Source organism: Gopherus flavomarginatus, chromosome 2 (genome assembly GCF_025201925.1).
Source record: "Gopherus flavomarginatus isolate rGopFla2 chromosome 2, rGopFla2.mat.asm, whole genome shotgun sequence".
In the NCBI taxonomy this organism is placed as follows: Eukaryota; Metazoa; Chordata; order Testudines; family Testudinidae; genus Gopherus; species Gopherus flavomarginatus.
The window spans coordinates 38135476-38279654 of record NC_066618.1 but is presented as its reverse complement, the minus strand read 5'-3'; the positions used below and the strand labels follow the sequence as shown (position 1 = coordinate 38279654).

Below are 144179 nucleotides of genomic sequence, written 5' to 3'. Positions count from 1 at the left end.
ACACAGAGGGAGGCAGACAAATTCCTAGATTCTATGCTCCCAGAGGCAGCAAAGCTTTTCTAAGGTTCCTGGTGGTCCAGCATTCTGAGGTTCAATATCCAAAAATTGGCTGCATCCAGGAAAGTAGGCTTATTCAGGATAGCACCTAAGCATGTACTGAAGTCTAATTAGGAGTAGATCACAGTTTACAGTAGGATTTTCTTAAATTCGTAATGCTGGGAGGACAAATTCTAAAGCAGATTCAAACATAAAAATCTTTTAAAATCTCTCAATTTGAAGAAAATAAGTGGATTTGTTCCCTTATTGTACCTGTCACTCTGCTCAATAGATAGCCCAAAGTGAATTAAAAATATAAAGAGAAAAATCACTTTTTCCTAAATGGTTGATTGCCTGGCATTTAGTCCAGGATGAGCGTCTACATCTACCTTTTGGAAAGCCTCTAAAATTGGGTTGCTGGTTGGTATCTGTCTGGTTGAGCCAGGATATGTTGGGTAGTTAAATAAGCATTCCTACCATTCCTATTTCCCCTCATTATAAGCGACATCCTTCAATATGGACTGCCTGACACAAATGCTGTGTGATCTCCCGTTTTGGCTGTACCTTACCTACATCATGCATTCCAAATCATAAGAGTCCAGTTACATAATGTTATATACAGGAGCGGCGTCAGGGTTTTTGGCACCCTAGGCGGGGGTCCTTCAGCGCTCCCGGTCATTGGTTGCAATTCTGCGGTGGGGGGGAGTCCTTCCGCGCTCCCGGTCTTCAGGGCACTTCAGCAGCGGGTCCCGGAGTGAGTGAAGGACCCGCCGCAGAATTGCCACCGAAGACCCGGAGCGCAGAAGGACCCCCCACTGCCAAATTGCCGCCGAGGGTCGCAAAATGCCGCCCTCCCAAATCCTGGTGCCCTAGGTGACTGCCTAGGTTGCCTAAATGGAAGCGCTGGCCCTGGTTATAGATGCTAATCAACCCTACGTATTTTAAGAGTCCTACTCAGATTTTTTTCTCTGTTTACCATGTTTTAGGACAGGTCTTCATCCAAAGTGTCCCAAAATTTGAATCTTAGTAGTCCAAGAAACAATATCCCCACAATTTCAGCATTGCCAAAAATTCTAAAAGATTCAGCGTATTGAAGAGTCTATAGATAGAGTCTCAAATCCTTAATAAACTAATTCCCAAAAGCATCTACTTCAGCTCCAGTACTTCCTTGACAAGCGATCATATTAATCAATTTTAGATCTATCTTTATTTCAAAATTAAGCAACATGGCTAAGTGCATTAGGGGAAGAAGCAGATAGCCCTATTCACTACAGACATTTCCAACTAGTGTCTTAAATCTATTTAAGGGTGTTTTCTGCTAGCTCAAAAATTTTGGTAATCCAGCCAACAATCTCAAGGAATTTAAGATGGCAAGTCTAATTAACATGATGGGCCCTTTCCTGAGGCCTTTGCTTAATCAGGCAATTTAAGAGAAGAGACTAACATCAAATTCAGGTGTTAATGCTTCTTTATGGGCACATTTACACCCTTATGTGGTTCCTGCGTTGCATATCAAAGGCGTTTTCGAAGGAGGTCTCTGTATAATCTGATACACAGAGTCTAAAGAAGCACATTAAGGACTCTGTATATTTTAGGCCTTCTGAGCTGCCTACAGTTCTTTGATAACGGAGTTCAGCTGTCAAAACTTGGGGCCCAAACTTTCATTTAATCCAATCTTCCATCATGAACAGAATCTTGAACTACTTGGGGTTAGCCCTGGCATCATTCCGCCTGAATCCTCTCTCCCTGAGAAGCAGTGCTAAGAAGCTCCTTTCCATCACTGTCTACCTCAGTTGTCACTTGTAACACTGGAGGGATCCTGGTGAACTGCAGGACAGCATGAAATCTGATAGCCTGAACCTGCAAGAAAATATTGCTTCCCATGGTTAGTGCAGAAATGCTGTGACTCAGGAAGTGTAATTTCTTCCCCAAAAGGATTCTTTAAAAGGTATTTAGAGTGCCCAGACAAAAGCAAGAGCCTATTCCTGCTTCTGCTTTGTGATGTGGGAAAGGAGTCAAGCCCCAAATGTCTATTGGACTAGGAAAAGGGGATCCAGACCAGACATGCCAAACCTGCAGGAAAATAAAACAGAGGTTGGGCTTGGTTTCAGCTTAATTGGCTTGTGAGTTGCTTGTTGCCTAATTTTTGACTTTGGGCTTGTTTGGCTTGTAGCTTGTTGCTTCTTTTTTTTTCTTTTTCTTTTTTTTTTTTTTTTTGATCGGCTCCTGGCAAGCAGGCGCAAGGGGAAGGAGAGAGTCAGGGGTGCATAGTGGGCCCACCACAGTCCCAGACTGCACGCCGGGGGGATCTAGTCACATAGAGTGCTGGGTTTCTAAGGGTTTGGCTTGTTTTGGCCTTGTTTTGAAATGGGATTATCTTGATTTTTGGCTTATTGTGAAAGTCGGGATGCTTATTTACCGCATGAAAGTTGGCAACTGTGATCCAGACCTATATATTTGAATTAAATAAGTCAGTATAGACCCTTTAAGCCACGGAACCTGAGATGAAAATACATCTTGCCAATCCAATGAATGAAAACATCAGAATAAAACCAATGTGAAGATAGATCTTCTCATGTTTCTGAGAGGTACAGATGCTATGGAAGTGGAGGCCCAAAGCATATCTATATACAAAAGTGAGATTGATGGTCTTCTCAGTGGTAGGAAGGATAGGGGACAAAAACGGGAGGTGGGTGCAGAGTAACAACAGAAGACATTTATATTTAAAACCATTAAATGGAGGACAAAAAACAACTTTACCTTCTTATGATTCTTGGAATTAAAATGAATCTTGCTTTATGATGACTTAACATATGTAGGGATTTGTGGAGACATTCTAAGTTAGATCTACAGGCACAGAGATTTAGGCAGTGAGGTAACAAGACTAAAGAAGTGATTTCCTTCTGCGCTTTTGTCTTGGAACAAATAAAGAGATAATGAATGAAAAATAAATTTCTGGATCTTAAAATTGACTGTATCTATCTGTGACATTCAGTATCTTGGGGGAGCACCCTGTAACCCACCATATTCCTCATTTACATATGATTGTAATCTTGCATATAAAGTATGCCTTGTAAGGTATCAGGGGAAAGGTTATGATCTGCTGAAAGTCATTTCTCTATCCATATATGTATATCGCCTCCATAGAGAAGTGTAGGAACAACAATTGTCTTATACACCTGGATTTTGGTGTCCTGCCATTGGTTGCGGTACGTGAAAATCCATCAGAGAAATTTCCCAAAGAAAGCACTTGCGCACTGGATCCTATGCTGGATCTCACTGTCAATTTTTGCATTTTGAGAAAGCTGGCTACTGAGGTAGCAGAAGTGCTCAACTGTCTCCAAAGTCTGACCCTTGATGGTGATTTGTGGTGGGTCACGTGCAAGGCCTGAAGCAGGTTGATAGAGCACTTTAGTCTTCTCAATATTGAGTGAGAGTAACCTATCAAGAGCACCTCAAGGGTTTGGAGAGGTGTTACCAACGATGCCTCCAGAATTATGGTGAAGCCAATGATGCCTTCATGTCAAGTGTCAAGATCACCGCACTAACACTGGCATCCTCGCTGAAGCCAAGGATTGAAGCGATGATCCTCATGCACCAACTTCACTGGGCTGGACATTGTATGTGGATGCTAGACTCTAGCCTCAAGCTCGTTGAAGCTTGTTGCTTCTTTTTTTTGATTGGCTCCCAGCAAGCTGGGGCAAGGGGGGACAAGCAGGGGTATGTTGGGGAGAGAGTCAGGGGTGCACAACGGGGCCATCACAGTCCCAGACTGCACGCCAGGGGAATCTAGTCACATGGAGTGTTGGGGTTCTTAGGGATTGGCTTGTTTTGACTTTGTTTTGAAATGGGATTATCTTGATTTTTGGCTTATTGTGAAAGTTGGGGTGCTTATTTACCGTGTGAAAGTTGGCATCTGTGACAGTGGCCACATGTCAGCCCTTTTCTCCTTTCCCCACCAACGCTACAAGCAACAAAGACAGAGAAGAAGACTGAAGACTCCAACAGAGGAGACTGGCCTAGATTTAAGGGACAAATCTGCGATATCCAGTGGGGCGAGAAAAACTGCTTAATCTAGTTGCTGCCCAGTCTAATAGGGTTGAGAGTTTAGACAGCATGCTTATCTTTTATTTCTTTTGGTAACTAACTCTGACTTTTTGCCTATCACTAATATCACTTAAAATCTATCTGAGTTTGTATGAAGTATGTGGCAAATCTGCTCAGGTTCTCCAAAGTCTGGTGTATATCCACTTTCCATTGTTGAAGTTGTGAACCAATTAATAAATTAGCACTACTCATCTTGAGCAGTGCAAGATGGTATATTCCTGGGGTACAGTGCTGGGAGCTGGAGGGGATTTGGCTCTAATGCCTTTCTGAGTGTGATTCATGAGTGGCTATGGGTGCATTCATGCAATCTATCTGAGTGTGGGGCTCCACATGCTGTTGTGTTGAGTGATAACAGTGCCTGGAGGAGTTTGCTGCTGGTCACTAGCAAGGCATTGTGAGAGACAGCCCAGGCTGGAGAGAGTTAAGGGGGCACAGCAGTCCCACAGTTTCAAGCTGCATCCTGGGGATCCTGTCACACTGTCTATCTGTCTTTAGTGACAGGAGAAAGAGGAAACGAGAAAGAGAAGGGTGCAGACAACAAAAGAAAGAAAGAAAATAAAGACACAAGGGAAAAAAGAACAGAAAGAGAACCAAGAGAAAAACAGCAAAGGGAAAGTGAATTTGAAAATTACAGGAAGTATAATATTAAGATCAATTTTCAGCAGTACCATATTCTTGCTTCTTTGGATTTTTTTTCCAGTGGAAAGGTGCCATTTTTGCAGCTTTAGAAACCTCTGGTGGGATTGATGGCAAAAGGAGAGAATACAGAAGGAATTAGCTTCTCTTAATGCCCCAGTTACTGCTGGTGGGATTGATGGCAAAAGGAGAGAATACAAAGGGAATTAGCTTCTCTTAATGCCCCAGTTACTGCTGCCCTCTTGGATGGTGGAGTCTACGCTAAGGCAAAAGAACAGACAAGGTACCTATTGATTTACTCACAGTCCAGCCTCCCCCTCTCCCTTCTCTTGGCCCCTGGCTTCTCAGATCTTTCTATAAAACTTTTAATAGTGGGGAACCCCAGGCTCAGGGCAGCACTGCAGTCATTCATTAATGTCTACCTAGCGAACAAATAACTCTTTAGCTGCACCCTAGGTGTCCAGCTTGCTTTGTGCCTGGAGGGGGATTTGTAATCGAAACAGGGAAGCGCAGGAGCAAGGGGAAAAATGGGCTATAATAACCTGGGAACTGGCCTTTCATTCAGGTAATGTACAAGACACATGTTAATGATTTCAGCTTAAGTACCAGGCAGAGAACTAACTAACCATGCAGAAAACCACTTGCATGTGCCAATGTAGTTACACAGGGACTTCTAGGGAAAAGGACAAGAAGAGGTAGGTTGCTGGATTTGGGGGGGAAATTGTTTTGTTGTTTCTTGTTTCATTCTTTATTCTTTTTGAAAATGACTTTTAAAATATCTCCCTAATGGACCAACATGCTAAAAATTCTCCCAGATATGTCCTCCTGCCCCTTTGGCATAATGTAGTTCTATGGTTGGATTAGCAGTTTATATGGTTCTTCTTCAAGTGCTGTCCCTGTCGGTGCACCACTCTAGGTGACAGTGTGTCCCGGCGCTGTCGATTGGAGATTTTCGGTAGCAGTGCCTGGTTGGGGCGCACGCACCCAGATGGTATCTCCTGTCTAGTTGAAATTTTCCTGAGTGCATGTGCCCCACACCCTCCTCAGTTCTTCTCAACCATTCTTGGCTGTAGACGGGACTCGGGGCAGTGCTGCCTTTCTTCCCTGGTCTCTATAGGAAATAGAAACAAAAAACATAGAAATAATTAGTAATTACTTTCAGTTGTTTCCCTTCCTTTAGTATAGTTAGTTAGTTAATCAAAAAAACAGAAGAAGAAGAAGAGACCCTCAGGCTTGTCTCCCGGTGAGACACTCTCCTCACCCATCTCTAATTCATAATGCCAGGAGCTTCAGGATTTAAAAGATGCATCTCCTGTCAGGAATCCATGCCAAGTCAGATGGGCACTCACACTGTGTGAAGTGCCTCGGGAACAACCACATCCTCGCCAAGTGCTCCATTGCGCAAGTCTCAACTCAAGAGCTCGTCGTGACAGGGATCTGCGGCTCAAAATCATCATGATGGAAAAATCCCTGCAGCCACTGTTGGAGACGGGAAAGATTGAACCCGCTCCCACACGCTCCCCAGCCAGATCGGAACCGGTGGAGAGCGTTGCTTCACCCTCCCTGGAGTGGAGGCAAGAAGCGCAACAGTCTCACAGAAGAGACTCTAACAAGGGTAGGGGGTCTCCCGTGAGATCCCTACCCTCCGTGCTGACAGCATGAAAGGCAGGTGCCTCAGCCTCCTCTAATGCCTCAGCAACGGCTCTGACAGAGCACAGAGGCAGGGACCTGACCTCCCGCGCTGGGAAGGTACTTGTTGATTTGGTCCCCTCAGCGCTGCAAATTACCGCTGCGCGGACACCTCACTCTTCCTCGGCACCGCAAACGGCCACAGCACCGGCACCACGTTCCTCCTCAGCACCGACAGCGGCCGCGGTGCTGGCAGCGCATTCAGCACCAACAACGAAAATGGCCGTGGTACCCACAGCCCGATCAGTTCTTCTTTGAGTGCTTGCTCATATCCATTCCAATTAGGTGTGTGCACACAACGTGCACGTCCGTCGGAAGATTTTTACCCTAGCAACACTTGGTGGGTCAGCTGGGTGCCCCCTGGTGTGGCGCCGCTATGGCACCGAATATATACCCCTGCCGACCCATCCGCTCCTCAGTTCCTTCTTACACAGTGGAGCGCAGCTTAGCTGATCTCCACCTCCCTAGCTTTTCGCTCGTTCTAATACTTATTGTGTATATAGTTTATTCTCTGTAGTTCTAGTTAATAGATTTTTGTAAACGTAGTTAGTGTATATAGCTCAGAGGGTCAGGGATTAGCCCTTTCCCTCTCCCGGTGCCCAGGCTCATGCCTGGCTCACCGGGTTTCAAACCGTGCTCGGCCTGCCACCGGCCAATGCCCACGGGAGACCCCCACGACTCCTGCCTCAAGTGCTTGGGGGAATCCCACCTTGCAGACAAGTGCCGGATCTGCAAATCGTTCAAGCCGCGGACGAAAAAGGAGCGGGACTTTCGCCTTAAGCAGCTCTGAATGAAGGGAGCCCTCACTCCTCCACCTTCGGCACCGGCTGCCGGACAGTCTGCACCGGGGAGAAGTGCCTCATCGGCACCGGAGAGCGCCAGCACCGCGAAGACAACTCGGCACTAACCGTCACCGGCCCAGAAACCGGCCCGGCACCGCTCCCTCTCCCTGCGTGCCAAGAAGCTTAAAGCTTCTGTGGCCCCACTATCTGCACCGCAGTCTGAGCAGCAATCTAAGTCAAGCCACTTGGCACCACTAACTGCAGCAGGAACCGACAATCTCCGCACCGTTGATTCTGATTGTGCAAGAGCCGTCGAGTCTGGTGCGTGGCAGCTCCCCAGCACATGCCTCGGTAGAGCTTCTAGTTCCCACTACGCCAGAGACATTTGCTACAGCGAGGGAACTTATTGCCTTAACGAAGCCCACCCTGCCTCAACCCCCGGCACCGCCGGTGTGGGTTATTCAATCGACAGGCAAGCCTGCCATGGTCAGACCACCCTCCATTGGACCTCAGGCAGACAGCACTCAAGATCGAGGTCCCGCCAATGTTCTCGATCTCGTCATCACTCCAGATCCAGGCGCCGCTCGCCATCCCGGTACCAATCTCCTCCTCGGTACTGATCTCCTCCTCGGTACCGGTCGCACTCGTGGTACCACTCGAGGTCCCACTCACCGGACCGATACTCCAGGCACTGGTCCAGCTCCCGGCACCGTTCACACCGCAGCCACTCTCATCATAGGGCATCAAGATCCCGGTCGACCTCCTGGCACAGCGCCAGTCGCAGGTCCCGATCATGCTCTCGGTACCGGTACGGATCCCGGTACTGGTCTCCGGTGCGGCATGAAATATGGTACCCTAGAGACAGGGCTTATCCTCAAATGGCCATGGCCATCGAGGCATGCGTCTGAGTCATCGCATGCTGATAGTGCCGCCTATCCCGATTCAGAGACACACAGCCGGGTTCTCCATGAGGCTCAAGGTCCAGACCAAGATCCTCATCAGTGATCCTTTTGGACGCCTTGGGCATATCACCAGGCCCAAGGTGAACCCACGGTACCGTCACGTTCTGCCCCGTTGGAACATCGCGCACCAGAAGCCACTGTTAGCCGCCCCCCTCCAGCGGGTACAGATCACTCTCCTCAGGCACCGGACCCTCAGGTCCTCCCGGACCCTGACGTGCCTCCGGACCAAGAGTCCCTACAGGAACCACTGGTACAGGGTCTGTCGTCCTCCTCTTCACCCGATGAGGCAGTGGCCAGTACATCCTCCTCGGGGCCGCCCCCTATCGACCTCCGAGCTCACCAGGACCTTTTGAGGTGAGTCGCCTTAAATATCAATCTCCAGGTGGAGGAGGTCCCGGAGGTTGAAGACCCGGTGATAGACATACTGTCGGCGGATGCCCCAACCCACGTAGCTTTGCCATTTATATGCTCCATCCAAGCCAAAGCGGACACAATCTGGCAATCCCCAGCGTCTATCCCTCCTACAGCCAGAGGGGTGGAAAGAAAGTATATGGTACCCTCCAAAGGGTACAAATACCTATATACCCACCCTTCTCCTTGCTCCCATGTGGTTCAATCCGTCAATGAGTGAGAGCGCCATGGCCAGTAAGCCCCTGCTCCAAAATCGCGGGAGGCTAGACGCATGGACTTGTTGTAACGTAAAGTCTACTCTGCAGGGGAACTCCAACTCGGGGTGGCGAACCAACAGGCCCTGCTCAGTAGATATAATTATAACACCTGGCAGTCTGTGGGTAAGTTCACTGAGCTGGTCCCACCAGACTCCTGCCAGGAATTCCAAGCCCTTCTCAAGGAAGGAAAGAAAGTGGCGCGGACGTCCCTGCAGGCCTCCCTCGACGCTGTGGATTCAGCGGCCAGAACCGTGGCCTCGGGAATTACGATGAGGAGGATCTCATGGCTGCAAGTGTCAGGTCTACCTCCTGAACTGCAACACACCATCCAGGACCTGCCGTTTGAAGGCCAGGGCCTTTTCTCCCAGAAAATGGACTCTAGGCTACAGAGTCTTAAGGACAATCAGGTGATCATGCATTCCCTTGGGATGCACACCCCACAAACCCAATGGAGGTCCTTCCGTAGCCAACCTCAGCGCCCTTACCCCCCGCCCAGACTGCGACAAGACTTTGGCAGAAGGCGCGGTCGAGGGAACCGCAGACGACAATCTGGGTCCCAAGGCAGACACAATACCGGTCCTGCCAAACCAGCGATGGGCCCGAAAGCGAACTTTTGAAGGTGCGCCTGAGAGCAGAGCACCAGTCCTTCCCCAGGATCCCCTTCAGTTTTCCAACCGCCTTTCCTCCTTCCTCCCTGCGTGGTCCCAATTAACCTCAGATCATTGGGTCCTACGCACAGTGGAATTTGGATACCACCTCCAATTTATTTTGCCCCCTCCCTCTCACCCCACCTCCCCGTCCCTCTTCAGGAACCCCTCTCACGAGCAATTCCTCTGGCAAGTGGTTCGCACGCTCCGCTCGATTGGAGCTATAGAGGAGGTACCGGAGGAATTAAGGGGCCGGGGATTTTACTCCTGATATTTCCTAATCCCCAAAGCAAAAGGAGGTCTTCAACCCATCCTGGACCTGCGAGGACTCAACACGTTTTTAAAGAAGTTGAAGTTCCGCATGGTATCCCTGGGGACCATTATCCCTTCCTTGGATCCCGGAGACTGGTACGCTGCTCTTGACATGAAGGACGCATATTTCCATATCACTATTTATCCCCCACACAGACGGTACCTACGGTTTACGGTGCACCGCCAACATTTCCAATTTGCGGTCCTTCCATTTGGCCTCTCTACGGCCCCTCGCGTCTTTACAAAGGGCATGGCGGTAGTGGCCGCCTTCCTCCGTCGTCGATGAATACATGTATTTCCTTACCTAGACTACTGGCTTATTCGAGGGACCTCCGAGGCCCAGGTCACCCAGCACATAGCCATCATCACGGACCTATTCGAGAGATTGGGCCTGATGATCAATCTAGAGAAGTCTACTCTCGTGCCCACTCAAAGAATAGAATTAATTGGAGCTATTCTGGACTCAAAACTTGCAAAAGCCTGCCTGCCACTGCCCCGGTTTCAGGCACTAGTCTCTGTTATAAAAAGCCTCCAAACCTTTCCGAAGACCTCGGCTTGCACCTGTCTGAGCCTCCTCGGTCACATGGCCGTGTGTACCTTTGTAACCAAGCACGCAAAACTACGCATGCGTCCCCTTCAAACCTGGCTCACCTCAGTGTACCATCCAGCCAGAGATACCATAGACATGGTGGTCACCATTCCTCAGAGCATCTTAGACTCCTTCAACTGATGGCTAACACCCTCCCTGGTTTGTGCAGGACTGCCGTTCCATCCGAGGCAGCCCTCGGTGTCCCTAACGATGGACCCGTTGTCTCTCGGCTGGGGGGCTCATCTAGACCATCGTCGCACGCAAGGCCTCTGGTCATCTCAAGAGCTAGCGTTGCACATAAAAGTCTGGGAGCTGAGAGCAGTCCGTCTGGCGTGCCAGACGTTCCTACAAAATCTGCAAGGTCGTGTTTCAGTGCTTACCGACAACACAACGGCCATGCACAACATAAACAAGCAGGGAGGGACTCGATCCTACCCTCTTTGTCAGAAGGCGATCCAATTGTGGGAATTTTGTACAGCCCACTCGATAGACCTTGTAGCATCGTTCCTCCCGGGAGTCCGGAACACCCTGGCAGACCATCTCAGTAGATCTTTTCAGTCTCACAAGTGGTCGCTTCGCCCAGACGTTCTGCATTCCATCTTCCAGAAGTGGGGCTTTCCCCATATAGACCTCTTCGCTTCCCACGACAACAGGAAGTGCCAGAAGTTCTGCTCCTTCCAAGGTCTAGCACCGGGCTCAATATCGGATGCCTTCCTAATCTCATGGAAGAACCAGCTGCTGTACGCCTTTCCACCCTTCCCACTGGTGCACAGGGTTCTCTTAAAGCTCTGCAGGGACAGGGCTTGCCTGATCCTAATCGCTCCTGCGTGGCCCCGACAGCACTGGTACACCACTTTGCTGGACCACTCGATAGCCAACCCGATCCCTCTGCCCCTGCATCAGGATCTTATAACACAGGACCACGGCAGGCTTCACCACCCGGACCTGCAATCCCTCCATCTCACAGCGTGGCTCCTGCATGGTTAACTCAGTCGGAGTTACGTTGCTCTGCCCCAGTGCAAGAAGTACTCCTGGGTAGCAGGAAACCTTCCACCTGGTCTACGTACTTGGCCAAGTGGAAGCGATTTTCTTGCTGGTGTCAAACACTAAATGTAACACCCACGGAGGTTCCCATTCCCACTATATTGGACTACCTCTGGTATCTTAAACAGCAAGGCCTCGCTATCTCATCATTGCGAGTGCACTTGGCGGCTATTTCTACTTTCCACCCCGGAGAAGGTATTTACTCCGTCTTCTCCCACCCTGTGGTCTCGAGGTTCCTCAAAGGTTTGGAGTGTCTATACCCCCTAGTACGACGCCCCGCCCCTTCCTGGGACCTCAACTTGGTCCTGACGAGACTTATGACTCCTCCATTCAAGCCCTTGGTGACCTACTCGCTCCTGTATTTATCATGGAAAACAGCCTTCCTTATGGCCATCACATTGGCTAGGAGAGTCTCTGAGCTTCGGGCTCTGATGCTGGACCCACCACACATGGTGTTCCATAAAGACAAGGTGCAGCTACATCCACATCTGGCGTTCCTCCCTAAAGTAGTCTCGGCCTTCCATCTCAACCAGGACATATTCCTCCCGGTCTTCTTTCCCAAACCACATACATCTCGTAGAGAACAGCAGTTGCATTCCCTCAACGTCCGTAGGGCGCTCTCCTTCTACATTGACCGAACGAGACCCTTCCACAAAATGCCCCAACTTTTTGTGGCAGTGGCAGATCGGATGAAAGGCCTAGCCGTCTCTTCTCAGAGAATTTCGTCATGGATAACGGCGTGCATCCGTACTTGCTATGATCTAGCTCATGTCTCTCCGGGACATATTACCGCTCATTCTACCAGGGCTCAGGCCTCATCGGCCGCCTTCCTAGCTCGAGTACCCATCCAGGAGATATGTCAAGCAGCTACGTGGTCTTCAGGACATACCTTCATTTCCCATTATGCCCTGGTGCAATAATCCACAGAGGACGCAGCCTTCGGCTCTGCGGTTCTACACGCTGCAGTATCTCACTCTGACCCCACCGCCTAGGTAAGGCTTGGGATTCACCTAATTGGAATGGATATGAGCAAGCACTCGAAGAAGAAAAGACAGTTACTCACCTTTGTAACTGTTGTTCTTCGAGATGTGTTGCTTATATCCATTCCAAAACCCGCCCTCCTTCCCCACTGTCGGAGTAGCTGGCAAGAAGGAACTGAGGAGCGGATGGGTCAGCAGGGGTATATATTCGGTGCCATAGCGGCGCCACACCAGGGGGCGACCAGCCGACTCACCGAGTGTTGCTAGGGTAAAAATCTTCCGACGGACGTGCACGCAGCGCACACACACCTAATTGGAATGGATATGAGCAACATATGTCGAAGAACAACAGTTACAAAGGTGAGTAACCGTCTTTTTCAGCACCAAAAGCGGCCATGGTCCCGACAGCATGTTCTGCCTCAGCAGCGAAAACAGCTGCGGTGCCGACAGCGCGCTCAGCCTCAGCACCGAGAAGAGCATCGGCACCCAGCCACTCTTCTACCCGTGCACCAGCAGCAGACCCCCTGCAGGGCACCTCTAAGCTCAATACAACAGTACACTCTTTGTCACTCTCCTACTAATGAGCTAGAGCAGAGAGCAGGCTAAGTTCAGCCCAGTGAGCAGGAGCAACAGTTTCTCACTCAAAGTGACCTTTCAGTGCCACCTGAGCCTCACTCTCCGCTCCTAGATACAGAGGACTCTTTTCTTGAACTGGCACTTGCTCCACCTGAACTGGCTTTCACTGATGGTGACCTTGAGTTACAGCAGCAAGCGGAGTTCTCCCCTCCTGCTTCTCCTCCACAGGCACCTTTACCACCTCAGGTCATGGCTCAAGCTTAGCAGCCTCAGTTTCCCTACTTTGCTCCCCCGTGGGCGGCACCTGGGTTCTCCTACCCTATGCCTTGGCCTCAGTGGTACCCGTGGCAACATCCTCCTACCAATCATCCTCCTTCTGTGCCTCAATCTCCTGCTCCATCCACTTCTAGGGTGCCTGAGCCCCCTCCTGAGACCGGGAGCTACGCACCATATCCTGACTCACCTAACCCTAACTCTCCACTAGCCTCGGATGAAGCCCTCCTCCCTTCACCTCCACAGACGGTGGATGACTGCAAACTTTTTAGGAGGGTTGCACTCAATCAGGATATCCCCTTAGAAGAAGTTCAGGAGACGCAACACAAACTCCTCAAAATCCTTCAACCGTCTGCCCCCTCAAAATCGTGCTCCCTAAAAACGAAGCACTCATGAAGCCAGCTGACACTCTCTGGCAAACCCCAGCTTCTCTAGTACCAACTTGCAAGAAGGCCAAACGTAAATACTACGTTCCTGCAAAGGACGCAGACTTCCTATTTTCTCATCCACCACCGAACTCTCTTGTCATGGATGCAGTTGCACAGAGGACCAAACAGTCACAATATCAACCCACCCTACAAGACAAGGATCTTAGATGCTTTGATGTCCTGGGCTGCAAGGTTTATACATCCTCTACACTACAATTCAGGACTGCAAACTATTCTGCTCTCCTCGCCAGTTATGATTTTGATAATTACAATAAGCTTTTCAAATTTGCCTCCTACATTCCAGAAGACAGAAGAGCTGACTTCAAATCAATCCTGTCTGAGGGACAACTGATCTCCAGAATGGCCCTACAGGCGTCTTTAGACATGGCAGACACAGCAGCCCATACTACTGCAACTGCTGTGGTTATGCGCAGATCATCATGGCTCTCTGCGTCAGACATTCCTAAAGAACTCCAGACCAAAGTGGATGATCTCCCCTTTGATAAGGACAAACTCTTTTCCAAAAAAACTGATGAACTCCTCCACACCATGAAAGATTCGAGAGTGACACTGCTCACCCTGGGCATTCACCCATCTCTTCCCAGTAGACAATGATACCAACCCTACCAAAGACCACGCACACATCAGTACTATCGCCCTCAACCCAGACCATACGACACAACTAGGAATCGTACTAGACCCCCCAAATGCAGACAAAATCAAAATCAAGCCACCACCTTCCGTCCGCTGGGCAATAAATAACAGTTTTGAAACGTTGGTCGAGGGTCTGCACGACCACCTCTTGATTCCACCGCTTACTTGCTCATTTGGCCACCACCTCCAGAATTTCCAACATACCTGGCAGCGGATTACACAGGCCCACTGGGTCCTTGAAATAGTTCAGACCAGTTACTCCATCCCTTTTATATCCTACCCTTCCCCCTTCCCCATCCCTCTTCAGGGACCCTTCTCACGAGCAATTACTTCACACAGAAGTGGCACATCTTCTGCAACTAGGTGCAGTGGAACCTGTGCCGACGCAGCACCAAGGGACAAGTTTCTACTCCCATTACTTTCTAATGCAGAAAAAGACCGGGGAATGGAGGCCTATACTAGACCTACGCCAACTGAACAAATTAGTGAGGACACAAAAATTCAAGATGGTCAGACTGGGCACAATAATACCTGCATTGGATCAAGGGGACTGGTTCACAGCCCTCGACCTACAAGATGCTTACTTCCATATATCATTTCCTCCAGCTCACAGACGCTTCCTACGATTCACAATCGGTCAGGATCATTTTCAATACAGAGTTCTTCCTTTTGGACTCTCCACAGCTCCAAGAGTATTTTCCAAGACCCTAGCCGTGGTTGTGGCTCACCTCCACAAACACGGGGTCACACTGTTCCCCTACCTGGACAATTGCCTCATCAAGGGCGACTCCTATGGCGAGACACTTCAAGCCACACATTTCGCCATCTCCCTCTTTCACAGCCTAGGCCTCCAAATAAACATCCAAAAATCCACCCTGACACCTACGCAACAGATTGAGTTCATTGGAGCTCATCTTGACTCAACCCAGAGCAGGGCCTCGCTCCCATACAACAGATTCCTCGCTATCACGCAGCTCATACGCACTCTCTCTATTCGTCCCAGGATGCAAGCAAGAATCTGTCTACAGCTCCTTGGTCACGTGGCAGCCACCACCTTCGTGGTTCAACACGCCAGGCTACATATGAGATGCCTCCAGGGCTAGCTCAACTCCAGTTTCAAACCCAGCAGACATCCCTTAGGCATGCTGTTAACTCCTCCTCCCAATGTTATAACTTCCCTACAATGGTGGACAAGTCCAGAAAACCTCTGCGCAGGGGTTTCCTTCTAGCAACGATCCCCAAAGCTCATGCTCACTACGGACGCTTCCCTGATCGGTTGGGGAGCGCATCTAGGGGAACACAGGGCACAAGGCTGGTGTTCTGCATCAGAGACGCATCTACACATAAATCTCTTAGAGCTCAGAGCAGTGAGGAGCGCATGCCTTCACTTTCTTCCCCTCATAAAAAACAAATACCTGCAGGTCTTAACAGATAACATAGCATGTATGTATTACATAAACAGACAAGGGGGAGCCCGATCACATTCCTTTTGCATGGAAGCCATTTGACTATGAAATTGGTGCATACGACACCCAATACAGATCATTGCTTCCTATCTACCAGGCTGCCACAACACTACTGCCGATGCACTCAGCAGGCACTTCTTGACAGAATACGAATGGGAACAGCAGCCCGCAATACTCCAATAGCTTTTCTCCCACTGGGGCACCCCGTCAATAGATTTCTTCGCCACGACCCAAAACCGAAAATGCCCCCTGTTTTGGTTCAGGGCGGGACTCGGGACTGCATCCCTAGGGGATGCATTCCTCATCCCATGGAACAACTACCTCCTGTATGCCTTCCCACCTATCCCTCTGCTACACAAGGTTCTTCGGAAGATCGCAGATGACGAGGCCTAGGTCATCCTTATTGCACCAGCTTGGCCAAGACAGACGTGGTATCCCTACCTTCTCCGCGTGTCCTCCCATCAACCATGGGCTCTCCCCAACAGGCCAGACCTCCTTTACCAGGACAACGGACGAGTTCTTCACCCCCAGCTCCAAAAGCTCCACCTCACAGTCTGGTTCCTTCATGGTTCCAAACCTATGAACTAGCCTGTTCCAAGCAAGTCCAATATGTCCTCTTGCACAGTCGGAAAGACTCCACTCGTAAAACTTACCTGCAGAAGTGGAAGCGTTTCGCTCGTTGGTGCTCACGTAAACATTTAGCACCCAATAACGTGACCCTCCCTAACATTCTAAACTACCTCCTGAAACTAAAACAGGATGGACTTTCGCCCAGCTCCATCAAAGTGCACCTGGCGGCACTTACCACCTTCCATGACCTATTGGATGGGTACTCACTCTTTACACACCCCACCATTAAACGCTTTCTCACCGGCCTGCAAAATCTCTACCCTGAAATTCACCCAACAGTGGCTACATGGAATCTTAACCTCGTACTTCATGCCCTCATGAAACCTCCATTTGAGCCCTTGGCTACCTCCTCTCACCTCCATATGTCCATGAAGGTGGCTTTCCTAGTCGCCATAACATCAGCGAGGAGAGCTGGTGAAATGAGCGCCCTGATGGCCCACCCTCCCTACACAATCTTCTCCAAAGATAAAGTCACTTTAAGATCACATCCTAAATTTCTTCCTAAAGTGGTGTCAACCTTCCACCTCAACCAACCTATATACTTATCTACTTTCTATCCCAAACCTCACAAAACTCTGCAAGACGCAACCCTGCATACTCTCGATGTCAGGCGAGCAATTGCCTTTTATTTAGACAGGACTAAACCATTTTGCAAGTCTCCACGACTCTTTGTTTCCATTGCTGAAAAATCAAAAGGCACGGCTATCTCTAAACAACGTCTATCCAAGTGGATCTCTTGACTGCATCAGATCCTGTTACCGTGCGAAGAATCTTCAACCGCCCGACGACATTTGAACTCATTCCACTAGAGCCATGTCGGCATCCATTGCCTTCCTACACATGTTCCCATTCCTGGTATCTGCAAAGCGGCTACATGGTCATCTGAACACATGTTTGCAAAACACTATGCTGTCACGCAAGACACCACGGCAGACACAATAGTAGGCCATACAGTACTATCTTCAGTGCTCCCTGCTGCATCTCCATAGTCCCACCAACCATAGTGGGTACTGCTACACATTCACCTAGAGTGGAGCACCCACAGGGACAGCACTCGAAGAAGAAGAAGAGAAAGTTACTCACCTTGCAGTAACTGAGGTTCTTCGAGATATGAGTCCCTCTGGGTGCTCCACTCCCCGCCCTCCTCCCCTCTACTTTGGAGTACTGGTATGACTCTCCACGGTAGAGAAGGAACTGAGGAGGATGTGGGGCGCATGCACTCAGGAAGATTCCAACTAGACGGGAGATACCATCTGGGTGCGTGTGCCCCAACCAGGCACTGCTACCGAAAATCTCCGATCGATAGCGCCGGGACACACTGTCACCTAGAGTGGAGCACCCACAGGGACACAAATCTCGAAGAACCTCAGTTACTGCAAGGTGAGTAACTTTCTCATATTTAGATACAGTGAACTGACTTTTTCGGCAGCTGTTCTGTGAATAGAACCAGGAGAGCAGGCAGGTATGGACTGGGGTGGGAGAAGAAAAGACTGCAGTGTAATTAAGTCCATCTTCAGAATTCAAAGTCTGCTTTTCAAAGACATTCAGGATGAATTTTTGTGCATAGCAAATTAACAAAAATATAGATATAAAGGAATCTAGTTTTGCTTTCTAGAATGTTATATACAAAATGATTTGGGTGCAACAAGACTTTTCTAATCTTTTTCTTCTTCTTCTTTTATTTGTCCATCTAGGTCTGTCCTCTCTACAATGCTAGCTGAGTGAGGCACTAATTTGCCCACCTCACTGATGCCATAAGATGGACACATCAGCCTGCTGCATGTAATAGTAAGGGGATAATAAGATAAATACAATAAAAGGCAAATGACTTTGAAAAGGGGGAAAGAACTGTAAATTCCTTAGACAGAGGATAGATTTCCTTTTACATCCCTAAATATTTGCAATCAATACTTCACTACTTTCCAGGCTACTCAATAAGCCAATAACAGTATAAGAGACGTGAGGACCTAGTTAGTGACTACAAATTGCAGCTGAGGCTTTGATGGCTCCTACAGAAGAGCTATCATTTTTTGGATAATCTCCTGCAGAACACCCTGGAGCCTTAGACTTTAATATAAAAATATATCATAGGAAGGGAACTGGAGTGATGTTTAGGTTTCATCCTAATCCCTTTGAAATTAGCTGGTGCTATTTTGTAGCATCATACGCTAAAATTATTACAAAAGGTGAAAGAGGGTTATATTACTGATGTCTAAAAATCTAAATGTACTGTACAAGATATTAAGAGTCCTAAAAGCACTTGGACATTAAGTGGAGCAGAGCAGGTCCACAGGCAAACAAGCCAGGGTAAGGGTGTTTTATATAATGACTCATAGTCCTTTCTTCTCATCTCTGTTGACTTTACCATGGGGGACTTCAGAGGAATGTTATTAATTATTAACTATCATTATTAGTCCCTGTTATAATCTATTACAGAGGTAACAATGATCTAAATCCTTCTCACTTTGCACACACAATTCGTTCGATTGATTTCAACAGGCCTACTCATGTCAGTAAACCAAGAAGAATTTATGCATATGAAAATAAAGAAGGTTATTAAGATTCTTTAATGTTTAACAATAGGAAATATCAGTTCTCCACTGCTTAATACATTTGGGCTAAAATCCAGACATCAACACCTAGCTCAAGTAGTCATAACACTCACTGAAATGTACAAAGCCTAGTGAAAAGGGATCTTCCCATCCAAGAAACTCCAGGGCTGCAAAGTGCATTCTGCAGCCCTTAGCACAGCCCGCCTATGGGGTGGAGAACGGCAGGATCCGCAGACCAGCAGATCCCTGACACGGCTCAAGCCCAGCCTCCCCACTCTCCCCCTACATGCTGTGATGCAGAGACCCTGCACAATCAGCTCCATGACAGGCAGGAGATGTACATCCTCGTGTGACCCTTGGCATCCAGCCAGCTTCCTCCCTTGTGCAGGAGAACCACACCTGCTCAACTGCACAGGAGCTCCCTATAGCTGAAGGAGGGGCCCCTTAGGCCTGGTCTACACTACACGTTTAAACCAATTTTAGCAGCGTTAAACCAATTTAACGCCGCACCCGTCCACACTACGAGGCCCTTTATATCGATATAAAGGGCTCTTTAAATCGGTTTCTGTACTCCTCCCCAACAAGAGGAGTAGCACTAAAATCAGTATTACCATATCGGATTAGGGTTAGTGTGGCCGCAAATCGACGGTATTGGCCTCCGGGCGCTATCCCACAGTGCACCACTGTGACCACTCTGAACAGCAATCCGAACTTGGATGCATTGGCCAGGTAAACAGGAAAAGCCTCAATTGCTAGAATAGGGCCTCATCCTCCTTGATTGAACTACCTCATTATCTCTAGCTTGCCTGCATATATATACCTGCCCCTGGAAATTTCCACTACATGCATCTGACGAAGTGGGCATTCACCCACGAAAGCTCATGCTTCAAAACGTCTGTTAGTCTATAAGGTGCCACAGGACTCTTTGCTGTTTTTACAGGAAAAGCCCCACGAACGTTTGAATTTCATTTCCTGTTTGCCCAGCGTGGAGCTCTGATCAGCACGGGTGGCGATGCAGTCCCAAATCCAAAAAGAGCTCCAGCATGGAATGTACGGGAGATACTGGATCTGATCGCTGTATGGGGAGACAAATCTGTTCTATCAGAGCTCCGTTACAGAAGACGAAATGCCCAAGCGTTTGAAAAAAATCTCCAGGCTACACAGTGCTGCGTGACAAGCGTAATGGAAAGCCAAAGAATCAAATGGACGCACATGGAGGGAGGGAGGGGGGACTGATGACTCCAGCTATTCCACAGTCCACAGCAGTCACCGAAAAGTATTTACATTCTTGGTTGAGCTCCCAATGCCTGTAGGGTCAAACACATTGTCCGGCATGGTTCAGGATATAGCTCGTCAATTTACTCTCTCCCCCTCCCACGTGAAAGAAAAGAGGAAAAAATTGTTTCTTGACTTTTTTTAATGTCACTCTATGTGTACTGAATGCTGCTGGTAGACGCGATGCTGCGGCAGTAAAGAGCAGTATCTGCTCCTCTTCCCTCCCCGGTGGCAGGTGGTACAATATGCTTGATTGCTGCAGTACCATCATCTGCCCATGAGTGCTCCTGGCTGGCCTCAGGTGAGGCCGGCCAGGGGGGGTGCCTGGGTAAAAATAGGAATGACTCCCGGTCATTCCCAATAGATGGTACAGAACGGCTGGTAACCATCCTCATCATAGCAACTAGGGGCTGAGCTTCAATCAGCCCCCTCCCTTTCATGTGTAAAGAAAAGATTCTGTACTGCCTGGACTACCATAGCAGCAGGAGGCTGGGCTCCTCTCCCCTGCCACCGTTTAATGTCCTGCCTGGACTATCATAGCAACTGGAGGCTGCCTCCCCCTCATTTTATCTCACTAACAAGTCACTGTTTCTTATTCCTGCATTCTTTATAACTTCATGACACAAATGGGGGGTACACTGCCACAGTAGCCCAGGAAGGTTGGGGAGAAGGGAAGCAACGGGTGGGGTGGTTGCAGGGGCACCCCTCGTGAATGGCATGCAGCTCATCATTTCTGCGGGATCTGACATGGAGCGGCTGTGCTCTCTGGTACACTGGTTCTCTAGTACACTTGCCCCATATTCTAGGCAGGACTGACTCTATTTTTAGATACCACAAAGGCGGGATTGACTCAGGGAGTCATTCCCATTTTTGCCTTTGCGCCCCTGGCCGACCTCAGCCAGGGGCACCCATGATAGCAGCAGATGGTACAGAACGACAAATAACTGTCATCTCATTGCCAATTTACAATGGCAGCAGATGGTACAGAACGACTGATAGCCGTCTCTGCTATCGTGCAAAAGCAAATGAATGCTGCTGTGTAGCGCTGCAGTATCGCCTCTGTCAGCAGCATCCAGTACACATATGGTGACAGTAAAAAAAAGCTGAACGGGCTCCATGGTTGCCATGCTATGACATCTGCTAGACCAATCCAGGGAAAAAGGGCGCAAAATGATTGTCTGCCGTTGCTTTCCCGGAGGAAGAAATGAGTGACGACACTTACCCAGAACCACCCGCAACAATGATTTTTGCCCCATCAGGCACTGGGATCTCAACCCAGAATTCCAAGGGGCGGGGGAGACTGCGGGAACTATGGGATAGCTATGGAATAGATACCCACAGTGCAATGCTCCAGAAATCGATGCTAGCCTCGGACTATGGACACACACCACCGAATTAATGTGCTTAGTGTGGCCATGTGCACTCGACTTTATACAATCTGTTTTACAAAAACGGTTTATGTAAAATCGGAATAATCCCGTAGTGTAGACGTACCCTCATCAGTCTCCCTCCCCCTCTTTCTGTCATTATATGAAGTCGATTCCAAATTTCCTGAGTTCCTATTTGAATTATATAACTGATTGCTTAGTTTACGTACCTGAAATTCAACTTCAGTAAAACAAAAATGTTTTATAAAAAAAATACAAAGGGCATATATAGCCACAGTCATTGTGTAGGCTCCTCTGTATTACTCTCTGGGATACTTATATTTAACATAAATCTTTCAAAAGAACATAATCCAAAATTGCTTCTTTTATCCACATTCCCTGACGTTAACTAAAAAGGACTGTAATTAACTGAGTTTTTTCTCACATTGCAGGTTGCTACACTACATACCTTCCAATCAGTGTCCAGGAGAAACTTTACCTCATTGGAAATACAAAACATGAAAAACATATGACCACGTATAGCTTAAATGTTATAGCCCTGCTACTTTTGCCGTTACACTGTTAACTGGCATTTAAAATACTGCAATAACATTTACATTGTTTTAACAATTGGTTTCTTTATGTATTCAGCATTTCCAGATTTTCACAGATTTTACTTAGCTTTCTTTGCAATATATACAAATAATTTGCTAACCTGCTTACAGAGAAGTGTCTGTTTATGCACCTGGAAACCTTTAATCTTCCCCCCCCTCCAATTAAAATAATCCATTCAATTGTACAATTCAAAACATTCCACTCCCAAAAAGATAAGCAAGCAACCCTAAAACAACTTTTATTTTCTGAATTTGTTCTATATGTTTTAAATACATGATTTGGTTAAATTCGTTAAAATCTCAAGCCAAACAATATAAGCTGGAACAACCTATTACTATAAAACCAATACAGAAAATAGTAATATTTGTGATCTTCTATAAATCTAAGGGTCCTATTCAACAAAAATACACCCAGCACTTGTGTCCTACATGGCTATAGAGAATCACAGACACATTGAAGTTTTGAGGCTTCTTCCACCTTTAACAGTGTTTCACTGTCTAGTAGATAGATGTGTATTTACGTAATAAGCCAATAGCCATTAACCCACTCCTCAACCCATATTTCTCTTAAATTACATAAATTGGAAAATTGCTCATTTCCTTCTCCTCCAGTTGTGGCTTAATATAGCATGAATTTAGCTGAATTTTGCTAAGAATGAATGTGAGATTACATTTATATACAGATATCCTTGCATAAAACTATTCAGTGATACAAAACACTCAGGGACTTCAACTGTACCATATTATAAATAAGGCCCTACTTGAACTGCGGGATGATTGTCAAAAAATTGCAGCAGAGTTGCAGACAAGCCATGGAAAATTGCAGAAAAGTAATAATGGACATTATTATTTGTGATAATAAAGTCCATTATTACTTTTCCATGATATTGTATTCGGAGAGCGGGGGGCTTCCACTGTCAGCAGCCCAGGGCTGAGAGCAGGGTTTCCCGCTGTCAGCTGCCTGGAGCTGAGGGTGGGGGCTCCTGCTGACAGCTGCTCTGGGCTGATAGCGGGGGTCCAGGGCTGACAGCGGCCACCCAGGACTGACAGTAGGGGCTCCCGCTCTCAGCCCCAGAGTGGCTGGGGCTCCCACTGTTAGCCTTGCATGTCCCAGGGCTCCTGCTGCCAAAACTGAGGTGGAACTAAGCCTAATGTTGCAGAATCTGCAATTTCTGCAATATCATAATCTAAGTAGACCCTTAATTATAAAACACATATCACCGCATTTTTAAGTGTATTTCAATAATGCTTACTATTTGTCCTAAGTGAAAAACAATGGAAGAGGGATGTATAAAGGAACTGATCATTTTAGCGTTTATTTATTATCAATAATTTCAGTTACATTTACAGAGGTTTTGGAGCCCAGCCCTGGAAACGTGACTCACTAATTTTCACTGGTGTAAGTACTCATGTCAGGGAGGGTTATGAGACTGAGCCTTTGATTCCCATGTAATATAATATAAATTTAGGAGGGAAAATCAATCTAGGGGCCTGATCCTGCAATCCTATTCCTCTGAGAGAAGTCAGTGGGACTATTTGCCTAAATAAGATTTATTCAGGTGAGTAAACGTTGCAGGATTGAGTCCTAGATTCAAGAGCTTTATAGTGCATTAAGTGGAAGGAGACTCATCACAACCACCATTGTACTTTGTGTCAAGTCCTGCTCACTCTGCTCATGTGGGTAGTTCTATTGACTTGAATGGGATTATGTGCATAAATAAGGAACCAGAATTTTTGCCTTAAATGTAAAGTGACTGACATTAATAATATGAAGATCATAGACTGGTGTTCATTAAATCTGAGTTTAATAGTCTAGACAGAGGATTGTGTCAGCATTTCCATTATAAATCCCATTTTTAACTAAAGCTGGCACAGCTGGACTGAGCCCAGGAGAATTTTCTTTACTTGACATTTGCAAAATATGTTTTGTTCATTTTGATGTTATACGAGTGAGGAAATTGATTACCATTCTGAACTATGCTTGTGCAACTAAAAATTGGGTTGGCTGCAAGTATGCGCAGTAACTACTATCTGTAAAGATTTTTAGAATGAATACTTAATTCCTTTTTTTAAAACATAAAATTTAGCAGCTACATACAATCATTACAAAGTACATGTAAATAAAATGTATTTCAAAATGTTTATACATTTATAGTTACATAATCGATTCAACTATCACGAACAGTCACTTTAGTACATTTTCTTTTCAGTTCAAATTTGTGCTGTCTTTGCATAGATGTATGAGTCACACACAAGTCTTCTGACATCTTAAGGATGCAATCTTGCAAATACTTATGCACTTGAGTAACTTCACTCAGATGGGTAGTCCAATTGAGCTCCATGATGCTAGTCATCTAAATAAAGCTATTCACATATGTAAAAACAATGAGGAGTCCTTGTGGTACCTTAGAGACTAATAAATTTATTTGGGCCTAAGCTTTCGTGGGCTAGAACCCACTTCATCAGATGCATGGAGTGAAAAATACAGGAGCAGGTATAAATACATAAAAGGATATGTTTGCAGGATGAAGCCCTAACAGAGAGCACAGAAATCCTTAGCCAAATCCTGTTTGTCTTACACAAAAATTCCAACTTTTTAAAGTTAAGAGACTACCTACATATGTAAGGTGAACAAAATCTGCCCCCACATTTGACAACAAGACTTCTATTTACCAGACAGAGCAACAAAGAAAAGAACATAATTCATTCATATGAGCAAACTGTAGGTATCTAACCATAAAACCATCTAGGAGACTTAAAATAACTAGCATATACTGATAACTTTTTAAACATGTCTTTTTTTAAAACTTGAAGTTTTCATCTATATTTCATTTTTTAAGAAATTATCAAACAATTAGTGCAGCTGTTCTTCAGTGATTAGTAACTATACGTTTGTCCATTATTTGAAGATATAGTCTATGAATCACTAACTTCTAATCTTTGTTACTTGTTTATTTTTATCACATCTTCCTATTCTAAGCTTTAGGTGAATGCAAAATTTCATAATTTAAAAATACTTAGAGATGCCTTGTTCTATTACAAAGTTCAGATTTTTTAAAATCATGTTAATCTGGTTATGATTTACATGACATTTAAAATCAATATCAAATTGTGCTTCCTTTCAAATAATTACAATTATTATTTCAATTTAATTACATTTATTTGTATATATTTCAGTGCCTTATATTTCCTTCTGGCATATATCAAGATTAAATCATGAACCACAGGAATTCCAGAAGGCTAAAAATTTTTAAAACTTCCAACAGACTTGGAATTTGACAGACTCTTTGTTTTAATTTTATATGATTTGCATCAGGTAACATGTTGTGAAATTCTTCTTAAAATAATTACCTCTAAAAACTATTTAACCTGAAGGGACATTAAAAGGTCTGAATTTCACAGACTTTTTACTTTACTAATAAAAAACTACAAATGAACCAAATGTACTTTTTGCTACTTTTGAGTCTCTTGTAAACATAAAAGGCATGGATCCTGTTCCCAAGAAGTCAACTGCAAAACTCTCATTGATTTCAACAAGAGCAGGAGCAGCAGGTCCAAAGCAGCAGCAATGCATACCGATTCATAGCATAAAACACTCCTTAGAGCAATCATCTTCTGGACCACCTCCCTGCCAAATCATGCTCCAGTTTGTGACTGCACATGTCATAGTATAACCTCCACTCTGAACCTTAGCATCCAAAAGATGAGGTACCAGCATGAATCCCCCTAAGCTTAATTACTAGCTTAGATCTTGTAGTGCTGCCACCAACCAGGACTTGCAGTGCCTGGTACACTCTGGTCCCCCCAAAACCTTCCCAGAGGACCCCAAGACCCAGATCCCCTGGATCTTACACAAGGAAAGTAAACCCTTTCCCCCACCGTTGCCTCTCCCAGGCTTTCCCTCCCTGGGTTACCCTAGAAGATCACTGTGATTCAAACTCCTTGAATCTTAAAACAAAGGGAAATGCACCTTCCCCCCTCCTCTTTTCCCCTCCCCAAGAGGTAATACAGATTCAAGCTCTGTAAATCTAAAACAGAGGAATTCCACCTTCCCCCCTCCCTTCTCTCTCCCTGTCTCCCACCAGTTCCCTGGTGAGTACAGACTCAATTCCCTTGAGCCTCAACAAGGGGAAAAAATCAATCAAGTCTTAAAAAAGAAAAGCTTTTAATAAAAGAAAGAAAAAAGTAAAAGTTGTCTCTGTAATTAAGATGGTAAAGGTTACAGGGTCTTTCAGCTTATAGACACTAGAGAGAAGCCTTCCCCCCAGCACCAGTACAAATTAAAATCTTTCCAGCAAAATACACATTTGCAAATAAAGAAAACAATCAAAAAGACTAAACCGCCTTTCTACTGGTACTCACTATTTGAACAGAAAATTAGAGAGCCTGTAGGTATGTCTGGTCTCTCTCAGAACCCAGAGAGAACAACAGACAAACAAACAACACAAAACAAAGACTTCCCTCCACCAAGATTTGAAAGTATCTTGTCTTCTGATTGGTCCTCTGGTCAGGTGTTTCAGGTTCACTGCTTGTAACCCTTTACAGGTAAAAGAGACATTAACCCTTAACTATCTGTTTATGACAGCACAACATGCAAAACTACACACACACAATATGCTTGTTGTCCTCTTAACTTAACTTGACCCCTCCAGCCTAGTGCCTCTCTTCCCAAACACTAGTTCTTTCCTCCATCTCCACTCCAATCCCACTTTCCAGCTCTTTCCCCAGGTCCCATGCACGTACCTTCTTTGGGTGCACTATTGACTGCTTCTTGGGTCCTCCCAACTCTGTGCTCCTTCTCCCATCTGGACACTTCCTCTCCTCTGTTACCAGTCTCCTTACTTCCCTCTGACATCAGGCTCCTTCCTCCCACCCAGCTCCACACTGCTTCCTCCTGCCAGACTTCAAGGCAGCTCCTTTGCTCCAGTGACTGATTTTTCTCTTCCTCCTGTCTAGTCCTGTTGTTCACCAATCCCCTGGTTATTTTCTCTCCCATCCTCAAAGTACCTCTTTGGCCTGGGGACAAGGCCTTTATTTTGACTCCCTTGCCTCTGGCATGTGGTGGGGAGGCTGGTGGCTTGAGTCTGCAGTGTTGCTGTTCTTGGAGGGGGAAGGAGGAAGCTTTTTTTCAGCACAGTTCATTTGATAACACAGTCTCCTCTACTGGCAGCTCCTCTCTCATACAGATGTCCTGGCTGAGGTGCATCAAGGGCTCAGAACCAGCAGTCTAGCTCTCTGAGGGTCACTGGAAGGGCTCTTTTAGGAACCTCTGCTATACATAAAACATAACAATTACATATTAATGTTACTGGATATGTATATTATTATTACAGTAATAAAATACCAAGTTATTGTTATTAATATAATAATATGAAACAAAAATACATCATATCTATCAGATACCCCTAAATAAAGACAAGATATACCTCCCATATAGCTCAAAGGCAGGCAGGCAGGCAGAAAGAAAGAAAGAAAGAAAGCTCATGGATTTCAGTGTGAGTATAGTCAGGCTGCAGCCTATTATAGCAAAATAAGTTTATTCTAATGTAAGGTCACAGCAACACTAAAGCAACGATTTTAAAAACATGACATCTCCCAAAGTTACGACAGATAATCTCATAACCTTTTAATAAAAGATTCAAGTTTCAAAAGTGAAATTTATGTTTAATATTATTTGCACATATTTCTCATACTCTGTGCTGCTTTAATTTTACTACTGCACATCAATCTTAAATGCAATTGTATCACACAAAGAAGAGGACACAAATGACCGTGTACCAGAAATAACTGTTAAGAACTATTGGATTTCTTTGCTGCCAGCAATGGTCTAATTCTGGATCCAATCCTGCTGCTGTTGAAGATAATGGGAATTTTGCCATTGAGTTAAATGGGAGCAAGATTGACAAGGTTTCATAAATCAATTATATCGGCTGTTTGAAGATTCTGGGACTTCGTTGTCTTATTGCACCCAGCTGAAACAAAACAACATTTTGAAGTACTAAACCATTTCAGTTATTGTCTTTACATTTTGTTGTAACACAGATCTTCTAAAATTCAGCTGAAATAATGTATTAAACTGAAATAAAAGAGAAGACCTGATCCTGCAGTTCTCAATCCCTTTGACGGCAATGGAAGTTTTGCCTGAGAAATGACTGCAGGATCAGGAACAAGGAAAGAATACAATGTTTAATTAATAATATAAAAAAGAATATTTAACAACATGCCACGAAACAATGAACTTTGGATGCACTTGCCCTTGCTGGAGATGGAACACCATACGAGAGGAATCTAAAGGAGACATAATCCCTCTCCAAGCAGACAAATGAGTGGGTATAGTGGGCAGACTGCATCCTCCTTTAAGATGGCACAGCCTGCTCATCCTGGGGTAGTACAAAAGTGGAGACATAGCCATGACCCTGCCTTCTCCTTGTGCCATGTAAGGTGATGCCCATCTCCCAGAAACACATAGAGAGAACAATCCTTGGGCTCCCCCAGGCACAGGTTCTGTAACTGAAACTGGACCTTGCATGCTATCATACCAGTGCAGTTGTATAAGGGCCTGTTGCAATCCAACCTATAATGTATTTATCCATTCTGAGGCATCTATCCGGTTCTTCAAGAATAACTGGATTGTCAGTTCCATAAATCTATTCATTAGCTGTTGGGAAACCCAGTGCTCTTTCATAATGAAAGGAGCCTTACATGAAAGGAATATTTAAGGTGGGGAGGAACATGAATGTCTCCATCCACGTGTATCAGGAAGAAGTCTTCTACCTTGCATCGGAAATGGTTTATTATTGGACTTTCATACAAGAACACTAGTATAATTTTATTTTTTTCTATTATTCAGTATTTATATAACACTATAGGTTTCTGTGGTCATGTACAGAAAATACATGTAAGAAAACCCTTTTCTGGGATTCAGACAATCAGCAAACATATATAATCAGCAAACATATATAACATATATAATTATCTAATTATTTGAATGCTATGTAGAGAAATGATGCTCAGTACTTGTCATTTGTTTATATGTCTTACAATTAGGAAGAAGAGAAGAATCATTATTGAGTAACACTATTAAAGAGGACTTTTAAACAAAATCTCAGCAGCAGAAGGTACAGTAGATAAATGATGTACAGCAGATCACTGGAAATCAATCATCATCATCATGATTTCAAGGGAACCAGACTGAGCCAAGTCGTGTTTGCACGACACTTCTGAAGAGTCCCATTGAGTTCATGTGAGTAAGGAGAGTAGGATTTAAATTTAATAATATTTTAAAAGCTATATTTTATCATGCTCAGCTAACTCCAAAATAGGTAAAATGATTTGACTCTTTTTTTAAAAATCACCTTTGGGATTGTAATAAAGGTATGACACACAGGAGTATTGTGAGAAACTAATCTTTATTTCTTTACTCAAGTCACATGACATTGGTCGGAGTCAGAAAAGATTATACCATCACATGGCACAAGGGTCAGTTTCCACTGATTACAGGGACTATTGTGTCAGGGGCCAGATCAACCACAGCAAGTTTCAGCCCAAATTGAATGTTTTGAGAGCTTTATGAGAGAGTAAAAACTGCAATTTCGAATAAAAATTTGTGTGTAACCTCACAATAACATTTTTGGGTACAGAATGCTTTTATATACTGTGCATAATATTACCGTTTTATAGTAGTAACTTCCAGTTGGGGCAACAGAGATTATTTAGTTTTCCTATAAACTACACAATACTGATCTCAAATAGAAGCAAACCTACATCACAATTTAACAAATTGGACCAGTAGCTTACAAAACAAAACAATCTTCTTTAATCCAAGATAAAATTAAGAAGAATATGAACAATGCGTCAGGAAACTCTATTTTCAGGTAATAATTCAGCATTTTTCACACATTTATATATTTGTTTACAAATCTAATATCAATTCTAATTATTCCACCATAGCAAATAACCTCACCATTACATTCTGCACATGCATCCGACGAAGTGGGTATTCACCCACGAAAGCTCATGCTCCAATACATCTGTTAGTCTATAAGGTGCCACAGGACTCTTTGCTGCTTTTACAGATCCAGATTAACATGGCTACCCCTCTGATATTCTGCAGATAATGTAGTAAAGTTTATTAGGGCTGTCAAATTATTTAAAAAATTAATCACAAAGTTAAAAAAATAATCGTGATCAATCACATTTTTAATTACACTATTAAACAATAATAGAATACCATTTATTTAAATATTTTTGGGTGCTTTCTACATTCCACACTGCTTTGGATAGGTATGGAGCAGAACCCATCATCAGCATGGACGCATGTCCTTTGGAACAGTGGCCGAAGCATGAAGGGGCATACGAATGTTTAGCATATCTGGCACATAAATACCTTGTAACGCCGGCTACAAAAGTGCCATGTGAATGCCTGTTCTCACTTTCAGGTGATATTGTAAATAAGAAGCGGGCAGCATTATCTCCCATAAATCTAAACAAACTTTTTTGTCTTAGCAACTAGCTGAACAAGAAGTAGGACTGAGTGGACTTGTAAGCTCTAAAGTTTTACACTGTTTTTTTTAGTGCAGTTATGTAACAAAAAAATCTACATTTGTAAATTGCACTTTCATGATAAAGATATTGCACTACAGTATTTGTATGAGGTGAATTGAAAAATATTATTTATTTTGTTTATCTTTTTTACAGTGCAACTATTTGTAATAAAAATAATATAAAGTGAGCACTGTACACTTCGTATTCTGTTTTGTAATTGAAATCAATACATTCGCAAATGCAGAAAATCATCCAAAAATATTTATAATAATTTCAAGTGGTATTCTACTGTTGTTTAACAGTGTGATTAAAACTGTGATTACTTGTAATTAATTTGTTTTGAGTTATTCACTTGAGTTAACTGCAATTGACATCCCTAACATTTATATAAAATAATTTTATAACTGGACACCATAATAACCTCTCTTAACTAAAGACAGACTTTGTATATGCATTGGCCAGTTATCCATAGACTACAATAAAATACAAAAATGTAGGTGTTCCTTTATTTTAAAACTATGTACACATTGATGTTTTTTATATGTGACATCATAATTCACTACTATTACCTACTCCTGCTCCCACTGAAGTCAGTGGTGATCCTCCACTTACACCACTGGGAGTGAGAGCAGGTCTTGCTTCTCATTTTATAACAGTCGTCAAGTAAAATATCCAACTTTTCCCACTCCTTATAAATGGAAATAGCAAACAAAGCTAGTTTTGAATAAAAATCATTGTCACATAGATACCACTTTTTCTAAGTAATTAGTCCATCTATCTAGAAAACGATTTCAGAAAGCATGAATATGCACAAGATTATCCAGTATGAATGCTTAATTTGAATGAATGTATCTTAGAAATGTGGGGTGTTAACTGATTTGTATCAGATGTAGGACATTACTTCAATCAAAAGCTATACTAAATAAAAATAAAAGTATTGAGTCTTGTGCTATATTCCATCATCTAAGTCAGTGGTCCCAACGTGGTGCCCGTGGGCACCATAGCGCCCGCCAGGGCATTTATGTGTGCCCGCCTAGTTCCTAGTAGGGGAAAGAAGCCATAGCACTGCGCCTGCTGGGGATAGAGAACTCCAGGGCTGCAGGCTGCAGGCGCCAGTGTTCTCTGTTCTCCCGGCTTCTCTCTGCACTGCCCAGAACTGGCGCCAAAAAAACCCAAAACCCAAAAACAAAACAAAAAAACCCAAACCACTCTGACTCTGCAGAATGGACGGAATGCCGCCACGTAGCTTGTGCTGCCCCAGGCACATGCTTGCTCCACTGGTGCCTGAAGCCAGCCCTGTACATGAGTAAGTGTTGGCGCCCGCCGCACTCTTCTGAAAACATGAATGTGCTACTGGCCACAAAAAGGTTGGGGACGACTGATATAAGTAGTGAAGATTAACACGCTATCAAAAAGAAAGATGGAGGCTAAATCTTTTGTTATTTCAACAGGTGCCACCTCACTGGAGTCAAAAGTCAATGGGGGCTGCAGGAGTGCAACTGAGAGCATATTCTGGCCCATTGTAGGCATAATCCTGCAGTCTTTACACAGCCCAAATTCATATGACTTTGATGGTCATTTTGCCTGACACCCATAGGGTGCTGCATTTCCTTTTTCTATAGAAGCAACATTAATAAATGAACTGTCAGTCAAAATGTTGCAGCCATACAAAGTAATACATTTCTAATAGTGCACAAAAGATTGACATACACTGAATATTTATTTTGTTAGTTAAGCTTGTGCATCAGCAGCAATATATTTTTATATCAGAAAGATAACGTCAAGAACAATCTGAGTTCTGTAAACAGATTCTGCTTCAGATAAAGACAGGCACATTTCATTCAAAATATGAAAAAATAAACAATGAAGTTTTATATAGAATAGTGCAATAATCCTTGAGAATGTATACTATGACCAGGTTATCCTCTCATTTTGATGGCACTGGTCAACAAAATAAATTAAAGGTAAGAGTAAATGGGAATCAGTGCAAAGGCCTAGAGAGTAATTACTATTTTTAAATATATTAATTCTGTACCTGGTGTCAAATGGAATGACAGTTGGTACTGAATAAATACAAAACTGCTTTGGCATTGCCATTTTTTTTTCAAGATGAAAAATGCACTGGCTTGGAATGTTTATTTGCACCAACTATATGGTATTAATATAGAGAGTCTGGAAGTGAATGTATTCTTTGGAAGTACAGTATCATAATAAATTATTCTTGCAAGCATGCAGAATGAACATAGATCACAGACACAATCTGATTTGGCAGTCCAAGTGCAGATACTGCCTGCACTCCTAGAGGCAAACCTGTATAGCTGCTATAAGTTACCAGAAATGGGCCCAATCTTGTATTATATATTCAGGAACACTCTCACTGACTTTAGCAGGAGTTTGGCCTACATGCTCAATATTTAAATTTATTAGCACACATGCTGGGATTAATCACCTTCTCACTGATGTGAAACTGGGATTCTTTCAATCGTTACAGTATTTTGTTTTATTGAGTGTTTGACTGTGACTTAAGCCCTCATTACTGCAGTGCTGGTAAGATAACAGCACGTTGCTATATGAAGCACTGGAAAGCCAAACAAATCAGTTTTGCCAGAAATTTCCACAGCAAACTGATGCACAGATCTTTTTTCAGATATTCTAATAAAGAATGCACACAGTCATGAAATCTGTTTATACTCTGGCTCTTACAATTATTAATGATGAAGTACTTTATAGTACCATAATCAATCTTTCTGTAGCTATTTAATAGCTATGTGAGGCAAATCAAAGAGATTATTCTCATAACCAGTGATAAAATACTGAGCAAACCCAACACATTTTGTAATCCATCAAATAGGAAACCACTGTACTGGTGTAATATTAATGCCCCAAAACAAAATGCCAGGCTTAAATAATATTAATGTTGTGATATGATGTTTAAAAGTGAGAGAATTCAAAACAAGGGCTGAAATGTAGCCCTGGACTCGCCTTGTTTTGACACTGCAGTAACTACTCATAACAGGATAAATTACAGATGGGGGCAGTTGAGAGTTTCAGTTTTAACCTTCCATTCCCTTCCTTTGGTTAATTTGTCATAACCTTCATGTTGCCTAAATATTGGTTGTCATTATTATTATTAGCCCAATCCTGCAGCCTTTAGGCAAATCTCCCAGTTATGTCAAAGGGAATTTTGTCTGAATGACTGATGCAGCATTAGATATTATTTATTCATCTATCTACCACATAAAAACATATATTTACAAAACAATTATAGAAGCATCATCTCTTCACAGGTAAGGTTGAAGCCAGCTTCCCATAATAACATGGATATTGCTTAGCACTTATTTAACACTTTTTACCTTCAATGAGCTGTATAGACATTAACTCAGCATGAATTAAATTCTGGGGTACTGTTTTTTTCTTCATTTACTGATGTTTTAAGTTAACTATTTTATCTTAACTCTGTTTCAATTCTATGTAACTTGTTTATTTGCAAAAATGGTCAACATAACCAATACAATTTGATTGATTGGTTAATTGAAGTAACTAATCTGTAAAATATACATAACAGGTGATTTTAAAGAGATGGAGGCAAATTCTTTGCTGGCACAAATTGGCACAAACTCCACAGAATTCACTGGAGCTGAACCATTTATACCAGCAGAGAATTTGGTTCATAACATTTGTCTAGCAGACTATAATACATAATGGATTAGGTAAATAGGTACTTTGTAAGTCTTTACATTTTAAGATTCATATTATCTGCCTGATAAAAGGAGCCTTTTAGAGTCAATCAGGTATTCAGCTACATTGGTGAGCCATCTATTTCTTACATTGTATTATAAAGGAATAGCTCTCTTGGATCCATTACAATATATTCTGAATTCTGCCTCATTTGTGTAAAGTACTGTCATTTTATGACAATATAGACTGAAACAGCTACATAATCAAATCTGTTAATCTCATAAACTGTACATAAACTCTATGTGTTTGTTTTTATCCATATGCGCAGAATCCTGATGAAATTTTTCTAGCAGAAAGTTGTTACTATGGCTCAAAACCTCTTCCTATCCCCTCTGAATAACTGGCCCAGATGCTTGGGAGCAGGAAAAGAAATCTGCCTCCTAGGTCATGATGTGGTTCTACAACTGCTACTCCAGCCTAAGGACCAGAATAATATCTTTGGCACTAGCAGCCCCATATCACAGGGTGGGTAAACTCCTAGAATCAGTGTAGCCTATGGATCATCAGCCCCACCACTGCCCCTTTCCTGCTTTGTCATTACTCTGGGGTTCAAAGCCAAGGACCTTCTATTCGGGAGAAAATTTATTTTAATAATAAAATACATAATAATTTTGTTATTTGTTTAGCATCAACAACATGCTTAGAGCTATATAATGCAAAAAATAGCAGTCCTTGCCAGGAAAAGTTTGCAGTCTTAATGGTGCACACACAGAAGGCGAAACATTCAGGGAAATTAAGAGGTAAGGCTAACAGAGGTTTATCTTTATCTTCTTTTTTTTTTTCTTTCTTTTTTTTGCCTCAGCACTTTCTCTTGGGTTTCATCAACTAAAGTCCAAAATTTCTCAGCATTGATTCCTTGTAAAGCTCCTTCAAATCAAGGCTTTGCCCATATCCCCTGCCTGACATGGAGCAAAAGTCAGATTGACCCCATATGCTAATTCAGATCTACACTGATGGTTTCAAGCTGTCTCAACTGCGCCTTCTCAGAGAAAATACTAAAAGAATAACAACATCCTTACTTGCAGATTGGAGAAAATTTTGGCCCTCTTCACATACCAATGGACTACAACCCCATTCAGTGTAATTGAAAGAAAGAGACACAGAAGGAAAAGGGGGGCGAGGGAACGACAGAAGATAGACTGAGACAGAAGGCAGCAGCAGAAACAAAGAATCAGTAGCTAGAGACCAAAGAAAGGAGGAACAGCAATAGAGAATGTCCAAAACACCAGTGTCCTAGCTTTGTAAAAAACAAAACACACACACAAAACACACCACTAAAAGCTAAAATAAAACCATGCACACCTGTGATGTTTTATCCTTTTCTGCTGTCGTGCTCTATGTATAGCTTTCTACTGCCTTTCTGTTCCTGTCCTCTCCCTTTCCTGTTTTCTCTTACTTGTCTATCTTAGTTTTTCTCATTTTTCATTCAATATGTCTCCCTCTAGCACTCAGACTCTCCTTTTTCTTTGTCTCCTGAAGCAGCATTCTTTTGTTCCTCTTTCTCCTTGCTCCTCTCTGGCTATGTCTCTCTCTCCTTTTCTTCCTGTTCCTGTCCTCTCTTTCTTTTTTTATTTCTGCTCTTGCTTTCCTATTCTGCTTCCCATGTGTTTTCACTGAATACATGAGCACGGAGCACAAGCAGTGGAAAATATTTTTAATTCCGATGCTCCTTTTCTATCTCCATGTGCTCTTTAGCTGCAGTAGCTCTGTTAGCTTTAAAGTACACGTGAGGAAGTCACTTTTATGCCCATGTCCTTGAAAACTATCAGCATTAGCATAGTGAAGTAAAAGCACATGGGAGGAGAATGTGTCAGAAAAGTTGCTTGTACTCCCTCCAGCACGTGGGCCACATTTAACAAGGTCAAGAGACAAGTATGGCCTATGGGCATTAGTTTGACAGGCCCTGCAAAAGAGATCATAATCTTCTTCCTTCTACCTGCCTACACTTTGCAATTAGGCATTTACACATGCAGGGTCATGAAGTTTCAAGTGATCTACTTCAATTCACAGGTTGACTGAGATTAGTGACAGACAATCATCTCTTTTCTGATTTGACTATTTTCAGCAGTCCACAAGACCATGAGAATCTTTTGTTTTCCTTTGCCCCACATGAAAGGGTATCATCCACACACCCTGGTGCTGACCACTCAGGGGTATGCCTCTTTGGCATGTGTTGCCCACTTCTTAGGGCAAAGCACAGTGCATTTCTGGAACGCTGCTCGATTCACTTCTTTGTGGTTCCATTAGCCCCTTGGTGACATTGTCTGGTCTGCTGTTTGCTCATGTCCGGCACATTTTGACACCTTTCAGCTGGCCTCCATGGGTTTCCAAGGCACTTGCTCCAGAGCTATTTGTCTTTTTGGAACCATTAAGCACCAGTAATTGCATGGTTTTCTTTCCTCCCTCGTTCCAGTACCTCCTTTTCTAACAACATACATGTCAAAAAAATGCAATAAGTGCCCAGTTTTACTGAATATTTTGCCCACACTTTATGCTGAAGAAATCACATTTGCATTGTTGTACAGGCTGACTACATGAGCTGTTATTGCCTGGCACCTATATTCTAGGGCAAAGGTCCAACTCAGTAGCGAATGGGTAGTAGCTAAGCAAACTGAGGGACCCGAGGATTGACAGCCAAAAGGCTATGGGTCAGATCTTGACCCTGTTCCTCAGTTTTCTCTCAGGCAACCTCTCATTGACTTCAAAGGAAGCCTTCCTGCGTAAAAACTGTGTAATAACCTCGGGATCTGGCTCTATGGATGTGCATTACAGGTAGGTATTGAGAACAGGATTTCTGACTGAGAAGGTCAATTACTCTGTCAATTAACACATACCTTGATCTTATACAGCTACTATATGCTTAAGACATTGCAATACTGTGATATTTGTGAAAATATTGGAATTAAGGAGTATCTAATATTTATTTTGAACAAAGGGCATAAGATATTAAAGCTTTTGTCAAGAGAAAAGGTGCTTCTAATACATAATTTTCCCATTTAAACAAAGAACTGATAGATGATTTTTAAAATAAGAAAATTCTTCATGTATAAGTTAAACTGTACCTTTTCAGGGTATATTTTCAATATTTATATTCATGTATAACTAGATAAATTACACTTTCAGAGTATAGCATTTAAAATTGTTGATTATACCATATGCATAAAAATACCGTTTATTATTTCAAACTCTTCACACGTGCACATTGACAAATATATTTTGATCGTGTACTAAATAAAATTAAAGCAAAAAAAAACATATTGTTGAAAAAGACAGCATTATTTTAGAAGAACCCCACTTCTCAGCTCCCTAAATCCTGATCTTGCAATATGTGTTCACCTAAAACTCCCTCTGGAATCAGTAGAAATTTGGGATGTGCAAGCAATGCAGATTTGGGCCTTATATCTCAATGATGAACTAATTTAAAAAAAATCATCAGCAAGCTGTACAATAAAACAAAACAAAACACAACACAACAAAATAAAATAAAACAAAAATACACCCCCACGCTTCAAAGTCACTTCATATCCAAACTATAGGATCTTCAAATTCCTTCATATCCTTTGGATTCTTGGGATTCTTTTGTAAATCTAGCTCTACTTTTTTATCATCATCTCTACTACATCCACATTGCTTTATATCAGGAGTAGGCAACCTATGGCATGGGTTTCAGTGTGAGTATAGTCACTGGCCACTGGTCTGAGGGGCTCTGCATTTTAATTTAATTTTAAATGAAGAGTCTTAAACATTTAAAAAACCTTATTTACTTTACATACAACAATAGTTTAGTTATATATTATAGACTTATAGAAAGAGACCTTCTAAAAATGTTTAAATGTATTACTGGCACACGAAACCTTAAATTAGAGTGAATAAATGAAGACTCAGCACAACCCCTGCTTTATATTAATTAATATAAGAAACTGCAAGATAGGATCCTAACATTCATGTTTTTGGCATAATAACATTCTTTTGCTTTGTGGCTCTTGTTAGTATTCGTTTTCACAGAATACTGACAAATCTGCAAAAAAATTTTCAACAATATGGACCAAATCTTGAAGTCCCTTCTCAGGCAACATTCTCTTTGAAATGCGGTGGAAGTGTTGGCTGAACAAGGACTTCAGGATCAAGCCTTATATGTAACATATATTTTCTGTAGTAAGTGTTAATACCAATTTTATGAGAACATTATAATTAGTATACGTACAGTTAAGCTCATATACAGATAACATTCACATAGGTATCAACACCATCATAGTCTACAGTGTATAACAACATACAAAAACAGCAATTTCCCAGACTTTCCTTTCATTTTTTTCCATTACCCCAGGCCTAATGCTATTTGGTAAAGCAAGATTAGGGTATCTGATGATTCCTATTGATTCAAATGTGGTGCTAGGATGCCAAAATCCCCAAGAGTAAAAGAACCTTTCCCTATCACTACCCCACTGCTTATTGATCTAATTCACCAACCAACCATTGTAATTTTCTCTAACAAACAAATAAATCTTGCATGAAACAGAGAGCACATGAATATTGGTATTTTTATGTGGCATTGCTAAATTATTACAGTTAGGATCAGCATAAAGATCCTTCTCTGCATTCCCATGTTGACCATCATGTAAATGTCATCTAATAATGGGCAGGATCCTAAACTGTATTCTGGCATTAGAATTATTTGTACATGCTGAATGAACTCAGTGTTACAAAATCAGTGGGCACTATCCTTTACACCTTACCCTGGCAAAATTCCATTGATTTAAATGGTACTACTTGTCTAAGGATTATTTTTGTAATTGTTGCAGGATCAGATCCAGTATGTGTAGCCATAAAATGAGATAATCCACATACCTAATGATTACTGCTCAAAATTATATTAATTGGCATCTTTATTCATTTATGGATTGAGCCAAAAAAATTAAGAATGGATCAGGATTACAAATTGTTAGACTATATCCTTCTGAAAATATTGGTTTATATAGGGTAGTATTTTAATCTAAGAATTATGATTCTGATCCTGCAAACACTTAAACACAGGCATCATTTTCAGCACATGAAAAGACTTGGATTTAATTGCTTACGTGTGTGCAGGATCTGACTGTATGAGCGCAATGGTTATGTCAGAAATGCTAGGCATTGGAGTGGAAATATATGATGTAACTGTAAGAAATCTAACACATTTCCTTCACACAATCTGTGAATTGTTTGATGTATAGAATTGTTTCAATGCAAGGTCCTGATACTTCCCCCACTGAAGTTAATAGGAGCAAAATAGAGCTCCCAAGTTATCAGTACTCCTTATCAACATTAACTTTCATACATTATTATAGTTTTATAGATTATTAAAAGTGATCAGTGCAATATGCAATTGCTCATATGATCAAATCAAAATAATTTGACACCATGCATAAATTCGCCCAATTTTGAACACATTGCTCAGGTCAATGTAAGTATTTCAAGAAAACATCAATACGCTATTCAGACTGTATTTGCTTTGGGATATGCAAGTTATGTTTTATGGTAGCTGATACCCTTTTTGAGATAATCTATATGGATGAATGTTTCAACTGTTGTAAATCAGTGTAACTCCAGTAATTCAAGAAAGCTGCACTGATTTAAATAACCTGAAATCCTTACATTTTCTAAAAATTGCTCAGGTATTCCCCACTAACTGTAACAGGAAATGTTGCAGTATGAGACCCACAGAATTTTATTTATCTACCTTAGCTGTTTCTAAAGTGCCTATCATTTTGGTATCTAAGCACCATTTTGGGCCATCTGTCAAACAAACATTTTCAATTAATCCTCCCTCCCCTCTAATTTCAACACTTTTAATTCTATAAAAATACAATATAGTTTCATTCCAGCACCCGCTACATTGTTTACTTTCCTATCATTGTTACAAACCACACACTATTTTTGTGGCTCTTATAAAAATACTTTTGCTGCTTGCAACTGCTGAATCTTTCATGTGAATAGAAGTAAAACTACCATGGAAAAATCTCTGTAAATGTCAGATTATAGATAACTGTTTATATTTTGAGTATCTGTCTTCCTTGATAAGAAGCTAACTAGATACAGAGCTAAGAAAAAACATTTTCTGTTTGTTACATAAACATAAAATTATTTTATCAATTTGGCCCCATGCGAAATCAGATTTTAGTGGCCTGATATTAAGCACCTGGAGACAAAGTGCTATCTAAAAACATGTTGCCTTAATTTCTTTTGAGGTTTATTTATTTTATAACTCACATTTGCTGAATGCCATCTTACAAAAATTACTCCTTTTTTGCTCTTCTGCCTAGTATGAATGTGACAGACTGTGAACGCATGGTGACAATAACAATCACTGAACATAATATTCTCTGTATAGGCTTCCAACAGTAAAGCTATGATCTTTGCAACAAGGAGATATAAACAGGTAAAGTAAGACTGATTTAAAACATTGACAAGTCTTAAAATGTATTTGGTTTGCTCTCCAAAAATACTTGCAAAATGAGATTCTTTTCAGTAAAACTAAATCATATGGAAATTTAAATGTGGAGGACAATTTCTCACTGTACCGAATGCATGTCTGTGTTTGAACCCTTCTTGGGAAGCATAAATTATATACACAGCTTATAGATGTCTATAAATCATTTCAGCGTTGTAATTTGAATGGTAGCAAAATGTTCATATTAAAGTCTACCGCAATTAGATGTATGTTGTCCATAAACACAGAATAAAAATATGAAAACCCAGAAAGATTTATTTTGTATCATACTTTGTCAGTATTTCAAATGGTGTTTATTTGCAATATAGGACTAAAATTTACATAAAACGAAACCAGCATTTCTGCTGAAGCAGCAGGCTTTACTTTTTGTGCTTCTCTCTTCACTGCTAAAGATTTGCACCCTTTATATAGGCCTCATTTATAAATCTCCATAAATCTGGTCACATATGCTAGAATTTTATCTTGAAGGAATATCAAATGTCTACATAGCCTACTTTGTTTGTGTGTGAGAAAGTGGGAGGCTGAGAATACAATAAATTGTAATTCATTTTTTTAGCAAGACTTAAAAATGATGCTGAAACTCACAAAAAGGCAGAACTGCTATTATATGAGATGTATTATATTATACTATATATTATAATGGTGCCTGCTAAAACATCTACATAAGTCTTACATTATTTTAATCAATAACCCCTTTTATAGGAGCTCAGGCATAAGAGTATATAAAGTATGTCAAACAGTGGGACAGAGATATGAGGTCTCTGTCTCCAATCAATTTTATAGTGAAATTTGGTTTCAGTGGATTTGACATTTTTAAATAAAATGAGGGGAAAATATAGAACCTTTATGCTTTAAAACACTTGCTTGTATTGTTATAATTCAGAACTGCCTTTGATTCTTTGAAAGAGTGCAATTTCCCAGACTACTTCTGCCTCTGAATATTTATTAAAAGAAAAAAATTCAAATGACTAAGATGTTAACTTTTTAAAAGTGGATAATTCAGATATGCAGAATATAGACCTTCATAAAGATTTTTGTTTTTTGTTTTCTGGGCATATTGGATTGTTCCCATGTGCCAAGGGAAAGTGGAAAAACAGATCTAGATTAACTTTATTCCTTGACAAATAGCAATAATTTGTGACTAAGTCAAAATGAAGTCAATTATAGCAAATAGATAATGATGCTTTTTCATTTTTGTTTTTAACACCAATCCCACTTAATCCAGAAAGATTACAAAATTGGAAACATTAGTTTTCACTGTAAAACTTGAATAAGGAATTTTGAATACATGATTAGAAATAAACTAAACTACAATAGTTTTCATCAGAGGTTGCAGAAAGTATATAATACATCCTTAATATTTTTGATATATTTCACTTAAAAACTGATTTGTTACATTATTGATCAGCACTATCTCTGGGCCACTTTTAGGCATGTTTTGTTGGAGAGGCCCTTTCTACAACCAGACAATATATTGTATTGGATCAAGAATTCAATACTTATCCAAAATTTGCCAGAAAAGCTGCAAAATTATTTTTAGAAAATATATTATGACTAGTTCTACACTAATACCTAATGAAAGAAATACCTACAAGAGTCTTATCAACAGCACAATATGGGTCATGGTTTGGTTCAGGGCAGTATTTTGTTTTCTGCTAATGAAGATGGGAGAAATGTTCCTGGGTTATTTTTGTGTGTGTTCTTTTAGTCTATCATTGCAATCATCGTTATTACAACAGTGATTGATCTAAGAAAGCAAACAGGGCCTACATTTGTCATGGGTTTCTCTTTAAGTATGTACCAAATGAAAGTTATGTTTCATGGTTACTATTTAATTATTCCTTACCTTTTTTCTTTTTCTCTTATAATCTGTTTCAAGCATTTTTTCCAATAAAATATGATCTATGAAAGGAAAACTCATTACTTACCTAAAAGAAAAGGGCAGGATCCTAAACTGTATTTTGAAATCAGAATTATTTGTACATGTTGAATCAACTCAGTGTTACATAATCAGTGAGCACTATCCTTTACTCCTTACCCTGGCAAAATTCCATTCCGTCAGTCTCTGGATCAAACTCATTGATGTCACTAATGGTTTTGCATAATATCAATGATAGAATATCTTCCTAGGTTATCACCATCTTCTTTTCCACTGGAGAAGACTACGTAGAAGACAAGATGCAAATCTAGAGCCTATGATTTTGGTCCAACTTCGTACACTCCATGAATAACTGTTCTAGGCATGCTAAATGATTTATCATTCAGTTTTGAATATTATTGCCATGCTAGTTGTAATGAATTCTTTACAGCTGAAAAAATAGACAATGGGTTGTGGCAGTTAGTATGACTGATTAATTATTGTTCTAATCTTAATGTATTTATTTTGTACCATTTTTAATATTCAGTTTAGTTTTCTTTTGGAAAATACAATCATTAGAGTTTTGTGTGTGTGTGTGTGTATACATACACACATACACACACTATGAGAGAGCAACAAAATAACACTTGTATTAACCTGACAAATTTGTGAATCAGTTTGACCTTCTATCTGAAAAGACAAAAGACTGAGATCTTGGGGCAGATTAAATTAAAAATATGATTTTTGCAATGAATATAAACTAAACTAATGTATAATCTTTTCATGAATTTCAGGCATTTAAGGAAATGCATTGTTAATTATAATTTAGTTTCCAAAATGTTGTAAATTTAAAGAAAACTCTAGAGTATGAATTTCTGTAATAAGCTTTTGTGCTATTTATGTGTATTTCAAAATCTTTCTTTCAGTAGTTATCCTTTATTTTATAGCTGTGATCTCTTTTCCTCTGTAACTATATGTTCATATTTCTGTCCTAGCCTCCATTTTATGGTATCTCCTCTCTCCTCCATTTTATATAGCCTCTTTCATGTGTGGGTAAAACAGTCACTAGATACTATTATTATATAACACAGCTGCACAGATAGCCTTATTTTCTCTCCCCTTTTTTCTGTGGTCTTTCACTATTGCAAAAGGAAACTGACCAAGATCCCTGTCTGCCCAGGCTTCAAAGATCATAACTCCAGTAACTTTCACTTTGCAGCCAAAGTGTCAAAACAGAAATATTGCTTCAAAATGTATAGCAGATTTCTAATTTTTATTTTCTAATAGTATGAATGCATTATCTTGAAGCCTAGTATGGTATGTATACAATACATTATATTTTAAGTGCCTGATCCTGCAGTCACTGGGTGCTACCCCCACCCCTAATTAGGAAGGTGACTGGGCCCTAAGTACACAAACTCTGTTTATACAATAGCTTGACAAGACAGCCCATACATAGTACAAGAAAAATGGGAACTAAATGTTGTTCTTCTTGCTCATTTACATTATAGACGGTGCCAATGTGAACAGTCATATACAGACTCTTAGCCCATTTATTTTTCTTTTTTAAAGTAAAAATGTATGTTAGAGTAACAATAAAGAATTTACTTAAGTAAGTCTACACAATGAGACTGTCTTCTTGAAAGGAAAACTACAGTAATTCTAAACCTATAAAACCTCTTACTCAGGAAAGTATCAGAGGGGAAGCCGTGTTAGTCTGGATCTGTAAAAGCAGCAAAGAATCCTGTGGCACCTTATAGACTAACAGACGTTTTGGAGCATGAGCTTTCGTGGGTGAATACCCACTTCCTCAGATGCATCCACGAAAGCTCATGCTCCAAAACGTCTGTTAGTCTATAAGGTGCCACAGGATTCTTTGCTGCTTACTCAGGAAAAACTCTCATTGACTTTAACTGCAGGATCAGGCCCTTTAGATATCTACCTATCCAGCTATCCCTTGCCACAGATATGAAAATTGTAAATGTTTTTAAAGATAATATGCTACTGTTTAATTACTTTGATAACTGTAAATAGTGCTCATAACTCTCAATGAAAACTGTCTTTTCACTGCTGCTTCCCAATCTGTCCAATCTGCTGAAAGCCCTGTCATCAACCTGCAGACAAAAAGTGATAGTAACATACTTCAGAAGATGAGCAAAATGGAAGTCTCAATTTATATAATAATTGTGTTGATTTTAATTATATTGAATATTAAATATATGTATACTTTACCTGTTATGCTTACAAATAACAGCTAGGAGTAAAGCTGAAAGAAATTAGAGAAAAATATTTTTCTTTCTATTTTTTTTTTACTTTATGCATTTGGCAGCACAATGTGTATAGATGACAGTTTCACTGTTTCCTCTGTCATCTGTGCAGGTCTTTAACATAACAGGAGAGAGAGAAATCTTTTTAAAAATAGGAAAACGTGATTTTAAAATCACAAAAATAGACAGGGACACTCAGGAGAAGGTGTATACTTTTACATCATATTTTAAAATTACCTAGATTTTAAATTGATGGGTGTCCCTTTAAGAAAAATTCTCCTTGACTTTAGTGGGAGTTTTGCTTGAGTAAGGAGTGCTAGATTATACACAGAATAGCTAAGAACATTTAAGTATGCAGGACAAGTATCATGTCTAAAAATGTTTTAAATTGTTTTAATTTTTATTCAAGGATTGTCATTTTATTTTTATGCAACAGAATTCGTATATTATCATGATAAGGCCTTTTTCACTGAGGATGTCAAAAGAGAGTCAATCACATGATTTGGTCCTTAGCTGACTCCCAAATACATGCCATCAAACGGCTTTATTATTTATTACAGACTGTTAATCTTAAAACATAGCATTTAAATAACAGGTAAACAAAATATAAAGTGCTTATATAACATATTATGTCAACACCTTGTATCTCAGGAATATATTACTTACAGGGTCATCAATCAAAATAATACTATCTCTCAGGTGGCATTTATCTACACCAGTGTTTTCCATATGTGAGAATGCATATTATATTGTTGCTATAGTGATGATATAGTTGTAGTTAAAGAAGCATTTTGCTTCTAAGCCCCTATTTCGGTTGCGTATAATTTAGCAAAATTTACCATTTTGGTTGACATTTCTCCTGGCAGTTCATTAACCCAAATATGACTTACTGGGAAAGCTTGGTAAAATTCCATCCAGCAAGTTTCAGATAAAAGTTTGTCATGTTTATGAATTTTTTATTAGGCAGCACTTTTTTCCACACTCATATTACTCTAAACCAATTTAATTAGAAAAATTATGCTTTAGTAAATTTGAAAAAATATTAAGAAATAAAAGTATTAATGAGTTAAAATAGTTGTGCTGAAATACCTCATTTTCTTTATTGTTTCAAGGGTCAAGTCATTGGACGATTTGCAGCTGACTTCAGAGAGGAGCAGGGCTGAGCCCATAGTGCAATAATTCAGATAAACACAAACTATGTTAATATATCGGAATATGCTCATTGAAATACATATTTTAATAATTACACATTCAAGCAAACAGTATATTTGTATCAATGTGTGATCATTTGGATCTAACTCAAGTAAATGCACAGAAACTCTGTTTTTGTATTTTTTTAAAAGACATACAAATAGTACATTAATAGAATGTTACAGATGAGATTTTAAACACACAAATTACTCACAAAATTCATGGATAGTGTTTCCACAGCAACTTTGTATAGTTCATATATTTAAACATAGATACATTGCCATATATATTAATAGAAAATTCTACATATATGAAAAAGAGCTGAGTTATATTTACCGTGGAAATCATAGCATTAAGGCTTAAATCCACAAAGGTATTTAGTCTCCTAACCTCCACTAATTTAAATGGAAAACCTTGTGAGTCTAGGTGGAAAGTTCTCTGACTTTTGTGTATGTAAACTCGCAACCATAACATTACACTAATGTAATTTTTTTTTCATTTTATAGGTATACATATTACAAAATGTCTTTATGTACAAAAGAAACATTAAGGCCGCAATTCTACAAATACTTATGGGACTAATAGTATGTAAAGTTAAGCATGTGAATAAGTGCTTGCAAGATCAGGGCCTGTTACTGTATTGCATAAAGGAAGAACAAATACTAAATGAAACAGATTCAGATTTCCACAGCACTTGAGAAATTATCAGATCAAAATATAAAATATACATCTACCATTCCAGCTTTTAAAATATATTACATAATAATACATAAATAGTAATTATTGTTATAGACAATTCTAATGACCTCTCTCCATAGTGTCCATCCACAATATAACAGTAGAGTTATTCAGCAATTTATTTTGCCATTCCTACAGGAAAGAGAGGCATAAAAAGGTCTGGAAGCTGCACATTGATGTAAATAACATGCAATACTTTTCACAAATGATAATGTAAACCATAGTAAGATATATAGCAGAAAAGAGGAGAAAAAATGCATTCCCTGGGGCTGGAAAGTTATTGAAAGTTCAGAGCCAGGGTAAAGCCAGTTTACAGCGTGCGGGTGGAATTTCCTTGGCCGTTCCCTACAAATAAATCAGTGGTAGTATTTACACTGCAAAAAAAGGGGGGGAAGGTTAACACCAAAAGTGTTTAAAATTCATGGATGTCCATTAGATGTTTATTATTTTTCGTTAGAAAATGGCTTTGCTCCTACCCTGGTAAAGGAGACATAGAGGACATTGAAAAGCGGACGGGGGCGGGAGGAAGGGGGTTAAATACAAAAGCACTTATGTGTGGTGTCTAGCTCGGCAGCAAGGGTGCCTAGCTTCCAACAGACACAGCAGCTCCTCTCGCTTTCTGGGACTGGGCTGAAACAAGCAGCCGCTGCCGATTTAGCTCCTCCGGAGCTGCGAGATCAGCTGAGCCTTGGTGTCACGTGGGCTGTGTGTCGAAGGTCACAGCGCTCACAATGGAGCTGTCGGAGTATGTGCAGAGCGGCTTGCAGATCCTAGCCGATTCTGGCTGCTTTTCTCCTAGCGCCTACACGGTTCTGCTCCAGACGGCTTTCCAGAGCCTGCTCAACGCCCAGGCGGACCAGGTAGCTTTAGGTAAGCTATGCTTCTCGAGTAAGAGCCAGGAGAGGAAAGGAGCCTGCAGTGCCTTTCTGGGTACTGGAGAGAAACAGGGAAATTGATCTATTTTTTATCTTCTGCTACATTATTGTGACTTGTGTTTGCAGCTAATTGTAGGCTAGAGCCAGACCCCTAGATCCCTGTACTGTAACGCATACTATGCCCCCTGCACCAAGCAAGACAAACACCAATGTAATCGCTTACCCACGTAGTGTTTTTCCCTCATGTTTCTTATTTCACTGCTGAAATAACTGTGCATTTCTTGCTTGTGGCCTAAAAGAGATTGCAAGCTCCAGTTAAATGAAAGCAGCTTGGATGTTTTTGGACAGTTGCGTAACTATGACTTCTTGTCCTGGCTGATTATTCGAAACAGCTCTATAGGGGGGTTAAGCTACGTATATTTGCCAACGGGAGAGGTTAAAATGAAGATGGCACGGGTCAAATTTGTATGTGGCAGTGGGTCCAGTTTGGTTTTGGCAGCTGCAGTCCCAGTCTTTAGTTGATGCCCCTTATAAGTACTTTTAATTCCCAGCTCCATTTATTTTCAGTTCAGTTTGGGTTATAAAAATCTGTTGCCTGGTCAGTAATTGCACATGCAAAGTAATCGTGTGTTGACATTTGACATGCAGCTTCGCACAGCAGTAGGTGGAACAACAGGATTTGTTTTAATTATTCGGCTAGTGACTGCAATACAGTCCACAATGTTTGTTGGAAAATGCAAATAACTGGGGGGGGGGGGGGTGATTGTAGCTAAAACTGTAATTATTGAACAAAATTATAATTTACTTGGGGGAGGGGTTAATCAGTCTTTGGTAAAATGTAATCTGCAGACAGTTCCGAAGTAAATTGTTATTCGGAGAGATATTTACTCTAAACGTGAGTGCTTGAGTGTTTAATTGTGTGATGTATATAGCAATTAAAACGAAGGCATCCGCCTATTTGTGTCCGGGAGTCCTCCTGGGTCACGAACAAAAGTTGTTTGTTTTGTTTTCCCTGTGGGATGTTTCTTCCTATGGCAATCCCAGCAAATCCGTGCAATTAGTTTATAATTTACATTATTCTTTATTGGGATCATTGAATTTAATTCCATAAATGAACTGAATAAAATAGGGGTAGGGTATGGATGGAAGGAGCGGTTAGCAGAAAAAGAGCTAATTTACTCAGAAAACCTGTGAAACCTTTGTATTTATGTTCTTTTAAATTTTATGAGCCGGATTCTGATATCGGTTATACCGGTGTAAATCCGGAGTAATTTACAAACTGGTGTAGTCGAGGTCAGATTCTAATTCCATGTCTCTGGTGATAAGGCTCTGAGAAATGCTCGCGGGTGGGGTGATGGGAAGTTAAGGGTTTCCCTATGATACGTTAGATTTTTAATAGGTTGAGAGGAGATGCATGTACCCACTTATTACTGAAACTAACGTATTAGCAATGATTTTCACAATATGAAAATAGCTGTGTTTTGTGCTGTATTTGGTTTAATAACTTGCCTACATATTTAGTTTCCTGCCACCCTCTGAATTATGAAACATTTTACTTTGTAACTTCTTAGAACAGTTCATTTTAAAAAGAAAGAGACGCCCTTTTAAGTTGTTTTCTGGCTTCAGGAACAAGTATATCATCAGTCATTCATTTATTTTAGATCACCCAGTCTTGAAACATATTGACCCAACAGTATTAAAACATTGTCATGCAGCAGCTGCAACTTGTATACTGGAGGCTGGAAAACACAAAGCCGACAAATCTGCTATAAGGTATTTTGAAGCCACCCTATTTTTCTAGTGGCTGTTTCTTAAAATTATACTGCTAATTTCTATTCACAGACTAATACACTTCTGTTTTTCTCTCTCTAGCACATGTCTAGAAGACTGTAAATTTGATAGAGAGAGAATAGAGCAATTTTGCACCGAATATCAGGTTTTAAGCCTATTTTAAACTATATTTCCCTTTTATAATTATTCATTCAGTAGAAGTTGGCAAATACATGTTTTCCTTTTTTCAGAAAAACAAAGATACATTGGAACTCATATTGGGAAGGTAGGTTATTCTGTCAACAGAAATCATTTTTCAGTTATAGATACTATTTAAACAAGCAAACAAAAAAACCCAAATTTATTTTGGGGGAAATTATAATGAGCTATTTAAATGATTAAAGTAACAAAAATCGTTCAATTGTATTTAATACTTTTGAACACAAATTTAAACAAAATATTAACTTTCCTTTTCCATTTAACACTCTCTTCTTTAAATGAAGTTGTAAACTTTTGAACAATCATTTGAGGAAAATCGTAAAAACTTGTTAGCGTTTGTTTACCAAAAGCCTTGAAGAACTGACCTTTAGTTTTAGGGTAGGATACACATAACCATTGTATCTTTCAGTATAGGCAGGTGTCCTCTGCACTTAACCGATGTTTCTTGGCGCCTGGAATATCAAATCAAGGTAATCTTACCATTTTAGGAAACTTTGATTTGATTTTCTTCTCTGTGGTAATATCTGATTTTGTGTGTGTGTTTTATCATCACTTTAGACCAACCAACTTCATAAAACGTATCGACCTGCCTATTTGGTGACCTTAAATGTGGAGGTACTGTATATCACTTTTCCTAGGATAAGTAGATAAAAGGCAACTCCAGGCTCAGGAGACATTTTAATTAAACAGGTGTTATTTTTTTCCTTCAGAACAACGACTCAAGATCACACCCTGACGTTAGTTTTAGTTGCACTATGGAACAGTTACAGGTATTTTCTTATATCATCACTGTTTCTGTATTTGACTCCAGCTCTGTGAATTTTGATCGGGTGTCAATCAACCACAAAGTTTGTAAACAGTTCAAAAAAATATGAGTTTGGGAAGAATGCCTTTTGTAAAAACATATTAAATGAAATATTTTATTGTATCTGTACTTCTGATGTGAAGCTGCCAGCTATGCGAAGTTAATTACCTGGGAATTACTCTTTTGTTGGTATGGCTTTAGAAACGGATGGAAAACATTTCTTAATGTAATGCTAATCTGAAATGAAATCCATCAGTTTTCTACAACTTTAATCTCCTGTGATACAGAGAAAATATAAAGGAGAAAATGGTATGGTATTTGGATAACCACTTCATGATTGATTAATGTGTATAAACTGAAGAGTTTTAATCGGTGCTAATTGCACCAAAAGAGGAAGTAATGAATTGAAATATACATTGATCTCTACTTAGCAATTAAGCATGTAATTAGATAGTTGGAGGGGTGTTATACTGAAAAATATTAGGGAAAAACTGTGAAAGACTGTGGGGGAGGGAGGGGGATGCAAAGATATTCCAATTACAAATTTAAAACTCAAGTGAAATGTTTCCCAAAAACTTTGTTTTACCTACAAAGATATAGTTTGGTTAGGTTTAGGTTTTTCTGAGTTAATTAAATTTGACATGCTTTGATTGCTGGATTGTGTTGGCATAAAATTTGACGTTAAATATTTTGAAAATATTTGAAATTTGCCTATGGCTATTGTGATAAGTATCTTTTAATGTTAACTGTGAATACACTGCTGGTACATCTTGATTTTAAAAATGCACTTTAATATTTTAGTAACTGATCCACGTTAAAGGTTACTTTTTGCAAATATGTGTGGAACACCTTAAGCATTGAAGCATAATAAAAGTTATTGCTTTAATTGACATTTAAATTTGTATCAAATATAAAAGTCCACTGAGGCAAGTGCTGCTATTCCCATTTTGAGTATCTAAAAATAATGTATATTTGTCTCTATTAATAGCCAGTTTGTTGCAAAATATATTCTAAAATGGAGTACTCCATCTTTTAGGATTTAGTTGGAAAACTAAAAGATGCAGCAAAAAGCCTAGAAAGAGCATCTCAGATGTGATCGAAGGAAATTGACAATCCACTGGGTTCAAGAGGAAGAAAAGTGCAGACTCCTAACAGTTTCTTCGTAGGGAACATGCTGAATCAGTTTTCTTCTTTTTAAAATATCATGTAGTCACCAACTTAGACCTTACTACTTATGTATCAGCTATTGAATCTGAAATTCTGTATTCTAGTAAGTGTAACTACTCTTTGTGTGCAGTCAAATTTATGTTCTTTGTTAAAGTCCTGTTTTCTTATCACAACTGTTCTTACATTAGATGGCTAGATAATTGATTTGTCTTTAAAATATTCACTTTATTTTACTTTGTGCTTTCTTCTGAAATATTATTTTCCATACGTTATAATAAAATAGATTAATTTCTTGTCTCCAATTTTGTGGATGAAAAGTTCCCAAGGGGAGGAAACAGCAGCTCCGTTTAAAATGACATTGCCTTGGAGGAACGGTATTATAGTTCAAAAGGCAAAAACTAGTTCAGTGCGATACTGTTAAGGTTATATCGATATGATGTGTTAGATTGTAATGCCGTTGTCTGTCCATTGTTGTATCCTTCACTCCGAGTGATGTATCTTGGATGAGATTAAAATTCACTCAAACTTTACAGTGGGAGGCAAAACTGCCAGTCGTTGATCTTGCCCCGGATTTATTCATTAAAAACTCAGAGCAAGCACCGCTCCACAGAGGCAGGCAATGGGTCAAGCTCTGCTCTTGCTGAGAAGTCCATCCTGTTATTTCAGTACGGATGTAGAGTTGGAACTGAAATGGGACCTATTGTCTCCACAACCTCTTCACACACCTTCTGCCGTATTGGCTGGAAGCTTGTGCTTCCAGAAATTATACTCCGTGTATGAAATCAGGGTTGATACATAACTCTCTCCCACTGATCCTCTTCCTCGCAACCGCTGTCTTTAATCGACAGGCGGGGAGAACTCAATTGTTGAAGAGAATAAGCACCGGTTTAAATGCAAAAGCGAGGTTGGCTCCTGCAGTCCTGACTCGGGCAAAACGCTGAGGCGCTCAGGTGAGGACTGCTGCTGTTGGGTACAGAGCTGCCGCTCCTTCATTAAAGCTCCGGAGCCAGGCACAGGGGTTTATTGCTCTGCAGCGATCCTGGGACGTCGAGGGAGGGGAGGTTAAGATGGGACTGACCTTGCCCATTCCCTTCCCCCGTCGGTCAATAGTCCCTGATATGAGCCCTTCCCTCAGGGAGCCACATTCTCTATCGCAGCCCTCCGGCGAGCAAGCCCCCGGAACGGGCGAAGAGCGGAGCGTTAGCCTTGGCAGTTTTACGCGGTCGTGAACCGTGTCCAACACTAGGGCACCTCCCGTCCACACAGACTGTGTCCAGCGGGGGAACAGGAGATGGGCGCAGCCCCAGCAAGCAGCGCCGTGCCCGGGGGAGCCATAGGAGGGGCCGAGTCAGGGTGGGAGAGGAAGAAGGAATATGCCCGGGGGATAGGAGGGAGCCAGGCGTGCTCGCAGGATGCGCTGGGGACAGGGTGCATATGGCGGGAGGGGGGGCAGGAGGTGTCAGGGCGTGTGGAGGAGGCAGTGACGAGCAGGATGAGTACGCTGGGGGTGGAGGTGCAGAGGGAACGAGGGTATGGATGAAAACGGAGACCGAGGGGTATCTATAGAAGAGAGTGAGGAAGGGGTAGGAGTGTGGGAGAAAGGCGGCCCGGGAGGGTGGTGTGTGGGGGGCGGGATGGCATGTGTGTCTGGAAAGGGGCAGAGGGTGTGTGCAGAGGGGCGAGGAAGGGGAGCTGTGCTGAGTGGAGAGGGAAGGAAGGTGGAATAGGGGAGCAGAGGCTGATGGTGGCATGTGGATGTGGAGGAAGCAGGACGCAGGCGTGTGTGAATAGCAGTGTGAAAAGGCGGCCGTGGGACTGTTTGCAGATGGAAGAGGTACAGGAGGCAGGAAATTGTGTGTGTGCATCGAGGGGGGCAAGTGTTATGTGTCGAGGGATGGGGAGTGCGTGTGCTCAGCGGGGGGAAATCCCAGGCAGTCGCACAGAGTGCGGGCAAGGGCTGGAGGGGATGCGTGGAGTGGAGGGGGAAGAATGGGCACCGTGTGTGTGGAGGAGCGAGAAGAGCCCGCATGGTGAGCGCGGCGGTGGGACTGGAGGTGGGCAGGAGGGGTGGGCAGAGCGTGGGGAAGAGGCAGCTCTGGGTGTGTACAGCCCACCGCTGGGCAGAGATGGGGCAGGAAGGTGGGCAGAGGAGGAGGCAGCTGGTGTGTGTGGATGTGGGGCCAGGAGCAGGACGGAGGCGATGTGTGTCGAGAGGAGGCATGGACCGTGTGTGCAGAGCGGGGAGTGCATGTGAATGGAAGGAGGGGTAGCAGTGCCTGCAGCCAGCGGGGGAGAAGAATAGGGCTCGGAGGGGTGTGGAGGGAGAGGAGGAAAAGGCGAAGTGTGTAGTGCGGAGGGAAGCGGAGAAGTGGGGAATGTGAGTAGAGGGGGGGCCGGGGCAGCGTGTGTGCAGCGGGGAAAAGGAGGAATAGACAGGGTCTGTGTGTGTGCAGGGTAGGGGGAGGAGGAGGAACAGGCAGAGTGTGTGTGGAGTGGAAGGGGGAGGGGGTGGCGTGCGAGGAGGGGGAGGAGGTGGCTGAGTTGTGGGATTGGGTCATGGGGAGGCTGACGGGCTCCGACTACACCGACACTAATTCCCAGGCCACCCTTAAGGAATGAGGAGCCCCACGTGATGCTGGCGGGGCGGGCGAACTCTGAGCCATTTTGGGGACGGTGTCAGTTTCCACTGTGTGCCTTCAGCATTGCATTTTTTTCCCTCCTCCGCCCTCCCTTCCCTGTTTCCCCACCAACAACTATGAAATAATAATAATAAAAAGGAGACTAAGAGACAGAGCAGGGGCCGAGGGGGAGACAATGGGCTGGTGGAGACAGAACCCATCCGGATTAGAAAGATTTTAAACTCCCAGCTCCTCAGCCACCCAAAAACCAGACTCAGAGGGAGAGAGACAGAGGGAGTGAGAAGGGTCGGTGGAGGAGAGGAGAAAACCCGGTTGTTTTGTAACTAACATGAGCTGAGAGCAGCAGCAGCAGCAGCAATAAGCTTATTGCAATTGACAGCGTCTGCAGTTCATTTCAAGATGGCCGCTTGGCTCACATTCATTTTCTGCTGAACGACTTTTAACTTTCATTGTCTTTTTTGGCCGCTCCGATCATCACCCACCGGCTCCTTTTTCCGGGTATGTATAAAGCGAGGTGTCTCCTTGCCAAGGACGGGGGGCGGAAGGGGGTGGCGGCGGGTTTAGGCTGGTTTGGGGGCTGCAAAGGGGAGCCTAGGTGTCCCCCAAGCTCTCCGTATGCGAAAAGCGCTGACAGGCTGCTCCAACCACACATACACACACACATAGACTCATACAGCAGCAGCAGCAGTCTGTGCACTCACTTTCGTTACGCACCCACATTTGCAAATTTTAGTTTCTTTCTTTCCCCAGCTGCCCCCTAAAATGTTTCTGTGCACATGGCCCCCTAGGAGAATATTTATATTTCCAGTCCCTATGTCGAGCCCGGCCTCAGCGCCCTTTGTTTAAAGGCAGATTTTGATTAAACCGGGACGGTTCATGAAATCTGGAGCTGCCTAGGTCAAGTGATTTCAATCCTCTCCGAAAGAAATATGCTTGGGGGGGTTTAAAGTGTGAGATACTGCGCCCATTTTATAGAGATAGGGCCACTGGGGGGAAGTGATCCCGCTGGGAGGGTTGTTAGACCGGGGGGGACCGCAAAGAAAATGTTATTAACTTAAGTTGGACAAACACTTCTGTGAAATTTGATGGCTTGTAAGATGGCGGTTCCCAGTTGTTTCCAATGCCTCCGTTTGCATTTGTGCTTAAAATGCTAAAGTTTCTGGGCTTGTACCTGTTGAGGGGGGGATAGGGGAGACCAAGGTTGAAAAATAACTTTTTGTGAAGAAATCACTTGAACTGTGATCCTTGAAAATTGGGTGTGCAGATTTACCATAGCGAAGATGGTGTGACTGCAGGACGTAGTGGTTTTTTTTTGAATGGCTTTTTTTTTTCTTTAACTGGTATTTTCCTTCTAAGCCCGGGAAGGGCAAATTAACATGAACTTCTCGGTAAAGTCTTTAAGGTGCCGTGGATTTACTCTTCGTGATGTTTATGGGTGGCACTAGAAAGTTGATTGTATATGTTTATGTAATTGTGTGTGGCCTTGACAATACACAACTTGGCGCTTTCCTAGCCATTTATTGTTAATATTTGGAAGTAAACAAGAAAAGAGAAGCGGGAAAAAATCAATTTATATAAAAGGAAAATCGTCATTTTCCAGAATCTAAAAACTAAACGTCGTACCCCTCTCCATAAAGTTTAGGGAACTGTAGACATGTAGACCTAACGCCAAGTATAGCATTCAACAGTTTTCTGCATAGTTCATAGTAGCCAGTGTTTCTTTATTTTACAGGACTCTTAAAGATTAGAGAGTTTCTGAAAATGTAATCTACTAAAAATGCTTAGAGGCTCTATTTACAATACATCCCGTAAACTAAGACAGACGTTTGTTGCAATTGACCAGATACAAACTATTGATCTATACCAGATCATGGCGATACCTACAAATTCACTTTAGTTTATTTAGGTAGACTGATTGGGTACTTCAAGTAGTTAAATTTATGAGCCTGATTTTAAGGGCTGGGGATTTTTACTCTCTGCTGCCATTCTTCAGTTCTTTCTTTACTACAATGTGCTGTGCAAAGACGTTCTTTGGGGAAATACTGTCCGTACAGTTCCTTTAAAACATATGTGGACATTCTTTAGTGAAGGGACAATAATAGTATTCATAGTAATAGTGGCTTTTATTCCTAAAGATAATAAGGCTTTATATGACAGGCTTGTTATTGCTGAACAGACAGTTCTTCCAGCGGATATAGGTGCAAAGTACGCAAAACCGTCTGAATGAAGTTACCTATATTTTAGGTATACTTTGTTACACACGTGGAAAACCGAATTAGATAGTTTATTGCACTCAGATTTTTTTCATAGTCTAGCTGATTATAACCACAAGAACGTGCTTCTGTTTTTCTTCATTTTGACATAGCCCATGTAAGGCCTGGCTGTCACTGTTTACCGCTAGCAAGTTTTACCATCACGTATTGTTACATTTAGTTGGGTTTTTTTTGGTTGTGTGTGTAGCTATATATATATATATTCATGTTAAGGGACAGTTTGTGTTGGTTGTGGTGAATCTATGGATTCTTAACGTTAATACCAGTAGAAAAACCTGTAAGGATTTTCCTCTAACCAAAATATGATGGTCAGGTTTTGCTGCAGTAAAATATATAGTGTGTGTGTGTATAATGGACACACTCATCTACAGAAGTGTGTGTGTGTACCAGGTGACTTGTAGTGAGTATTTGGGTGTTTAATTCAGTTTGCTACATGAGATCACAGATTTCAAAGACAGCTCATAGCATGCGGTTAACAGAAAAAGAGTTAACTTTAGACTATAAATAATATGCGGTAGGGAATGCTGCGACTAAAGAAGGTTCACGGTTGAATTAAATTCTCCATTTAGGAAGAGGCTTCGCTTACCTGAAATAAAACGTGTTAATATCTTTTGAAGGACTGCCCTGGTATATCAGGACTTGGGAAGAATTCTAAACCAACCGTCCTATGTGACCTATGCCATGGTTTATTTTGCAATATAGATGTGTATGATTTACACGGTGTTGGGTTTAACAGATAAAACACAGAACAGTGAAAGCAGCCTATTCATATTTGAGTAATGTAAGAAACCCCAGGTCAATGGCAATGCAGTAATATACTTCAGAGACTGAAGTAAAGCCGCCTTGCATTTATCCTCTCGTACAAAAACATGCTGTCGATGTCAATAAAAAAGAGTGGCAGGTTGGAGACTGTTGAGGCGATCTTTGGAATCAGAATACAGTGACATTTGTGTCTTGACTCCCTGCGCGGTGCCACACTCAGCCTTGGGGATATCTCCTCACCATAGCCTTTTGCACATGGCTCGCAATCATTTCATATAGGAGAGTTTGTCTACTGTATATTGCTAGTTCAGAGAGTCTCATGTAGCAGCAAGTGAAGTTTTCTCGCTCAGGTCGCTCGTGGGCGCTGTGGACACTTTCTCAGAAATGTTGTATCCCTCACCTGGCCAGTTTGACTGACATTCAGAATGTCAGACGTGGTTTCGGAACCTGGCTGGTATCGTTGGGTTTCACTGGTTGGTATCGAAGCTTGCGAGGATGTGGGGAGAATCTCGAGCACTATCCAACAGCGAGTTTCATAAACTCAGTCATTTCAGTCGAGGGTAGCTTCTACTGTGTCTCAGGAAGGTGAGATCAGGAAACTTGGTCCGTGGAGTGGGAGCACTGGAATGGGGAGGTGACTGGCATGCATTGTTATATCACGCTGTTCAGGTTCTAGTAGACAGTAAATAATTTACTGTGCAATTGGCGCCGCTGGCGGCTTTTTTTAATCCTTGGAGTTTACTCTTGTCCCTCTTATTCTTCCCTATATATGATTTTTGTTAGTGTTGTTGCAGCCGATGGGGGTTTGTAGGCTGCGGGCTGGGAAAATGACATTTCTTTTTTACTCCTGTCGCTGCACAGCATTGACAAGGTGTTGATTTAGCGTTAGGAATGGTCTGGTCACGTGGTCCTTTGCATAGTGTCACTCCAGCACTGTTTAAAGTAGCTTTTATTGCTCAAAAGGTGATTTGTACAAACAGTCTGAGATTTGCACACCGGCTTCCTCCCAAACGGACACCTCACCCCCTTATTGCAAATCTCTCTTCACCTTAGCAAAACTTTGCACCGTTCCTGTACGAGCTGCGGGAGAACTTAATTTTAGACCCCAAAAAGCGTTAAAACGAGACCCAGTTAAATAAACATCTCGGTAATGCGATCGCAGGGAGCTGGGGCGAAGTCTACAGCTGGCGAGCTAGGGGGATCTGCCTGGGAATGCGGTTCGGCTGGGCTGGGAGAGGGAGGGAGCAGAGGGGAAGAGGAACGATCTCAGACAAGCTCCTTGCACCGAGTCGACGTGGATAGAGGCCCCTGAGAGGATCCGAAATGGCCGAGACTCGGGAGGAGCCTCTTGCATTTGCCTCCACTAGTCTAAGACCCCAACACCGGCTCGGCGCAGCTCTCTGGCCGCCCGAGACCCCTCCCACCACCAGCTCCGCTTTCAGCCCCCACCCCCACCCCCAGCCTTCCCTTCCAAATCCGGCTCCGCTCTCTTTGCACCCTGCGGGATCGTGCGGCAGCTCTGCCGAGCCCGGCCCCACCAGCCCCCTCCGCGCCGGACACCACCTCCCCCAGCTGCACCCCAGCCCCAGCCCAGGTTCCTCCAGGCCCAGGCTCTGCCCGGCGCCGCTTCGCAGACACCCGCAGCCTGGCCGGGCCGCGCCCCCTCCCCGGCCCGGCTTCCCCCGGCCCGCATCCTCCCCTCGGCTCCCCCCCGCCTGGCTCTCGTGTGTTCCCAGCGGTGGCAGGATGCCAAGTGTAAGTGTAAGTTGCTATAGCAACCCCCTCGGATAGCTGAGCAGTCCCGAGCCTGCACCGAGCGCGGCGCGAGGGGGGAGCGGCCGCCGCCCGGACCCCAGCCCCGGCCCAGTGGGCAGCGGGCAGCCCCCGGGGCCGGCCGGAGCAGCTCCGAGGTGCGTGTTCCCCATCCCCACCCCGGGCCCTCCGGAAATGCCAGGGCGGGCGCAGCGGGAGGCGCCGGTTCCCCTTTGTGTGGCTCCCCTGCAGCCCCGTGCCCGGCCCGCCCCACGGAGAGGGGACTCGGCTCCCTCCGCACCCCGGGCTGCGGGCTCCAGCCGCGCCGAGGGGATCTGGGCCAAAGAGTAACCGCAGCACCCGCGGGCTCGCCCTCCTGGAGCTGGCAGAGGGCTTGGACCCCGGCCCCCAACGCAGGGCTGCAGGCACCTCTGGCCGGGACATTTCCCTGGGCTGTGTCACCCGGGCATCGCGCCCGCCCGCAATTCCTTGTCTGGCCACTTCTCCCCCTCCAGTCTCCTTCCATATTTCCCTGCGTTTTGGGGATGCAACTTCAGCGTGGGTGGGGAAACGCGGGCTTTCTGTCCCTGGGACACTGAGCTTGTCCCCCAGTCAATGGTCCTCTGTGTGTGTCTTTCAGAGCCGCCTTTTCTTAAGCAAAAATGCACCGAACAACCAGAATCAAAATAACCGAGCTAAACCCCCATCTCATGTGTGTGCTCTGTGGCGGGTACTTCATTGATGCAACAACCATCATAGAGTGTCTACACTCCTGTAAGTACAGTAAGGCTCTTCGCATTGTCTCTGTGCTGCTTCGCACCTTTCCTGTGCAGCCGGAAAAACAGAGCTATTAGCTAGAACGTCCAATATGCTGATTTGTGCGAAAGATGATTTGTTCGCATTTCGTTTGACAAAAGCCTTAGTCTTTGTTAACGTGGTGTGTATATCTATGTACACACTGAGCGTCTCAGTTTCACGTTAATTGCAGCTAATCAGAGAACTTGTTTAGCTTAAGCAGCGCATTTCTAACAGTGAACCATTTATTAGCTTGCATAGTGTAAAAATCGCACCCCTGTCCATATTTGAGTATTGCCTAATAATATTACTAAAAGCCTTACGTGTTTTTACTTATAGTCTGTAAGACGTGTATCGTACGTTACTTGGAGACAAGCAAGTATTGTCCTATATGTGATGTCCAAGTTCACAAAACCAGACCGCTTTTGAATATAAGGTAGGAGAAAAGTGTAATTTTACTTTATAAAAGGGGTCTAGCTGTGAATATTTTGATGTTATGTCTTCATCTACAATTTAAATCTGAGAGGAGTTGTGAATTTACATGCTAACGTTTGCCTATGTGCTGTCTAAGGAGTCTTGTCACGGATTGAAATCGAAGACTTGACTGGATGCGAGACACTATGTTTTTGTATTTTTTGGAATACGCTGATCGCTTGAACAATGTCCTTTTCCCTCTCCTTATTTATCACAATCCCATATTTTGTATCTCCATGTTCCATTTCACACAGACATCCTGCAGTGCAACCTTTTAACTGTTCTTCAGAAACATCAAAAATATTTATGAAACTCAAAAGGAAAAGTTAAACTTCAAAACAATGTCCTCATCCTTTAGCAGGATCCTTCATTGCTTCTTTGTGATTATCTGCTCGTTTTGGTTGGTGGTTACAGGTTTTTAAAAGGCCTTCATTCAGACTGAGTGAACACTGTACGAGATAGATTGCTAGTGGACAGAAAATATTTTCAGTCAGATAAATTGCAAAAGAATTAACATTTATTTTAATAAGGTCAATTTGTTTGTAAAGTCTTGTGGGTTAATTTTAATAGAGCTGAGCCATTTCTTTTTGTAGAGGATCCCTCATTGCTAAGGGATTGATTATAAATGAAGAGCTGTAACTTTTATTCAAATATTGTTGCATTTGCTTATTTGTATTTTGGGGTTGTTTTTTTTTTAGGTCAGATAAAACTCTCCAAGATATTGTGTACAAACTAGTACCAGGCCTTTTCAAAAGTGAGTAGTTAAATCAAGTAACAATATGTAACTACTATGCTGCCTTTTTACCTATAGTACGGAGTAAACTAAATGAAACATATATGCTTTCCCATCCAGATGAAATGAAAAGAAGAAGAGATTTTTATGCAGCTCATCCATCAGCTGATGGTAAACCTTTCTAGTTTATTAAACCTTTGGTAACAATAACATAGACTGGACCTTATACTTTAGCTAAAACATCTTAATATTTCCTCTTTCATTTACAAATTATTTAACCATAAACACATTTAAGACATCCTGGATTCAGGTTTCTGATTAAAGATATAATAATGGCTACTTAAATACTAATACATTATCTTAGTATTGAGGTTTTCCCCTATTACTGAGAATTGTCATTCTGTCTGATTTTTAATTTAAAAATATGAACTATTGTGGAAATTTCTGTGCAGCTGCCAATGGCTCTAATGAAGACAGGGGAGAAGTTGCAGATGAAGACAAAAGAATTATAACAGATGACGAGATAATAAGCTTATCCATTGAATTCTTTGACCAGAATAGGCAAGTTCTTTGGGCAATATTTTATGTTTATCAATATTAACAGCTCTATCTGTTATTTGTTGTAATTGTTTCATTGTTGTCTCCAGATTGGAACGGAAAGGAAATAAAGAGAGAGAGAAATCAAAGGATGAGGTAAATAATCTAGCTTTACTCGAGACAAAAGCCTAGACAGAAAAAAATAATTACTTTTTGGACAGTTTGGTGGGTAAGCTAAATAAATAAATCTATCTGCCAGAAGAAACAAGCCCCATAAAAAGATATTAAAAACAGAGGTTTGCAACTTCTTACTGCTATAGATAGAAAGAAATTGCTTTGGTAGACAAGATAGAAGCTAGGTTAATACTTAAAAAATGGAAAGTGAAGTAGTTTGCTTTTATTTTTTAAATGTAATTTCTTAGAATAAAGACAATTTGAATTTTTTAAATATAATCACTTGAAACATCTCTACTAATATTTTAATCTGTTTTAGCACCCTTACATATACCATTACTTATACAGTATGTGATTGTGCTCTACAATTTTTTTTTTTTTAGTATTTAGTGCCTATTTCCAATTTTCTTCAAAAGGAATTCGCAGTAGAAATCTTAAAACTGTAGTTGGTCATTTTATAAAGTTTATATGCTTTTATTCAGTTATACTGTGTCATCCTAAATTAAACTGTTAAAAATTTGCTGTTTGTTCTCAGTACATGGACTGACTTTTTCCAAATATACTGTTAGGTGAATGACAAAAGATATTTACGCTGCCCAGCAGCAATGACAGTGATGCATCTAAGAAAGTTTCTCAGAAGTAAAATGGACATACCTAATACTTTTCAGGTACCTGGATTTTTTTTATTTTGTTTTGTTTAATGGTCCTTTTATTCTAAACCTTCCAGAAATGGTTAGCTGTATTGTTGTTTGCTTATTTATTTTATTTTAAAGTGGGTTTCTGATTAGTTGTTTAACTCAGAATCAGAAAATAATAAGAACTAACCATATTTAAAATGTGTAATGTAATGTAATATTTTGTAAGAACTAAGAAAATACTTTAAAATCCCGAAGTAGTATTTGTGTTTATTCTGTATTTTTTTTTCAAATTTATTTCTGCCTTCTAAATACTGAGGAAATTATTCTGCATAGACTTTTTAAAAATTAAATACTCTTTTCATATATGCCAGACAAATAGTACGTATCAAAAGTTCTCCTCTGCCAGGCAGTTTTGGAGTAAAAGGTTTTGAAGTCCCTTTGATAATATTGCTTTCAGATCACTTTTCCCTGGAAGAAAAATATATTATGCTTTAAGTTATTCTATTCTGATACTTATTAATTGAAGGGTTAATGTCTTAAAAATAGATCGATGTGATGTATGAAGAGGAACCTTTGAAGGACTACTATACACTAATGGATATTGCCTATATTTACACTTGGAGAAGGGTAAATAGCTGCCGTTCCTCTTCTCACGCTGTAATCTTTACTGGTGCGGAGAGTGTGCTTATAGTGCATTCTCTTTGTTTTGCAGAATGGACCTCTTCCTCTTAAGTATCGAGTTCGACCGACTTGCAAAAGAATGAAGATCAGCCACCAGAGAGAGGGCTTAAATAATAGCGGAGAATTAGAAAGTGACTCTGGGAGTGACAAGGCTAGCAGCCCAGCAGGAGGCATCCCCTCTACTTCATCTTGTTTGCCCAGCCCCAGCACTCCAGTGCAGTCTCCCCATCCTCAATTTCCTCATATCTCTAGTACTATGAATGGAACCAGCAGCAGCCCCACCAGTAACCACCAATCCTCCTTTACCAACAGAGCACGGAAAACATCAATAAATGGCTCTTCGGCAACTTCCTCGGGCTGACACCTCCATGAGACTGCCGAAAACCCTGATTTATATAGATCTCTTCATGCCATTACAGCTTTATAGATGCTAATACATGTTACTATCGTCCAAATCGCTTTCTTTTGTAGTGACACCGAACTTGGCTATGAAAGATGGACTAGGTGACTGTTTATATGGACGTTAATTACAACGAAAGATTGTTCTGTAAAGGATTATTTTCAAAGGACTGGGAAGCAAACCGACGTGTACCATAATGTGTTAGGAAGGAGGTGGAGGGATTTCTGTCCCAATCATTTAGACGTGGGAAGCTCCGGAAGTGGATATAAACCTTGGGAAGTAGTTTGTTAATCCAGACTAACTCCTACATCACATTCTCTTCAATTGTTATTGTTATTATGCTGTTTTGTGAACCCGTAGAAAGCAACTGCTTTTTCATCTTGAAATTCAACAAAACGGAAAGAATATGCATAGAATTATGCATATATGTAGCCATGTCACTGTGAATAACTATTTCTTGCGTATTAGCCATTTTGATTCTTATGTTGCATCCTTACTTTTCTGTTGCTGGGCAGAACCGATCAAAATGAAAGTAAACTTCAGTTTTACAATTTGTATGCCTAAAAGCGGGTATTACCGTTTTATTTACTGACTTTGTTTAAATGATTCGCTTTTGTAAGAATCAGATGGCATTATGCTTGTTGTACAATGCCATATTGGTATATGACATAACAGGAAACAGTATTGTATGATATATTTATAAATACTATAAAGAAAATATTGTGTTTCATGCACTCATGATATGGTTGTTAAATTTCCAAACTGGTTCGACCCTTGCAGATGCCACCTGTTTGAATTTTGCTGATATTTCAGAGAACACCTTGTGTGTGTGTGTGAAAGCTTCGGTCTTTGAGAGCTATCACAAATTTCTGTTAACCTGAAAGCAATTTGGCAATCTTAATAGGATTTTATGGGCTTTATCTTGTTTCAAGTGATATATTTTTACTTTTACCCAAGGCTACTAATAGTTTAAATGGTGCAGTGAAGAAAAATTAAGGAACATGGAAGTGATTTACCTGTTTGGTTAGTTTTATTATTTAGTGTGATGGAATTGTGTTTTTAAAAAGCACATGGAATCATTACAGAAGCCATAAAATATGTGGTATAAATTTTAAGGAACCAGCAAGTTGCTGGATGAAGGCATTTTATCTACATTTGTTTTAATATATGTATATGGTACAGTACTAACTTCATAAAAATTTAACAGGTACTTTAATATTTCCAATCAACTGTGGAAAGTGCCTCCTCTTTAATGTTCTGCCAATAGGAGCATTTTATCAGAGGTTTCCAAAGGTCTTATTTTTGAACTAGGAGGAACACTTTCAACTCAAAATATGAATAGCCCGGAACACTTTTCAGTTTGTGCTTTGCTTTGGTCGAACTTCGTGTGTGCTCATCACCCACCATTTATACATTTGTGAGGGTGTTTATTCTATATGGATATTGTTTCATGTTTGTACGGGAAAATTGTAGTTAAACATTTCATTGTCTCCAGTCTGCAACAGAAGCACAATTCTATTGCTTTGTCTTGCTTATAGTCATTAAATCATTACTTTTGCATATAAATTGCTGTTACTTGTCCTGCTTGTTTTTATAGATCAGGTGGTTGCAAATCCTCCATAGGGATTATTGATGTATAATGTCTTGTTAAACGAGAGTTGATATTTTTTCCTGTAGTAAACATGTACAGTTCCATTTCAGCAGTTAAAACGTTCAGTTTTATATACAGAAATATCTTTCATTTATAGTTGATCAAAGAAATAAACAAAATAAAAGGGATACTTCATTGAATAAATAGCAAATAAGCTTTGTTAATCATGTGATATCAAAGACAAATAGAGTGCTGTTACTGAAATACTGTGTGTGTGTGTACGACAGGTTTCGGTGAATAGAACAGGTCACCACAGAATGAAAATAACACAATTGTCTTAAGAGTGCTGATTTATTTCAGATGCATGCATAGTAAACAAGCAGAGTTCTTTATTTCTCCTGAATAGGTCTTGGGACTAAGTGGTTAATTCTCAAATGTTGACAAAAGAGATTTATTTTTCTTCATATCCGTCCTACCCACACTTTAGGAATCGTGGGGCTATGGGGCTGTAGAGTTGGTCTCTCTCCATCTCTAGATTACTTTTTAAAAACTTCAATGGAACAAAAATTTTTTTAAAGTAAAGATGGTTCAATCGCACGGAGAATTGTCTTGGCCCGGCTCCCTGTCCTATATAAAGTATGAATTAATTCACAACAAAGGCCAGCATTGAGCCCAAAACACTGGATTGCACATAAATCAAACTAAGCTTCTTTATTTTGGAACTAGTTCAATAATTATAAATGTTGCAATAAAAACTGAGTTAATATAGGTACATACAACCTTTCCGTGAAGAATAAGTACAATGAAATGTGAGCTGGATAGTTCCCTTCAGAACTCATAAATTTCTATAATACGCTGGACTTCACTTCATCCAGTCCTTCTAAAAATGATAAGCCTAACGATCTAACGGAGCTGTAGTACGTCTGTTCTTCCCTCGAAAATGTTTTGCTACGTGCTCTTTTGTCACTGGGGTGCACGTATATTGCTAAATTTATTTGGGAAAAAAAACAAGATAGCATCTTGATGGTTACATCAAAGCAGTTCAATCATTCTCCTGGTTTCACAAGATTCTTAGCAAGTAAAACGCACTGTTGTCAGGGGAAGAATGGGTAAGTCTTTAAATGATTCTTTATAGCCCGTGAAGATGAAATGGATATTTAATGTGACAATACAAGAAATTCCTCATACTCGGATTCATCTTAAAGATTATTTTTACTGGGAAAATAAGACAAAGTGTGCGATGTCCAATTGCATTTTCTGCAAAACCATCTTCAATCAAATCCATCCTATACATGGATAAAGTTTAAGGCAGGTTTATTTTACGTGCATAGGAATACTACGTTTTCCATTGCTCGTTGCTCCAAAATTCAATTCCGGTTCAGCTGCCAATTGCTCCACGCATAACTTGTGCCCACCCAGAATGGTGCATGCGAATGTAATGGCCCACTCGATCCCCTCTTTTAAGAAGTATTTCAGAACTTTTTTTCCCACAAGCAGAATTGTGTCCCGAGTTACGAAGTAGTGCTTAAAACAACCCATGTCATTGTCTTTCCTAGGCCAGTATCAGCGTGTCGCTATTGCAGTTCCAAGGTGAACTCCAAGGAGCCTTTAGCGTCACGTAATTAGACAGGAGAGCAAGAAGCTTCTTTCATTCACATGCCAAGGTGCCTGAGAAAAAAGGCATCTTTTTAGATAACTCGGTTCAAAGAAGCTTTTCTTCAGTTCTTTGGAAATGAATGGGGGCATTGAGACTCTGATGTTTCAAATTCAAAGGCAGAGAAAATTTAAGCGTTAAACATGTATGTAAAGTGCAGGTAAATTTCTTTCTTTCATTCTCCAACACTATCAAGCATGTCACTCCGTTCCCCACCCTCGTTGCTGCCAAAGAATCGACTTGTTTCGTTAGGAATTTCCAGTGACGCCACAATGACTCTTTGCAAGGCTCTCGCGGATTAATATTGGGGGGGAAGCGTGAACACTCTTGTTTGTTGCAGCTCTGTGACTTGCAAGCGATCCTTCACATTGGCCCTGGCCCTGAAGCTATTGTACGTAGCCTCTCCTAATATATTGCTGGTTATTACCTTTCAAAACATCACAAATGAGCTCTTGCAGTTCCGACCTTTACCACCAAACAGATTCACAAAGATCGGGTGTTTCTAGATGCACATGTACAACGAGCTCCCGTTTTCTAGCTAGACAGAGAAAAGCAAAGGCAACCTACACTGTGAGTTACCTGGGCAGGACACGGATAGTTTTCCTCAGTGCAAGCACCTTCTGCCCTCCTAATTTTGATATTGTCAAATTCTGAGACAATGTTTACGTAGATAAGTGTTTCCTGTTTCCGCTGTTAATTTTAATATCCTTGCTTCTACTCTGGGTACTTGAAACGGATTTCCTTTATTTTAGTACTGTATGGGCAGTTTCTTTCTTTTCGCCTTTTCTTAATAGGTCCTATACAAGGAATGTCTTTGCAATTATGTAGAGGCGTATCTAAGGGGCTGAAGACATTAAGTGTTCCGATCTTAAAATCGTTACCATGTCAGGAAACCCCAACGGGACAGCTGTTTTAGTGCCGTATGAATTCAAATTCTGATATCGTAGTTTTCCAGATTTGCTTCTTGCATTCCCTTTTCTGCAACCAACCAGAAGAGTCACAGAAAAACAAAAGATCAAACCCTAATACCTTCCCGAGTCCCTGGTGTCATCTCAGTGCTTACTGGATTTGAATACCTATATTTATTTAATGCACCGATTAATTGTATGCATTTTAAAATGTCAAACGCGTGGCTAAAAAAGAACCCAGGAATACATTTGGGGCTCGTGTCTCGAAGAGACGAAAGAAAACTTGCATTCTGTGCTGTCGCTTTGAAGCTGGGCTGCAGCATGCAAATGTCTTGAAACCATGAAGACAGCCACGGAGGCGATTTTGGTGCTTGAGCCTGGATACCGAATTAGGGATACGACGTTCTCCTTTCAGTTCCTGTGTGCCTCGCTACAGATGTTAATTTTAGTTCTATCTCAGCGGCACATCGCACTGAAACTGATGCCCGTACCTCCATGTGGTGACTGGCACATATTTTCCTTCTCGAATTTGGAGGAAGCGAAACCAGCGGTGTTAAGCGCCGAAAATGAATCGTGTTGTGCTTTTTGGGGGGTGAAAAGCAGCCCTGCCCTTACTGGGGGTATTATTTCCCCGCATTAACGCGCGGTTATGTTAAAATAACCCCCACGGCTTCTTCATCTGGAGCAATGAGCGTCAAAGAAAATATGTGCATCTGCAAATTCCCCCCACCCACTCCGTCCGCCGCGGATTTGCTCAATGCCGCCACTGAAGCGTACAAGACTCCTTGCTGCGGCGGCTCATACCGGGGAAGAGGCCATCTTGCGCCTGCGCAGCTCCGCTCGCCGACTGAACTTCCCACTTCTCTACCGCCAAATTCAAATGGGAATTTTCAGGCCGCGCACAAGGCAGTGAGCGACGGAGCAATCGCGAAGCGGAGACGCTGCGGGGAGCCCTGACGTTTCTTCTGATCAGCCGCCAGGCCACAGAAAGACACATGCTCCTTGCACAGCCATCGCAAGCCGGAGAGCTAACGGGGAAACGAAAGCAAGAGAGAAGCACCCACCCTTTTTACAGGTAGCTTGAAAATCATCATTGCCAGTTGCGATCATGAGCAGTCGCCACGTAGCAACCACTGCCCCCTGTAATCCTTTCTCCAACGAGCAGCCACAGCCAAATTCATCCCTTAACAAAGAATCCACCATTGCCAGTTGCCATCTTTCTCCCCGATAACTGTGCCCAAAGCAAGCACCCATTGCAGAAGCGATGCTGGGCAAATGAACAGCCGTTGCCAAAGCAGCGATATTTGCCATACAAGCAATCATTCCCAGCGGCCACCGTTAGCAAATAACAATGTTGGCCGACTATAACCACTTCCAGAAGAAGAGCCATTCCCAGCTGCAGGTCCCTGCTCATTCTGCGAAAGAAGCATTCTTTCCAACCAAGGCTATGAGATCAATGAACCCCACATTTCTCTGGGCATTGCTGGAGAAGGGAAAGAAGAAAACGCTGCTCCTCTTCTGTTCTCCTGTGGTGATACTGTGTGGAGGACACGAATCCCTCAGGCACCGATCGCCGTCCACACACACACACACAACTCCAAGTCGGGACACGAGTGCAATGCAACAAAGTCACAGACAGACGGGCTTATTTAATAACCAGAGAGCACTGATCCGTGTATTAACGAAGAATGTCCCTTGAGAAGCCATGACCCACTGACACGCAAGTCCTGGAGTCTGTGGATCACGGAGTCCCCACACACACTCACACGCGTTTCCTTACGATGCTTCTGGGAGCCCTAAAGAGGATCCCGTTTTGAGGGAAAGTGAACTCCTGACCACAACGTGAATGGGGGGTGGGGCAATGCTCATTAGCTGGTTTAGAGCAACCCCCGCAGCTCCAGCAGTCTCAGTTCTCCATGGGACTTGCTTCAAATGCGAAATATTTGGCTTCCAGGCAGGTCCCTCCAAATTCTGCCTGCATCCAGCGGTAAAAATAGGAAACTAAGCTTCAGCAGACCAAAGGTAAGGCAGGGGCCATTTGAAGAAATCCAGGCCTCCTCCCGAATAAACGAAGGTGACTGTAGATTGCCATTTGGTGCTTGTATTTTAATGGCACGTTGCTGAATATCGCACCTCAGATACAGAGACAAAGGGCTGTATTTTTGATCGCTGTAAAAAAATGCAAATTCTTTTCCCCTCTGACCATCTCGATGGTATTTACATTTTCCACTGCAGTGTGGCTTCCCCTGTAGCGACTATTTCGCACAAAGAAGCTCAGTGAAATCTCCTTTATGATACAGAAGCATTTAAAATCGCACAGCTAACAACACAAGAAAATAAAAAACTACCCCCTAAAAAGTTTCCTCTGGTGCTATTTCCCAGCGACCGTGGTGAAACTACAGAGTGACTCAAACCCCAGATTAGTTGGAAATGCTCTGTGTGTCTTGTTCTGACCTTTGCTGAGAATAACGATCATTGACATTTCCCTCAACACTGACACTTTTAACTCTTCAATTCTGAATCGGTGAAAATGATAGCCAGGAACCTTCTCTGCCCAGGCACTTTTGATCGACTAGAAAAGAGAATACACAATCTCTGAAGCTGCTGCTGCAGTGGAGGCCTCAGAGACTGACAGACGGTAGGACTTGCTTTCAGGTGGAGATGTTCGAATGATCAGAGAAAAATATCAGAGCGCCTGGTGAAACCTGTGCAATACAATCACTGCCTCTCGTGTAGCCTCAGCAAGCAATCATAAACCAACTCCCTCTGCTCAGATGTATTTCTTCTTAAAATAAAATAATTATCCTGGGAACATTATTTCTGCTGCTCTTGGACTATACATGCGACTGGGTGAGGAGGAAGTCTGCTTTCTAGCAAGGGGTGTTTTTGGTGCTGGTGAGGCAGCAGCTCGTGCTGGAATTAAGTCATTAGGGGTTTTGAGTGCACATAGGTGGCAGTTTGGGAAATTCCCAGGAGACCCAGTTTGTGGCTGAGCCTTGGGGCCTGAATCGCCGGACGAGGAAATACAGAGTTGCATTTTCGCAGTGGGTCACCCTGAGTGTGTGGGGGAGGGGGAGGAGCGGTTGTTGGAAGGACACGGAAATGCTATGACAAACGAGTATGAAGAGGGCTGCATATAACCTAATCACATACGTACGGAGATGAGTGTCAATAATCCGATCCTAACAGGCTTAAGTATGCCATCCCCTACGGGCACTGGAAGGGGAATAGATAAACTCCCACTCTGTGCTCCGAAAGGTGTGTACAAGTCGTCCTCTACAAATGGAGAGGCGTGTATGCAACCTGCCTTCCGTGCTGGAAGAGGGGTGTATAATACCTCACCCTCCTGGCATGGGTAGGGAGGGGTGTATATAACTTCTCTCTTTATCCTCGGAGTGGGGTGTATATAACTTTGCCTTCTGTGCCCTGAGGGGCGGGTAGATAACCTCACATTGTAAGCACTGACATCGTATCTCCTTTGCGTTGACTGATCTCCCATGCAGGAAGGTCCACTTATGCAGGGAGGGGGTGTATATAACGTACCCGCTAGGGATCTGCCATCTTGTCTCTCTGTAAGTGGATTGGCTTTTCCTTTCTTGGAGGTGTGTGCACCCAGGAACACGGGGCCTGTCGTGGGAGTACCTTACTCCCCTCCCTTGGCAGCTGCCTCGCGGGGTTCTCCGTGCTCTCTGGGTGACTCTAGTGAGCCCTACAAGCCGTGGCCTCTCTATTCCCGGCGCTTTCCTTGCCACCTCCCTGCTAGGTGCTTAGAGCTCGCAAGCTGTTCAGCTGATTTGTTGCTAATAGCAACCACACGACAGCGATTTCCAGCCCGCTCTGCTGCCGGTGCCTCTTGTTACACCTCCTTTTTCTCTCGCAAACCGGGGTATAGTATCCTGTCGGCGCGGCATTTATTTGCCCCCACACTTACATGCAGCAATTGAAGGAATAACGGGTGTGTGCTTTTGTGTCTTCGCTAGGTAACACACAAAGCTGATCTTCGCGGTCAAGATTTCAATATTGGTGTACCAACCTCTGCGCCTTATTAGCACGGACTCGGTTTACTTCGCATTGTCTGGGAGCATTGTTTTACATTACCAACGTGCGGATATATCTCAGCTCTCTCTGTGCATGTTCTGCGTCTCTATCTAGAGAGACACGAACAGTCTTCAGCTGTAACTCAAAATACACACACACACACACACACACCCCTAATTGGTTTCAGATCCTTAAAGTGATTTAAGGCTTCTTTCAGTTTTGGAACACAACATGTTCTTCTCGGTGTCTGCTCAAGCTCTGAAGGTTCTACAGGAAACCAGTGATGTAACTACACACACGTGTCTGCCTCTGTCTGAATAAAGTATTCAGGACTACGAGGTTATATTTGCTGGTTTCATTTATGTAAACTGACTTGTATTGTTTTACCTTCCTTTTAATTTAGTTATATTTATTTTGTTACGTCGTTATTCTTATCCTTTCTCTGAATTTTTACTGTGACCGGGTACCAACTTCTACAAAGCAAATGTACACTATTCAATACCATTTACAAATCTCTGTTAAAATGCCAATGTTGCTTTTTCAAGTCATGAGAAAGGAATGACTAATTTCTAAAGTGTTTGACATTTCTTTAGGTTTCTGGCATCAGTCAACAAAATTATTTTTAAAAATATGTATTTTAAAAGATTTTATAAATTAAAAGAATTGACAAATCTGAGACGAGGACCCACAAAGTTATTCTGTTTAGGTATAGCTCAACATTTAGGGAAAAATGAAATATTATATGGTTTTAATTGTACTTCTCTTACTGAGTCTTTGTAAAATTAACTCGGGGGCCAAGCCCATGTTAAAGTAATTAATGAACTAAAATGACTCGTTGACTACATTTTAATATAGGAAACACTATGCCATGACGATCCCCAAGACCAATATATTCTTCTCTAAGAAAGTATTTAGTTTTCCGTACACCCTAAATACCAATAATAATTCACTTCGCTGGGAAGAAGTTATCAGCTGAAGTTAACAGTGTTAACACACTGTTAAGCCACAGAGGAAATCCAGTAAGCTCTCTGCATCACTCTTTCCACTAAAGCCTCAGACCTGCTAAGTGATGGCGACACTAGGCAACTAAAAAGTCATTTTGCTGACCTATCTGAATACTCAAAGCAGTTATTAACAAACTTAAACAAGTCTGGTTACCAAGATAAGTTGTAAGCAAATAAATACTACACAAGACTAACGAGTAGCAGGAATTCTGTTATACTCTTGTGACTTTACATAATTCTAAGGAACATTGAAAATGTGATTTAGGAGCTGCAAGTTCTGCCATCAACTTCTAAATCCTTCTGACACTGAAAGCATTAACGGGTTGACTTGAAGTCGTAAACAGGAGTCCTTAAGACTGTTGCATTCAGGTGATAATACAAATCCAGGACAATACAATACATTAACCCATCAACTAAATGTAACTCAATTTCAAGTAGTCTTGATTCTTTGTAAATTACTTATATAGTCCAAAGCAATTACGCCATTTAAATGAACCATATATCTGTGATGATTTTAGACTCCTTCCGGGAAAAAAAAAAAGTTACCTCCAAACTTCGCACAATGTAATTATAAACACAATTTAAGCGATAAGAGTACTTAAGAAATACTTACCTGATCTCATACAGGGAACTGAACAACCTGTTGCAATGCATCCTCACTGACACTAATAAGAAAGTAAAGCCTGTGAAAAGCTTTTCTCTTCAGTGTTTCAAAAAGCACAGGCCAACAACAGCTGTGCTGTGCACTGAGTTGAAGTGAATATTATCTCATTTTCTCATGAGAACTGCATCTTCTAATGAATCAAGGGACAAGATTAAAGACCATCCATATTAATGTGAATTAGCGCGATTCACTTGAATAATGGTTGGGTTTCTTGTTTTATTTTAAACTTGAAACCAGTAATGCATCAGCTATCAGTTAACATGCCTAAGGCTACAGGTTTTCCATTATAAGCACTCACAAGCCACGCAATTAGGTCTGACAACCACGTCATTTCCATAAATGACTTTCTGTCTTGAGCACTTTTGCAAGAATCAAAGATGTCTCTGTAGACTGAGTTTCTATACGATTTTTCATAGTTTATTACCATCTATGTAAGTAAACCATCACAAAGTACAGGAACGAAATAAAGCAGGAATATGTGGATATGTTTATTATTATACTTTTGGCTTCTTAATATCTCTGAACACTTGACTTGTTTAGGCAGCCAAATCAATTATATCTGTAATTAACATCTTTACTTCTTTAAAAAACGTTGAACGTAAATCATTAGTTTGTTTATTTTTGTAATTTAACATAATAACCCGAAATTAGAATGACAGAAATGTGTTGAACAGCTGTTGCCTTTGTCAAATACACGTGGTGACAATTTCCCAAAATATTTTCTGTTGCAAATGACCTCCTTGACAGTCTCATTTGACGAGTCCTATTTATTTTTGGAGCGAAACATACAGCCAGTTTTTTTTTTAAGTAGAAGGTTTCGAACTAAATATACATTGAAACAGTTGATTGTGGTGGATAATGCTGTTAGTTTCAGTCCATTTTATTTGCAACTGAACAGATTTCACCGATTATTTATTAACGTAATATAACTTTCTTAAAACCTGGGCAAACTTTGCTAAACTTCTAAATGAGGCTGAAAGAATAACTTCTTTCAACTGCAAGGTATTTAGAAACCTTTCTTATTACTTATAAGATAACACGTTCGTGTCATAAGTAATATTTTTCATGGTAGTTGTTACATTTAAAGCCTTAAAGAATAACAAACAAACAAACAAACAGAAACAGTTTCCAAAATCATTATGAGATTTTGTTTTACATTTTGAGCTATATAACTTTATACTATCCGTTAGAATTTGAAATACATCGGACATAGAGTAACTTGGCCAATATTTGGGTTAAAGACTACATAAGTAAGAAGTTTTGTTCACAGATATTCAACTTATTTAGAATCACCATCAAAGGAAACTGGAGCAGGGTGTGCAACCTAGGTATGTTCAAACGCTGTCAATCTTAATTTCATATTTCAACTCTACTGTTTACTTTAGATGCTATAATGATGACCTCTGGGGTTATATGTATTTATAAATACAATCTTAGTTCCGCAAGATCAATTATAAAGCCAGACTCCAAATTTGTAAAGTAATTATGATACTTGGCATGGAACTCATTAAAAATAGTAATTCACAAATACCGTATCCTTCTAGTACTGGAGTTTTAATACCCTAAGAGTCCAATGCAGTGACTAGGTTATCTAATAATTTAATATCTGGAGTCATAAGAACGGCAGTACTGGGTCAGACCAAAGGTCCATCTACCCCAGTATCCTGTCTACTGACGGTGGCCAATGCCAGGTGCCCCAGAGGGAGTGAACCAAACAGGCAATGATCAAGTGATCTCTCTCCTGCCAGCCATCTCCACCCTCTGACAAACAGAAGCTAGGACACCATTCCTTACCCATCCTGGCTAATATCCATTAAGGGACTTAACCTCCATGAATTTATCCAGTTCACTTGTAAACGCTGCTGTGCTCCTAGCCTTCACAACCTCCTCAGATAAAGAGTCTTTTTTGAAAAAAATATGAATGTTGTAAAACGCAAAGATAAGCAGCATATCTGATGAAGACAGAACGTTGTTGCTTACATCCCACCTTTCTTATTGGTTTTAGTGCTGGATACTGCATTAGAAATTATCAAAAGCTATCAGAGAGACAAGTCTGTCGCATACAATATGCACCGCATTAAGCTCTGAACGAACTTTCTCCAGACGAATGCAGTAGAGGCGAAGAAATGGAATTTTCTCATAACCCCATTTTTGAAAGGCAGAAGCCACGTGGGTGCCCCGCTAACTTAATTTGCTCCTGAAAAAGGCAATAACTTTTATTCGAAATTACAATCGATTATACTATATTAATTAAGACATCAGCCCTCAAGTCTGGATACGTGTGTACGTGTGCCCAGACAGCTGTGTGTGTGCTGTGTACACATATCGCATTGTCAGAAGGAAGCGAGTCAAAAAACAAAATTTATTTCTCAGCTGCACATGCGCGATGCGCGGCGCAAGTCCCATTGCCGGCTCTGCGTCAACACTTGCCCCCGTCTCCTCAGCCAGCTGCGCGCTGCTGCGGGGATTTGGGTGATTTTAAGCTCACTGCGATCCCTGTAAAGGAAACATAACAAGGTGCCCGCGGGGCAGTGGCCTGACGGCGAAGGGCTCTGTCTAGCTCATCGATCTGGCGACGAGGGGAGGGGAGAAACGGCTCCCGAGCAAGCAGCGCAGTGTGCGCCTGTCAGCTGAGCTCAGGGGCAGCTGCTCACTCTCCGTTTCTGCCTGTGCCGGGGCTGGGGGAGCCGATCTGGTCTCTCCCCGCCGGAGGTTGGGGCTAGGAGCTGCCTGCCCGCGGCGCGCGGGGACAATCTGCGCGTGCTGCCGAGCACCCTCAAGTTGACGAAAAGAGCTCGGTGCCGGGGAGAGGCTCCGGCTCCTTCCCCCGCCCCTGAGGGTTGGTCGGAGCTGCTTAGCCTGCGCAAACGGAGCAAATGCCCTGTGTTTCCAGTGACGTGCCCGAGAGCGCAGGGCGGGGGAGTCCTGGTGCCCGTAAAGGGCGAGAGTTATGACTGTGGCTGATCTGTTTGAACTTTGAAGTACAAGTTGTCCTAGGGGTGCAAAAAATAAAAAGAAAAAATCCCCGGCTTTCCCCTTCCGCCAGCGGGTGACACACACAACAAGCGGTTTCACTATAACGATAAACATCCCCCAGCTTTCCCCAAAAACAGAAAAGGCGTTTCCGCAGCAGCAGCACTTGGAAGCCACCCGAAGTTGTTCCTTGCTGAGCAGTCAGCCAAGAGTCACCACGATGGAGATTTATTTTCTATACAAGACACTCCATGGAGCAGCGGCTGCTTTTCCAGCCAAGTGGTTGGCAGCAGGTCCCCTGACAACCCCAACATGGGACTAGCGAAGTCACCCAAACTAGCAGCAGCCGCGTACGGGCAACAGAGCCCTCGGCAGAAGCAGCAGCGTCGACATGCCGAAGTCACCCCCCCGTCACACCACCCCGGGGCGAAGGTTGCTGCTGAGCTGACGATTCAGTAGGCGCTGCTGGCAGTTTGTTTGTCCCCATAGGGAATCACCACCAGATAGGACGCTCCTCGTAATACAGACATTGCTCGGGCAGCGAAGTGAGAGGAGAGCCAGAGCCTGGAAACATTCACTGCCCCCGCGTAGTGCGGTGCTTGCTGCTGCGCTCAGTGCCGCGGAAATCCCCGAGGGTACCCAGAGCTATAGACCTTAGGCAGGGGCGAGTCTCCAGGGAACATCCGCAGGATCGGGCCCGTGGGGTGCAGCTCTTGTTTGCAACAAGAGCCAGGTCTATACGCTGCCTACTGCAGAGCCGCCCCCGCCTTTCCGTCCTCCCCCAAACTCCGCCGCTTTACCAGGGCTCCAGAAAGCCTCGAACTCTAGGGGGAGGCGATGCGTGGGGGTGGGTAGCTGCGCCCGCCTGGCGCCTCGAACAGCTCAGTTCAGTTCCTCCCTGCTTGTCCAAGGAGACTTCTCTCCTCTGGCTTTGGGCTATGGCTTCAATTCCCGGCTGCTTGGCGAAGAGCGGCGTGCAAACGCACAGGCTGCCGATTTCCTTTTTAAAAAGTAAATGTTTTAAAACTGGATTAATGCTTTAATTCAGTTACAGAGAAAGGAGGGGCAAAGGCAAATTGTTTCCGATGCTTAAATCTTTTTTTGTGAAGACCTTAAACCGTTGCAGGAGACCCAGCTGGGCTTTGTTAAAATGCCATTTGAGTTCTTGTGAGACATTGATTTTCATTAAACACATTACATTTTCTTCCCCTCCAATTAATAAAGCTGAGGGAAAACCCAGAAGTAATGAAAGCAAACAGGGTTTTAAATTAAAACTCAAAAGTAGATCTGCTAAATCTCACTCAGTTGAGGGGGTGAGAGATTCCCTCATTTGAGATTAATTTTAAAGCAGCATTTAAAGGCTTTCCCTCGACGGAGGAAGGATTGCTGTGGCTGTTTGCTGTGGCTTTCACAGAAGCACTTAAAATCTCATAACTTCATGAAATCATTCTTCTCTGGAGCCTAGCACAAGCAGAAACAGTGGAGATGTTTTCCTTATAGGGCGTGAACACAGTAAATTTCAAATGAAGCTCAGGGTCTTAAGCACCTCTTGAAATCGGACCTCTTGTGTGTGTGTGTGTGTATGTATAGAAGACTGAAATGTCTGTATTATTTTACATATACTAGGACTTAGAATGACTCTCTCTGAAAAAAAATATATCCTAAAACTTGCCACTTAAATATATATTTGAAATATAGATGATTTTATATATATACATCTTAGGGTGGCAAATCTGTGGAATTGTCCCAGATTGAGGTGTTGCTTGAGGAGATTTTGGAACAAACCGATAAAATAAACAGTAATAAATCACCAGGATCAGATAGTATTCACCCAGGTGTTCTGAAGGAACTCAAATATTAAATTGCAGAACTACTAACTGTGGTATGTAATTTATCTTAAATCAGCCTATGTACCAGATGACTGGTGGATAACTATAATGTGACACCAATTAAAAAAAAAAGGTGTCCTGGTCATTACAGGCCAATAAACCAGTACCAGGTAAACTGGTTGAAACTATTGTAAAGAACAGAATTATCAGACACCTAAATGAACATGATTTATTGGGGAAGAGTTATATGGCTTTTGTAAAGGGAAATCATGCCTCACCAATCTTAGAATTCTTTGGGGGTGTCAACAAACATGTGGACAAGTGTGATCCAGTGGATATAGTGCACTTGGACTTTCAGAAAGACTTTGACAAGATCCTTCACCAAAAGTTCTTAAGCAGAGTAGGCAGTCATGGGATAAGAAGGAAGGTCCTCTCACTGATCAATAACTGGTTAAAAGATAGGAAACAAAGGGAAGGAATAAAAAATGGTCAGTTTTCACAGTAAAGAAAGGTAAATAGTGAGGTCCCCCAAGGATCTGTACTGGGACCTGTTCTTTTCAGCATATTCATAAATGATCTGGGAACGGGAGTAAACAGTGAAGTGGAAAAGTTTGCAGGCCATACACAATTACTCAGGATAGGTTAGTTAAGCCCAAAGCTGACTGCAAAGAGGTATAAAGGGATCTCACAAAAACGGAGTGCCTAGGCAAGAAAATGGCAGATGAAATTCAGTGTTGATAAATGCAAAGTAATGCACATTGGAAAGCATAATCCCAACTATGCATACAAAAATAGAGGGGTCTAAATTAGCTGTTAACACTCAAGAAAGAGATCTTGGAGTCATCATGGATAAGTTCCCTGAAAACATCTGCTTAATGTGCAGTAGCAGTCAAAAAAGCTAACAGAGAATTAGATACCATTAGGAAAGGATAAATAATAAGACAGTAAATATCATTATGCCACTATATAAATCCATGGTATGACCACACCTTGAATACTGCATGAAAAAAGTACAGGGAAGGGCAACAAAAATAATTAGGGGTATGGAACAGCTCCATGTGAGGAGAGATTAAAAAGACTGGGACAGTTCATCTTAGAAAAGAGACAACTGAGAGAGATATGACAGAGGTCTATAAAATCATGTATGGTGCGGAGAAAGTGAATAGGGAAGTGCTCTTTATCCCTTCATATAACACAAGTATCGCGGTCACCCAATGAAATTAATAGGCGGCCGGTTTAAAACAAACATAAAGTGCTTTTTCACACAAGACAATCAACCCCTGGAACTCATGCCAGGGGATATTGTGAAGGCCAAAAGTATAAAGGTTCAAAATAGAATTAAATAGGCTCATGAAGGATAGATCCATCAATAGCTATTAGCTAAGGTGGTCAAGGACACAACCCCATGTCCCAAAACCTCTGACTGCTAGAAGCTGGAACCAGAGGATCGTGGAATCAATCACTGGATTAAGTTCCCTGTTCTGTTTATTTGCTCTGAAGCATCTGGGACTGGCCACTGTCAAAAGACAGTATACTGGGCTTGATGGACCATTGAGCTGACTCAGTATGGCCTTCTTATGTTAATTAATGTGTGTTCCACAAAACACACCAAGGCAAACAGGTAATGGGGAGACAGCTTTTCTTCTTGGGAGAGAAAAGGCAATGAAATAAATAAAAGCATGATGTCACAATGTGATAAAATGCATGAGACGGTGTATATGTCAGTCTATATGGTATAAAGACATGCCATACATGTTATGTGGCTATGTAATATGTCCTGCACTTACGCACTTGTTTAACTTTATGCACAGAGCGGTGTAAATACCGTCTATAGCTCGTAACAGCCAGCAGGTTCATTGCACTTTCCCCACTATGTACATACGCGGCTACCAGCCCCCAACGGCTCTGCGTAGCAGGTCTGAGCACCCCAACACCCGCCCGCCCTGTGTCCATGGCCGGGGCTGCCCCCGCCCGCGTGCGCAACGTCTCCCGGGGGGAGCAGCTCCGCGCGCGCTCGGCTGCGGGGTCAGCCACCTGATGTCACAATCCGGCGGGGGCGGCTCCGTGCCCCTCGTCCGCCGCCGGCGCCCGGCTTCCGTTTGGTTACCTAGGAGAAGATACACACTGCGGCGCGGCGCGGCGCGAAGCAGCAGCTGCCTGGTCCGGCGCGGCCCTGCTCGGCCCGGGAGTCCGCGTGAGGGGATTCGCGCGCGGCGCTGGTCGCCCAAGTAGAGAGCGCCAGGTGCCCCCCCCCAGCCCCTCTCGCTGACTCCCCACCACCCGGAGCCATGAGCCAGAGGCAGGTCTTACAAGGTATTGATTTAGCGGAGTTGCCACCATGGGGCCAGGCGCAGCGAGCCCCTGGGTCCGGCTCGGCTCGGCTCGGCTCGGGATCGCTTCCCATTGCTAACTCTGTCCCCCTCTCCCACTTGCAGTTTTCGAGCAGTATCAAAAAGCCCGAACGCAGTTTGTTCAAACGGTTGCTGAACTTGCTACTAGGCCACAGAATATCGAGACCCTCCAGAATGCAGGTAAAGCGCTTCCCTTCTTCCGCCGATCGGGGCCGCAGCCCTCGTGTGCGGGCACCAGACCACCACGCATGCCCAGGGTGACTTTTACTAGCCTGTACTTAAAGTATTTGCACCTAAGGCCAGTCTGCATTTGCTCATCGAACTGCCGTGTTGACAGCAAAGGAACTCCAAGAGCTGTAGTTGCACGATTCGTTTCACGGTCGCTATGCCGGCAAAAGAGAGGAAGGCAGGATCGTATCCCCCCACCCAGGAACGAGTCTGCTGTTAACCTTTTTCACTCTCCCCCCCTCCTGCAGTTTTATGAAGGAGAAAAATAACGCAGGTGTTACATTTAAAGAACAAATACTAGGGTTTACAGTCTGCTACTATCTAATTTGAGTATTTAAACTATGGATGGTAGAAGGACAGCATTTTACTTTGCCATTATAATGGTGTCTGATAATGTTGGAGTAGAAATATTGATCTCACTGGTAGAGGCGAAGAGAAAAACTTTACAGCTTTACAGAAAGATTCTAAAATATAAATGGTTCCTGTTCACAAAAGCTAAAAGTCTTTTAGGCATAGTGTGCTGAATGAGAAAATAAAATATCTGCAATTTTTTAATATTCAGCGTTTATCCGTGGAATTCTTCTAGAGAGGGCTCAAGACTTTCTGTTTTGTTTGACCTGTTGCTTATGCTTTCAACTAGTCAGTATGTAGGTACTGTATAGTTCTCTTTGCAATCATATTTGGGCACCTTGTCTGTTGTATCTTCCTGGGTGAAATTTGGAAGTTTAACAATACCCTCGGATTGCGCACACACATTTTCTTGCCTGACCGCAATTTTATTTCTAATTTTTTTAAGACTATGGATACCTTTGATACACTCTCCTACAAATTCCAATTTATTTGTATTTAAAGGAAAATTTGGCAGTATAAATGAACATTTTTTATTTTTTAAATAAAATTGTATTTGGAAGCATGAGGAATCATTAATAAATGGACTTTTAGATGAGGCTAGTTGTAATATTGTAAAGCAAAATCCTACTCAAAAGGTAAGAATGTATATGTTGTGATAGTTGTTTATAAATTGTTGAATGCTTTCAGCCATCTGATGTGTTCTGCAACCAGCTAGAAATTCAGACTTATTGCTGTTATGAAATTTAATAAACCAAAATAAGAATTGTCAGGCATGTGAACTGATGAACAGTACAACCCAACTTTACTTATTTTATGGTATTGATAAACTAATTAAAATACTGTAAGCATTTTGTTTTAAATACTTGTTTTCCAAGTCTGTTAAACTAGTAGTTTTCCTGAAATGGGATAGGCACAAAGAAGACATGTACAACTCTATTAATAAATTTTGAACCAAACCATGTCACTGTACATAAGTTCTTGTTAAAGAAATGTTGAGCTTGATTGTGCAAATGATCCATAAATGGAACATCCATTAAGTAAGCCTTTTATAGTATTATATGCCTGTCCATACTTCTTGATTTTGTCTTGCACAAAACCAGAGTATACATAACCTCATCTTGGTGTCCTTACTGATGCAATTTGTCCTCATTTGTGAAACAGGATTGTTTGCTTGAGTATGAACTACTCATGATTAAGGGATTTGGGATGGGGCCGAATATTTTAACAAATTGCATTTCTTTTGGAAACAGTTCTTCAAACGATTCAAGTCAGGATCAGACCTTATATTTGCTATTTAAAAAAAATGACTAAAAAAAGTTATTGTTTACAGAGAGTGAATAAAAAAACCCAACTAATCAAGCAAATCAAACCCACCAACTAAACAAAACACCCCTAACTTCCAAGCACAGTTTTACTTCACATTATTATTTTTTTAAAACATTTGTGGTTGATTAACTTAGTATAAAGCTATTTGGTTAGTTGAAATTCTGATCACTTTACAAACCTGAAGGAAGAAGTGCAATGTCTCTACAACTGCCTAACAATTAGAAAAAGAAAATATAAAAATCACCTTTTTGAACTTAAGTAAAATGAAAACAATGATGTGGTTTAGATGAACAATAACTAATTTTAAAAATAGGAAATGTGTTTAGTGCACTAACTAGGATTTCACCCCAATGTCCTGAGGTCAAATAGTAGACTAGCTCAGGGGTTCTCACAACAAATTTTTTGGTGGCCTCAGAGAGCGGCCACCAACTCTTGCTGGTGGCTGCAATGACATTTTTTCTTAAAATACTTAATTAACTTTATGAAAAACAAATAAATATGCACATACGCATGTCCAAATCATTATAATTTATTTATGTAGGTTTTTTTGCAGACTCAATAATAAAAATAATGTACGGTTGTCCCTATTCTGTACTGGACCTAAATAGAATAGAAACACAAATAAGATGCTTTGCATGTTTTGCTTTTTTTGGTTGATTTTTTTAGTCTTGATAGCTAGTATGTCTGCTATTGTGAAAAGTGATATTTGTATATTTGTTAATATCACTTTGCACAGCAGACTTACTCATCCTTGGCAAGCTGCGGGACATATTAAACCCTGGATGGGGAGGTGGGTAAGGAGGCAGGAGGGCCAGGGCGATGGGGATGTGTGAGTCTGGGGCTGGAGCCTTGGGTCCCGCTGCACATATGGGGGCTGGAGGCAGCAGGTGCTAGTGGCAAAGTGAGGAAGGTGAGCCTGTGGCCAGAGCCCGAAGCCCTGTGGCTGAGGGACAGAGCCTGCTGCTGCAAGGACAGAGCCTGCTGCCTACCACCCCAGGGCTGAAGCCAAAGCCCAAGCCCCGCTGCCCCCCAGGAAAGTGGGGAACTCACACTGGTTGCCTGCTCCTACAGTGTTTGTGGCTCCAGAAGGTGGCAGGGTCTAACCCCTGCTGGAGGCCCTGGAATAGGAGCCATTGCTTTGCCCCTCAAGTCACCACCCAGGAGGCTGTGGCTGCAAGAAAAGCCCCTGGTGGCTGCATGTGGCCACATTTGAGAGAGTCTGGACTAGCTTACAAGTGAGAACAAGGGCTCCGTACTGCATCCACTGACGTCAGTGGAAGCAGGACTGGGGGATGATTTTTATAGTTTTATCCTAGTTTCCACTTGTGCGCATCATAAAACCATCAAGCAAATTGGCATGATTCAGCCTGTTGACAGTTTCTGTTCAAAACAGGCCTGGGACTGGGATATCTGAAGTATTCCAATTCAGTATTCCAGTTCTGTTTTTCTAAAATGTGTATTCTAGGAATTATTTTGGGGAAGTCCTATGGCCTGTATTATACAGGACGTCTGACTAGATGGTCACAATGGTCTCTTCTGGCCATGGAACCTATGAGGGACCTGATACTGTATTTGTTGGGCAGCCAGAATTCCTACTGAGTTTTGGATGGACAAAGAATGCAGGATCAGGCCCCAGCCTACTGGTGTATTGGAACAGCAATGCACAATGTTTTCTGCCAGACATGTTTCAGTTTAGTCCTGTTACTTCTGTTTCATAAGTTTTAAATTTTCTCTCAAATTTTTAGATAAGAAAAATATTTGCAATGATAGTTTTTGTATAATTTTTTTAACTGCTGACGTTCCCAGACATTAAAAATGAAACCTGAATCCCTCCTTGAAAACCAATTCATAATCATGTGATTGGAACAGCAGCTATTGTTATCGAAATACTTCAGCAGAAAATGGTAATGTTTGAATTGCAGCTACCGTTGTAATACTTCTGTAATCCTCATGTGTTCCAGACAGAATTTGCTTTAGTCATCAGAAAGACATAGCAGCCTTGACTCAAGTTGCCAGACTGAACAGCTGGTTTGTGAGTGGCCTCAAAACACCTACTGCCTGGAAAAAAATGGAGACCAATTATTTAGCATAAGTTGTGATGATTTACATTTATCCTATGGGCAAAAATATTTCTATCGCCATGTCATGATATTGTTTCATAGTAATACAGTATCATGACTACGTATGACACGCACAGAGGATTTTTACCAGCTTATATTCAGTTAAGAACATTTGTTACACTCTGCAAACTATTAAGCAAGTCTTGCAGACTGGGAGTTACAATGGTCGCTTGCTGGTGGATTCTCTGCAGCTTGAGGTCTTCAAATCAATTTTGAGGATTTCAATAACTCGGTCCTGGGTTAGGGGTTGTTATAAAATTGGATGGGTGGGGTTCTGTGGCCTGCCTTGTGCAGGAGGTCAGACTAGATGATCATATTGGTCCCTTCTGACCTATGAGTCTATGAGTCTATGTGTCAAATATACAATTTCTAAAATTGAATGTGATTAATTGCTTAAAAAAAGAAAAGAACCAAGAACCATATTTTGAGGCATTATTGTCTACCAAACAACTGTCCTGTCTTTTATGGTGGTCCTGCTATATAAAGCTGTTTCTTATGAAACAAGGGGGTGGGAGGGAGTCCTTTATTACATAAGAATGAAACCATTCTATATACACTTAGAGGTTGTCTCTTTGCTTATCCTTATAAAGAAAGCTAATTATTTATTAAGCAGAGAACTGTTTTAAGAAGATATAGCACTTGATCCTCAAAGATGCTTACTGCCTAAACTTCCATTGACTGTAACAGGAGTTGAGGGTGCTTATCACCTTACAGGAGAGGGCCCCTATTGTGCATTTAAAGGACTGTCAGGCCTGATCCTGCTCCCAGTGAAATAAATGGCAATTTTGCCATTGAATTAAATTTGAGCAGCTTTGGACCTTTAAATAACTTGCTTTACATCAGTCAGCGTAGAAATCCTTAGCAATAAATACATGAAGATTCCTAATGTCATTTCAAAAATGAAATAGAGTTTGAGAGGGCTCTTGCTATTTGTTAAACAGTGTCCTTGATCAAAAGCATCCAAGCTGGAGATGTTGTTTTTAAAAAAATTGATTACACTTCAAGCACCACTTATCTAGTATCATAATAAAAGCCATTTGAGGAGGCATGTGAACCAATAGCGAGTAACAAGATATGCAATATCAGTGGCAACTGTATTGTGGTAGTAGATAGATAATAATACTAATAGTGTAATTGAATTTAAAATATAATGGCTCAGATTGCACTCCTAGATCTGCTCACACAGATCACCACCACTTTCTGCACCAAAACAGGGTCAGTGTCAGTGCTTACTTTGTAACAAAAGAGGTATCGGGACTCAATCAATTCGTTTACTTTCATTACTGACACACCAAACCTAGGAGGTGCCAGGGCTGAGCACTGGCATAAATTAAACACTGTTCAACTCCCTTAGCAGCACCATTTTCCCCTTTCAGACCCCATGGAGGCCTTTCGGCATGGTCTGGGCTCCGTGCTAGTGGAGACTGGGGATCTGTGTATGCTGCAACTTGGAGTGAAGCTCTCAGCCTGGGTGGACAGACCCGTGATAGCAGGGCTCAGCCTAGTGCATTAAAAATAGCAGTGTGGACGTTGTGGGTCCATCCTATTTTTAGCACACTAGCTTGAGCCCCTCTGTCTATCCGCACTGGGAAGTTTGCTGTCAGCTGCAGCCTACACATACCCAGGGAGGGCTGAAGGGAAGATACACATCTTCCCACTCCAAATACACACACACCTCCTGGACTTTGTGGCGAATCCTCAGTAAAGATTATATAGCCCCAGGCTACATTATTCTGTCTGCAGAGCCCCTGCCCCCAATCCTGTAGCTACAACTGTCCTGGGAGCTAGGGGCCATTGCAGATAATGCTTGATGCAGGTGGCTCTGGCTTTCCTCTGATTCATAGATTCATCGATTCTAGGACTGGAAGGGACCTCAAGAGGTCATCGAGTCCAGTCCCCTGCCCTCATGGCAGGACCAAATACTGTCTAGACCATCCCTGATAGAAATTCATCTAACCTACTCTTAAATATCTCCAGAGATGGAGATTCCACAACCTCCCTAGGCAATTTATTCCAGTGTTTAACTACCCTGACAGTTAGGAACTTTTTCCTAATGTCCAACCTAAATCTCCCTTGCTGCAGTTTAAGCCTGTTGCTTCTTGTTCTATCATTAGAGGCTAAAGTGAAAAAGTTTTCTCCCTCCTCCTGATGACACCCTTTTAGATACCTGAAAACTGCTATCATGTCCCCTCTCAGTCTTCTCTTTTCAAAACTAAACAAACCCAATTCTTTCAGCCTTCCTTCATAGGTCATGTTCTCAAGACCTTTAATCATTCTTGTTGCTCTTCTCTGGACCCTCTCCAATTTCTCCACATCTTTCTTGAAATGTGGTGCCCGGAACTGGACACTATACTCCAGTTGAGGCCTAACCAGCGCAGAGTAGAGTGGAAGAATGACTTCTCGTGTCTTGTTTACAACACACCTGTTAATGCATCCCAGAATCACTTTTGCTTTTTTTGCAACAGTATCACACTGTTGACTCATATTTATCTTGTGGTCCACTATGACCCCTTGATCTCTTTCTGCCATACTCCTTCCTAGACAGTCTCTTCCCATTCTGTATGTGTGAAACTGATTGTTCCTTCCTAAGTGGAGCACTTTGCATTTGTCTTTATTGAACTTCATCTTGTTTACCTCAGACCATTTCTCCAATTTGTCCAGATCATTTTGAATTTTGACCCTGTCCTCCAAAGCAGTTGCAGTCCCGCCCAGTTTGGTATCGTCTGCAAACTTAATAAGCATACTTTCTATGCCAACATCTAAGTCGTTGATGAAGATATTGAACAGAGCCGGTCCCAAAACAGACCCCTGCGGAACCCCACTTGTTATACCTTTCCAGCAAGTTTGGGAGCCATTAATAACTACTCTCTGAGTACGGTTATCCAGCCAGTTATGCACCTACCTTATAGTAGCCCCATCTAAATTGTATTTGCCTAGTTTATCGATAAGGATATCATGCGAGACCGTATCAAATGCCTTACTAAAGTCTAGGTACACCACATCCACCGCTTCTCCCTTATCCACAAGACTCGTTATCCTATCAAAGAAAGCTATCAGATTGGTTTGACACGATTTGTTCTTTACAAATCCATGCTGGCTATTCCCTATCACCTTACCACCTTCCAAGTATTTGCAGATGATTTCTTTAATTACTTGCTCCATTATCTTCCCTGGCACAGAAGTTAAACTAACTAGTTTCTGTAGTTTCCTGGGTTGTTTTTATTTCCCTCTTTATAGATGGGCACTATATTTGCCCTTTTCCAGTCTTCTGGAATCTCTCACATCTCCCATGACTTTCCAAAGATAATAGCTAGAGGCTCAGATACCTCCTCTATTAACTCCTTGAGTGTTCTAGGATGCATTTCATCAGGCCCTGGTGACTTGCAGGCATCTAACTTTTCTAAGTGATTTTTAACTTGCTCTTTTTTTATTTTATCTTCTAAACCTATCCCCTTCCCATAAGCATTCACTATGTTAGATATTCCTTCAGACTTCTCAGTGAAGACCGAAACAAGAAGTCATTAAGCATCTCTGCCATTTCCAAGTTTCCTGTTACTGTTTCTCCCTCCTCACTGAGCAGTGGGCCTACCCTGTCCTTGGTCTTTCTCTTGCTTCTAATGTATTGATAAAAAGTCTTCTTGTTTCCCTTTATTCCCATAGCTAGTTTGAGCTCATTTTGTGCCTTTGCCTTTCTAATCTTGCCCCTGCATTCCTGTGTTGTTTGCCTATATTCATCCTTTGTAATCTGACCTAGTTTCTATTTTTTATATGACTCCTTTTTATTTTGTAGGTCATGCAAGATCTCGTGGTTAAGCCAAGGTGGTCTTTTGCCACATTTTCTATCTTTCCTACCCATCAGAATAGCTTGCTTTTGGGCCCTTAATAGTGTCCCTTTGAAAAACTGCCAACTCTCCTAAGTTGTTTTTCCCCTCAGTCTTGATTCCCATGGGATCTTACCTATCAGCTCTCTGAGCTTACCAAAATCTGCCTTCCTGAAATCCATTGTCTCTATTTGCTGTACTCCCTTCTACCCTTCCTTAGAATTGCAAACTCTATGATTTTATGATCACTTTCACACAAGCTTCCTTCTACTTTCAAATTCTCAACGAGTTCCTCCCTATTTGTTAAAATTAAGTCTAGAACAGCTTCCCCTCTAGTAGCTTTTTCAACCTTCTGAAATAAAAAGTTGTCTGCAATGCAGTCCAGGAACATATTGGATAGTGGTGTTATTTTCCCAACATATGTCTGGATAGTTAAAGTCCCACATCACCACCAAATCTTGGGCTTTGGATGATTTTGTTAGTTGTTTAAAAAAAGCCTCATCCACCTTTTCCACCTGGTTAGGTGGCCTGTAGTAGACCCCTAGCATGACATCACCCTTGTTTTTTACCCCTTTTATCCTAACCCAGAGACTTTCAACACTTCCGTCTCCTATGTCCATCTCCACCTCAGTCCAAGTGTGTACATTTTTAATATATAAGGCAACACCTCCTCCCTTTTTCCCCTGTCTATCCTTCCTGAGCAAACTATACCCATCCACACCAACATTCCAATCGTGTATTATCCCACCAAGTTTCAGTGATGCCAACAATGTCATAGTTGTATTTATTTATTAGCACTTCCAGTTCTTCCTGCTTATTACCCATACTTCTCGCATTTGTATATAGGCATCTAAGATACTGGTTTGATCTTGCCTCCCAGTTTTGCCCTGACCCTCCTTTCTCTCTGCCATTATAGCCCACGCTCCCCACATTTGGTGCAGATGTGTGCAAGTTTGGTGATACCCACATTTGGTGCAGAGTGTGCAAGTTTGGAGCCTACCCTTTGGCTTCTTCCATGGGGGAGCAATTCCCCTCATGGGACAGTGAGAGATAATTGCGAGAGAACCTTCACAGAGATTTCCTTCCCTAGAGCTCCTTCCTGTATGTGTACTTTCTTGCTAGCCATTGTTCCTGCCTTGGATGTTTTTGTGAATGAGTCTACTCACATGAGTAAGTGCTACTCATTACTCAAAGATGAGTAAATGTTGAAGAATTAGGCCTCTTAATTCATAATTGATGCACATGTTTGAAAAGAGGGAAAAAAATCCTCCCCCAGAAAACCTGTGTCAACTGGTAAATGTGTAACTGAGACACTAAAAAAACAATTCACTTAACAAATTTCATTCTAGTGGGCTGGGATTTATGGAAGAAATCTATTTTGATGTTAGTAGTTTTACACATTTCTTTTAAAAATAAATCTGTTCCATTGGCAGGCACAGCCCGTAAATGTTGGTATCAGAATTAATTATTAAAAGAAAAACAATGATTTCAAGTATTAGAAATTGCATATTTTCAACAATAATTAAAAATTGACTTGAATCAACCCTTCCTCCCTGTGTGATCAAAACTTCCACCTGCCTTGAACTTTGGGATAGTTTGGAATCAAGTCTGAACTTTTGGCACAGGCCCATTTCTGTTAGTGAAAATCTTATTCACTGTGAGCCTAATTCTGCCATCCTCATTCATCCTTAGAAGCAGAATATTCTGCAAGTAGTGCCACTGGAATGAATGGGATTACCTGCTGGGCAATTTGCTATTTAATAAGAATAAGTACAGTGGAATCAAGTTCTGTGAGTTTAGCGATTTCTTAGTTTCTGGAAACCAGTTCTGTACTCTCACCTTCAGCTTGAGTGAGAATTTAAGTTTTATACATTTTCTTTCAGTGGAGCTTGCACTGATGAGGATTGTTGCTTTAAATTATGAAGTTAGAGATCCAGTTGGAATTAAGAATCAGTTTTATTTCTCTGATTGAAATGGCCTCAAAGCCAACAGACTAAGGAACAACTCTTGCCATCCTTTCCCATGGCTGGATCATGCCCTTCTGAATGGGGTGGCTAGGAGTTGGGTAGAAAACTGAGGATGGAATTTGAGAATTTGAAAAATGGAAATTGAGAGGCAGTGTAGTCCAGTATCTAGAGAACCGGATAAGGAATTGGGAGACCTGCTGGTGACCTACTGGGTGACCTGTGCAAGTCACTTTACCTCTTTGTGCCTCTATTATGTCTATTCAGAGTATAAGCTCTTCAGGACAGGGGCTGTGTCTTATCTGTTTGTACAGTGCCGAGTGTGATTGTGGGGGGGAGGGGGAGGAGCTTGATGTCAGTTGAGGCTTCTAGGCACTATTGTAGTATAAATATGAAACATTTCCAGCTCTCTATGGGTAGGGTGGTTTTTCTAGAGAGGGCTGAGTTCGTGGCCATAAAAGGGTAGTGTGGACATAGAGTGCATAGAAAGGAGGATGACCTTGTTGTTAAGATAGTGGACTGGAACTCAGGAGATCTTGACTCTCTCTCAGGTCTGCTATGAGCTTCCTATGTGGCTTTGAGTAAACCATTCAAGCTTCCCGTGTACTTTAGTTTATGTAAGATAGGAATAATAATACTACTTCTACCTCAAAACAGTGTTGTAAGTATATATCCATGTCTGTCTGTGAGGCTCAGGTACAAGGTTGATAAGCATAATGACAGTACTTAATAATTATTAATAATAGTTAAGCTTGGAATGATGTAGCAAATGGGTGCTAGTGAAAATGGAGATTCCTGAAAGCTGACACAGGTAGGATATTGGAGTGGAGTAAGTGGAGCTGCTAAAGAGTAGGACATGGAGTGGGATCTACTGAAATTTTCTGCCAGAAACTTTAATCTGACATGGTACATTCTGTTTAGGAGATGGGATAATGTAATGCAGAATATGCACTGCTGGCTCCAGCTCTACCCTGAGTCCACAACCTTTCAAAACCTGCAGTCCCAAATTTGCGGAGGTGCTTCAGCGTGCTTTTACTTTGAGGAGATGGTGCTCAGGTTCATCTTGCTCCACTGGTGCATGGACTAGCCTGTATTTTCACAGTTTCCTCCTTTTCTAGGACACATTTGGATGGATGATTTAGTACTTAGGGCCAGATTTTTAAAGGTATTTAGATGGCAAAAGATACAGATAGGGACTTTTGAAAATCCTACCAGGCACCTACCCACATTGGTAGGTGCCTAAATGTCTTTAAAAGTCTGACCCTTAGACCTTATTAAGGCAAAACTCTGACTCAACTGGGAGCATTGCCTAAGTAGGGCCTAGAGGATCAGGCTCTGACTAAGGACTTCAGGGTTTTGCCCCACATTTAACAAAATGTAAAAGAATCTACTCTTCTTTATTGCATAAACTTACAAAGCGCTTTGCAAACATCATGTTGATGCTACTGGACTTGCAATAATAAGGGCTTGAGGATCAGATGCATAGAATAAGACATGTAACCTGCTCTAGGGAATCTACGTTCTAAGAGCTGGATCCTGCAATTGATTCTGCGTGGACAGACTCCTGTGCTCATATGGATCCAGTTATAGGATCTGGATGTATGAGCCCAATCCTATGAGGTGCTGAATTTCCTCAACTCCAATTGACCAACTTCAGTGGAATGACAGAAGATAAAGAATGCTGTTGAGGTGACTAGGAGTTTGTGAGAAGAGAAGTGAGTGGGGAAGTGGAATAACTGATATGGTAAAAGCTGGGCGAGAAGCATGTGAAGGGGAGAATGGAGATCAAAGCCAAGAGATAATCACTGGAGTCATGGTGGGAAAATAAAGTAGGGAAGTTGCTTTCTTGGGGTTTTGTGATTTGGAGCTGTCCACTGAAGGAAAGAAGGAAGTGTGTTAATGCAAGTAACAGAGATATCATGAGGGGGAAAGAGGAATCATCACCAGGGCCCAGAAAGTAGCCTTTGAAAGGGATTTGTTGGTCCTGAATCTTCTGTCTCTTTTGTGTCCAGCCTCTGTGGATGAAGCCCACAGGTAGTGTAGGGTGGTAGAGATCCTGTTGGCAGCTGCTGGTTGGCTTCTGAAGTGGCCAGTAAAAGGGAGCAACTCCTTTTGGCTTCCTTGATTTTGTTGCTCCATGCCTATGTGAAGGAAGCCTGTATGGGATTTGGGTGGGAGATCCTGCTGGAGGTTGCTGATTAGCCACAAGAAGGGCATTTTAGGAGATCCAATTCTCCTGGATCCCTTCTGCCTCCAGCCCATATGGAAGAGGCCTATGAAATAGCTGGGAAGGTCTTAAAAGGAAGTGGCTTGCTAGTACTGGCTGCTTCTGGATCCTCTGCTGACAAAATGAGTGTTTGTCATGTTCTCCGTCATCTGTTAATTACATTGAAAATTGCCCAGTTATCCAAAACATCAGTTATTGAAACATATTCAGTATCCCCATTAATATCTGGAGAATCCTAGCTATACTCAAGCAGAGGATTGGTGGTGGTAGGAATGCTCTCTCAGAGAAATGAATGTGTGGCTGAGGATTGCTATTTAAGGGGTTCTCTGAGAGGGAACGTCTTGAGACAAGAGGGTGAAGGCTCCCTTTCTCATTAAGCTTCAGGGAAACTTCTAACCAAGTCTAGTTAAAAGTCTTGCTGCTACATTGTTTCTAGGGGGGAGGATTTGAGATAATCTAGGATACTATTCTATTTCCACTTTCTCCAGACTCCCTAAGGTTTCCTCTATTATTTGGTCTTGGTCTGGATTTGGGAATCAAGATTCTTGAAAACTCAAGGTTACTTGACAATTGCTTGAATATTATCATTATTAACTTACTGAATGTCCTCCACATGTGCTGGGCACTGTACAAAACATAGAGTACAGTCTAGCTGCTGCTCCAAAGAGCTGATCGTCTACACTAGATGGACAGCACAATTCAGATACAAAATACGCTGGTGGGTCACAAAGTGGTGTAGACGGTTTTTTAAAGTTTTTGTGGAAGAAATCTGTTTTTAAGGACTTTGAATGAAAATAAGGTGATTATCAGGTGCAGACTAAGGGATTTTGAAGCATAATGGGTGACATAGGATCTTCCCTTTGTATCCAGTTACATTATTTTTTTCTTTTTAAGTTTCAGGTGTTCTCCCCCAAGCAGTAGAAAGAACCAAACAAAGGCTGCTGTCTGTGGCAGATTACCCTTTGTTTGGCTGCAAGGTCCTGGAAAGAAAAACCTGGAACCTGTAGCTACCCTGAACGTTTTTCCCTGATAAAGTTAGGCAGCAGCCAACACGTGTCTGCTGAAGTGAGACAAATCAGGCTTTTGCACAACACCACTACTTGAAATGTGTGAGTTAAAAGTGATTCAGCTTATAAAGGCTGTAAGGGTTCTTTGAAACAAAAATGATGAATTAGAAACTGTGGATGGAAAGGCGAATCGTTCCTTGTCCAAGGTCAGTCACTGGGAGGTTATGTAAGGGAGAATATTTGGATACTGCTCTTTTTTTACTCCATCTCTGAATAGCTAATAGGTGTCTTCAAAGACAAATTTAGTCTGTTCATATAAGTAGTGTACAGTCAAACCTCACAATAATGTGCCCCGCCATAACGCGAAATCGCATATAACACGATCATAGGTTGGCTCCCCTTTAAGGCATAATACCAGTGGTTCCCAGCACCATGGCAGGGGAGAGAAGCTGCAGCCCCGCGCCTGCCGGGGACAGAGAACTCCGAGGCTGTGGGCGCCGGTGTTCTCTGTCCCCAGCAGGCGCGGGGCCGTGGCTTCTCTCTGTCTTCTCCGGGGCTGCAGGTGCTGGTGCTCTTTGTCCCCAGCAGGTGCAGAGCCGCGGCTTCTCTCCGGCTTGAAGAGAAGCCACACCCCCGCGCCTGCCGGGTACAGAGAACTCCGAGGCTGCGGGCGCCGGTGCTCTCTGTCCCGGCAGGTGCGAGGCCACGGCTTCTCTCCGGCTTCAAGAGGAGCCATGGCCCCACACCTGCCAGGGACAGAGAACTCCAGGGCTGTGGGCTTCGGTGCTCTCTGTCTCCAGCAGGCGTGGGGCCATGTCTTCTCTCCGGCTTCTCTGGGGCTGCAGGTTCCAGTGCTCTCTGTCCCTGGCAGGCCGGAGAGAAGCCGCGGCCTCGCACTTGCCGGGGACAGAGAGCACCGGCGCCTGCAGCCTCGGAGTTCTCTGTCCCCGGCAGGCGCAGGGCCACAGCTCTTCTTGAAGCCGGAGAGAAGCCGCGGCCCCGCACCTGCCAGGGACAGAGAGCACCGGTGCCCCCAGCCTCGGAGTTCTCTGTCCCCGGCAGGCGGGGGGCTGTGGCTCCTTTCCCCTGCTGGGCACCAGGCGGTGCACGTCAATCACCACGTTGGGGATCACTGACTTAAACTGACTGGCTTGAAACCCTGCTATATCACGACCCCGCATTTATCGCGATGGAATTTTTTGGACCCCAAACATCATGTTATATCGGGGTTTCACTGTACTTTGTTGTTATTCTTTGCTTTCTACATTGTTGCATGCAAACAAAATTAGGGAATTCGTCAATAAAGTTTTCCTGCCTCTGTAACAAGACACTTCTCTGCAGCAAGACCAAAAAGCCACCCCCATCAAAGCTCTATAGTAGGGCACTGCTACTTCCAGTTCTCAGTCTGCTCCTTCTGTTTCTCCATAGGAATTAGTTCAGCTATCCCCTAAATGGGTGGTAGTGGTGAAACGAAGAGCTCCCTATGCTTATTTGGCTGTGTGCTGAAACATTATGGCCCCTCTCTATCCAGTACATTTTTCTTGTTCAGTTCCACATACTTGGGTGTAGTGATGGCAGTCCCCTATAAGATGGCTTCCTTTCCATCTCTGTTCATCTGTATTTGTGGGCCAAGAAGGTAATGTTCTTCAGGCTACTTCCTTTCCATGGCTGAGTTCTGTTTTGAAGCTCAGTCAGGAAAAGGTGATATGGGCCTTTTATACCTGTTCTCTCAGTAATCATCTAGGAAAGAACCTTCCCCATCCCAGGGAGTCAAACTACAGCAATTTGAAATAGATTGAATCATCTCTGAGAAGGATTTGGTTTTGCTTCTGTTCTATTCAAGTTCTTATGTTGAGCCCATCGTCATGGTATCTGAGTACCTTCCAGACGAAAGAAGACTAGTATCTGTTGTGTGCTATGTGTTGCTTAGCAGGAAAGTAAAGGTGAAGAAGAAAATTTTTCATTTTGACTAGAATGTGATGAGCATTGTTGATTGACATCCGTTAGCAACGTTTGTGCGAAAAATTAGCCGATGCACTTGCTTTGAAGAGGTAAATAGATTGTGTAATCACCAAGGCCTGCTGAGCATGCTGTGGGATAGTTCCTAAGTGGGCAGTAGTAATGTTGTAGATAGCGTAACAGAAAGGGAGAGCGTGCAGAAAAGCAGTGGAGGATGTACTGGGATTAACAAACATGGGCAATGTGAGTTGTGTTGGAGTAGAATTAGTAGCTTTTCTTCTCTTAAAGGCACAGACTTGTTAAACTGTGTAGTATCTTATGTTATATAAAACATTTTAAATCTTATGATAGGTTCCCTTAGCAGGTAAGCACAAATCTTTGTTTTGTTGTTTGTTGGACAGGACCTAACTAAAACTGCAGCAGAACTGATACTATAACTCCAGTACATGGTCTCTTTCTACTTCTCCCTGCTGTGCTGGGGTGATTATTGGAGCAATGTCCGATCCCAGTTGCTCGGATATTGTAGCTAAACTTTTTTTTTTTAAACTATTTTTTCCTTTCCCCTTTTGGTAGCTATTGGTTTCAATGTGGGAAGGGAAGGAATGGAAACTGGCTTGTGTGAAAGTATATATCTGGTGTACAAACCTGGATGAGGAGGGGCAGGAGTGATGGTGACAACTTGCTCTAAATGTTGTATTGCTGTTCTAATTTTTTGCTTTGCTTTTTAAAGTTAATGTTACAAGTATTTTGATTCAAATTCTATAAATTCCCAGGGGGTGCTGGTTGGAACATTTTTGGAAGATAGAGGGTGTGGACTTTGCTGTAGATGTGGATGCCAAGGGAAACAGAAGCTGTTGGGAGGGGGGAAATCAAGAGACTGTTGGAGTCGTAGTTGCTGCTAAGTACTGGCATATTAAGGGAAGGAGCATGTACAATGGGTCTTTTGATTTTAGTGGGGCTGCTTGCATGAGTAAGGATTGCTTGAGTGAATAACGGTTGCAGAATTGGTCTCCAAGGACCTGTTACTGCTCCCATTGAAGTATTGGAAAAACTCCCAACTTCAGTGGGAACAGAGTTGAGCCCACTCCCCAAAAGGAAAGTCTCCCTTTGTGGCAGGCTGATCTACCCTTTGCAGACAGAGCTGTCATCAGCAAAAGCTGTGGAAAGGGAGGTGGATGCCTTTGCTCTTCTTACAGCCAGGACTGAGGTTAAAACTTGCACTTCAGAGGAGAATTTACAACCTCTAAGTAAGCAAGTTGAATCATATATATGGAAATTATAAAACTATTTCACAAGTGCTAGTCAGAGAAATGCTCGGCACACAGTAAATGAGAAATCATGGGATGTGGGGGGACTTTTTTTTGAGGATTGGATTTTTAAAAGGGGGCTAAGATCACTGATAGGATCTAGACCCGGAGAATCAAACTCATTGTGTGGAAGGGTCCAGCTTTTTCTTTTAACCATAGCCTGTGGGTATAGTATAGCTTTAGAACTATATATCGTCCTTAGTGAATCTCCCACTGATGGCATTACAAGGTTTACATGAAGATCAAGAATAGAATATGGCTGCTTTTAGTTCGAACAACAACAAAACTTTTGTTCAATACCTTTTGTCTCTTTGAGGTATCACTCTGGGGAAAATATGTTCTCCTCTATGATCACCACTATTACTACTCTGTTTCTCAACCTTTCCCATCCTTCTCCTTTCTTCCCATTGCATATTTCCTCCCCGCTGCAGTCAACGGTTTTCACACTAAATCCCCTCCCTATCGCATCAGCTAAAATGATCATCAGTGAAATATTTAAAGCTAACATTCAAAGTGGTGTCACTAGAGGTATATCTACATTTTGAAGAGGGGGTGTGATTCCCATTTCAAGGAGACATACAAGTGCTAGTCTCATTGAGCTAGCAGACTAAAAATAGATTGTCAAGTATCAGAAGGGTAGCCGTGTTAGTCTGGATCTGTAAAAGCAGCAGAGAATCCTGTGGCACCTTATAGACTAACAGACGTTTTGGAGCATGAGCTTTCGTGGGTGAATACCCACTTCTTCTGATGCATATGGTGGAAATTTCCAGGGGCAGGTATATATATGCTAGCAAGCAAGCTAGAGATAACAAGGTCAGTTCAATCAGGGAGGATGAGGCCCTGTTCTAGCAGTTGAGATGTGAAAACCAAGAGAGGAGAAACTGGTTCTGTAGTTGGCAAGCCATTCACAGTCTTTGTTCAATCCTGAGCTGATGGTGTCAAATTTGCAGATGAACTGAAGCTCAGCAGTTTCTCTTTGAAGTCTGGTCCTGAAGTTTTTTTGATTGTAGCTGTGGTAGTGTGAGCACTGGAACAGGCTAGCCACCCCCAGTACATGCCCATCCAAGACCCTGTGCCTGTACTTGGGATGGCTAGCCCATCCTGCCACTGACACTGTTGTAGCTATACTCTCTTTTTAGTGTGCTACCTCAGTGAGGGCTGCATGAGTAGATCTCCTTGAGCTGGGAATCACAGCTCCGCCTCAAAGTGTAGACATACCCTGTAATTCAGCTTTAATACTCAAATGAAATTATTAGCCAGCAGGAGAGTTCCCCCATCAGCTAGAAGTATATTTCTGAGAAATGAAAGCTTAAATTTTGCAGAATCTAGATAGGTCATGCAGGCCAAAAATATCATCTAGTGTGGATCTGGCACTTGGACCCCTCAGATCTAGATGGCTTCAGTCTCTGTTGCATTCAAAGTTTGAGCCACTCAAAATGTTAAAAAGGTTTGTTGATTCTCAGGCCCACCCACAGATGTTCATAGAAATGCAGGTTTGTATAAGGCTTGGAAACAAAAAATGTAGAATGTTTATTTCCTTCTGCTCTGGTGGCAACTTAGAGCATTTTATAAAATGACCTTAAAAAGAGGGACCTGTGCTTCCTGCTCCGACAAGGGAAGTTGAGTGGCACAAATTTAACATACGTTAAAAGCAGAAATCCCATCATAGTCAGTGTAAAAGTAGCCTGAATTCTATGTGGTATGGAGATGCAGAAAGTGCCTGATCGCTCTGTGCTCAGCCGGATCTTCAGTGGGCATTTTGCATTGTGTCAGGAATGGAGGATTGAGCATGCAACCTGTCATTTTAAAAGGAAAGATAAGAAATTATTGACTGCAAAAGCAGTTACATCTCATGAAGGGAAGGCTGATGGTTTATCAAAGGATGAGATTATAAAAATTTATAACAAGGTTTTTGGAGTTGGCACCAGGTCTTATCTTTTTATATACTCTGTAAAGTACCTAGCATATTTCAAAGTGATGTATAAATAATGATAAACTCCTTTCATCTCAGAGCGTGGGTGGATAATAATTTAGTGGCCAATCCTCTGGGATAATAAGTGTCTTCTGCAAAGTGTTGCATGAACTCCCATTGATATCGTATCGGAAGGCGTATGGGAGGATCAGGCCTTTGATCACTGTTGAGTCTCTAAAGACCACCTCTTAGTCTCTTTGGCTTGAGCAGAATATGCCCCAAATGTACCTCCATGACCAAAGAAATATTTATATAGAGCCCAGTGTTGCCTTTCTTTGGAATACGGTCCAATGATAAATAACTAGAAGATTGCAAAGTTATCATTAAAAGTGCCTTCATAATGCTGTGCATGTATTTAGAGTTGAATTTTGGCTTTTCCTCATTGAGGGGGTCCTCTGCATATTCTGATTTGTAGCACAGGGCTTTAGGAATTTTCTGGGAAGTAGTGCCCACTGGAGTTGCACAAGCTTCCTCTCGCAGCACTTGGTGTTCTGAGATGAGATTTTTAAAGGGTCTGTGTGGGCCTAGATGGTTCCATTACTTTCTTTTCACAGCCAGCTACAGATGTAGGCTCATTCTCTCCTGGCCAGGAACAGTGTTTTTTTCTTGTGATCATAAAGCTCTTCATTTCATAGAATAGAATATCAGAGTTGGAAGGGACCTCATTAGGTCATCTAGTCTAACCCCCTGATCAAAGCAGGACCAATCCCCAACTAAATCCCTAAATGCCCCCCTCAAGGGCTGAATTTACAACCTTAGGTAAATGCTCAAACCACTGAGCTATCCCTCCCCCACTATGTTGTTAATTTAGTTAGCTAGCTTGTAAGTGTCAGGTAGCTGTGTACATTAAATTTTATAATGGACCTAGGCCCTTAGGTATTTTGGTCATGACCGATCAGGCCTCTGAGAACTAAATAATGAGGGTGGAATCATGTTGTGTATTTTGTGTTCTTTCATGTTCCCAGAGGAGGACCAGCATTCTTGTCTGTCTGTTCTGTTTGGGGGAAGCTTATTTCCTGATTTGTTGCTTTGTATGTAGGGCCTTTCCACCTTGAGTATGCACAATTAGGCAGGCAAGGCCCTGTGCCTCCCTCACTGAGAACAATTTACAAGCCTGGCTATGGATCTGACATCATCAGATTAATCATCTACTCCTGTGATTGGACAGAATCTGCCACTTTCAGCTTCAAACCACCCAAATCAGATGACACAGGCACCAAAGAAATTAGTACCAGACAGATTGAGGTCTGTGGCTGTAGTGCCTAAAACCCTTTTAGGCACAGAAGCCTCATTGGCAATGAGAACCTCAACAGTGTTCTGTGCCAGAACTTCACTGATGCCAAGCCTAATTTTGCCTCCTACAGAGCCACTCTGTGCAAGTCTTTCATTGGTGATGGGCTAAGTAACTTGGCACAAAGTTGGTAATAATTCATCTCCACATTACGTATCCCCATAATCTATTCTGGATTATTTCTTGTACTTGGTCTCTCATCCTCTCCTTGTCTTCTATCCAGGTGAGTCTGTCTGAAACGCCAATGTATAATTTGTCAGTGGACAGTTCAAATTTTTTCTGTCACTCATCACAAGACTCATAAAAAAAACTTGTTCCATCATGGGCCCTTAACCCGATGCTGGCAAAGTTGATGCTCTCACTGACCCCTTGGGAGAACCCTCTCTATTCCATTTGTCATTCCAGACAGTGGGCTAGATCAGCTGATGCAAACTGGTGTAGTTGAAAAAACAGAGACAGATGGAATATAATTACCATAGCTCTGGACATTGGAGGCTGTGATGCAGGGCTCTTGTGCCCATTGCAACCACTGCTTTACAGCTGAGGTAGCGCATCCACCAGGTCTTAGCATATGGAGGCACCACTTTCAAAGAACCACAGTTAGTATAATAAGTAACCTTCCCTCCTCTACAAATTGTGTTCTTTATGCAGACATGCACATATCTCCTAACTTTTGTTTTGTGTGTGTTCTTTAGGTTATATTAGATTTGGCTCTGCTTTATAGGGTATTGTATGTCAAAAATAAAATGTGGTTCAAAACTGCTCTTGATTAAATTGTTTTATCTCTCTGCGTAGTTTAATTATGTGAGGAACAATGTACCCAAACTCTCAATTCAGCAGGGTACATCCATGATGTAAGCTCCTTAGGTTAGGGAGTTTTCTTTTTTTACGTTTGGCTAGCATGTTGTGGGCACTACCATAAATACATAATAAATAATTATTACAATAATAATAATGAAATATCAATAACTCTTCTATCTGGAGAGCAATATATTACAGCTCTTGCTCCCAAATTAGTCACTATAATGTATGTAATGTAATCTGGTGTAATTCCATCAATAGGTTGTGGTGGCAGCATAAATCAAGAGGAACATCCTAATATTTCATCACCAGAAGCCCAAGATGGAATTTTTTGTGCATATTTGCATTTCCTTGGTAGCATAGTTGTTGTATTTTTTTAAATCAGAGTTGAAACTGCTTCCATTTGTAAAGGTTTCTGTTTATAGTTTTGTATTTGAAAAAATGATTACTACTATTGTGATGTCCTATGAGTATTTTCATTTTTGTTTGCTCTTATAATTTTCAAAAGTGAGACTGGAGGATGGTTAATTATCTCTAAACTGTGTTTCTAAAAGAGGACCAAATCCTGGCGTGCCCTATGGGCATCTAAGTCCCAGAAGCACTTTAAAAACTGATTTTGGGGACTACAAGGGAGTAAAATCAACAGAGATATTGCAAAAGAAGATTCCACATTCCCGTATGCCCAGCAGGTCTTTGCAGCTCACTGTGGAGGAAGAGAATGTAGACTAGCCATAAGAGGGACAAGGGCATAGCTGGTAGATCTATAAATGTTGTGGGTGAGAAAATCTGTGTCTGGCAAAGCAGACCTGCTACTCTTTCCATAATCTGCTATAGGAACTATAGCCTCTGTCCAGATGTCCTGGCCTGTTGGGGCCAGGATGACTTCATGTAGAGCAAAGCTGAAATAAAAAGATTTTGCTTGTTTTCTCAAGATTTGCCCCAAAATACTCACCTGCTTATGTATATTGGTTTATGCCAGATGGTCTATCAGGAGAGGAGTGGAAAGATGGTTTTGTGATTATTGTGCTGGATTGGGAATGAGACTTGCTTCTTCATATGAATAACAGGAATAACAATACTTCCCTAATACACAGGGATGTTGTGGTGATAAATAAGTACCCGAGAACTTTACAAACATTAATTCAAGTGCTGGGAGGAGAGGAAGGGCAAATCAGGACCTAGATATAATACATTGCCCACCCATGTGTTGCAGACACATCTTTACTTGCTGGAAAGCAGGTGGGAATGTTATAGACATTAGCAGGAACAGGCAAATATTTGATTAATTTTCAGCGGAACATTTGTGAATTTATCACAAGTTTCTGCTACTTGTAAGAGTCTATTTAATTTGTTTGTATGAAAAAAAAGTCTGTTCAGATAAATCTTTGCTTATAGTATTGCCTCTTTCTTCTTCTTCTTAATGCAACTCAGGTGTAATGTCTTTGCTGAGGCCTCTTCTGTTGGATGTGGTCCCAACTATTCAACAGACTGCTGCTTTGGCTCTTGGGAGACTTGCCAATTATAACGATGACCTGGCAGAGGCGGTTGTTAAGGGAGACATTCTTCCACAGCTTGTATATTCGTTGGCTGAACAGAATGTAAGGAATTTTTATTTTCTTAAACAATTTAACTGCCAATTAAAAAAAAAAACTTAATGAACTGTCTTGACTCTCAGTGCAGTAATACATGTACTGAAGTTACATACATCATGTGCATTGGTCTCCTGGTAAGTCAAAATATACTGTAGTCAGAATTGTCACTCACTCAGACATTTAAAAATTTTTATTCTGTATTATCTGTAATATATTCATGGGACCTTTATTTTTCTGAAGTGTTAATGAAAGGATTTGTAGAAGGCTGTTTTTTTTTTTTCAAATAATTAGAAATGCTGTACAGATAATTGGTTAGAACTTGTCTTTAATTCTAAATGCTTATGAAATGCACATAAATTGAACTGCAGTTATCCTGTAGTTAACATCTCCAGACTTGAACATTTGGAAACTTGTATAGCATGAGGAATATAAAATCTAATTATTGGCACAGACACAGTACAAGACATTAAAAGGATTTAATCTGTTTGTTTGTCAAATAAAATGTGATATGATATAGCACAAATATATCTGACAGGCTCTCCCCCACTTTTCCTACAGTTTTTGGATGGTTTCCAGTTTTAGGATCCTAACTTAGGTTAACAGCAATGTTTTCAAACATGGTTCCTAGTGATTGGAAAATATAGAAATTTGAGAGTTATAATATGGCTACAATTCCAATTTATTTAACTGAATTTAGATTGTAGTTTTGTTGTTTTAGATTTAGAGGAATTCAAATATCAATGCTAATCACTGAAATGAAATTACATAGTTTTTCATCTTTTGAGAATTCAGAAGTAATCACTAATGAAATAATATTTTCACTGTTGCATATCTGATTAATACTTCTACAGTTATAATAAAAATTCCATATTATTATTGAAGGGAATCACCCATTCATTCTAAAATATGTGTATAGTATGGAACAAAGTAGGACTTAGATAAAGTTATAAATAATTTGGTTATTTAATGATTTTAAAGAGAGAAAATTATGATCTTTGTTGTTTGTTTGATGTTACGCCATTTATTTGATAGAAGAAACTATACAAAGTTAGCATAGATGCCTTGACTTATCTTTTCCATTTTAGTGTCTATACTGTCAATGCGTCCAGGAGACAGCTGTGATTCAAAATCACTTGGGGCATCAGCAAGATTAGTGTGAGGTCACAGAAGGCCTACCGTGCTTTAGTGACTGAGGGCAAGTGAAGGAAACTAATTATCCAGTTCATACAGAGTTTAGCAAGACATGCAAGTAATTGGTTAGTTCCTATGGGCAATTCCCTATGCGTTCCTGTTCCATTCATTTTATGCATCAGTATCAAAAAGGATCAGATCCTGTGAGCACTCCATAGTGGAACTTTCATTGACTTGTACATGTGCAGGACTTATAGGATCAAGCATCTGATCAGTGTTTTGTCATATAAACTGAGTGAAGATAAAAAAGGTTTTATAGCACATTCTAAATGTTTTTGTGAATGTTTTATTTCAAGAACAACATATTGTGAATAAGAATAAACCCTAAAAAGTGCCTTTCCCACAGTATAAAAGGACTAATGCACATGCACACATAGGAGGGTGTATATTGGGGCAGATTCTCAGCTGGTGTAAATTGGCATATGCCAGTTTACATCAGCTGAGGATCTGCCCTATCATGGATATATTATTCCTATTAAATTATGCTTTGGGCAGAGAGACATATTTTTTTTAGGGTAATTATTATTCTTCAAAATATCTTTTACATTAAAGGCAACCTATTTTTCTATTTTAGAACCAGGTCCTTCTGCCACTGAAGTCCTGAGGAGTTCTGCCATTTTAACTTCATTGGGATCAGGCCCTTAGGCTAACCTCTGTCAATTTGCACATTAACTACACGAAGACTAGATTTTGTCTGGCCCATTTTTAGAGGTGTAGCACGATTCAGTTAGGAAATTGCCTAGTAGGTTGGCCACAGCTCATCAATTTCCAAAGTCTTGAGGGAAGGGGCCTTATCAGGCAGTCTGGGGACATGATAGCCAAGTTACAGTCTGTCCTTCTCTGGGTTGCCCTCAATTGGGCTGGGGTAGAGGGAAGGGTAGGGACAGCTGGGCCCTCCTTTTCGACTGGATTCTGGATCCAAAGGGAGGAAGCGGGCGGTGATGCTTCCATCCCACTAACTGATACCCCAGATCAGCCACCTTGGCCCACTTCCTATCTTCTCAGTGCTCTCTTCAGTCTGCGGCATGGTCACAGCCCTCTGGTTCCCTCCTCACGGAAGGTTGTTCAAGCATTCTCAGTGATTCAGGTAGTCAGCTGGGTTTTCCAAATTGCGATGTCCAATGATTTCCCCCTTGTCAGACAGAAGGGGAAAGAAAAAGTGATCAGGCCTCTGGCTGCCCAGTAAGGCCTTACACACAGTCCAGGTCCTTCTCCATACTGGCTTCCTTCTTGCAGACAGCCTTTCCTTCACTCTTGCCACAGCTTGATTGCCAGAGTCCCATTTTAAGCAGGTCCTCCATTTGGAGCATATTCTGCAGCTGCTGAAGGGCGGGGCCTTCTTGGCTTGGTCTTGCTCCTTTAGTCTTAGTGAGGGGTCCGTCAACCCCCTCACAATAGGCATGTAGGCGGTGTTGGCCCATGGATGCTTCACAGTCACCTGTGTAGTCGCCACACAAAGCCAAGGCATAATCTTGGTATTTGCTCAGAGAAAGCACAAGGACTGCTCCCTTCTAGTGCCCACAGGGGCAGGGCCAGCTTTTGGAAGTGCGGGGCCCAATTCGAACAGTTTCGACGGGGCCCCGGCAGGGATGACTTTAAAAAAAAATGTAAAAAAACACGTGGGGCTCTTCGGCAGCGGGTCCTTCACTCACTCCAGGTCTTCAGCGGCACTGAAGGACCCGCCGCTGAAGTGCCGCTGAAGACTTGAAGTGCCGCCAGATGAGTAAAAATTAAAAAGGCACCTCTAGCCAGGGAAGGGATTCTCACTGGGTGCGGGGCCCAATTTGGGGTAATTGGTGGAATAGGCCTAAAGCCGGCCCTGCACAGGGGCACAAGGAACCCAAAGGGGGGAGGGAAGAGAGATGGCCAGGTGCACAAAGGGGAGCATGCTATGCTGTCCTAACACAGTTAGAGATGAAGGGTGATCCAGTGTTTAGGATTCTAGCTTGGGACTTGAGAGACATTGAGCAGATCATTTAGGGCCAGCGTTTTAATGGTACGTAGGTACTTAATGATGCACATAGGCAGCCAGTGGGATTTATAACAGCACATAAAGCAGGCTAGGTGACTAATTCTCATTGACTTCATTGAAACTTAGGCACCTAACTCACTTAGGAGCTTTTGAAAATCTTATTAGGCATCTATCTGCATCATTAGGTGCCTAAATACTTTTGAAAATCCGGCCATTAGTCTGTGCGTTCCCCATCTGTAAGATGGAAGTAATGTTATTGGGCTTGTGAGGATAAATACATTCTATAGTAGTGGAGGCCATATAAATGCCATAGACAGAATCTGTTCTGGAGCTTGCCCTGCGCTGGGGGCAGATTTGTGCATATCATACACAGTCGGATCCAACAGGTCAGATTTATTGTATTTGTCTAGCTCTTGTGAGCATTCATTTATGCAAATATATGTATCTTTCCTGTTATCTTGTAGTCACACCTCCTCAACCCTCTCATTTTGTCTATGTGTTTACCTATTGCATACTGTCAGCATCTTAGATTGTGAGCTGACTAGGGCAGGGTCTGTATGTGTTAATTGTTTGTCCAGTGTCTTGTACAATGGAGCCCTCATCCTTAATTTGGGTACTTATGTGCTACTGCAATAGGAATTAATCAATAGTAATAATAAAATACTTCCTTTAGTATTTGTTCTGATCTTTTTGATTTTTGAAGTAATGATATTAGTAAAAATGTATGTTTTGTTTCCAATTTGTGTAGCGTTTCTACAAAAAAGCAGCTGCATTTGTGTTAAGAGCGGTTGGTAAACATTCTCCTCAGCTAGCTCAAGCGATAGTTGATTGTGGAGCACTGGATACACTTGTGATTTGCTTGGAAGATTTTGACCCTGGAGTAAAGGAAGCTGCAGCCTGGGCACTTGGATATATTGCCAGACATAATGCAGGTAATAGATTTTGTGTGTACTTTCTTACACCATAATATTGTTTGTTTAAAAGTGAGTGATATGTTGATTTATTGTAATTTATAACTCAGAAAATGATTCCCCCCCGACATTAAATCTTACATTTGGAACTAAATTCTATTCTATTTTACCAATCCACCAAGTTCAGCTCTTGTGTAACACCTGCATGTTTGGCAGCCCTTAATGCCTGGCAACATGAGAGAGAGGCATTCCCCCATAAAATGCCCTTTGACTTAGGAGGAGATGCATTGTGGTGGAGGCCAGCAAACCATGGATTCTGACTTCATGTCTTTTACTGAGTGGTTTTAATATTTCTGTGCACTTCACAGCCCTTATTACTGAACAAGGACTCCTAACTCCTCCAGCATTCATTCCCTTAATTTAACAAATAGCATAATTGAGAGCAGGGCCGGCTCTAGCAATTTCGCCGCCCCAAGCACGGTGGCACGCCGCGGGGGGCGCTCTGCTACTCGCCAGTCCCGCGGCTCAGGTGGACCTGCCGCAGGCGTTTCTGTGGAGGGTCCGATGGTCCTGTGGCTCCTGTGGAGCTGCCACAGGCGTGTCTGCGGGAGGTCCACTGGAGCCGCGGGACCAGTGGACCGTCCGCAGCCATGCCTGCGGCAGCTCCACCAGAGCTGCCTGCCGCCCTCCCAGCAACCGGAAGAGCGCCCCCTGCAGCGTGCCGCCCCAAGCACGCACTTGGCGCTCTGTGGCCTGGAGCCAGCCCTGACTGAGAGGTTGTGCAACATCACTTCTGGGAAAACTTAGAATAGAACTGATGTCACCCAACATCACAGAACGAAATCTCATCTGCTTGGCTGCACTGACTTTCAGAACAAATGTGCCAAATCTATTGGCTTGACTATGCTGTTTATAATCATTGTTCTTAACCTCTAGACCACACTCTTCTCCCAGAGCCAGGAAGAGATCCCAGGAATCTGGTACCCAACAGTCCACTACTCTTCCACATATAGTTGTGTAATGCTAGTTGTAATGTGTATATCATGTTCCTATTTAAGGGCTGATCCAGGGTAATAGCTTACTTCTACCAGCTGTTCATTTAGTTCAAGTGGTAGAGAGTTGTGCTGTGGAGTTAAGGGCTGTGAGGTCAAACTCGCTTGACCACTTGTATTTGGGGGGGAAATAGCTGGTGTTTATTTGGATGAAAGAGCTTAGTGTGTTGACCCTGGAATAATTGTAGCTGTTGAAATGATTTTATATTCTAAAACATTGTATTTAGTATGAATTTGAATGTTGTCCTTTGTTGTTTTTATGTGAATGGGCACGTAATTATAGATTGTGGGAGATCTTGCTTATATGTCCAGAGAGTAGGAGACTTTGCTTGTGTAAGCTCCCAAAAGGTCAGCACTTGACTTAATACAGTCGTCTTTCCAGAACTTCTATCCATGTAGACCAAGCTCCTACCTCTTCTTGATGTCCAGCCCTCTTCCCATCCCGTTTTCTTTTAGTGAAGCACTGTGCCAGTTCCTCCAGTCCAACACTGCTACTTTGAACATTATGATACCACGTGGTGAGATTATTTGAGCCATAGGTGTAACTGTCTCATTACAAAGGGTCAGGCATGGTCTGCAAGCTGGAGAAAGAAATATGGGAAGAAAGGTGGGAAAGAAAACACTTTAATTTCCTAAGCACACATATAAAAAGATTCAAGTGTAATTAATAGGAAATAGCTTCTGCTGGTTCTGATTCCCAACATTACCCCCAAACTTGTAAGTCCTAGAATTGCAGTTCTTTTCCAGGTGATTTCAAGTATTATCTGAGTAATTGGCCCCAATTTCAGACCGCTTCAGTGAATGTGTGATCTTGTCCCATATAGTCCACTTAGATAATTGGCTAGGTGATAGTACTGATGAAAAGGATCTGGGGGGTTATAGTGAATCACAAATTGAATATGAGTCAACAGTGTGATGCAGGTGCGAAAAAGTCTAATGTAATTCTCGGGTATTTTGTCAAGAACGTCGTATATAAGACACGGGAGGTGATTGTCCCATTCCACTCTGCACTGGTGAGACCTCAGCTGAAACACTGTCTGCAATTCTGGGCTCCGTGCTTTAGGAAAGATGTGGATAAATTGGAAACAGTCCAGAGGAGTGCAACAAAAATGCTGGCAAGTTTAGTAAACCTGCCCTATGAGGAAAGATTAAAATAACTAGGCATGTTTAGTCTTGAGAAAAGAAGACAAGAGGGGAGGACCTGATAAGAGATACGTTAAGGGCTGTTACAAAGAGGAGGTTATCTGTTGTTCTCCATGTCCACTGAAGGCAGGACAAGAAGTAATGGGCTTAATTTCAGGGAGATTTAGGTTCGATATTAGGGAAAAACTTTCTAATGTTAAAGGTAGTTAAGTTCTGGAATAGGCTTCCCAGGGGCATTGTGGAATCCCCATCGTTGGAGGCTTTTAAGAACAGGTTGGACAAACACCTGTCAAGGATAGTCTAGGTTTACTTGGTCCTGCCTCAGCACAGGGAGCTATACTTGATGACCTCTCAAGGAACTTTCCAGCCCTACATTTCTGTGATTATATGAAAACAAGCCATATTCTTGAAGGTGTAACACTAGCATGTCTCAAGGCATTGGTATGAGAGAGAGCTTTGCACCTATTTGTCACCAGTTTTAATCCAGTCCAATTCAGTAGAGATTAAAAATTTCCATCAAATGGATGTTTGGTGGCTCCTGTATGAGACAAGTTTGACAGATATCAGTTCCAGCTCCTGCATCATAAGCTATGCTTTGCATGAATTGGCAGACTTGAGAGAGAGAGAGATGAACAACTGGATGAATCATGGAGACTGAAATACCCCTGTTTTCCCTAAGGGAAGTTGTTCTCCTCACTCCTGCACCCTGTTCAGGGTTGATGCATGTTGGCAGTGTGTGGGACTTCATCAGAGCCATCAAGCAAATTCCTCTCATCAGCAATACAGTCATACAATTTGTTTAATACTAATGTTATTGTTATATGCAAATTAGTTCATTAAAATGTACATAAAATGTTACACATGAAGGAGTCTCTTTCATACCATGAAGCTAAAGCCCTGGAATCCCCCTCTCTCCGAGTCTAGGACTTGGATCCTAGTTGTTGCACAAAATTTGGTGGCTATGATTTTAGTTTATAAATGAATAGAAATAAGGCCTGGTTGGTGGCTTGGTATTATTCCCACTTTGAACTTTAGCGTCCAAAAAGTGGGGACCTGCATGTACCCTTCTAAGCTTAATTCCTAGCTTAGATTTGATAGCGCTGCCACCAACCAAAAATATAGTGTTTTGGTACACTTCCTGTCCCCCAAAAAACCTTCCCTGGGGGACCGAAGACCCAAACCATTTGGGTCTTAAAACAAAGAGAAATAAACCATTCCCCCTCCTTTCCCCCTCCCAGATTTTCCCCTCCCTCGGTTACCCTGAGAGATCACTGTGATCCAAACTCCTTGAATCTTAAAACAGAGAGGAATTAACCTTTTCCCCCCCCTTTTTCCCCCCACCACTCCCTGGTGAGTTCAGACCCAATCCCCTTGGGTCTTACACAAGGAAGAAAATCAATCAGGTTCTTAAAAAGGAAAGCTTTTAATTAAAGAAAGAAAAATAAAAATTATCTCTATAAAACCAGGATGGAAAATGTTTACAAGGTCTAAGCTTATACATAGACTAGAGGGACTTCCTCCCCCTAGCTTAAGATACAAGTTACAGTGAACAGAGGTAAAATATCCTTCCAGCAAAATACACATTTGCAAATTAAGAAAACAAACATAAAACTAATCTGCCTTTTCTAGCTAGTACTTACTATTATGAACATGAGAGACTGTGTTAGAAAGAATGGCGACAGATCTGGTTGCACGTCTGGTCCCTCTTAGCCCCAAGAGCGAACAAAGAACAAAACAAACAGCACAGACAAAGACTTCCATCCACCAAGATTTGAAAGTATCTTGTCCCCCAATTGGTCCTTTGGTCAGGTGTCAGCCAGGTTCACTGAGCTTGTTAACCCTTTACAGGTAAAGAGACATTAACCCTTAACTATCTGTTTATGACATAGTTGTTGCACAAAATTTGGTGGCTGTGATTTTAGTTTATAAATGAATAGAAATAAGGCCTGGTTGGTGGCTTAGCACTATCATCTCATGGCTTCATAGAGAGAACAATAGTTGGAATACTTATCTCAGTTCTTCATGAAGATGTCTGAGTATTGTCTCAATACTGTGCCAGCTTCAACTGACTGATTTGGGTGGGATACAATGTTCTAGAGGTGACAAAGATCATAGGGCCCAGTCCAACTCCCCCTGAGGTAAATGGGAGTTTTGCATTTGTGATACAGGTCATACAGGGGCCACCAAACATCAAGAGCCAAGGCTCTGTAGCTGTGTAACATAACAACTCCTATCCTTTGGAGAATGGCACAGAGGAAGGACCTGTGACACATTCACTAGTGGCAGGTTTCAGAGGGGTAGCTGTGTTAGTATGTGTCAGCAGAAACAACGAGGAGTCCTTGTGGCACCTTAGAGACATTTATGGTGCCACAAGGACTCCTTGTCGTTTGTACTCACTAGTGGGTTACACACTGATTTCAAAGGAAGTTGGATTGAGTCCCTTATGCTGTTTGACAGGAGAGACCATAAAGGAGAGAGGGGAAATCTGTCATATCATGAAGCTATGAGGTTAAAGCCCTGGAATCTCTCTCTCTGAGTTGAGGTCTTGGATCCAAGTTGCTGACTGCATCTGGCCTAAAGAACCTTGCCATGGGAATCAAGCCAATGTCCTGGCCACTTAAAAAAGTTTTATTTGTTGTTTGTGTATGTGATTTAAGAGTTCCATCCAGGATCTGCAGAGCCTTAAGAGTTGCTACATAACAACATGTGCATGTTCATTGCATGCATTGCTTATTCAGAGATCAACTACCCCAGTTTTCAGTTTGGAACTAGAAAGCATGTTGAGAAGGTGTCTGGCTGCTTTAACTTGTTGAGATGGTGAAATGCATGACAGAGTTAAGCTGTGGAATCCTGAATAGACTAATGGCACTTCTTCATGAGACCCCTTAAGAGAATGGAAGAGTGTGAATTGGAAAGTCCCTGGAGAGTCTCTTGCAACACAAAGAGGAGGTTTCTGTTTATTATTACAGTAACATCTAGAGGTGCTGATCAGGATTTGAACCCATTGCACTAGGCCCTATACAACAGATAGTCTTGTCTTGAAGAGGTTATTTCCGAAGAAGATGAGCAAAATAAGAGTGTTTGCATGTGCGTGTGTGTGCATGTGTGTATAAATATTGACTTGTCCCAACTGCCCTTCAAGCTAATTTCCTAAAGGTTGGGTGAACCAAATCTCTTTATGGGGGGCCTTCTGTACAATGGAGACAATGCATAGTTGTTTAAGCTAACAAATGATTTGCATCATTTGTTTGCCCACAATTGTGAAATGCATCCCTGCTGGCATTGGATGGGTGAATCTAACAGAAGTTTATGCTGTTAATAAGAATAACAGTTTCAGTTAAGTTGAAATTGGAAGACTGACCAAGCCACGTGCTCTAGGACATAAACTGATCATTAGCTGAGGTTAGTAAGAAATATTGCTCCCATAGTTATATTGTTGCCCAACGAGTGGCATGGTTTTTAGATTTTCCTCTGAAGTATCAGGTGTTGGCTACTGTTGAGACAAGATAATGGATTAGACCTAGTTAATTATGTTATGGTGTAGGAATTACTATGGTCTCTCATTGAATACATCAACTGCCAATCACCAGCAAAAAGCCCATAAACGCTTAGAATGCAGTTCTTCTCCGAAAAAGTCTCTAAAATTGCTATTGTGGGATTCTTGGGAGTTTTTGGGTCAAGATGTCAAAAAATTCCTGGCAATAGTGAGCTTGCAAAAATTTCCACCATTCAAGAAGGCAGAAATGTCATACAATTAGCTGACTTTGCAAGATTTATGCCAGTTGATGCCAGAATCTCTCAAGAATAGCTCCCAAAATTTGGTGCTCACATATCTAAACTTAGACTCTCCTAGCGTGATCCTTGAAGTGGAACCCCAGGCACTAACCCAACCCAGATGCAGAGCTGAACGATGTCTTCTTGGCCCTTCTTTACCATTTCCATCTCTTATTTTACAATTTTTGAGGACATACAGAGTGTCTAAATAACAACTGCCATACTGGGTCAGACCAATGGTCCATCTAGTCTAGTATCCTGTCTTTCGACAGTGGCCAATGTCAGGTGCTTCAGAGGGAATGAACAGCACAGGCAATCATCAAGTGATACACCCCCTGTCAGTCATTCCCAGCTTCTGGCAAACAGAGGCTAGGGACGCTTCAGAGCATGGTTTTGCCTCCCTGCCTCCATGAACTTACCTAGTTCTTTTTTGAAACACCATTGAGTATTGCGGAATCTGTGAAACTTTCCTTGAAATTTTGCTCATATGCCATATTCAGTGAGGTTTTTAAAAAGCAAAAAACCTTGCATTTGAGAGATGCATGAAAATAATTTTGTTTCCATTTGCTTTATCAGCACAAAATCTAAAACCTGTGTTCTGCAAATAACCACTGCATAATGCAAGTGGTCAGGAAGGTGAAAATAAGTACACTAGCTACTTACACTCAAGCACTTAACTGAGAAAGTATTTGTCTCATTTTTCCCACTCTCTTACACAGCATAACTTTGAATGATTCAAACTAGTTTTCACTCCAGCCACTTAGAAGCCACTCTCCTCCATGTATTTAATGACCTCCAACTTTCTGATGATGAAAGCTCCTTTTGTGTCTTCAGTGTAGCCTTTACCATTTTGTTTGAAACAACAAGAAGTCCTTGTGGCACCTTAGAAACTAACAAATTTGTTTGAACATAAGCTTTTGTGGGCTATAACCCACTTCATCAGATGCATGGGGTGAAAAATATACTACTTTCTCTTGTGGACAGAGAAGAACTGCCACATCATCCATGTGACCAGACAATTCCCCTGGTTCCCCATTTCAGGTTCCATTTCAAAACTACCCTTCTTGTTTTCTAAAATCTTTCAAGGACCAGCTCCAGACTGCCTCAGGAACCTCTCAACTCTCTGCTTCTCCTCCCTCTGTTCGTTAGGCACTGGCCTCCTCTCAGACTCTCCACATAATCTTTACACTTTTTGTGATGAAAATGCTTTTATTGCATCTCCTTCCATCCCGATCAACTTCCTTATCTTTCTTGGTCTCTCCATTTGCTTTCAAACGTCATCTGAAAAAATATTTTTTCTCCCTTTCCTTATCTGTTTTTCCACCCTTTCTCTCCCTCTGTGTGCACGGGTGCGTGAGAGAGAGAGAGAAACTTTGCAATTATATAATTTAACTCTCTAAAGTGTCTTGGAGGGTATAGTTTGAATCAAAATCACCATGGAAAGTGAAGCTATATTAAATCTCTTTCTGAGAAAAAATAAATTTGGTTTTACACATGCACTTTGCAAATAAACACAAACAAATGAGAAGGTTTCTGAAAACAGATGATGAGTGTTTCTGCTCTTTCTTGCTGCATGTTAGCAGGGCTCAAATTGGACTGCGTCGACTCAAAGAATGGATGGATGGAAAAAATCATTTGACCACTAGTGGAGAGAGAGAACACAGACCTCATATGGGAAGTGCATTTGGGATTGTGGACACGGAGAGCAAGGGAAATGATGAGGTGGGGGTATGGCTGTGAGAATAGGTAGCAAGATTGGGGACAGAGGGGAAATGAATGGTTGGAATCTTAGGTATCTCCTTAAACGCTGACATGAGCAAATATGGGGCCTGATCCCCTTCCCTCATGCTATAGGAAAGCTTATAGGAGAGGGCTAAAGGAATTAAAATCTCCACAAGATGAACATTACAGAGATTTCTCTGCAATTTTTCTATTGGGGGAAGAATTTGTCCCATCCCCCCTAAATAACAGGCCACAGGGACCGCACACAAATCTTATGAATCCTGGGGAATCAGAGATAAGCCAGGGACACTGAATTCATCATTGGCTCTCTATCTCTGACCTTACTCTGTGGCAGCATAGCTTCAACAAAGCCATGCCAAGAAGGCACCCTTTATGTGGAGATTTTCCCATCAGTGTTATGCCCCAGGTCATGTTACATTTCTGTCTTGGGCTGTGCTAGGCACTAGTGGGGGGGATGGGAATGATATGTGTTTCCCTGCAGCCCTATCTCAACCTGCTCGCTCTTCTGCCAGCCCACCTGCTCCCTACCCTTTGCAAACAGATACATCTTACAAATATCAGAAGAGCAGATACTCATGGTTCATATTGGTCATGTTTAAATAAGTATTTAAATGTCATCAGACTCCTAGACCTTCAGAAAAGATTTATACTAAATCACACCTAGTTTGTGTTCCTTTTTAACTTTTGTGGATCGTTAATTAAAAAAAAAAAGTGTTAGGGCTTAGCAGTGACCTTAAGACATTATACAACTTCTCCTCTTTCTCCTCTGTCTTTATGAAAGGTGATGACAATATCCTGACAATAAGCCACAAAATATATTTTTCCAGCATCATCACCTATCTCCTTGATGTGATTTCCTTGGCAGTTTTCAGGCAATTGAGATGGTGTCTTTGAAGTTGCCTCTAAAGAGGCTGTTACATTAGTAGGCTGCTCAGCTGGACTGTCTGTTTTTATTTTTCTGGTTATTCTCTTTCTTTAATTGACCTTTTCATTAGAAGTAAATCATGTGTCTATATCAATTAGTATACAATACCAAAACATATTTTTGGTGGGAAGCAAGTCTTACTTTGCACATTTTTCATTAAAAATACATAAAATGCAACAGTTTGTCACGTGCATTCAATATCTTTGTGCTCAGATAACTTTCTTTACTAAATTTAGTTTTTAAGTAGTGAATCATAGATGCACACTCTAACACAGGGTTTTGTTGAAATTCTGGGCTTTATATATATATGAATCTCTTTACCTTCTAGAGAGAGAGATCTGGTGTGTGAGCATGTATTAGACGCACATGCCTTGGGTATATATGCAAACCCCTAAGTTTCAATAATATAGTTATTTGAAAGTGAACCCTGGAAGATTAAGTGTAATAATCTTTTAAAAATTCCTGTATGTATAATATAAATATTGCTTCATAAAAACAATTATTTTAACCATGTAAAATCCTAAGTACAGTGTAAAAACTTGTGTGTTCAGTGCATGTCAGCGTGGGCATCTGTGGTTTACTAATTCAAAAAACACATATTATCATAAAGATGATTTGGGTACTAACAAAATACAAGCAACATAATGACTGCATAACTATACATACTTAATGAAAGTGTGTGTGTAAAATGTGTGTGTGTGTGTGTGTGTGTGTGTGTGTGTGTGTGTGTGTGTGTGTGTAAATGTTTCTTAATATGGAAAACCTTGATTGATGGAATGTAAATGAAAAGCTAAGCTAGATCCTTGAAATACAATAGCCATATGTTGCCATGGTACTGTAAGCCAAGTTAAATGTTAAAGATAAGAATAGATGTGCATAACAAGGATAGAATGTAGCAAAATCTTATTTAAGAGGCTAACAGGTTATTTGAAACTAATGTGTTTTGTATTCATTCCTCAACATCTTAAAATGGCTATCATGTAGTTTTTGCACCTTGTTATCTAATAATTTCTTATTTCAGTACTGTGATTAATGCCAAATATAGAGAAAGAGCTAATGAATTTCTAATACTGCAGTTCTTGAATAAGTCAGCTAATTATGTGTTTTTTTTAAATTAGGATGAAGTTAGCTAAGGATGTTGTGCTAAACCCAAATGCATAATCTCACAATGACAATACATCTCATTTAGCTAAATATATGTGGTAAAATTTATATTTTAGTGCCGTCAAAATGTCTTTTAAATGGATGCTTCTAGTGAGTTGTGTTACAAAACAAGATGCATTTTTTTCCGCCAATGAACAGTGTAAAATATGTTTTTTTTTAAATATTATTGCTGTATTTCGCACATGATCCATATTAATATCTGTTTATAATTTAAATGGACAAATGTTGTCTAATTAGGGTGGTTGGTAAAATTTTGGTAGCTTTCTCTGTTGTTAGCCATGCATAAAATGCTTGCCTATTGATCAGTGCAGAATAGCCAGGGCTTAAACAGCTGACATCTGCTTACTCTTTTTTTTTCTTTTTTTCTAAACACAGAATAACAAACCATTTCAGCTTAATCTACCTCAAATGTGTGCATGTAAATGGGGGTCCATCTATTGACCTGTGTTCTTTTCAGTTGTGGATTGGTCCACATGGTTTATGAAACCAGGAGGGCTGATTTGAAATGCAGATGTGGAGACAGTGAAGTACACCCTCCCTTTTTTTCTTTGCTCTATCTGTCAGGGTGAAAAATGGCTTGCACAAGGGTCAGTCACCCATACTCACTTAATTACTTTTCTTGGACCTACAGAACTGTCACAAGCTGTGGTGGATGCAGGAGCTGTTCCTCTTTTAGTACTCTGTATCCAGGAGCCAGAAATTGCTTTGAAAAGGATTGCTGCCTCAGCCCTCAGTGATATTTCAAAGCATTCTCCAGAGTTAGCCCAGACAGTAGTGGATGCGGGGGCTATTGCTCACTTAGCTCAGATGATCCTGAACCCTGATGCTAAACTGAAGGTACTTTAATTTTTTTTTTCTAAATTACACCAGGCAGTATTTGTTACTAAACTGAGGACATTGATATCCATGTTTATTTAGCAAGCTCTTATTGAAATGTCTAACAGAAAAAGCATAACTACACAGTTGGTGATAAAGAGTTCTGATTATTTTTGTGTGTTCAATAGCTCTTCAACAAGGAACAGTGAAACTAGTCTTTCAAGTGAATAGTGTTTGTGTTCTAGGCCAGCAGTGCACAGAGAGATTAACATAGTAACATCTAAGAAACAAAATTGGTGTTAAATGTGAAATCTAAGCCCTAAACTTTAAAACCTGTTAGATGGATTTAATAGGTATTATGTGTACAACCCAGTTACAGGCAGAGTTACACATTTCTGGTTGTGTTATAAAAACATTTTAGTTTAATATTTAAATACAATAATGTATTTGGATTTGGAGTACATTGAATATTTGTTTCAGTAGCTCTTAAGTTGTCATATTTATAGTTTAGTTTATGGAAAATATAGTTCCATTCCTGTGTACAGTTTTACTGTCTTATTCTTACAGCTATAAATAAATAATAAAATATCATTATTAAAATGAATATAGCTAAATGCTTAAATGGAATATTTTAAATATAAGATCTGTGGGCTCAATCTTATGCTTTGCAAGCAAAAACAATTACTATAGGTTTCTATATTTTCATTTAAGATATAATGTTAAATTGTGACTTATTGTATTTGTGTTTCTGTTATATAGCATATTTTAAGAAGTAAACCCAAGGAGAAACTTTTATTAGATACTAGTAAATACTCTCAGCTGTTAGACTGGCATATGAATTGACTCAATTAATTATATAATAGCTGTGGTTGTTTGCTCTGTGTTGCTTTGTTTTTTGAAGGAGCAGATTGTGTGTATGATGAGACTCTGAGTGTTGTGGGGTGTTGTTTTATAAATTATTATTATACAAATTTCTGTTTACCAGCGTCAGGTGCTTTCAGCTCTCAGCCAAATAGCAAAGCATTCTGTGGATCTTGCAGAAATGGGGGTTGAAGCAGAAATTTTCCCAGTTGTACTCACATGCCTGAAGGACTCAGATGAATATGTCAAGAAAAATGCTGCAACTTTAATTAGAGAGATAGCAAAGCACACGCCTGAGGTAACACCTTGAAAATGCAAATACGAGGTCGCATCATTAGATTTTACATTTTAAATACAATGCCATATTATTTGGTCATTTGCTTTTAAAAAGGGAGGGCAAAAGGCTGTATGTAATTTCCACTAGAAAAATATAAAAATGTTTTTGTTGGTGTTCTGAGATGTGGATTGAATATAAATTGGATTAGGAAACTAGGAATAATGTATATAATTAGCTTTTCCTTACCAGTAGGTGTCAGTGCAGGGAATAGGGAGTGCACTAAAAATATTGCCAGCCACAAACATTAAAAAATTATGAGTCAAGATACCCCCTTATCCCTCCAGTCACGAGATTGGCTTAAACATCATGAGATATTTTAAAATGCTGGGCTTTTTTCTTTTCCTTCTGGTTGTTGAGCCTTTAGGTGATGCTTGAGTCACATTTTCAGGTTTTTTCCACAGCCATAAAAACTTGCTTTTAAAAAGAAATGAAAGCTGGGCTTCTGAACTACAGGAACTGGAGGCTTGAAGCTAAAGACTAAATATCACAAGTGTCATAACATTTTTCCCAGATCTGGACCTTAGCGTCCAAAATATGGGTGTTAGCATGAAAACCTCCAAGCTTAGTTACCAGCTTGGACCTGGTAAAGCTGCCACCAGCCAGGAATCTATACAGTGCCTGGCGCACTGTGGTCTCCCCAAAACCTTCCCTGGAGGACCCCCAGACTCAGATTCCTTGAGTCTCACAACAAAGGGGAATAAACCATTTCCCTTCCCCGTCCTCCCCTCCAGGTGTTCCCTCCCTGGGTTCCTGGAGAGATATACAGAAGCAAGCTCCGTGAATCTAAACAGAGGGACTCCACCCTCCCTGTTTCCAGTCCTGGAAAACAGAAGTCCCGAGAGCTAATCTCTCTTCCCCCGTCACCCAGAGGGTATGCAAAGTCAGGCTTAGTAAATCTAACACAAAGAGATTTTCCCCCTGACTTCTTTCTCCCACCAATTCCCTGGTGAGCTGCAGACTCAATTCCCTGGAGTCCCCACTAAAGAAAACTCCAACAGGTTTAAAAAGAAAGAAAAGGACATAAAAATGGTCTCTCTGTATTAAGGTGACAAATACAGGGTCAATTGCTTAAAAGAAAAATGAATAAACAGCCTTATCCAAAAAGAATACAATTTACACATTCCAGCAACTACACACATGTAAATACAAAAGAAAACAATGTAAACCTTATTGTCTTACTATCTTTGTACTTACAACTTGGAAACAGAAGATTAGAAAGCCAGGAGATAGAAAAATCACTCTCAAAGCCGAGAGGGTCAGACACAAGACAAAGAACAAAGAACTCACACCCAAAACTTCCCTCCACCCAGATTTGAAAAAGTCTTGTTTCCTGATTGGTCCTCTGGTCAGGTGTTTCAGGTTACTCCTTTCCAGGTAAAAGAGACATTAACCCTTAGCTATCTGTTTATGACAACAAGACTCAAGATAAAATCACAAGAGTTGGCAACGATGGTCTGTGAATATTTGCAATACTTGTGCCCTAACCAGGCTTTAGATAGAAGCCTAATGACTCTCATTGACACTGGAAAATTGTAATCCACAAACTTGACTTTAGACTGATAGCTATTGGACCAAAATCATCACTGATGTAAATCAACTGAAGGAATTTGTGCTACACTAGCGCTGACTCTGGCCCCAGGACTTTTCTAAACTAGTCAGATATATCAGTTATATGAACATTCTGGAAATTGTCCCCTTGGCCTCCTTCTGCAAACACAAGGGAGCTTGTACAGCAGCAGGATTTGGAGAGCTCGTGCAGTGGTCCGCGCCCCCTCTGTGCTGTGGAGCACATCTCTACTGGACTTCCCTATGCATATTTGAGGGGACAGTGGAGGGGGGGCGTGGGACTGGTAGGTCTGAAGGCTGCAATAGTAGTCATGGAATGGCTTTACAGCTGTTTTACAGCCTGAGGGGGAGGATTCCTTCCCTTCTCTCTTGGATTTCCCTTCTGTTTTCTGGGGCTGTGCACAGATACAAGATTTGACCCTAAGTGATTGCAGTCAACAGCCATGTAAAGAGTATTTACATTTTTAAAGTGACCGCTTTAAAAGTTAAATATCTTTTAACCAAGCTGTTGCATTAATAAAATGGTCCTGTTCCTGAAATGCTTTGGGAATTTTAGATAAAACTGAAAATACCAATCAGTATAGGTGGAAAAATCCTCCATCATAATATGAAATTAATATAATCTCTAAATGTTGGTGATGTCCTAAACCACTCAAATGCTGCTAAGTGATGTTAAAGGTGATATCACTTGGAAAAATATAAGCCACAGTTTAGTAGGCATTAAAGACCCCAGTCCTGATTATTCTTTGTATCAAGGCTTCTTAGAACAAATTACAAATGCACTTGCTTTAAGGACTCTTCACACACTCAGAGTGGTGTAATTGGGCCTTAGTGTAATTGAGCATCTAGCTCAATATGTATATTTCTACAGGTCATTAGCATGTTGAATTTTCGTCTGCGTAATTCATCAGTAAATACTTACTAAATAGATTTTTGGATTAGGCAAGTCCATAGCATTCAATGTCCAGCTTACCTTGCAGTAAAGTTGATGGAAAACAGAGACGTTCATCGCAATATGTATGTTTTGCTACATTATGAGCACTCATAAGTCCAAAGAATGAATCTGATTCATCACTCTGTTACTCCAGTTTTACTCCAGTGTTACTTGATTGTCAACAATAGCGTTAAACTTTTTAAAAAACAGGGGTGAAATAATTAAGGATCATCTGAGTATACTGCTTTATGGTTATAGATACATTACAGTATCTAATTTCTCTACTTTATCTTCTTACAGCTTTCACAACTTATAGTCAATGCAGGAGGAGTTGCTGCTGTGATTGATTGTATTGGCAACTGCAAAGGAAATGTCAGGCTGCCTGGCATCATGATGCTTGGCTACGTAGCAGCTCATTCTGAGAACCTGGCAATGGCAGTGATCATCTCCAAGGTTAGCTCCTGCTTCATTGTCTTCCTATAGCCATTGTAGTGAGTTTCTGAGAAGAAGAGGTAGAAGAATATAGTCCCACAGATGATTTGGTGGAGTGGTTTACTGATTTGTTTAGTAACGCACATCATAGAAAAAGTACCAACATATTTTTCAGTTTTGTATGTCCCTTAGGTTCTGATCCTGCAAACACTTAATCACATGTTTAACTTTCAGCACTTGAGTAGCTCCACTGAAATCAGTGAAATTACTCAAGCGCTTAAAGTTAAGTACATGTATAAGTAAGTGTCGGATCAGGGCCCTGGTTTTCAGTCATGTACTTACAGATAACTATTAAGGAAAGAGTAAAACTACACCAGTATTACATTTCACACTTGGCAGTAACAGTGCACTTAAACTGCGGATAAAACATATCCCTTTTTTCAATAATGCGACTAGGCAGTTGTATATAATTTTTAGGTTAAATTATCCAGTATAATAATTTGTGTGTGCCTTTATTAAATAAACAACTTAACCATATTACAATTTTTAACAACATGTATAGTTTTGATACAAGATAACATACCTAGTGATATAAGTGCATCTTCTGTAATATTACTGAAAGTTCAAAATGATGGGACAATCTGGAAAAGTAAGGTCCTTAATGAGTTGCTGCTCTTTTGCTGTGTTGGTATGGATTGGTTTCTTAGAAACAGCATCTGTTGAAATGTAAAATTATGCTGAGTTGCATTTGCACACACAAAGAAAAGAAAAGAAAAGGTGTGACTTTCTATAGCTTGTTTCCTGTTAAAACAAATATTTGTGGCCACATTATAATCCTTTTTGAAACAAGAATTTCGTGATGGCATATCATTTACTAAACCAGTATAACTGCACTGCTACTACTATAATAAATTTACAAAAACAATCATCATGCTTACACACAATCTTGGTCCCTGAAATGCATTATATAGTTTGATTCAGCTGTGCATATGATATTTTGCATTTGATAAGTTTGATGTTTGTAGATTTTTCAGTTTTAAATGAATATGTTTGATAGTAATGTAGAGGGGAGGTGAATTACCATATATACAATAGGCAATAAGAAGGTTTAATATTTGTTAAATATAATTGTATCTAACATAACATTTTGATATGTGTTAAGGCTAGTGGATAGCTGAATAAATATTATGCATTATCAAAATACAGAATTCTATTTATAAACTGGGCATGACTAAGGGAGCAATCTAACTGATGAAGGTCCCAGCTCATGTGAATATGGGTCAGCATCTCCCTATGTAATAACATATTAGTCATTCTTAGATTAATTGTGTCCAATGAAAAAGGAAAAAATGATAATATGAAAGATTCCTATTCATAAAAAAAGTATAAAGTGAATAAAGAAATACTAAAGACCTTGGAATATCAGTGTCTGTCAAAAATGGTGGCATTGCTTTCAGCTGCCTGAATTGTGGCATCTGCTCTTTGAAAGCTTTAGAGTAGCTGACGTGTTCACTAAAACTGCCCTCAAACTCAGAGAAACTGGCATATTTAATATTCTCTCTCCAGTTAGACTTGTATAGATGCTTTTTTAAAAAATTCTTTCTGGCCACATAGTTGACTTGAAAAATGACAGCTCCATCCTATGTTCATCTACAATGTATTCAAGCCAGAAAAATAGAAATAGAAGAAATAAGCTTTTTCTAATAATCTGTTCCAGTGTCTAGTCCTGCCCTAGATTCATAATGGTTGTGTTTTTAATGAATACTACAGGGGGTGCCACAGCTGTCTATCTGCTTGTCAGAGGAACGAGAAGATCATATTAAGGCAGCGGCTGCTTGGGCCTTGGGACAGATTGGAAGACATACTCCAGAGCATGCACGTGCTGTTGCTGTAACAAATGTGTTACCACTGCTGCTTTCCCTGTATATGGAAACAGAAAGCTCAGAAGATCTCCAAGTAAAAGTAGGTGTAGTGTCTGAAATACTATGTATTGCTGTTAATCATCAGATTTAAGTCCTTCAAAATTACAGAGTGTTAATTGTTATTCAGTATTATCATGCTACCAGGCAGTGAGTGATGTCTAATGGTGTATTTTTATTTTTTGTGCACATAAGCCTTTCTTACAATTTTATAAGTGCTGTCAGTATGAAATGTGTATTTTGCTGGCTTGAAAAAAAAACACTCTTGGGTAAGGGCTATCATTACACATTTACAATGGGGCCAGATACTGTCTGCCTATTAGCCTTTGTTGAAATAGATTTTTATGTGACATTACAGGAAATGATGTGATCGTATAATGTATGATATATATCTTATCATATCATGTCATTCCATTTTGAAGGCAACTAAAGAATGATCATCCTCAAATTTGTTGAGTAAGACCCCACCTCTATATAGCCATTTTCAGAGTTTTAAGTCCAATGGTCACAAAAAAAAAAAAAAAAAGCCAACGTTCTCTGAACCTGCAGTCCTACACAATTGGGTCATTACTTTCTCTGGGTTAGGACCCAAACACTGATGTACACTCACTTTCCTTTTGCAGAGGTGGCAGTGCAAGGTGCAGCTACAGACTGCCAGGGTCTCCTAATAAACTACTACTCAAATACAGTCTTTTAAAAACATGTTTTTAATTTAACTTTTTTATTGTATTACAGTATTTTAATTTATATTTACTTAGGGGGCCTGCTCCCTTTCCCATTGCACTCAGAGGAGAATTGCCATGACTTTGACTAGATAAATTAATAGGAATATGATGCACTGAAGGTTTGTTTTGCAGTTTGATAAGATGAGCCGAAAATTGATTCTTTATTAAATTAATTGATGGATCGTGTAGTTTTGATTCAGAAAATTGCCCTTTTGAAATAATTCTGACCAAAAAAGCAAATTGATCAGACTTCATACACCAGGAATGTGGAATATAAATTCACATTGTTGTTTCATTGATGTCTTAATATAGACATTTTGTTTTGCATTTCAATAGACTAAAAAGGCCCTAAAGAACATCTTGCAGAAATGCACATATCTGCCAGCACTTGAACCCTTGCTGCATGATGCACCTCCCAATATTCTGAAACACGTAGTTGGACAATTCAGTAAGGTAAGAAAAGGCTCTTCTTGGTGAATGATAGATTAACCATCTGTTACCTAAACAGCATGTTTGCAGTATTGTTGTAGCTTTGTTGGTCCCAGGATATTAGAGAGACCGGGGAGGTGGGTGAGGTAATATCTTTTACTACCACCTTCTCTTGGAGAAAGAGACAAGCTTTTGAACTACACAGAGCTCTATCTCTTTCACCAACAGAAGTTGGTCTGATCAAATATATTATCTGTCACCAGCTGAAGCCATGGCTGGAGCCGTGGCGGGGCTGGAGCCAGGGCTGTGCTCCCCGCATAGCCCTGTGGCTTCCACCGGTGGCCGCTGCTGGGGCTGTGCGTCTCTGCCCTGCGGTGAGGGCTACAGCTGGGGCTGGGCACCTCTGCTGCAGCTTGTACGGTTATTTTTAGTAAAAGTCATGGGTTCGTGAATTGTTTGTTTGTTGCTGGTGACCTGTCTGTGACTACTAAAAATAATGGTCAGAAAATCTTAGCCTTACTCATAAGCAAGACGCTGTCTTCCTCCTCTGCCACAGTAGAAAATTAGCCCTTATGCAGAGAACCTAACTAGGTCAGTGCATCGCTTAAGTCCCACCGAAGCCATGTTTTAGTTCTAGTGCAAGGTCTCTGCACAAGGGTGAATTGAATCAATTGTTAGAAAAATTGTTTTAAAAGTAAAAGCTTCTCCAGTTCTGTGTTTTATCTTTTGACTCCAGTCCTGGACTGGGTGGAAAAATCCTAAATCTTCTTCCAAACACTTTAAAATGTGCAATTATGTCAGTTATTTAAGGAACAGACTTGTGCAAAATATAGAGGTAAAAATTAATGTAATTAAAATATTTTATTTAAATTGTGAATAACTGTCATGGAGTTTAGGTATTTTGAGTTTCTGCCATGGTGACCAGCTGTTAGGGAATCCCACTCCACTATAGCCCTTTCTTCTTTCAAATACAATACTGCATAATCCTTTAGTAGAGACTGCCAGATTGTCCTGCTCTGGTGTTCTTTGCTGGAAATGCCCAAATAAAATTATCTGATATTATCTAGTACTACATTCCACAGGCTTGGAAATGCTGCTGTTTATACATCCGGCTAAATCAATAAGGATTGCACATTTGTTCAAAATACCAGTGCCATGGTGCTTATGTGTGTTGACCGCTGGAGCTGGCCAGGAAACCATTTTCCTATTCTGCAAAAAATTTTGAGGTATTGAAAAGTTTTCCCCATTCAACATTGGGATGAAAAGTCAATCTCAAAAATGTTTGTGAACTGAAAATCTGAAAAAATTCTTGGTTCAGCTCATTTGAAACATTGCATTTTGATTTTGACCATTTGAAATTTTTATATTCTTCGAGTGCTGTCCTCATAGGTGCTCCACTTCAGGTGTTGCTACATCCTGGTGCTGTTGATCAGAGATTTTCTATAGCAGTGTTTGTATGGGATGCGCATGTGCAGTAGCTGTCTCGCTCACCGTTGGAGTCTCAACTAGTGTGTGCACAACCTGACCCCTTCAGTTCCTTCTCAACCGTCCTCGGCTGAAGATGGAACTTGGGGCAGTGTGTCAGCTTCTTCCCCTGTATATAGAGAAAAAAGAAAAATATTAGCTAGATACCTTAGATAAGTTAGTTCTAATTCATTGTTAGCTTAGCTAGTAGTTTGTTTAAAAAGAAAAGTTTATTGTCCCATTCCCTGTTCCTTTCGGAGCACTCTCTGGAACATGCCTGGTTCCCCAGGCTTTAAAAGATGTGGCTCCTGCTGGGAAGCGATGCTGATATCCGACAGACACTCTGTCTGTGTGAGATGTCACAGTGAATCGCACATACCCCAAAAGTGCGTTCACTGTAAAAACTTGAAGGCAAGAGCCCAGCGCGACTGGGACCTCTGCCTCAAGATGATCCTAATGGAGAAATTGCTGCAGGTGAGCCCAGAAATGGACCTCCCAAAACATGTCGCTAAGGGGCTCTCTGACCAGGTTGGAACCAAGGAAGAGCACAGTTCTGCCCTCTAAAGAAAAGAGGAAGCGAGAGTCGACCTCTCCCCAGAGGAAACCACACAAAAATAAATGTTCCCCTGTGATGTCACTACCTTCAGTGCTGACCGCCTCTCAAGTCAGTGCCTATGACTCACCGGGCACCTCCGGCACAGGCCATACTGTTGAGCCCAAAGCCATGGGTGGTGCATACTGTAGGCTGGGGGAGGCTATGCCTCCCCAAACAGCCCAGCGTGGCCCACCCACAATCCACCTGGAATGCCCCTTCCTGCTTGCCCTTCTCCATTGGCCCCAGGCAGGCTGGCTGCTCCTCTTCAGGGAAGCATGCTGGAGCTGGGATGAGGGCTAGGGTGGCTGTGGTTGGGCCTTGGGGTGGCTGGGGCTGCCCAGCAGTCATAGATGGCAAGTTTGTAGAAATTTTGGTGGTGCCCAGAACCCACCCCCCCACTCCGCCCCCACCTGCCTAAGGCTCTGGGAGGGGGTTGGGGGGGGAGGTCTGAGGTGCAGGTCCTGGGCTGGGGATTAGGGTACAGGAGAGGTGCAGGGTGCAGGCTTTGGGATGGAGTTTGAGTGCTGGCTGCAGGCTCCGGGCTGGGGCAGGGGGTGGGTGTGCAGGAGGGGGTGAGGGGTGCAAGCTTTGGGATGGAGTTTGGGTGCAGGCTCTGGGCTGGGGGTGGAGGAGTAGGAGGAGGTGAGGGGTGCAGGCTCTGGGAGGGGGTTTGGGGATAGGAGGGAGTGCAAGTGTGAGGGCTGTGGGGCTGAGGATGAGGGATTCATGATGCAGGAGGGGGCTCAGGGCTGGGGCAGAGGATCAGGGTGCAGGGGGATGAGGGCTGTGGCTGGGGCTGAGGGGTTCATGATGCAGGAGGGGGCTCAGGGCTGAGGCAGAGGATTAGGGTGCAGGGGGATGAGGGCTCTGGCTGGGGACGAGGGGCTTGGGGCATTGGAGAGGCTCAGGGCTAGGACGGAAGGGCAGGGTAAGGGCAACCTGCCCTGCCATTAGGGGATGGGGGGCGCCAGGACCCTGGGGCAGCAAACAGCAGTTCTGCTAGGAGCCGCTCTGCCTGGCAGCACAAGCAGGCACAGGAGAGGCACGCACCGCTTTCTGTCAGGCAGGGATGCGGTGGGGGGGGGGAGATGCATAGGGGAGCGGGGGCCGAGGCCCGATCCAGGCAGGGCCAGTGGAGAGACCCAGCTCCAAATATTGCTGGAGCAGGGCCCCCAGCCCTGAATATTCCTGGTGCCCGAGCACCACAAAAGTATATAACCTGCCGCCTATGCCAGCAGTTGGGAGGCCCCCAGGCATTGGGGCCATGCTACCCATTGCAAGGGGTAGAGGGGGAGAAGGGGCTGCCTGTCCCATGCTGGTGAGGGGCCGTGCACCACCCACTCAGAGCTTGGGTGTGTGTGCACAGCCTCCCTAAGTCGGCAAGTCAGCCGCCACCCATGCCCAAAGTAGTAATGGCGTCGAGATATAGGCATAGCCATGCCTCCGCCATGGCACTGACCATGTTGGTACAGGAAGTGACTACAGCACCAAGCCTGTTGCCACCTCCAGCACTGACAATGATCTCGGCACCAGTGCCTCCATCGGCCCTGACTGATATCGCCATGATGGCTCCACTGGCACTGACAAAGACAAGCCACAAGACAGCTGCACACCATTCAGCTTCTACAAAATCCTTGGCACCGCCTCCATCCATTCCACAGCAATTCCTAATGCAGAGCGAAATATAGATATCTTTGGTGCCCCAATCACCACTTCTTGGCACTGACGGATCTCCTCCAAGAAGCATCATTATGCACCCACTTCTCCCATGACACTATCAGTACCAAGCGACAGTGAGAATGAGAAACAGGATGAGGGGGTCTTCTCCCCACAACACTCCTCGCCTCCTCAACAAAGACCTCTTGGAGGAAAAGTCTGAGGGCCAAAAATCATCATAAACAGCCCACGCACCCATGGTATGGACAACCATGGATGTGTCCTCCCATGACATTTCCCATGCAGTGGCCAACATGGGACCTGTGGGCAGCATATAGAGCCCACTGTGCCAAAACCTCATCACCTCCCAGAGGTGAACTTAGGTCTCCTCCATTGTCCCCAGTGGCTATGACATCCATAGTCCCAGAGGATATAACAGAGAAGCTTGAAGAAGAAACAGGTTAGGAAAACATGTCACCACCTAACAATTCTTCCTCTCCTCAGAAGGCCATTATGTCACCTCCAACTACAATGGCAGATGATTTTAAATAGTTTCAAGATCTCTTTGAGAATTGCACTGAGCCAGGACACACCTTTGGAAGAAGTCCAAGAAAATCAGCATAAATTGCTCCAAATTTTGCAAACTTTGTCCTCCTCAAAAATTGTACTACCAATAAACAACGCCATTCTGGAACCTGCTGAAACGGTGTGGCAGCCGCCAGCCGCCATTCCATCTACATGCAAAAGGGCCGATAGAAAATATTAGGTGCTGGCCAAAGGCATGGACCTCCTCTTTTCTCATCCATCACCAAACTCACTGGTTGTCGAGGTGGCAAACCATCGATCTAAACATTTTAAATCCACACCTCATGATAAGGACTACAAAAGGCTGGACCTCCTAGGAAGGAAGGTATACACCTCGTCCACTGCGCAGTAAAGAGTTGCCTTCCTGGTGCAACACTCCGCACGCTGGGCATTTACACATCACTAGCTAAAAGAAAGCTTTACCAATCTTACCATCATTCTAAAGACACACAATGTAGTTGCCAGAATACCAGACCTTAAAACACCAACAGGCAGAGAAACCAACCACAAAGACATCAACCATCTTAACCCCAACCAGCGGTGTCACATCCGTCATCTGCTAAGCAACAATTTTGAACGGTTGGTCAAGGGTCTGAATGACCTACCACTCAAGACAGCGCCACTTAGCTCATTTGGCCATATATTGAGACCTTTATCAAACATGGAAATTTGCAACAAGGACCATTGGTCCTAGAGATCATACGATCAGGTTATGCCATCCACTTTATTTTTTGCCCACCTACCCTACCTCCTTCCCCGTCCCTCTTCAGGGACCCTTCTCACAAGCACCTCTTAAGGCAGGAACTACATCATCTACTGCAACTAGGTGCCGTGGAGCTAATACGTATGCAATACAGAGGGAAGGTCTTCTATTCCCATTATTTCTGACCCAGAAGAAAAATGGAGGATGGCAACCCATATTGGATCTACAAAAACGTAACCTTTGTCTGCTCCCAGAAATTCAAAATGGTCACATTAGGCACTGTGATCCCAGCACTGGAACAGTGGGACTGGTTTTCAGCCCTTGACCTACAAGACACGTATTTCCACATTACCATTCACCCAACTCACAGGCAATTCCTCCGATTCAGATTATTAGGACATGAGCACTACCAGTACATAGTGCTTCCATTCAGACTGTCCACTGCACCAAGCGTCTTCTCCAGAACCCTTGCGGTTGTCGCTGTGCACCTGTACAAGCAGGGAATTGTGTTTTTCCCGTATCTAGATGACTACTTCCTGAAAGACCCCAATTGGATAGTGATGACAGAAATCACCCAACCGACTGCTGCCCTCTTCCAAACACTTGGGCTGCTAGTGAACATCCAAAAGTCAACATTGATACCCACACAACAACTAGACTTCATTGGAGCACACCTCGATTCAGTTCAAGCCAGAGCATCTCTACTGCAAACCAGATTTCTGATAATAAAAAAGCTCATAGAGACAGTTTTCTTCAGTCCATGAATCACAGCAAAAACAACTGTCTACAACTGCTAGGACACATGCAGCCACCACATTCATGGTAAAACATGTGAGACTACACATGTGCTGCCTACAAGGTTGGCTGAATTCGGTATACAAACCCATCAAACACAGTTTGAACAAGATCGTAACACCACCTCCTCGAGTACTAGAATCCCTTTAGTGTAGGACAAAACAGGAAAATCTCTGCTCAGAGATTCCCTTTAACCAGGAACCACGCTCAATTATGATCACAACAGATGCCTCCTTGATAGGTTGAGATGCACACCTGGATCATCATACAATCCACGGCAGGTGGTCACCAGTGGAAACACATCTCCATATCAGCACTGGAACTAATAGCGGGACGGAATGCTTGCCTCCATTTCCTTCCACTCATAAGGAACAAGACGGTATGGGTGATGACAGACAATATTGCATGCATGTTCTACATCAACCGACAAGGGGGTGCACGATCCCACTCCCTATGTACTTAGGTCATAAAACTCTGGTACTGGTGTATTCATCACCACATTGACATCTCAACTTCCTACCTCCCTGGATGTCAAAATACCACAGCGGACACTCTAAGCAGATGGTTCTCACAGGAACACAGATGGGAAATGAATCCCTCAGTCTTACAACTAGAGCCCTATGTGGATACAAATTTATATCTATGGTTGCGGATATTTGTGGATCTAAATCAGCATCTGCAGAACTGCATGGCTCTCCCGGGAACCACAGCAGCAAAAGGAGCAGGATGTGGGGCCACTGCTCCCAGGAGCCAGCATCCAACGCCAACAGCTTCTCTGGCAAGGCTGTACTGCCCACAGCCCTGCCCACTGGGGTGGGCAGGCTCACTGGCAGCTATCTCTGGTCATACTCTTGTGTTCAAGCAGTGCGCACACCCTCAGACAGGAGAAGCAGACCGCTGTGTGGAAGGGACGGGGGTGGGCCTGTGGATGGTACAGCTGCACTGGAGAAGCTGCCTGTGTGGGGTGCTGGCTCCTAGGAGTGACGGCCCAACATTCTCTTCTTTCCACTGAGGGCCCTGAAGTTCCACGGATACCGATTTATACCCGTGGATATCTGAATCCATGGATATAAATTTGTATCCATACAGGGCTCTACTTACAACATATATTCCAACGATGGGGGTTACCCACCATTGACCTATTTGCTACATCTCAGAATCACAAATGTCTGCTAGTCTGTTCAAGAGCGGGATTAGGACCTCGATCCGTAGGAGATGCTTTCCTTCTCACGTGGGAAACAGCACTCCAATATGCATTCCTGCCAGTCCCCCTAATCCCCTGGGTCCTACACAAGATACAGGAAAACAATGCCAAAATCATATTGCTAACCCTAGCGTGGCCCAGGCAGACCTGCTATCCTTACCAGATGCACATGACCGTTTGTGCCCCACAAACTCTCCCACTGAGACCGAATCTTCTCTCTCAAACCAATGGAGAACTCTGAACCTGGAGAACCTGGAGAAACGTCATCTGAGAGCGTGGCCCCTTCATGGTTCCAGCAGCACGAATTAGCCGGTTTGGAACAAGTCAAACATGTTATTGAACAGCAGATGTGTATCCACATGCAGTACATACCTGCATCAATTGAAAAGATTCTCCGCATGGAGTCAGGACAAACAATACCACACCACTGTCACTAGTGCTAGAATTTCTCTTAGAACTGAAGAACTCAGGACTGTTCACAAGTTCTAGTAAAGTACATCTCACGGTGATCACCACTTTTTATCATAAAATCTGTGGATTCTCAGTATTTGCACACCTGACCACCAAGCAGTTTCTCACTGGCATACAGAATCTCTACCCAGAAGTATACCACCCCACACCACTTGGGACTTAAACCTAGTTCTCAAAGGCCTTACTAGACTATCCTTTGAGCCACTGGCCACTTGTTCCTTGCAACACCTCTTGATAAAGGTGACATTCTTGGTGGCTATCACCTCCACCAGATGAGTGAGTGAGATTGTTGCATTAATGGCTAATCCACCATAGACTGTCTTCTTTAAAGACAAGATCATATTGCAACCTCACCCAAAGTTCCTCCCCAAAATAGCTTCAACTTTCCATATCACCCAACCTATTCATCTCCTCACATTGTACCCCAAACTGCACAGAAACACACAGGAGGCCATGTTACACACTCTAGATGTTCGACCAGCAATAACATTTTACCTGAATAGAACAAAATCTTTCTGCAAAGCCCCAAGACTCTTCATCTCAACAACAGAACAATCCAAGGGCTCCGCTATATCCTCTCAGAGACTATCTAAGTGGATCTTGAGCTGCATCCAATTATGTTATCAAACAGATAAGACAGAGCTACCAATGAGGATCAGGTGCCATTCTATGTGTTCCATGGCAGCATCTATACCATTTCTGAACAATGTACTGTGATGTTACACCCCATATTCTTTATAGAAACATGCTTATGATATGAATATGGCATAACTAAGATTTATTTGATGCAAAATGGGTCTTGTGAAATATCACTGGAAAATTTACTAAATCTGATTATCCAATTTGTATGCATGTATCATTTATGTATCTGAAGTTAGGAATATTGACTATGTAACAATTACAACTGTGTGTATACTTGGGGAATACCCACCAGACAGAATGCAATCAGCCTGAATGGGCCATTAGGAAAGACAATGGGTCTTTGAAGATGCTGACTTCCCATCTTCCTGGAGTTCCTTCCTGTGGATGTAAAAATAAACCTCTTCTCATGGTTGCTTTGACACTGAAAGGTCATGTGATCATGTCACCTGGTACAGGACACCATCTTGAGCTGGTATTTTTCCACTGAAGGGGTGGGAGGCACAAACAGAGAAACAAAAGATTCACACCATATGTAAATCCTGTTTAAGGCTGGAGAGTGAGTTAATCAAGGTCACTGGTTCTTCACTGAATCCTCGTCCAGGATGACTGCTGTAAACACCTAAGACTGATCTGAGGAGAAAGGACTGGGACCCAGGCTGAAACAGGGGTCTAGCCTATGAAGAGAAATACCTGAAACTTGAAGCTGCAGAAACTCTGCATGAAGTTCTTTGCAGTAAAAGTGTATCTCTTGCGCCATAACTCTGTAATTCTCTGTCCTTGGACATTAGGGAGATTGCTTTCATTAGCTCACTTATAGCCTAAAACAATATTTAGGGTGAGAAATTACTATTTGTAACCAGTTTCTATAGAGAATTAAGCTTAGGATGTTTGTGTTTGTTTATTTTGCTCAGTGATCTGCTTTTTCTGTTTGCTATCCCTTATAATCACTTAAAATTCATCCTTTGTAGTTAATAAACTGGTTTTGTTTTCTAAAACCCAGTTTGTGCAATTCATAACTATGGAGGCAGGGGAGATGGCAAAGAGCTGTGTATATCTTCCTCCACAATGAAGGAGGGGGCAATTTTCATGAGCTTATGCTATATAGATCTCTATAAAGCACAATACAATATAATTTTGGGTTTACACACCAGAGGGTGTGTGCACAGGAATGCTGGGCAATCCCTTAGCTGAGTCCTCTCACACAGAGCTGATTGCAGACTCTGGGGGTGTAATTTTAGAGTTGGGTGTGTCCCTACTTGTGTGTGTGCTGGAAAGGAGCTTGAGAACCTGTCACAACAGCACAGAATAGGGGGAGTCCAGGCTGTCGGGACAGGTGGGCTAGGTGGGACCTCAGCACATCCAGTGACACCCCAAAAAGGGGGTCCAACCCATCTCATATCTCAGAGATCTGCAGAGCTGCTACATGGGCCTCAGAACATACATTCATTAACAAGTAAACAATTGCACAGGACTTACGAGCTGATGCCATGCTGGGCCTAACAGTCCTCTCCTCCACTATGCATGTAACTCCAAAGTCCCCTCAACCATAGCGGACACTGTTCTATGTTCACCTGAAATGGAGCACCGACAAGGACAGCCCTCGAAGAAGAAGAGAGGGTTACTCACCTAGTGCAGTAACTGAGGTTCTTTGAGATGTGTGTCCCTGTGGGTGCTTCACTACCCACCCTCCTCTCCTCTGCTTTGGAGTTCGATACAAGGACTCTATAGTAGAGAAGGAACTAAAGGGGTCAGGCTGTGTGCACACTGGATGAGACTCCAACAGTGCAGTGAGACAGCTACTGTGCACATGTGTCCTGACTGAACTCTGCTACCGAAAATCTCCAATCAATAGTGCTCGGACATACCAACACCTGAAGTGGAGCACCCACAGGGACACACATCTCAAAGAACTTCAGTTACTGCACAAGGTGAGTAACTCTCTCTTTCTTTTTTTTTTCTTTCTTACTATAACTAACATTTCAAAAGGAAAAGCAGTTTTAACCTGGAAAAATGGATTTTTTTCATTTAAAAAAAAAGTTAAAACGTTTTGACAATTTTGAAACGTAGTTTTTCAAATTGAAAAAAATTGTTGAAACTCACTCTTCTCCATGAATGGTTTCAACAAATCAGCATTTTCTGATGAAAAAATATTTTGTCAGAAAATTCCCAACCCGCTCTGCTGAGCAGAGTGAGTAATAAAGGGAGCTCTTAGTAGCTAGCTGCCCATTGTATGGATTCTTGCTGTTTCTTATGCTGTAAATGGCTTGGATGGACACAGTTTATATTGGATGACATGTTGGTTCTTTATGCTTCTCCTCACCCATTGCATTAAACAAACTATGTTTGGATGGTTTATGTATAATGTATACGTTTATATGAAGTTCCTTACAGTAAAAGTGTTTCTCTTGCACCATAACTCTGAAATTCTCTGTCCTTGGACATTAGGGAGATAACTTCCATCAGCTCACTTATAGTCAAGTAAAAGCTTTATTGTCTAAAGTGCACTGCACTGTGGAGAAGCTATGGCCATTTGAGCAATGGCCTAAGTACAGGTCTGTGCATCACCACACTGTCTCAGTGGGGGTTGAGGGAGGGACTGTGCCTCTCTGAGAGACACAGTCCCTCCCTAAGATCTCTCTTACTCAAGGGAAGGGTGCATCCTGCTCCCTGCAGCCAGCTTTGGGAGCCAGTATGGAGGGAGGAAGGGATGTGGCTTACCCCCTTGTTATCCTCTTTTAGGTAGTTTGTGCCCCTGGATGCAGCAGTTCCACAGTGAAGGGATTGTAATTGTTCCTGGCCCTTGCATGAAGTGATAATGGAGTCAAGCTCCTTGCTTCCTCCCTTTGCCCTCTCTACCTGAGGGCCAGGAGAGTCTGTTGTTTAATCCTTCTGGGGGTGTTTTATATGGTACAAAAGGAACTAGAGAAATGAAGTTTGTCTGTTTGAATTGTTAGCTCATCTACCTGATGGGGAACGTGTCTCATTCCCTTTCCCCACTCTTTTAGCATAGTTGCCTTTTTTTTCTAAGGTGCTAGTTAACAACTGAAACACAACCAAATTTAAAACTTGGTTTGCCCAGCTAATATGAATGGGCCCAGATCAAGTTATAAAGCGCTTTTGCCCATGTACGGTTTAATCTACAGGGTTGGGTACAACCATGTTTAATCAATCATGGCTATTTTTGTGATGTAGATGTAGCTGACAGCTCATTGTTTCACTCCATGTGCCATTCTGGCCTAGTAGATCCACTGGCCAACTACTGCCATTCTTCTTTGCCTGCCCACAACCCTCCTCCTCCTCTGGAGAGAGCTGCATATCAACATCATTCGGGGGGCTGCAAAATCCCTTTACTTTCCACTTCTGCTTTCCATCTCCTTTGTGCAGCAAACAGTGCATTTTTGTTATCTGTAGGGGCCATCCATGGCTACACAGATGGACTGTGGGATTTGATCCATGGTTTTTAATGTCCAGGAACTTGAGTTGATAGTAACAATCCATATTAGATCATAAGAATGATAGGAAAATCTACTGTACAAATAAACTGAGTTAATCAATATAAAAGACTTAACTAAGTCAGTGGTAATAGGACAGGTGCAATTATCATTCCATGTTAGTTTTCTGTTTAATCTTCGCAGGCATGTTGTTTTGTAGAAACAATTAAAATATTAATTGCATAAAGCGGTCATAAGCATTTTTATGATTTACAGTGGTGTATATTAAATGAACAGGTCAAATTATGTTGCAGCCTAGTGAAGGTGGCTCAAAATTTCATTGTTCCTAGTTAACCAACAAGTTAAAATAAAACATTTATTACAGGAGGTGCTACATCTCTGAATATTGCTTGCAATTCTGTTTTATCTTATTCTCTATGTATGTTCTCTGATTTATTTTTTTTAATATTAAAGCTTACCAATGTAGAAGGCTCTTTTAAAGGGAAGTTTAACACTCATTATGTACTTCATTTTTTGTAGGTGCTGCCGCATGATAGCAAAGCACGACGTCTCTTTGTAACAAGTGGTGGACTTAAAAAAGTTCAAGAGATAAAAGCAGAGCCGGGGTCACTTCTTCAAGAGTACATCAACACTATTAACAACTGTTACCCAGAGGAAATAGTAAGGTGAGGAAATCGAAGTCCTAGCAATTCATAGTTGTTACATTGTTAGATTGTCTTCAAAGCACAAAATGAGAGATTTAAAATATAATTTAAGGTCTGTGTGAATGCCCTTTTAAAATTAATGATCATCCTTGATTATCAGCCCGAAAGAGTAGTTGGATGAACACAAAATTAGACAGATACTTTCTTGTCTTTCTGAACGCTTTATTATCATCTTTTTAAAATTGCTTCTCAGGTTCAAATTTACCTCTTCCTAAACAAAGCCCAAGATTGCCCTTTAGCAGGAAACTAAGTGGGAGTTGGGGAATAGAAGTAACTCCCACATCTATCAGGCAGGCTCTGGAGCTGCAACACCACCCTTCTGATGCCATGCCAATCAGTAAGCTGCAGTAGAAGTTTCTGCCCCATACATGGAATACAGGTAATGTGGAGGAGGTGCCTCCTCTGACTTCCGCTTGGCTTCCTCAACACCGTTCTCTGAGCTAACTTGTTCCAAGGCTTCACTGAAACTTCCTTCAGTGTACCAGGATGCAGAGAGCCTCCTGATCTGTTGCTCCAACCACAGCTGCTCCTTCCCTAAGCCTCATGAGGAGGTTCAAGTGTTATATAAAGGACCATGCACTAGCTGTCTGCACCAAGGCAAGTTTTGCTCTTAATGAATACAGAATTACTGTTAAATGTCACTCAAAATGTCACCAACCTAAACTTATAATAAGGAGGGAAATCTCCTCCTGAATTCTAGATATCCATCTACCAGTTCTTCACTTCAGCAATACACTCACGGGGATGTTGTACTGTTGCATGCTGGTTCTTTGCATCAGCGTCATCAATTTTAACTACAGTAAACAGCATTTGTTAGCTAATAGCAATGCTTAATTTGTAGTGAAAGAGGTGATGGGGTTCAAGCAATTAGATGCCAGGACTCAAGCAATTTTTTTTTTAACTTTCATAACTGACGCGGCAAGCCCAAAGGTGCTGGGGCTATGAGCTGCCAAGCCTAGAGGTGCCAGGGCTGAGTCCTGGAAAGCTCTGGCACAAGTTAAGCACTGGCTAATAGTTGCTGCAAATTAGAAGTTGCACAGAAATGGAATCCTGTTTGCTTCTGCAAGGGAAAACTCAGTGACTGTCAAAGGGGTAAAGAATCATCAAGACATTTTCAAGCTATGAAGAGTAACAATACAGAATAAAAAAACATATGTTTACATTTTTTGGCTGTACTTCATGTTTCCTTTTGCTACAAACTACTTTTTTTGTTAGGGGAAGCAAAGAAACATGCCATTGGTTATAATGAAGAAAATGTGCCCTTTAAGCTCCTCTCCCTTCCTCTTTGTGCAGTAGAACCATGTTGGTTCCACTGCCTGGGGCACTTCTGCTGCTCCAGAGGTCATGGCTGGATTTGTCCTGTAAAGCTGCTTTTTCAGGCTGTCTGCAGATTCAGGAAGACAACTGCATTACTTTGTATTTGGAAAGTTATTTTCACAAAAGCTAATAATGGATTTACAAACAACTATATAAAGTTTTAAATTCTATAGAAAATCAGTGAGGAGAATGAAGCAAAGACAAATTCCATGCATTATTAACCCCTCTGTGCTAGCATTTGGGATTTCTCATTGAACACATTTCAGTTATAACAACCCTTACTCCTATCTCCTTGTAGTTAAGGCTTTCAGTGTTCAGAGATGTGCAGCAATGGCTCTGTACGGCTCTTTAGACATAACTGTGTGTTTTCTTAGGAACATACACAGTAATACAAGTAATACAAGTCTCAGATATTATGCTGATGGGTATGGTATAAAAACCTAGACAGATAGCTAGCAGTGCAAGACTTCAGTACTATGTAGATTGAAGATTCTTTCTGGTATAGCACTGAAGTGATTTTGCTTATACAACTAAAGTGTATGCCTCCACTCTTAATAACTTTTAGAATTAAGAATAAATACAGCTAGCCTATTGGGCATAAATTGATGATGTCTGTATTCAAACATTATTTGTTGTTCTTGGATAATATGATTTGGAAGTATTGAGGTATGTACAGCTATTTCTATTCCTCATTCCTTTCCTTCTCTGTGTGTTGCTTTTGAAACTTCATCCACCTCTCTTAGGTCTGATATTCATGTAACATCAAGAAAGCAGGACAGGGTTTTTGTAAGCTTTAGTGGCTTGTAAAAAAGGGAGCAACTTGACTGTTGTAAATTCCTCAATGCAAAGTCTTCAAAGAATCACACTGACAAAGGAAATGCTTCAGAAATTTCTCAAGGGAGAGAGACTTTAACCATGGTTGTTTCTAAGCAAAGCATTGGAAAAATTTAATGTTGTTTTTCTTGGTCTTATCTTGCCACATTGGAATAGAAACAAACTATTCCAGCATAAAGACATCAGTATGCAATGGACTTTCAAAAGCCTTTGTTAGGACTTCATTTGTGGGTAAATAAAGAATAGAATTCTCCCCTGGACTCCATAGGTTAACAGAATTAATAATTACTTTAGGTGTCTTTAGGAGATTTCACCCCACAGATATAGGTTTTTTAAAATTCCATGAATGATTTACCAAGTCAATGATCCTTTGTAGTTTACAGTTTTTGTAGGTCATAAAAATAGGGCTTAATTTACAAACAAGTGAACATAAAAGTGCACATCTGACTTAGACATGCCAATATCCTGATGCACATGGGTGAGATTTTGCATACATAGCTGTGTATGGGCATAAGCACTGACTTGCACACACACAGGGCCATGTGTGGATTTACATCAGATCCAGATGTACATAAAAATGAACCCGGATTTTAAAATTAACTTCTATGAAGTTTAAACTAAGCATATTTACAGGAAATCTAAGTGCAGACAAAATTCTAGCATCTATATCAAACCATGAACTACAGTGTAATATGCTTGAGACCTGCAGGGTTGGAAGGATTTTGTGAATTTTCACCAGTGAACCTTTAGGTAAATGGTATAGTTCAGTTAAAAAAGCAAAACCAAAAAGCCTTCAACCAGTCAGCAGCAAGCTTATTCAGAAAAGGGCAGTTTACTTAAAAAAATAAAAATAAACAAATGCTGGCCTCTCATTACTTGAGGCACACAACTGGTCTGTTCTCAAAGCCAGTCAGAATGCAGTAGGTCAGTAAAGTCACAGTGAATTTCTACTCTAATAAAAAATCTCTTGAATAATGTAATCTCCATCAGTCATTTGGCATTACAGAAATAAGATCATTGCCATAAAACATTGTTACAAGATCACTGTTACTAACATTGTACATTAATCAGCTGTTTGCCTTTGCATTAGTTTTTGACATGTACACTTGCATTTCTCTGGCAGCCGTAAACCATTATGCTGTGACAGACATTCTGTGGAAACTCATGCTTTGCATTAAGGGTCAGAGTTTCTCATGAGCTCAGCGCCCAGCAGCTCCCTTTGAGAAGAGTGCTGTTGGGCGCTGAACTCTCCTGAAAACTGGCCACTTCCTTTAAGTGCCTAATTGGGAGCTGAGCTCTTTTTGAAAATCTGACTCCAGCTTAATACTGAGCAGTTCTGAAAATCTGGTCCTATAGGTCTGAATGATGGCTTTTTACCGTCATTTTGCTCAGGGGTAAATGACAACACAAGATGCACAGTAGTACAGAAACAGTCTCTTAAAGGATTACAGGCGGATAATTACAGATCTTCTTGAGCTATAACCAGAGTTTGAGTCTAGCAATTTTCTGATAAATACACTAGATATTAATATAATTTAAATATTTAGCATCATATATATTCCCTTGTCTAATACACAGACAAAATGTTTCTTTTTCAGGTATTATTCTCCTGGATATTCTGATGCACTTCTGGAAAGAGTGGAAAATTATCAACCAGTTTTATAAATGCTTTGATTTTTTCTGTTAAAATAGTCTATTTCTCGTATGTGCTTTTCTGATGAGCATGAAAATACAGTACAGTATAGCCAGAAACTCTTGCCGAATTCTGAAATATTTATCTTTCTCCTATTCTCTGAACTATTAATCACCATTATTAATCCTTTGTCAGTTTGAAGAAATAACCTTGATTTTTTTTGTGCTGTAGTGTTTGTGCAAGCTCACATTGAGAACGAGGATTCTCAAATGTCAGGAGTTCATGTTTCTCAAAAGTCACTCATGCTGCAGAGTGCTGAGCACTGCCTGGATGTACTTGGGAGCCCTCTTCAACTCCCACTGCACTCAATGGAAGTTGAAGGAGCTCAGTGTCTCCAGCCAGTGATATTTTGTTCTGTATATAATTAGTTTCTCAAGTTTTGCTCCTCTTTTTCTGATTTTTTTCTGCCTGATCCTACAACTAGTTATTACCTCACCTTTCACTAAAACTCCATGTGAGAGCAAGGATTTATGATGGAGAAAGTCTTTGTCGAATCAGTCCTTATTCTTTATTTCCTCATGGAAAGCTAGTGGTTATCTGACCGGGGCCCAGGCTTTGGCTTTCCCCGTATTGTAACTATTTCCCTGTTTGTACCTTTATATATAGGTTAGAGCTCCCCAGGTCTGAGAGAATCCTAACTCTTTTGTTATTAGGCAATCAATTTTCCTCTGAAACATTTCCAACCCCTCCTTAATGGAAAACAAGAGACTGACTTATTAGGAACGATTTTGGTTCATAGGGGCCAAAGTAGGTATAAAATAGACAAGCTGTCAGGGTCTGACAGTGATATGAGGACCAAATCTTACCTTGGCTGGTGGAGTATGGTGGACAGGAATCCTGGCCAGTGCATCCTCTGCAGGAGTCCTGCTGCTCGAGGCAAGATTTGTCATGATGGGAAGGGGCTGCACACTTCTCTGCCCCTCTGATCAGGAACAGAGTGTGAGCATCCAAACTGAGCTTTCTGTATGTGCATAGGGGCCAGATCCTATAAGGTCCTGTCAGATTCAGAGCACAGTCAACTCTGATTGTAAGTACGCAGCATCTGGCAGGAAGTACTCAACAGCTCACATAATGGGCCCTCAGAACAATGCCTGCAAAGTACTGAGCATCTTCGGAGAATTGAGGGCACTTTACTCCCAGTCACTTGAATGGAACTTGAGGTTGCTCAGCATTTGTCAGGAGACAATTGGCACTCTGCAGAATTGGGTCTAAACAGGTCGGGAGCCTAAAGAGAGTCCCTCATCCATAGATCACGCCCACACAGGTATGTTGCAGATATTAGCTGTTGGCTTGCTGGAGCACTATGACGAGATTTTTCCCTCTTACATGATGTAATAAGACTCTTAACTTCCTCTTATCCCTCTTGGGTACCAGTGCAGCACAGGACAGGATGTAGCCCTGAGTAGTCACTAGCTTACCTGGCATAGTCATTTGTCATTCCCTTTGAACTACTGACCATTTTTCTCCCTCTAGTAGGTAGCATTTTCTTTCAAAGAATAATAAAAATTTTGTTTCTGCAGTGGAGTGTTGAACTACTGAGTGTGGGGAGAGATGTTTGAAAACCCTGCATTAAAGAGAACACTTTTGACATACAATAAAATGTGTCAAATTAATTTTTCTACTTTTGTAAAAAAATGTAAGTTTATAAAACAGGAATAGTCTCCTCTATTAACTGTGTATAACAGGAGCAATGCTTCAATGTAATTGGAAATGATTTAGAGTGGGTACCCTGACCAAATTCTAAATTTCTATTTTCTTTTATTCTTGTCAGCATCATTTTCAGCAGTTTACAAAAATATTGATGGGTTATCTTGACTAAAGGACTAATTCTACAAAGGGCTGAGTCCCTGCTGCGAGGTGTGAGTGCTATCAGCTTCCATGTTTTTCAGAGGGAATAGAGGGTGCACAGCACCTTGCAGTATCTAGCCCTAATTGAATTGGAAGTTGAGAGGCTTCATGAATTCTGATACTGAGATATTCATAGACCATACCAGGTGGGTTTCTTCCTTATCAACCAAAATATCTTGTCTTCCCTAACGGAAAGTAAACACCATATCATACCCCGACCTCTTTTTCTATTTCTCACAGTAGACCAGATTGTCCAAAGAGATGAACTCCACCTGTGTGGACAAAACAGTGTGAAAGGAGGGTGCTTGGTGCCTGACAGAAGCTGGCCCAATATTGGGGAATTATTATTTAAGACAATTATACATTTTATCCTAGGCAAATAAAATCATTTGGCCTCTAACTGTTGTAGTAATAATCCAAGGATCCTGCCACTTTGCTGCAGTCAGGGGAATGGAGATGATGCAGAATCTTGTGCTGGTTGCCTGCAGTTGAACAGGCTCCTTCACAGGGTTGCAATCCCTCCTCCTGTGGCTGAAGGACTCCCCATGGACACTGATGCTGCACAGGGCAGGATTTAGGTCTTAAAGAGCACTATGACTTATTTGCATTTTCAAATTCACTAGCTCAATGACTACTATTTTTGCAGTGCTTCAATAACTTTGTTTTACAGCACTTCAGCCCTCTCTCTCTTGGTTGAAATAATATCTGTACCTGTGTTAATGTTTATAGCCACTACTGTGGCAACTGTCAAGTGGTATCTTTTGTCTCAGTTCCACCTAATAAAATCTAGTTGTTTGCATTTTAATTCACTGTAGAAATCTTGTTTTGTACTGATTTAATGGCATCATGTCGCACACAAACTCATGGAAGTTGGCTTAATGAACAGGCCGATTGTGCAAGGGTCAGCTGCTGCCTCAGTTTACCTCTGGAGCAGTGCTTCTATATCTCCCTCTGAAATCTCATGCATCTACATATTTCAAATATAATTCCAACTTGTGGGGACTGGTTTATTAACCCATAACACAAAATAAACATAAGTGGTCCCTTTTACCCTTCCAGGTACAAGAACTTACATTCCTTTAAACTCACAGTTCCTTTAGCCCGTCTTTGGGCTCAAGTAATTCTTTGTCCTGCTATCAGGGCTTCTCAGTTCAAGTCCTTGTGGCTCTTAGTTGAAGATTCTTCACAGCTCTCCTTCTAGGGGCTGGAATTGAATCCTGGCAGGCTTCCCCCAGGCTCCCACAATCCTGGCTTTACCACAGGAGAGCCTTGCAGGATGGTCTGGTACAAAGAACCCAGACTGGCGCTCACCTTTCCACTTGAGCAGGCTTCTGTTTACTGGAAGCACTGCTTCTGGAGTTGTCATGTGACTCAGCACAGGCTAGGGCCTTGAAACAGTGCAGGGGTGTTCAGAACTTTAATCCGTTTAGCAGCAGGATTGGCTGGTCCACAAAAACTACCTTTTTCATCTAGCCACTCTGGGATCAATAGGATCTGCAAAGGGGAGCTTACAAAGATAAACTCTACTCTCACACAT

The 144179-nt window shown here is 41.9% G+C and overlaps 3 protein-coding genes across 5 annotated transcripts; all 3 read left to right on the top strand.

Annotated features, from left to right (window-relative positions):
* The first annotated feature begins 47811 nt into the window (after positions 1-47811).
* COMMD3 (COMM domain containing 3) lies at positions 47812-52251 on the top strand. The gene is made up of 8 exons (XM_050942301.1): positions 47812-47983; positions 49650-49761; positions 49861-49924; positions 50010-50044; positions 50387-50447; positions 50536-50592; positions 50688-50747; positions 51819-52251. The coding sequence occupies exons 1-8, from the start codon at positions 47845-47847 to the stop codon at positions 51876-51878; spliced, it is 588 nt and encodes a 195-aa protein (XP_050798258.1). The 5' UTR covers positions 47812-47844; the 3' UTR covers positions 51879-52251.
* A 2313-nt stretch (positions 52252-54564) lies between these two features.
* Positions 54565-65373, top strand: BMI1 (BMI1 proto-oncogene, polycomb ring finger). Its single transcript, XM_050942300.1, has 10 exons — positions 54565-55086; positions 60016-60149; positions 60510-60606; positions 61343-61398; positions 61498-61548; positions 61830-61938; positions 62025-62070; positions 62658-62756; positions 63273-63353; positions 63439-65373. The coding sequence occupies exons 2-10, from the start codon at positions 60038-60040 to the stop codon at positions 63766-63768; spliced, it is 981 nt and encodes a 326-aa protein (XP_050798257.1). The 5' UTR covers positions 54565-55086; positions 60016-60037; the 3' UTR covers positions 63769-65373.
* A 15236-nt stretch (positions 65374-80609) lies between these two features.
* Positions 80610-143447, top strand: SPAG6 (sperm associated antigen 6). Of its 3 annotated transcripts, XM_050942292.1 has the most exons (12): positions 80610-80781; positions 80904-80999; positions 102625-102791; positions 106697-106880; positions 117292-117497; positions 118462-118635; positions 121475-121627; positions 123377-123568; positions 124587-124703; positions 136766-136911; positions 137241-137329; positions 140700-143447. In XM_050942292.1, exons 1-11 carry the CDS (start codon positions 80757-80759, stop codon positions 137299-137301), a joined length of 1521 nt encoding a protein of 506 aa, XP_050798249.1. In that variant the 5' UTR covers positions 80610-80756; the 3' UTR covers positions 137302-137329; positions 140700-143447. The 3 variants fall into 3 exon arrangements, with proteins under 3 accessions (XP_050798249.1, XP_050798248.1, XP_050798250.1); XM_050942291.1 differs by lacking the exon at positions 137241-137329; XM_050942293.1 differs by lacking the exons at positions 137241-137329; positions 140700-143447 and adding an exon at positions 137144-137240.
* The last annotated feature ends 732 nt before the right edge of the window (positions 143448-144179 follow it).

What these genes read in the sequence shown, in the direction of transcription:
- BMI1 (XM_050942300.1), top strand. Translation starts at nt 60,038, where the DNA reads ATGCACCGAACAACCAGAATCAAAATAACCGAGCTAAACCCCCATCTC. An exon ending in CATAGAGTGTCTACACTCCT is followed by an intron (nt 60,150 to 60,509) that starts GTAAGTACAGTA and finishes TTTTACTTATAG; the next exon opens with TCTGTAAGACGTGTATCGTA. An exon ending in ATATTTACACTTGGAGAAGG is followed by an intron (nt 63,354 to 63,438) that starts GTAAATAGCTGC and finishes TTTGTTTTGCAG; the next exon opens with AATGGACCTCTTCCTCTTAA.
- COMMD3 (XM_050942301.1), top strand. Translation starts at nt 47,845, where the DNA reads ATGGAGCTGTCGGAGTATGTGCAGAGCGGCTTGCAGATCCTAGCCGAT. An exon ending in GCCGACAAATCTGCTATAAG is followed by an intron (nt 49,762 to 49,860) that starts GTATTTTGAAGC and finishes TTCTCTCTCTAG; the next exon opens with CACATGTCTAGAAGACTGTA. An exon ending in TTGGAACTCATATTGGGAAG is followed by an intron (nt 50,045 to 50,386) that starts GTAGGTTATTCT and finishes TGTATCTTTCAG; the next exon opens with TATAGGCAGGTGTCCTCTGC.
- SPAG6 (XM_050942291.1), top strand. Translation starts at nt 80,757, where the DNA reads ATGAGCCAGAGGCAGGTCTTACAAG. An exon ending in TAGCAAAGCACACGCCTGAG is followed by an intron (nt 118,636 to 121,474) that starts GTAACACCTTGA and finishes ATCTTCTTACAG; the next exon opens with CTTTCACAACTTATAGTCAA. An exon ending in CAGAAGATCTCCAAGTAAAA is followed by an intron (nt 123,569 to 124,586) that starts GTAGGTGTAGTG and finishes GCATTTCAATAG; the next exon opens with ACTAAAAAGGCCCTAAAGAA.